This window comes from Macaca nemestrina, chromosome 9 (assembly GCF_043159975.1).
Source record: "Macaca nemestrina isolate mMacNem1 chromosome 9, mMacNem.hap1, whole genome shotgun sequence".
Taxonomy (NCBI): Eukaryota; Metazoa; Chordata; class Mammalia; order Primates; family Cercopithecidae; genus Macaca; species Macaca nemestrina.
The window spans coordinates 55,696,911-55,841,089 of record NC_092133.1 but is presented as its reverse complement, the minus strand read 5'-3'; the positions used below and the strand labels follow the sequence as shown (position 1 = coordinate 55,841,089).

The 144,179-nt window shown below is 40.3% G+C and overlaps 2 protein-coding genes across 4 annotated transcripts; both read left to right on the top strand.

Annotated features, from left to right (window-relative positions):
• The first annotated feature begins 4,692 nt into the window (after nt 1–4,692).
• LOC105466186 (myoregulin) lies at nt 4,693–18,349 on the top strand. Its single transcript, XM_011715209.3, has 3 exons — nt 4,693–4,989; nt 16,530–16,633; nt 18,124–18,349. The coding sequence occupies exon 3, from the start codon at nt 18,144–18,146 to the stop codon at nt 18,282–18,284; it is 141 nt and encodes a 46-aa protein (XP_011713511.1). The 5' UTR covers nt 4,693–4,989; nt 16,530–16,633; nt 18,124–18,143; the 3' UTR covers nt 18,285–18,349.
• Nucleotides 18,350–40,699: 22,350 nt separating this feature from the next.
• Nucleotides 40,700–99,485, top strand: LOC105466187 (solute carrier family 16 member 9). Of its 3 annotated transcripts, none has more exons than XM_011715211.3 (6): nt 40,700–40,830; nt 65,163–65,394; nt 75,888–76,031; nt 84,470–84,565; nt 95,324–96,238; nt 96,974–99,485. In XM_011715211.3, the coding sequence occupies exons 2-6, from the start codon at nt 65,199–65,201 to the stop codon at nt 97,150–97,152; spliced, it is 1,530 nt and encodes a 509-aa protein (XP_011713513.1). In that variant the 5' UTR covers nt 40,700–40,830; nt 65,163–65,198; the 3' UTR covers nt 97,153–99,485. The 3 variants fall into 3 exon arrangements, with proteins under 3 accessions (XP_011713513.1, XP_011713514.1, XP_011713516.1); XM_011715212.3 differs by lacking the exon at nt 40,700–40,830 and adding an exon at nt 47,998–48,293; XM_011715214.3 differs by lacking the exon at nt 40,700–40,830 and adding an exon at nt 55,812–56,592.
• The last annotated feature ends 44,694 nt before the right edge of the window (nt 99,486–144,179 follow it).

Below are 144,179 nucleotides of genomic sequence, written 5' to 3'. Positions count from 1 at the left end.
CCAAACAAAACTCAAATCATTCCTCATCGTTTTGCTCAGGCTTATTCTTGTTCTGTTCCATCTTGGGTTAGTAGCCTCATGAACCCGTTAGCTTCTTAATGAGAATGCAGGAAATCCTGGATGGTCCAATGGCATGGGCCCCAGGCTATTTAAGGAATACCATCATAAGCCTGTGCTTGTGAGTACTCAGCATAGTCCTTTCCCGTGGGGCTCTGAGACCCTCGTTTTTAATGTCAAAGCACTCTGGTTTGTAGCTGATTTGCGAGTGCTTTCCAGGAAGAATCAAAGCAAAACAACAATAAAAAACTATCTCTAGATGCCAAGAGACCAAAAATGACCGTGGTTAACTTATTAACGATAATTTTTCAAAAGTGAAAGATCTGATGAGTTCATTACAAAAATGATGCAATTGACAAGGAAATTTGGTTGTTTCTGTGGCATTTAAAACAAAGCAGTGAATTTAAAATCAAAGTGACAATAAAAAAGTCTTAAAGAAAACATGGGAGATAATAGGATTGTAAAGAACCTTAATTCTTTCAAGAGTGAGAAGACTTTGTTCCTGTAAGTTATCAAGGACATGAAAAACTGAACGTAAAGCACAGAAAATTATTCTGATAAAATAGAATCATTGCCCTTTAGGCAGATTTCTCAAAAGGTAAAGAAAAGTCTTAACCTCTTTTTTTTTTTTTTTTTTTTTTTTTTTTGAGACGGAGTCTCGCTCTGTCACCCAGGCTGGAGTGCAGTGGCCGGATCTCAGCTCACTGCAAGCTCCGCCTCCCGGATTTACGCCATTCTCCGGCCTCAGCCTCCCGAGTAGCTGGGACTACAGGCGCCCGCCACCTCGCCCGGCTAGTTTTTTGTATTTCTTAATAGAGACGGGGTTTCACCGTGTTAGCCAGGATGGTCTCGATCTCCTGACCTCGTGATCCGCCCGTCTCGGCCTCCCAAAGTGCTGGGATTACAGGCTTGAGCCACCGCGCCCGGCCCTTAACCTCTTAAGTACATAAATGATTCAAGAAAATTTTGTCATTTAACAGAGAAAAGCAGTTTTAATTTTGTATCAACATAATATTTGATATCAAGGCTCTTTTAAGACAATCTTATAAATAAAGCCACTAAACCTTAGCCAGTATTGACTATGGCAAATAAAATCCCCTTTCTGTGCACCTTCTACAGGTTTCTACATCTATTCAGGTTTTGTGCTACCTATTCTTCCTCATTCTGGAACAGCCAGTCATTTTACTTTAGGACAAAACTATGCTCCTTTCCCTCAGCAAAAATACATCCTGAGAACCTGGCATACAAAGTTCTCTTCTCTGCAATTATTTTTCCTAGAGAATCTCACTCACAATATTAATCGTAACTTTTTAACTTCTATTTCACAGAGATAGCTATGAGGTAGATACACTACAATTGTGTAGCAAAGCTTATGAATATACGCTTTACAATGTTTGATAGCTTGTATGTCCTTATAGTACAATTTCTCAATGTGGCAAAATACATACAGCCTTAAAATGATGCTTAGTGATTAATATTTTAATACTTTATCTTATTAGAAATGATCTAGGTATTTAATGACTATCCATTAATTAACCTAAACTCGCATAAGTTTTAAGTTACTAAAAGATCTTAGAGACTGTCTTCAAGCTGACATACCACAAAACATAATTATTGTTGAAATGAAGTTGTCAGAATAATAATTTAATTTAGCCAAACACACATCTCCAGTTTTCATCATCTTAAACATCTAGGAAACATAATGCTAGTTTATTCAATCAGTAGAGCTGTCTAGGTTCAGGAAGAATAAGACCAAATAGAAGACAAATGTATGCTTGCATTATGCTGAACTTGAATAACTCAGAAGACAGCTCTTTCCATCAAAAAATAAATATTAAAGTAGTCTTTTTTTAAAAAAGTTACCTAAATTTTTTGAATTTGAATTCCTAAAACATTTGCATTAAAGTATTAGAAGTTCAATTCTACCACCAACAGGGTGGCTTAAAACAACAGAAATTTATTGTGTCAGTTCTGGAGACTAGAAGACCAAGATTAAGGTGTCAGCAGGACCATGGTCCCTCTGAAGGCTCTGGGGAAGAGTCTTTCTTTGCCTCTTCCTTGCTTCTCTGGTGGTTGCCCACAGTCCTTGGTATTCCTTGGCTTGTGGACACATCACTCCAATATCTATTTCCTTTGTCACATGATGTCTCCCTATATGTCTGATTATGTCCCCATTTCCCGCTTGTCACAAGGACTCAGGTCATTGGATTAGGGCCCACCCTAATCCAGCATGATCTCATCTTGATTATATCGGCAAGGCCCTATTTCCACATAGGGTCACATTCACAGGTACAGAGGACTTGGGCTTGAAAATGCCTCTAGGGGATGCAATGCAACCCACAACACCTAATAAGTGGTGGGCCTGGTGTTCTGAACACTCATCAGTCAGCTGCACAGTCCCTGCCCCAGGGACCAGTAAAGATGACCCATTGGAAGTGTGGTAAGAAAATATTAGAATGTCTATTTATTTTTACATTTCTTCTTTTAAAAATTGTATTTGTATTTTATGATGTAAATGATATATTTATAATAGTATATGCATATGTTCTATAAACAAAAATACATGTATTCAGTGGATACTCAAATTTTTTTAATTGACCAGAGAATGGGAAAAAAAAGAAAGGCTCTATGCCTATTCCACTCCTTCTCTCCCATCTATTAAACTGAGCATCACTAGCATATCAGTTTCTCTTTTTCACAGTTGCCTCAGTAGAATAACATTCCACTATGTGAGGTCTGTAGGGAGGTGTCCACCCCATCCACCACAGCATTTAGCTGAAAAAGGTTTAGTTTGACAAAAGACCAGTTACTAGATCTGAGCCAGGGTGACAAGCAGCTGGAACCTGAAGAATGAAGCAGTTGGCTGGGTGCAGTGGCTCACGCCTGTAATTCCATCACATTGGGAGACACAGGCAGAAGGGTCACTTGAGTCCAGGATTGAAGACCAGGCAAGACCTCATCTCTACAGAAAATGAAAAAAAAAAAAAAAAAAAAATGTAGCTGGGTGCAGTGGCACATGCCTATGGTCCCAGCTACTCAAGAGGCCAAGGTGGGAGGACTGCTTAAACTCAGAAGTTCAAAGCTGCAGTGGGCTATGATCATGATACTGCACTTCAGTCTGGGTGACAGAATGAGTCCTGTCTCTGTAAAAAAAAAAGAAAAGAAGAAGAAGAAGAGGCAATTTAACAATCTTTAGGTATTTCAATAACTTCTCTAATTGTCAGCTTTCTTTTTTAATTTTTGAGACACAGTCTTGCTCTGTTACCTAGGCTGGAGTGCCATGGCATGATCTTGGCTCACTGCAACCTCTATCTCCAGGGTTCAAGTGATCCTTCTACCTCAGCCTCCTGAGTAGCTGGGACTACAGACATGTGCCACCACACCTGGCTACTTTTCTTTTCTTTTCTTTTTTTTTTTTTTTGTAGATCCTGGGTTTCACCATGCTGCCCAGGCTGGTCTCAAACTTCGGAGCTCAAGCCATCTGCCTGCTTTGGCCTCCCAAAGTGCTGATATTACAGGCATGAGCCACCACTCCGAGCCACGTAATTGTCAGTTTCTTTTAATACTTCGGACAGAGCCAGGGTTTGATGTAATTAGGTCTAAAGACATACTGTTAATATTATAAACAATTTGATGTCATTTATGGGGGAGGAGGGGAGGCATAGAATTTGGAATGTTTTGAAATATAAGTTTCCGGCCGGGCGCGGTGGCTCAAGCCTGTAATCCCAGCACTTTGGGAGGCCGAGACGGGCGGATCACAAGGTCAGGAGATCGAGACCATCCTGGCTAACACGGTGAAACCCCGTCTCTACTAAAAAATACAAAAAACTAGCCGGGCGAGGTGGCGGGCGCCTGTAGTCCCAGCTGCTCGGTAGGCTGAGGCAGGAGAATGGCGGGAACCCGGGAGGCGGAGCTTGCAGTGAGCTGAGATCCGGCCACAGCACTCCAGCCTGGGTGACAGAGCAAGACTCCGTCTCAAAAAAAAAAAAAAAAAAAAGGAAATATAAGTTTCCAACAGAGGAGAGCCACTGCAAACCAGAAGTAAGGTGATGATTACACCTCCATTCTTACCATGTGAATTCTACAGGTTTCTTTTTATGTATGATACAATCCCAAGATCCAGCCTCCAGCTGCCACATGCACCTATATGTTTCCAGGAATTGTTTTGGGATCTCTAAGGGAAGGCAGCTAATTTGCTCACAGGTAAAAAAAACTTTAAAAAGTTGATAATGTGCATTTCAAAATCCATTTCTTGATATATTTTTAAAATTGAGGAGTCAATGTAAACAAGGTAAAATGTATCAATTTAAAGATATTTACATGTCCATGGAAAAGAATTGTTCGGAAGAGCAAAGGATAGTATAACATTAAATGAGTCGTGGTGTTTTTTCACCTTCAGGATTTTTAAAAATTATTATCTTTAAGTTCTAGGGTACATGTGCACAACATGCAGATTTGTTACATAGGTATACATATGCCATGTTGGTGTGCTGCACCTATTAACTCATCATTTACATTAGGTATTTCTCCTAATGCTATCCCTCCCCCAGGCCCCCACCCTTTCGACAGACTCTGCTGTGTGATGTTCCCCGCTGACATTCAGGATATTTTATGGGTTGTTTAAATCTTCAAAAACTTGATATAAGGGCCTATTGATTGTGGAGGAACTGATCTCCTTCTCATGGGTTCTTCGAGCTCCTGTGTGGGCATAAGTATATCTTTGTTATAATTTACTCCACCTGTGCCTGTCAATTTCTTTCCACTTGCCTCCTCTCGTGACATTCTGGCTCATGTTTCTTCATAAAGCTCTAAGCCAGTTATTAATAACAGACCAGTGAGCCTCCTGATCCACTAAGACCATATGGTGTTTTTCATAAAAGAGAGAGATCATTCCCTTGACTTTGGACTTCGCTTATATTGAACCCCTGAACAGTAAGTGGTTTTTTCTGTTTGTTTGTTTGTTTTTGTGTGTGTGTTTTTTTTTTAATGTAGCATTTTAAGATGTTGATTTTGGAGGAAAGTTTAGTGTGACTCTTATGTGCTTCTGATGGAGGGAGATGTAATAGATTAAAATTCACTGAGATTCACAAAGCCTATTTCCTATCCCTGCAACATCTCTCCACTTTTTATAAGACTGATTACAAAGAGAGATCAATGAATTACATTTCTACTCCTCTCATTTTCTTTTGGTTAAATAAAGGCAGGAGGAGAAGCAAAGGATTAATGATATATAAATTACCTGACCAAGCTCTGTGGCTGCAGCTTCACCTCCTGTTTCCTTGTATTTTCTCTCCAAATAGAATTCCAGTGATTGCAAAGAGAATTTTCACATATGAAAAGTATACGTGGGGGACTTGGCGGGGAGGAGTAGTTGGACAAGAAACCTGGGCACTTTTGTTTTCTTCCCCCTTGTTCTAGGTTTGGATCAGAGAGGGCACCTGTCTTGTTCCATGGATTCATTGCTTCCTTGTTTTTTAGCTAAAGGCTTTGTCTTTGCAGCCTTCTTTATACTGGTTGCTTCTGAGAGTCCTTCAAAGTAGATCACTATGTTTTCTGTCTAGAAAAGGGGGACCCTGAAGCCCAGAAAGGCCAATGCCCTGCTTGGTTCTCTTGAGCAGGGCTGAAACCTGACACTCCAATCCTTCTTCAAGACCATAGACTAATATAGCTTTCTGCTTTGGTTACGTATGTTCAATTCTTGAACATGTGCACCAGGCTTCTAAATAAAATGCGTAAGGGAGGCATGACAGTGAATTAGAAGGAGGTAGATGTGGGCTTGTTGTTGAGCCCTGGCTTGGACCATGTACAAGCTGTGTGATCCTAAGAAAGTACTCAACCACTCTGAGCCTCAGTTTGCTCATTTGTAAAATGAGAATCATAGTCTCTTTTACAACGTGGTGGGGTTTACTCAATGTATATAAGTAGCCAAGTTTAGTGACAGTGACTGTTAATTTAACACATTTATAAATTCCTTCTTTGAGTTTTTCCTGAATTGTCCTAATTATCTCTCATTTGTTTCCAATTTAAATCCAGAGCTTCCAAATGTGGTTTTTGATGGGAAACATGAATTTAAACTGTAGAGGCAATATTCAACTTTTACTACTTTTAATAACTTCATTTTTAGAATAGTGTAAACCATGCAAATGCTGAGGACAGGTGGATTGGAGGATGGTATATTGTTAGCAATCAAGGTATTAAGTCTACAGCTAAGATCAACGATGATGAGAAACCTCCCAAAACAACTTCAAAATATAAACTATTATTTCCATAAACATATCTGTTCTATTATAATCAGCATTCTAACATTTTTCTTTTGCTCTGTCTTTCTGTGTTTCCAAAGGACTGGTTTCCACCCATGCCACATTAGATTCTGTGTGTCTGGATACGACCGAAAGAAGGGTCGTCTCAATACCTGCTTTCCAAAGTGTTGCCCTGTAACTCAGGAGATATGACTGGATTTTTGTTTTCCTCTACAAACTTTAATTGTGCAAATATGTAATTAATTCCTAGCATGCGCAAGACACCATGTGCTAACCAAAAACGGAGTCTATAAAACTCAGAATGGGCTTGCTCATGGTTCAGTCCCCCTCCTTAGGTATCACCTTTTTTTTTTTTTTTTTTTTTGAGACAGAGTCTTACTTTGTCACCCAGGCTGGAGTGCAGTGACTTGATATCACCTCACTGCAACCTCCACCTCCTAGGCTCCAAGTGATCCTTCCACCTCAGCCTCTCGAGTACCTGGGACTACAGGTGTGCACCAACATGCCAAGCTAATTTTTGTATATATATATTTTTAGTAGAGACAGGGTTTTGCCATGTTGCCCAGCATGGTCTCAAACTCCTGGGCCTCCCAAAGTACTGGAATTATAAGTGTGAGCCACCACAGCTGGCCAAGTATCACCTTCTAAGTAATGACTTTGTGACGCATAGAAGAGCAACACCTTTTAAAGTCACACCTCATCTGCCCTATGGGGGAAAAAATATGTTATTAAGCACTTACTTTGTCCAAGCTCTGTGGAAAATGCTGGAGATATCATTTCTACTCTAAAGGTGGTTATAGTCTGTCATTTAAACTTGAAATTCTATTCTCCAGCCTAGCCATTTATTTTCAGCTAAACTTGACTCCAGAGAACAATCAGCTTGTCTCAGAAATCAAATCTGCATCTAAAAACATAAAAACATTGCCACCAGTGAATTTATACCAAGGAGTGTGTGTTGCAGGCCAAGTAGGCAGTTTAAAAGTTTCTGCCAAATGCCTTTGAGTACTCAAAAAAGTCCAGTGATTTCCCCACTCCCCTCCATTCACCAACTCCAAATGGGAATGACTCTTGTTTGGATATCTGAGTTCTGCAGGTCAAAAAACACAAACAAGTCCCCCTTAGTCCCATTTCTGCATCCTCACACCACTCAAAGGACAAGTGTCTGCTGGCACTGCTGTGTTGGGGCTCTCTGTGGAAACCTTACACAGCTGATACCCAGCCAGGGCTCCAGGCCTTTCATCTGGCTTTGTAAAAGTGCATCACAACTGTGATTCATGGAGAGGGCTGGAAAACCTGGCAGGGAGATGGTTGATAACATTTTGATTATTTCAATTCCAGAATATTTCGTAATGTTCAGTGCCCATAACTGAGTAAATTCATGTCATCTCAGGGGCAGTGCATGATCTGTTTAGGGCAAGAATATGGCAGTTAGAAACTGTAGCCTTCAGGAGTCCTGACAGTGGATGATTAAGAAGTCATATTTGTTCATATGTAGAAAAAATGTTCTTTTTAGGGCCAGAACATTTACTTCAAACATTTGAAGCATGGCCATCAACGGCTTGGGAAAGCCAAAACTGAACAGATGTTGACCTAAAAAGAAAGCAAGTGGGCCGGACGTGATGGCTCATGTCTGTAATCCCAGCACTTTGGGAGGCCGAGGCGGATGGAACACCTGAGGTCAGGAGTTCAAGACCAGCCTGTCCAACATGGTGAAACCCTGTCTCTACTAAAAATACAAAAATTAGCCGGTGTGTTGGTGGGCACCTGTAATCCCAGCTACTCAGAGGCTGAGGCAGGAGAATTACTTGAACCCGGGAGGTGAAGGTTGCAGTGAGCCAAGATTGCACCATTGCACTCCAGTGTGGGAAACAAGAGCAAAATTCCATCTCAAAAAAAAAAAGAGAGAGACAGAGAGAGACAGAGAGATGCCATTGAAGAGAAGAGAAGAGAAACACAGTGGCTCCTGACAGGTCTGTAACCTGCTTTCCCACCGGGGGCAGGTGGGTGATCAGATGGACCCTCAGGAGTGCTGCCACGCGAGCCAACACCCCGCTGCTCATGTGTCTGTGTGTCTGCCTCAACTTCTCTGGGCTTTCCATCTCTTAAAGGCTATTTGTTTCCTCTCATCTAACCGAGCCACTCCATCCCTCTTCATGGTTGGGCTGCAAGGAAGTGGCCGTTTTTCTGAATCTGCTCCTTCATTTAACTAGGCACTATTTATTGAGTGTCAGGCAGCATGCTGGGCTCTTGGCTTACTTTTTTTGTTTGCTTGTTTTGTTTTGTTTTTTTGAGACCCAGGCTGGAGTTCAGTGGCATGATCTCGGCTCACTGCAACCTCTGCCTCCCAGGTGCAAGTGATTCTTGTGCCTCAGTCTCCCAAGTAGCTGGGACTACAGGCACGCACTACCATGCCAGGCTAATTATTGCATTTTTGGTAGAGACAGGGTTTTGCCATGTTGACCAGGCTGTTCTTGAACTCCTGACCTCAGGTAATCTGCCCGCCTTGGCTTCTCAAAGTGCTGGGATTACAGGTGTGAGCCACCATGCCCGGCCTCTTGGCTCACTGCTATATTGCAGTGGCTAAGGCCATGGGCATTGGAACCAAACAAAATCTCCATAAAAATCCTTGGTCATTTCTTACTACATGTGTAACGTTGGACACCTATCTTAACCTCTCTGGGTTTCCATCTTTTTGAGTAAGAAAATAGTGGTAGGAATATTCCACCTCATAAAGTTTTATGAGATTAAAATCAAAGTGTGGCTCTGAGCTTCAGTTACGAATAAAGTCCTTTAGACCCCCCACAAGACAGATATTACTCTCTCTGTTCTCCAGATGAGGTAGCATCTGAGGTTAGGTGCTTTGTCCAAGGCTGCAGAGTTAATACTGGTGAGAGCCAGGATCTCAAACTGGTTCCATCCGGTTCAGATCCTGCACTGTCTCCTCACTCCACCTTGCTGACCGACCATCTGTAACAAACATGTTTCTGTGTTCAGTCGAAGTCCACTTTGTCAAATTCTTTGCCTTGTGGCCCTGACCTGCCACATTTTCCACTTTTCACTTGTGATTTACTTTGCTCTGGACTCTGGTTACACATGGGCTGGAATCAAAGATGTTGGAGGATGATGAAGGCAGACTCTCCTCACGTAACTGGTGAAACGCAGAATCCAGTCTATCATAAATATCAGAAAATTGCTGAGGCAATTGTGGCACTAGCTTTGGAAAAAGTCACTGTGTGACCTCAGACAAGTCTCTGCACTTCTTTGGACCTCGTTTGTCAGATGAGAAGTTTACAAAAGCTCCAATATCTTCTCTATACCAACATTTCGTTAGTACTTCCCATCTTTCCCCATTGTTGTTTTTCTTAGCTGGAAAGAGAATAATTGCCTCGAAATCATGTCTTAATCAGGAAACAAGGTGCAAGAATAATGCCTGCCATCATTTAAACATAGTCATATGCATTATTTTATTCCTGCACAAGCTTTCTATGATACAAGGCTCATGTCATTGATAACTTAATTTCTCCGATATGTGTTAAATTTCTTTCTCATATAATTCATATAATTCAACTTTGGGCAGAATTGAAGGGGACTTTAATGAGCTCAGAAAATGCAGCTTGAACTCAAATTTTAGCAGCTTACAGAACACAAAAAATTCATTGACCATTGCATATGCCCAAATTTCCCCAAATTACTTGAATTTGAGTTTAGTGAGGGCAAACCTCCAGTATGCTGCAGAAATGGTGGCCGTCCCAACAGATCATCCCATTCTAAAACCCTCTAGATTTTGTGCCAAGTTTTTCTTGCCTTCCAGCAACTTGACTTGCTTCCCTAATTACAAGCAAAAAACAAACAAACAAAAAGCAAAACAAAAGGAAAAGCATTAGTAAGACATAGTTCCCATATGATTTCTCGTTTCTAAAAGACAGTTGTCTTGAACATATACTTTGTGGGAAAGGGAGATGTTTTCCACAGGGAGACAAGTTGCAAGCACCCAACTTTGGGATTTTAGTTTTAAAATTATTTGCTGGGAAAAGTAGACTTATTACGTATGTTTTTCTTATTGTAATTGTCATTTGGACAAAGTGAACTTTCATTCTTCCCAGAAAGCTTCTGCTTTAAGTATAGTCAAGTCAGTATTTGTTGAGAACTAATTAGTGTCGGACACTGTGAGGCCCTGGAATCTAGGATGAATAAGGCCATCCCCTACCTTCTAGGAAAGCATCACTGACTATGGGGATATTGCATGTAAACAACCTTGATACAGTGTGGTCACTGGCAACATGTTGTGGACAAGTGGGAAATACATTCTGTCTAAGGAAGTCAGATTGGATAACAGAGGAGGTGAGATTGAATCTCAAAGGATGAATAGGAGTTTAACAGTTTTGCCTATTTAGGTGCTTAAAGAGAACTTGAGAAGAATGATTCATTCAAGAGCTACTATGTAACAGTAATATGCTAGACTGTAATTAATAGTAGACACTATCACTTACTAAATGTTTACTTTCTAGGCATGAGTGTTATCTCATTGAATTCTCAGGCTACCCCAAGAAGCAGGTACCATTATCCCCACTTTATGGAAGTGCCAACTGAGGCACAGAGTTAATGTAACTTGCTTAAGGTGTCGTGCACAGTGGCAGACCTGAGATTCAAACTCTGTCAGTCTGATTCTAGATCCATCTCTCAAACACCATGTCTTGGCAATAATAAGAGAATTCTTATTATTTCTCAGCTTAGTTAATGTTAAGGAGATCAAGGGGAGAAACTTGTTAGCTGTAAGGTAACAAGCAGTTAAAAACAAATAACAATAAATATGAATACAGTAGATAGTAAAAGATAATAAAAATAAATAATAAAAACTGTACTTTTGGCCGGGCGCAGTGGCTCACGCCTGTAATCCCAGCACTTTGGGAGGCCAAGGAGGACAGATCACCTGAGGTTCGGAGTTCAAGACCAGCCTGATCAACATGGAGAAACCCCATCTCTATTAAATATACAAAAATTAGCCAGGCATGGTGGTGCATGCCTGTAATCCCAGCTACTCGGGAGGCTGAGGCAGGAGAATGGCTTGGATCCAGGAGGTGGAGGTTGCAGTGAGCCAACATCGTGCCATTGCACTCCAGCCTGGGCAACAAAAATGAAACTCTGTCTAAAAAAAAAAAAAAAAAAAAAAAAAAAAAAAAAAAAAAAAAAAAAAAAAAGCTGTACTTTCAGCTAAATTTGTTGTTAAATAGTGAGCTCACAGTTGTGATCTGGGCAATGTCCCATTTACAAAGGACAGATTGTTTTGATGTGAATAAATTAGCAACTAACTGTTGTAAAGTGAATTCCCGCAAATTTGGGGTTATCAGGCCCAGAGGGGTAACTGTGAACCCTTCCATCCCATTGTTCCACAACCAGCTCACATATATAGAAAGGATCCAGGACTGAAGAAGGAGAGTGTCCATTAATAATTATGTGATGTTTCCATGCCAGTATAGTCAATTTCCATTATAATGTAGATAATTTCAAAAGTAACTTTTCATTTGAAAACATGAATAAATCTGTATAGTTGAAAGAGCGTGGCGTCTGGAAGCTGAAGTACTGGATTAGTTTCTAAACTATGGCACAAAATACTCAGTGTCCTTCATCTCCCAGTTGTGCATAAGCAGTGCCCGGCACATAATAGACCCTCAATACATGGTGGTTATTATAATATTATTTACTTAAGTGGCTATTAAGCAAAAGTGGACAGATTTCAACTGTGTCTCATTTTTCAACATGTATCTCTAGGGAACTTCTATCAATATTATCTTAACTGTTAGACATTGATTGAAACAAGGAGAAGGATTAGAAAATTTTTATCAAAAAAGAAAATGTTTTTGAAGTGTGACTCATGTGTTTAAGACTATAAACTTGAATCCAATGAAAAGTGTTTTTCTTTTGAGTGAAAAAGAGACTTTGCGAAGTATATTCATTCTGTTCTTTGTCCTAACCAAAAATCTACACTTAATAAAGAGAAATGTTAGAGGTTAGGAGAAATTGAGAAAAGTGTGAAGTCTCAGAACTAGTAATACTTTTATATAATATAGGGATTTTTGTTGTTGTTGTTTTGTTGTTGTTTTTGCCAGAGGACCAAGCCATTTAGAAAATACATTCTTCTTATGGCCCTGGAGTCAGAGTTGACTTCAAAGGCAAGGGCTTACAAACTGGTGGCAGAATGAAGAACAGAGAATACAAGGAAGTCCAGCTCCTAGAAACCAGAGGTTACTGCTACTCTCATTTGTCTAACTCTGTGGGATACCACTCCTCAACTATCTAATAAGAAATGAACAGGTCAATTCGAATTAGATACTGAAATCTTGGACCTGAATCTTGCTAGAATCAAAGGAAGAAGTAAAGATTTATAAACTAGATGAGAGTATCCATTCTACTTTCAGTGCAACATTCTATAAAATAATAAAGTGACTCCCAATGGCCTCTAGAAATGAGGAAAAGAAAGGCAGAGGCATTCACATGGGAGGGGAAATTATTTGTTGTCAGCTGAAGTTTCAACATAAAAAAAAAATTTGACCCAAAATAACCTCAGCTGTCATATCAGAAACGGGAGGTCATGTCATTTTAACTATGATGTTAAAACACTACGTTCAAGATAAGACCAAGGTCTTGAGATAAACACATTCAGTAAGTTGTAGCATAGTTTTTAAGGTGTCCTAACTTGTTTAAAATTTGTGTATATTTTTTGGTACATGTTTCTATCAGATAAAAAAACTAGGAAATATTTTATCCTGAAAATTACTGCTGTTAAATAGCTATTCTCTCCAACAAATGCCCCTTCCATCCTAAAGAAGAAACACTTACTACCATGATTCTAGCTGAGTGAAAACTAATGAGCAAAATGTAAATCCAAGCACCATGTGATGCATAATTTTAATCCACAGTAAAATCTGGGTGTGTTAGGAAACTTGTGATGAGACAAATTTGTGTCCTTCCAATTATCTAGATCTAGAAACAGATCAACATCAAGGGCAAAAAGCAAACAGGAACCTCTGGTTCCTGTTCCTCATGGTGGAAGAGATTTGCCTTGTTTATCATAGAAGTTACATACTTTCATTAAAATGTTTCATTGATAAATGTAATTTTCCTTTCATTCATATTTGTTATAATGATTGGTTTGACAAAAATAAAGTCAGTATAAATTACTTTGAAATATATCAGAGGGAAGAAGACTAGCAGTATTGAGACTACTTTCCTTAGTGTTCTGAAGTTATATAGGCAATATCGTTTTAAATGAATGAATGTAAGAAAAGGAAACAGCAAGCAGGGGTGGGCAGTGAGAAATGGAAACAGCCAAGGGAAACGAAAATCACCCAAATTCCTTCCACCCAACTTCACAACTATGACCACTAGTGACATTTGGATGTATTTTTCTCTGGTCTTTTATTTTGTTTAGTATATTAATTATGAAGTCTAACATACATACAGAAAAACACATGAAGGCCAGGTACAGTGGCTCATGTCTGTAATCCCACCACTTTGGGAGGCTGAGGCAGGAGGATCACTGGAGGCCAGGGGTTCAAGACCAGCCTGGAGAACATAGTGAGACCCTGTTTCTACAAAAATAAAAATAAACTACCTGGGTGTGGTGGCATGTGCCTGTGGTCCCAGCTACTCCTGAGACTGAGGTGGAAGGATTGCTTGAGTCCAGGAGTTCAAGGCTGAAATGAAATAGGATTGTACCACCACACTTCAAGCTAGGATACAGAGTGAGACTCTCTAAAGCAAGCAAGAAGGAAGGAAGGAAAGAAAGAAAGAAAAGGAAAGGAAGGGAAGGGAAGGGAAAGGAAGAAGGAAAGAAGGAAAGAGAGAGAAAGAGAAAAGAAAGAAAGAAAAAGAAGAAAGAAAGGAAGGAAGGAAGGAAGGAAATTACATGAAGCTTCTACGTACAGTTTAATAAATAGTTAAAAAGTGATTGCTAGTATAACCACCACCCAGGACAAGAAATGAAACATTGTTAGAATCTCTTGCCTATTTCCTTCCCCTATACTCCCTAAAGTCAGGCCTACTCTGATTTTGTGGTAGCAAATCTCTTTCTTTTCTTGATAAATTTACCACTTACATTACTATCAACCATATATATACCGCTAAACCATGCACTTTAACTCTATTTTTCTAGTTTATATAAATGTACTTACACTGTTGTCTTTTGTGCCTTGGTTTTTAAAATTCAGTGCTATCGTTGTTAGATTCACCTGTTTTTGTATTTTAAAATTCAATGTTATATTTGTAAGATTCATCATTGTTTTTGTCTATAGCTGTAGTTGAATTTTTATTATTGTATAATATTCCATTATATGACTGTCCACAATTTATCCTTGTTCTAATGGCATTTAAGTTGTTTCCATATTGAAGCTATTACGATGTTTGGATATGTGTCTTGGTAGGCAGATAGCCATGCATTCTGGTGGGGGATACACTTAGGAGTGTAATGGGTGGTCATGAGTATGAGTTATAATCATATTTAAACATTTTAATATCATCAAGGTGCAGTGGCTCCCCAGCACTTTGGGAAACTGAGGAGGTGAGGACCACCTGAGGCTAGCACTTTGAGGCTGCAGTGAGCTACAATCGCACTCCTGTTCTCCAGGATTGCTTGAGGTCAGGAGTTCGAGACTAGCCTGGGCAACATAGCAGGACTCTGTCTCTACAAAAAATTAAAAATTAGCCAGGCAAGGCGGTGCACACCTGTAGCCGTGGCTACTCAGGAGGCTGAGGAGGGAGGATTGAATGAGCCCAGGAGTTCAAGGTTACAGTGAGCTATGACCACACCACTACATTCCAGCCTGGGTAACAGAGCAAGCTCCTGTTTCAAGATAAGGAAATAGATTGGGTGTGGTGGCTCACCTCTGTAATCCCAGCACTTTGGGAGGTTGAGGCAGGTGGGTTGCTTGAGCTCAGGGCTTCAGTATCAGCCTGGGCAATGTGGCAAAACCCCATCTCCTTAAAAAATACAAAAAATTAGCTAGGCATGGTGGCACACACCTGTAGTCCCAGCTATGCAGGAGGCTGGGGTGGCAGCATTGTTTGAGCCTGGGGGGTCAAGCCTGTAGTGAGCCGTATTTGTGCCACTGCACTCCAGCCTAGGTGACAGAGTGAGATACTATCTCAAAAAAATTAAAAATAAAATAAAGAAGTAAATAAAAAATTAAAATAAAAAAGGTACAGTAAAAATGTGGTATAAAAGATAAACAGGGGTACACCTGTATAGGGCATTTCCCATGAATGGAGCTTGCAGGACCGGAAGTTGCACTGGGTGAGTCACTGAGTGAACGGTGAGTGAATGTGAAGGCCTAGGATATTTCCGTACACTACTCTAGACTTTATGAACACTGTACACTAAGGCTGCACTAAATTTATTTATCGTTTTTTTCTTTCATCAGTAACAAGTTAAGTTTCAGAATAAAGAAATAGGCTGGGAACGGTGGCTCACCTCTGTAATCTCAGCACTTTGGGAGGCTGAAGAAGATGGATCACCTGAGGGGAGGAGCTCAAGACCAGCCTAGCCAACATGGTGAAACACCGTCTTTACTAAAAATACAAAAATCAGCCAGATATGGTGGTGCATTCCTGTAATCTCAGCTACTCGGGAGGCTGAGGCAGGAGAATTTCATGAACCCAGGAAGCAGAGGTTGCAGTACGCTGAGATCGCACCATTACACCCCAGCCTGGGCGACTGCAACCTCCGCCTCCCAGGTTCAAGCCATTCTCCTACCTCAGCCTCCTGAATAGCTGGGATTACAGGGGTGCTCCACCACACCCAGCTAATTTTTCTGTATTTTTAGTAGAGACAGGGTTTCACCATATTGGTCAGGCTGGTCTCGAACACCTGACCTTGTGATCTGGTGAGGCCTCAGCCTCCCAAAGTGCTGGGATTACAGGCATGAGCCACCGTGCCTGGCCAGGAATTATTTCTTTAAAAAGTGTGGTGAATGTTTGCCCTACCAGGAAAATCCTAGAATTTAGCTTAATCTTTCTGTCCAATGTTCAGTTTTAAGCTATACGATTCTGGGATAAACAGAAATTAAAGTGTCATATTTTCAAAAGTTCACTCTTAGACATCTCCTTCTGATCTAGTTTTGAAAATGATTTTAGAAGTTTTTCTGTGTAGGCTCCCTGCCCCTTCACTTCCTACACTACCTCACTGTCCAGTAAAACCTTTGCTATGCTTTGACACAGGAATCAAGGTTGCTAAGAGACCACCTGTGCTGAATGCACTTTGTTCTGGCAAGAGCAGAAAACTGAGAAGCCGTGTTACCTACCACTAGCTGGGATTAATTCAGGTAAGAAATGGGTCTCTACTCACTCACTCCTCCTTCCTCACCAATTGTCTATTCCCCTCCTCGCTTCTTATTTCAGTCTCTCTCTTACTCTTTTTGGAGAGAGTTGAAGGTACCCCTGGGAGCCACAGACTGAAGAAACACAAGCTGGAGTTTGAGGTTTCTGGAGGGAAGGAAAATCACTTTGCAAACCCATGTATTATTTTGCTCCTTGTCGCTGAAACACAGGCAAAAAGAATTGTTGCATGCAGGGAAAATTCTAGGTGTTTCTTTTGCTAATGATTGTTGCATAATTTGGGGCAAGTAATTCCCTTCTCTAGGAATGGAGCAATTTATTACAGAAATTATGAAGATCGCTCAAAATGGGAGACGACAACACTGGCAGAGTACTCATCTCTTTCCCCTTCCCTCTTTCTTATTCTCTTAAAAGTCTACCTCCCTTTTTTATTTTGGGGTGAAAATAGTAGATGAAGTATTTTCCTACCCAAATCTTGCCACATTTTTTGATATTGACGTTCATTTTAAATTGAGTATATATGGGGAACTTTGGTGTAAGGCTTTGAAAACTGCTTATTTGCCTTTGCATCCCCTTTAAAAGGGATTAAGAATGCTTCTAAATGCCCTGCCTAACAGACATTTGGTAAACTGTTCCAACGATGTGGAATGCAGACCACAAATTCCAGGTATTTTAAAAAACCTGTTTTATTAATACAGAAATGTGGAGGAAATTAAATGTTTGATGTCTTAGTAAGTGACCAAAACATGACAGACAGAATCTTTTTTTTTTTTTTTTTTTTTTTTTTTTTTTTTTTTTTTGAGACAGAGTCTCGCTCTGTAGCCCGGGCTGGAGTGCAGTGGCCGGATCTCAGCTCACTGCAAGCTCCGCCTCCCGGGTTTACGCCATTCTCCTGCCTCAGCCTCCCGAGTAGCTGGGACTACAGGCGCCCACCACCTCGCCCGGCTAGTTTTTTGTATTTTTTAGTAGAGACGGGGTTTCACGGTGTTCGCCAGGATGGTCTCGATCTCCTGACCTCGTGATCCACCCGACAGACAGAATCTTGAGGAAAGAAAAACACCTTTTTTTTTTTTTGATCACTACCTGCCTTCTTCCATGTCTTCAAATTCTTACTTCCTGGTAACATCAATACTACAAGTTAGAGGAATAGCAGCTTCACCAATGCCAATAAAAATGATTGAAATGACTGCAGATACTTCATAAATAAACTTACTACAGATAACATGAAAAGGGAATGGCCACTCTGAAAGTTCCTTGAGTTGTTTGTTTTAGAAAGAAAGGTGATTTTGACAGAAAGTGGTCAAAATAAATGGGAGAAAAATATTTTATTTCATTGATTGGTTACAAATAGGTATGGAATATTCCCTGGAAGACTTACCTAGGTCACTATCTTTTTATAGTGGAAATATTAGATTGTGTTGAAAGAATCAGTATTATAAATGTGTTCATTGGAGGATACTTTTCTCTTTTTTCCTAGGGAGCGGGAGTGTTCTGGATATGACTGGTAAAAACTGGATATTAATTTCTACTACTCCTCCCAAAAGTCTAGAAGATGAAATTGTGGGAAGACTTCTAAAAATTTTGTTTGTTATCTTTGTTGACTTAATGTCTATTATATATGTTGTGATAACTTCTTAGAAAGCTGACTTCCTTTCCATGTACATTTCAAATTGAATTACAGTGAATAAAAATGTGTATTTTAATATGTTGAGTGACTCACATTTTATGACATTGCCAATTTATTCTAGAAGCCAACAGGACACTGCAATACAAACAACATTGTGTATTGTTTAGTTCTTTATGGTTTATGAAACATTCACATATAGAGAAGTGAATTTTTTTCCCCAAAAACATCTATCCTACTGAGTCATGAAAGTTCTAGATTTTTGGCCAGGCATGGTGGCTCACACCTGTAATCCCAGCACTTTGAGCCCAGCTAGGCGGATCCCTTGAGCGCAGAAGTTTGATACAGGCCTGAGCAACCTGAAGAAACCCCATCTCTACTAAAAATAAAAAATTTAAAGAGTCGACAGGCATGGTGTGAATATCTGGTGTAGTCCCAGATATTCACACTCCAGATGCCGAGATGGAAGAATCACCTGAGTCCAGGAAGTCAAGGTTGCAGGGAGCTGTGATCACACCACTGCACTCCAGCCTGGGTGACAGAGTGAGGTCCAGTCTCAAAACAAAAACAAACAAACAAAATCTTCTGGATTTTTTAACATAGTCATTATTTGGTGTATTGACTAAAATTTATACATGAGATTGTGAGTGAAGCTGATTTTTTAGGATGTGTACTTATGTGACATTTTATATAATTCTATTTTTACCACACCGAGTTTAACATTTCAGTAGCACAATCTTTACATATGCTGTGCCAATTTTCTTATACACATATTTCATCTGTTTGCAGGTGGATTATTTTTCTTAACCCTGGGCAATTGGGTAAGTGAGAAATATTTCTATCAACAAAGACTTAGGAATGAAAATACTTAGAAGAGATTCTTTTAGGAAAACAGAACTTGGCCGGGCGCGGTGGCTCAAGCCTGTAATCCCAGCACTTTGGGAGGCCGAGACGGGCGGATCACGAGGTCGGGAGATCGAGACCATCCTGGTTAACACGGTGAAACCCCGTCTCTACTAAAAAATACAAAAAACTAGCCGGGCGAGGTGGCGGGCGCCTGTAGTCCCAGCTACTCGGGAGGCTGAGGCAGGAGAGTGGCGTGAACCCAGAAGGCGGAGCTTGCAGTGAGCTGAGATCCGGCCACTGCACTCCAGCCTGGGTGACAGAGCGAGACTCCGTCTCAAAAAAAAAAAAAAAAAGAAAGAAAACAGAACTTATAAGAAAGGAGAGAAGGCAGAGTGTAACCTATGTTGATTTCCTATTTGGGACTAAATGCTCTCTCTATGTCATTTAATGTAAGACTTACAATAATCCTAGGTGGCAGGTGCTTCTTGCCTCCATTTTACAGATGAAGAAACTGAATCTTGGAAGAATTGTGTCAGTTTGAGGCCAACACTAGGAAGTGTCTGGAAACAGATCTGGAGCCTTCACAATCTATAATATGCTGCCTCCATAGGTAAATAATAACTTTATAAGACAAGTGTAGTTACAAACCAATCTGTAGAGCTAAACTCTTTTTCTTACAGTAATTATTCAAGCCCCTCTTGCTGTATTTAATATTGTCTCTACTTTCTTATTCCATATTTTAAAATTTTTTTATCAAGAAGAAAGAGCAAGTTTACTTTTTTCTTACATCCCACTCGAAAATGTGTTCTCTTTCCCTGTTTTCTCCATGTCCACTTTATCTCACAGTATTAAAATATAACTATTGAACTTCTACTTTTTAAGCTTTTACAAAACAAATGCTCTCTGTCCTTTAGACTTTTTGAGTTTTTTCTTCGTACACACATACTCAACGAAATTCTGATTTCTTCTATGTGATAACTGTTTTCTTTGATGTGGTCCAATCATTAATGCAAGGTTTCATAAGAGAGCTAATTAAGTGTGAAAGGAATCTGGACCTTTGAGACATGTCCTTTAACCAGCTCTTACTTAACCTGTCAGCAGTGTTGTATATTTAACCACAAACCAAATAGAGTCCAACTGAGTGTTAATTGAAAACGGTAGCAGAACGTCCTATTCTTCTACACTATATTATTAGACCCTACGTTTTGGGTATAAGGACCACCTCCTGTTGATGTGATGCGTTTCTCCCCAAACCCGTATATTTGAGATTCATTGGAACCCGTTATCAGGTTACTCCTATTTTCAGGCAGTTGTTTCTTTTCTCTGGGAGCTTCCAGGCAGTAGACAAGGTGATTTGAATCATCTATTCTGAAGCCAGACTGCCTGGGTCATTTCCTATAGTTTGACAACCCTACGTCTCAGCTTCCTTACTTATAAAATGAGAGCCTAGCTCATAGGGTTGTAGAGAAAATGAAATGAGGTAACTGATGCAAAGTGCTTAGTATAGTCCCTGGCATATGCGAAATCCTTAACCTAAGATAGATTGCTGTCATTATTATTCTCAGGTGGGAGCAAAAGTGATGTGGCTTCCTTCAAACTTACACTACCCCTTACACTTAGAATGACCTCACATTAACCCGTCACATTGGCCCAAGGAGGTGATTGTGTTCCACTGGAACCTAGGCATAGTTCTGCTGGAGGTATAGATCTAAACTGGCTGACCTCGCAGGGCATCTTTTGTTTATGTTACTTTGGGAGCTGGAAATTACAACTAGGTATCATAATGTGACTTGAGACAAGGAAAGATACATGATAAACATCCTTTTTCAACAAGTAATAAGAGTCTTAATATGCAAGTGTTGTGGCTTTATAATTGGCAATAGATCATTCTTTTTCACTCTTCAAAAATATTCATTTAGTTCCTTTTTGCCAGACTGTGCTGGGCAGCCAGGCCAAGTTGTAAACAAAACACAGCTGCTGTTCTTATGGAGTTCAGAGCTTGGTGGGGAACATGAATGAATACCCAAATGGTGCAATTACAACTGGGGGAAGTATTGGGAAGGACATGCTTACGGTGTTATGAAGGATAGAGTGAGAGATGATTCAAGGACTACTAGCAGTGGCAACTTCTGGGAGCTTGTTAGGCATCCAGCATCCTAGTCTCCCTGAGACCTACTGAATTCAGAATCCACATTGTAACAAGATCCCCAGTGTTCCATACACATCTTAGGGTTTGAGAAGCCCTGCGAAGCTCACGTGACTAAGTGTTCCTGCCATCTTGTTGCTCTGGCTATTGAGCTATGTGACAATTGGACAAGTTGCTTAATCTCTCTGGGTCTCATACTCCTCCTGCATTAAAATAAAGAGAGACACAAACAAAAATGGCACAAATACCATATGCTTTGCATATCACATAGAAATATGTGAATGTCCAATGAACTGGGCTGAAACTGACATGAAAATGCATACCGGAAAGGAGTTATGAAAATCTAAGTCATTGTTATAAACATTAGGAAGACAAGAGTAGCTCTTCGAGGTAAGGAATCTGTGACTGCCTTTAGTAGAATTGGAAAAGGATTGTAACAATATCCATGGCAAATATGCATGTGTACAGTATGGATTGGGTAACATAGAATTTCCTCTGGTAGATTTCTGTGATGTTTCATAGAACTTAATGTCTACCTGTGCTGTTATAATTAACCCTCCAACTGAAGTGAATGGTGTTTCTTAACTTGCCACTAATAAGAATGGCATACCTGAGCACAGATATCTCTGTGCTGTTAATTTCATAATCTCTTGGTGTTAATTCAAGTAGACTTGCATTCTTCCCAGTGCTATAGTCCCTTGAAGAAATTATTCTGAATTGAGAAGAGAGGCCAGAAAATGCCTTCCAGAACCCCTTTTATTTATATGTCAGTATCTAGAATTAGAATGTACTGTGCTGTCTTTTGCATACATTATGAAACAATCTGTACTAACAAGTATATGAGGTATTTCCATTTCATAGATGAGGAAACGCAGGTTCAGAGAAATTAAGTAAAATGCCCAGGTTCATATAGGACATCCTAACTGTGGTGATGCAGCTAGAAAGTGAGAGAACCAAGACCCCCCAACTCAAAACCATCTGCCTCTAGAATCCTGCTGTTAAATGATTAAAACCATTCAGTTATTCTGCCTCACAACAAGTCAGAGAAGTTAATTACCTCATTGCTTCCTCATTTGGAAGACAAGAGGTTTGAACTGTAATGAGGCACCCCAATCCTAAACTCAAGGATTCAGTGAGAGAAAATGCAACCTGTTGCATCTGTCCTAAATGTGTCAGGAGACCATTTGCAAGGTCTCACTTTACAGATAACTGTTTTCTCTTCTCTAAGGTTTCAGTCTGTAATAAAATGGCATATGTATTCTCTAGTCATTAAGCTCTGTTGGGAACAGGACCCCCCAAATCTGGCCATAAACTGGCCCCAAAACTGGCCATAAACAAAATCTCTGCAGCACTGTGACATGTTCGTGATGGCCATGACGCCCACGCTGGAAGGTTGTGGGTTTACGGGAATGAGGGCAAGGAACACCTGTCCCACCCAGGGCAGAAAACCGCTTAAAGGCATTCTTAAGCCACAAACAATAGCATGAGCTATCTGTGCCTTAAGGACATGCTCTCGCTGCAGATAACTAGCCAAAGTCTATCCCTTTATTTCCGACCATCCCTTTGTTTCCCATAAGGAATACTTTTAGTTAATCTATAATCTATAGAAACAATGCTTATCACTGGCTTGCTGTCAAAAAATATGTGGGTAAATCTCTGTTTGAGGCTCTCAGCTCTGAAGGCTATGAGACCCCTGATTTCCCACTCCACACCTCTGTATTTCTGTGTGTGTCTTTAATTCCTCTAGCGCCGCTGGGTTAGGGTCTCCCCGACTGAACTGGTCTCGGCAAAGCTCCATTGTTTTGTGTTATTAAATATGAAGTCAGGCCTTGTAAATGGGAGTCTCAGATTACTGCTCTGTGTTCAGTACCCAAATAAATTAAAGCCGTACCCATAAAAATCATTCTAATGTAACTTTTTAAATAATTAAAAAATCTCAAATACTATTTTAAGCAATTTGTTTTCAAAGAACTCACAAGTGTTGGTATAATTTGGAAACAATTTCCAATTGTTGGGCCTTTATAATAATGCCTCTTGTGTGACCAGCACTCGTCAGTTTATGAAGCATTGAGTGACTCATTAAGGATTGTAGATGGGGTAACATTTGAGTGTCCACTTGAATAAAATGACTTTCAGGAAAAGTAAGCCAGAGAGCCGTTCCAGTAAGAATGAACAATTCCTAAGTCTGTTGCATAACTGGGATGAACTGCCTCTATAGAGATGGTGGGGGGAACGTTTGAGAGGGGATCTTAAATGTGTGGAGTTTGTATGACCACTTAGAGCCAGGGTGTTGTTCTGGGCTGTTCTCTGCGTGACTGTTTACTGATCTTACTGGGAGCTGTCCTGCTCACTGAGCAAACTCAGGGCAAGATGCTATGTAGGCCAGTCTAAGATCAATTATGAGCCCAGACTTATTTATAAACCCACAGGAAAGGCCCATGAGAGCGCTCTGCCATCTGACCTGAGACTAGGGTAAGGAAGGATTAGTACTAAGGCACGGGAAGTCCCTTGGTGGCCAACTAGGTTTCCAGTGTGAGCCAAGAGACTCATTTGACCTTTCAGCTAGTAGGCAGCTAGAGATAGAGACTGTTCTCTGGACTCTTGTGCAAGGTGCGATCTCGACTACAGAGCTTATCATTTTGGGTGTTGTATATGGAAGTTGATTATAACTTGTACCATGGAGATCATTCACTCAATAAATATTTATCAAGTACCCTCAGCCTACCTGGCAGTGTTGTAGGTACAGGGATGTATTAAAGTACCAGGCAGGTGGGGCCTCTGTTCTTATGGAGCTTGTTTTCAGTGAGGAAGGCAGGCAAGAAGTTGATAAACACATGAGAATTTCATGTGCTGTGGAGAAAATAAAACAGAGGAAAGAAAGAGAGAACTTAGGTGGAGGAAGAATATTTTCACCAGCAGGAGCTAAGAAAGTTTTCCTGAGAAAGCAACATTGAAGCAGAGACTTGACTGGTGAGGAGCCTGCTAGGTGGAGGCCTGGAGGAAGAGTGAGGGCTCAGATCTCGAGGAAAGCAGATGCAAAGGCCCTGGAGTAGGTAGAACTCATTAAAGCATTAGGAAGCTGATATGGTTTGGCTGTGTCCCTACCCCGATCTCACCTTGAATTGTAATAATCCCCATGTGTCAAGGGCAGGGCCAGGTGGAGATAATTGAATCATGGGGTCAGTTTCCCCCATACTGTTCTTGTGATAGTGAATAAGTCGCATGAGATCTGATGGTTTTATGAAGCACACACTCTCTTGCCTGCCACCATGTAAGAAATGACTTTGCTGCTCTTTTGCCTTCCATCGTGCTTGTGAGGCCTTCTTAGCCATGTGGAACTGTGAGTCAATTAAACCTCTTTTCTTTATAAATTACCCAGTCTCAGGTATGTCTTTAATAGCATCATGAGAACAGACTTTCACACTGCTAATAAAGATACTACAGAAGCTCACTGTGACTACAGCTTAGTGAATAAGCGGAGAGCTAATTTTTCAGGATTGATAAAAATCAGCTTCTACAAAATTTCTCTGACATTTATCCTGCAACCTGGATGGTTAGGGAAACCTTCCAATGGCAGAAGATAGAGATTATATATGTATTTTTTGTTTGTTTGTTTGTTTGTTGGTTGGTTTGTTTTTTTGAGATGGAGTCTCACTCCGTCACCCAGGCTAGAGTACAATGATGCAATCTTGGCTCATTGCAACCTCTGCCTCCCGGGTTCAAGTGATTCTCCCTGCCTCGGCCTTTCAAGTAGGTGGGATTACAGGCACACATCCCCATGCCCAGCTAATTTTTTATTTTTAGTGGAGATGGGGTTTCACCATATTGGCCAGGCTGGTCTCGAACTCCTGACCTCTGGTGATGCTCCTGCCTCAGCCTCCCAAAGTGCTGGGATTACAGGCGTGAGCCACTGCACCTGGCCCTATGTATTGTTCTGTGTCCTTTGTGCCAGCATATGTCACAACTTATGTTAAACAGTGAATCCTCTATCTGAAGGTTGCAATTTTTTGTGGTTATTTCAGCCTGATCTTGTCTGACCCCTAACTTGGCACAATATTAAGCAACTCTGTTGCTCTACTAGATTAATTTAAAGGCTGTGCTTTTTTGACATATTTTTAAAAACCACAAGCAGAGCTAAAATTATATCTGCTGTATTTTTGTAACAGCTTTATTGAGATATAATTCATATATCATACAATTCAATTGACATACATGGATGAGTAGAATCAATATTGTAAAAATAACAATACTGCCAAAAGCAATCTACAAATTCAATGTAATTTCCATCAAAATACCACCATCATTCTTCACAGAACTAGAATAAACAATACTAAAATTCATATGGAACCAAAAAAAGAGCCCCCATAGCCAAAGAAAGACTAAGCAAAAAGAAAAAATCTGGAGGCATCACATTACCTGATTTCAAATATACTGTAACGCCATAGTCACCAAAACAGCATGGTACTGGTATAAAAATAGGCACATAGACCAATGGAACAGAATAGAGAACCCAGAAATAAAGCCAAGCACTTACATCCAACTGATCTTTGACAAAGCAAAGAAAAACATAAAGTGGGGAAAGGACACCCTATTCAACAAATAGTGCTTGACAAGCCACGTGCAGAAGAATGAAACTGGATCTTCATCTCTTACCTTATACAAAAATCAACTCCAGATGGATCAAAGACTTAAATATAAGGCCTGAAACCGTAAAAGTTCTAGAAGATAAGCTAGACATTGGCTTATGCAAAGACTTCATGACCTGTAACCCAAAAGCAAATTTAACAAAAACAAAGATAAATAGATGGGACTTAATTAAACTAAAAAGCTCTGCAAAGCAAAAGAAACAATCAGCAGAGCAAACAGACAGCCCACAGAGTGGGAGAAAGTCTTTGCAATCTATACATCTGGCAAAGGACCAATATCCAGAATCTATAAGGAACTCAAATAAATTAGCAAAAAAAACCAAACAATCCTATCAAAAATTGGGCTAAGGATATGAATAGACAATTCTCAAAAGAAGATATACAAATGGCCAACAAACATATGAAAAAATGCTCGACATCACTAATGATCAGAAAAATGCAAATCAAAACCACAATGTGATACCACCTCACTCCTGCAAGAATGCCATAATAAAAAAATCAAATAAAATAATAATAGATGTTGGCATGGATGTGGTGAAAAGAGAACACTTTTACACTATGGGTGGGAATGTAAACTAGTACAATCGCTATGGAAAACAGTGTGGAGATTCCTTGAAGAACTAAAAGCAGAACTACCATCTGATCTAGCAATTCCACTACTGGGTATCTACCCAGAGGAAAAGAAGTCATTATATGAAAAACATACTTTCACATGCATGTATATAGCAGCACAATTCACAATTGCAAAAATAGGGAACCAGCCAAAATGCCCATCAATCAATGAGTGGATAAAGAAATTGTTTTATTTATATACACACACACACACACACACACACACACACACACACATACATACACACACACACAGACACACACAAGCCATGGAATAATACTCAGCCATAAAAAGGAATGAAATAATGGCATTTACAACAACCTGGATAGAATTGGAGACCATCATTCTAAGTGAAATAACTCAGGAATGGAAAACTAAACATCGTATGTTCTCACTCATAAGTGGGAACTAAGCTATGAGCATGCAAAGGCATAAGAATGATACATTGGACTTTGGGGACTGGGAGAAAGGGTAGGGGATGGTGAGGGATAAAAGACTACACATTGGGTACAGTGTCCACTGCTCCAGTGATGGGTGCACTGAAATCTCAGAAATCACCACTAAAGAACTTATTCATGTAAAAATAAAATACAATAAAATAGAAAAAAAAAAGAATCAGAAAAAAAGAAAGCAAAAAAAAAAAAAAAAAAACCACACACACACAAGCAGAGCTAAAGTTACATCTGCTGTATTTTTTTAAGTAACAGCTTTATTGAGATGTAATTCGTATACCATACAATTCACTCGACATACAATTGACATGCAATTTAAAGTGTAAAATTTAATGCTTTTTAGCATATTTACAGAGTTGTGCAATCATCATCACAATCAATTTTAGAAATTTTCATCATCCCAAAAGGAAACCCCATGCTCATTGGTACAAGTTAGGAGCTTCTCCCCATTTTCCCCAAGCAGGTCCCCCTCCCCAGCCCTTGGCAACCAGTAATCTTCTATCTGCCTCTAAATTCACCTAATTCTGCAATGTTCATATAAATGGAATATATAACATGTAGCCTTTCCTTATCTGGCTTCTTTCCACTTAGCATTTATAAGTACTTTTGTACTTATAAATTGTGACATTTACAAGTACTTTTTACAGCAGAATAATATTCCATTGTATGGATATACCACATTTTCTTTATTTGTTCATCAGCTGATGGGTATTTGTGCTGTTTCCACTTTTTGGCTCATGTGAATAATGCTGCTATGAACATTCATGCACAAGTCTTTGTGAGGGCATGTTTTCATTTTTCTTGGTTATATACCCAGGAGTGAAAATTTTGGCTCATCTGGTGACTCTATCTTTAACCTTTTGAGGAACTGCCAGGCTATTTTGTGAAGTGGCTGCCCCACTTTTATAGTTTTTGAAAAGATTTTCTCCTAATCTCTAGGACGGGAAGCACATTTTTGACACCTGATAATTCTCAGCCTTTGAAATGTTAAATAAGCAGATTATGAAATTAAGAAATTTAAGGAAAATAAATGGAAGTTTTAAAACTCAAACTAAACTAAGAGGTTTGAGTTTTAAAACTTTCATTTATTTTCTTTAAATTTATTTTTTATGCCATCTAGTAACAATATACCTTATTATTGGGGTTCCTTATTACCCATTACATATTAAATAGTTAATTACATAAGAAATTCCTCACATTTTCTTCAAATGCCTTAGGTCAAGTAATGAAGAGCCAAGTTAACATGAGATACTTTTTAATTGGCAGTCATTAAATTTATTTACCTACTAAATCATTGGGTACCTACTCTATGCCAGGCATGTGTGCAGTGATGAATATTTTCATTGCTATTTTATACTTTAGGAGGTTACTTTATTACTGCAGGGTTGAAGGAACACTGTGTACTACAAATAATTATCATAGCTAATGTTCCACAAGCAAGCTCCTTGTATATTGAGTGTTTTGCTTTGGGTATTCATTAGCTACATATTTCTTTTTATAAAATAAGCCATTTGGGCCATACTTGGTAAGTCAAACTTTCTGCAAATTGTAGTTGTCAGCACCACAGGAGTTCCATTAGGTATTTATTTTTCCACCTCACAGCAATGTTCATGTCTTAATTTATTTGGTATATATTATAACATTATTGGCTAGAGAACCTGTTGAAAAACAATCTTGACCGGCCAAAGAAAAGTTGAACTAGCAGCCTTTCCAAGAATTATATCAAAGGCAGAATTCAATCCTTTACTTCGTTAAGACCACAGTTGACAGAAGATGTACCCGAGTTATAGGAATATTGATGTGATGTGGAAGGAGGGTGATGCCTGAGGAGTGATTTAATTCTATTTAAATTCACATCAAAAGGCCACGTTTCAGACTACTTTGGTCTCTGGACTTTGATTCTCTGAACTGGTTACCATACCTGCTTGTCACAACAGAAACTTCTTGGATTAATTTGAATAACTCAGATGCCAGTTGTGTAATGGAGAGAAAAGGATAGTGCATATGAAATCCATTTGTAGTCATTGTAAATTTGTCACTGCATAGAATTTTCTTCTTTTAACTTTAGTACAGGTAGGTTCAGAACCTTACTTGCCATAGGATTCTTTGGTATACTTATGAAAACAAGTACTCATATAGAACTTACTTACTATGTGTTAGGCTGTTCTGAACACTTTTTCTGGTTTAATTCGTGAATCTTCACAACTACCATTTGAGGTAGGTATTATTTTCCCTGTTTTACAGATGATGAAATAGGCACAAAGAAGACAAGGACCCTCATCAAGATTAAGAAGCTAATAGGTAGTTTAGGCTTCAGGATCTGTGCTCTTGTCCTATATGGTCCTATATGCTCTCTGCTTCTTTTAACCTCTTGAGGTTTCTTCATCTGAAAAATTAGAAGATTAAATCCTACATTAAATATGAGGTTGCACCTGCTAATCTCCAGGGCCCTTTTCCTAAGACTCAGGTTCAGATTCAGCAGTCTCAAAAAAAGCATTCAAAGACAAAAACCACATGATTATCTCAATAGATGCAGAAAAGGCCTTTGACAAAATTCAACAGTCTTCATGCTGAAAACTCTCAGTAAATTAGGTATTGATGGGACGTATCTCAAAATAATAAGAGCTATTTATGACAAACCCACAGTCAATATCATACTGAATGGGCAAAAACTGGAAGCATTCCCTTTGAAAACTGGCACAAGACAGGGATGCCCTCTCTCACCACTGCTATTCAACATAGTATTAGAAGTTCTGGACAGGGCAATCAGGCAGGAGAAAGAAATAAAGGGTATTCAATTAGGAAAAGAGGAAGTCAAATTGTCCCTGTTTGCAGATGACATCATTGTCATTGAAAACCCCATCGTCTCAGCCCAAAATCTCCTTAAGTTGATAAGCAACTTCAGCAAAGTCGCAGGATACAAAATCAATGTGCAAAAATCACAAGCATTCCTATACACCAATAACAGACAAACAGAGAGCCAAATCTTGAGCGAACTCGCATTCACAATTGCTTCAAAGAGAATAAAATACCTAGGAATCCAACTTACAAGGGATGTGAAGGACCTCTTCAAGGAGAACTACAAACCACTGCTCAATGAAATAAAAGAGGACACAAACAAATGGAAGAACATTCATGCTCATGGATAGGAAGTGTCAATATCGTGAAAATGGCCATACTGCCCAGGGTAATTCATGGATTCAATGTCATCCCCATTCATTCCCATCAAGCTATCAATGACTTTCTTCACAGAATTGGAAAAAACTACTTCAAAATTCATATGGAACCAAAAAAGACCCCGCATTGCCAAGACAATCCTAAGCCAAAGAACAAAGCTGGAGGCATCACACTACCTGACTTCAAACTATACTGCAAGTCTACAGTAACCACAACAGCATGGTACTGGTACCAAAACAGAGATATAGACCAATGAAACAGAACAGAACCCTCAGAAAAAATACCACACATCTACTACCATCTGACCTTTGACAAACCTGACAAAAACAAGAAATGGGGAAAGGATTCCCTATTTAATCAATGGTGCTGGGAAAATTGGCTAGCCATATGTAGAAAGCTGAAACTAGATCTCTACCTTACACCTTATACAAAAATTAATTCAAGATGGATTAAAGACTTAAATGTTAGACCTAAAACCGTAAAAACCCTAGAAGAAAACCTAGGCAATACCATTCAGGACATAGGCATGGGCAAGGTCTTCATGACTAAAATACCAAAAGCAATGGCAACAAAAGCCAAAATTGACAAATGGGATATAATTAAACTAAAGAGCTTCTGCACAGCAAAAGAAACTACCATCAGAGTGAACAGGCAACCTACAGAATGGGAGACAATTTTTGCAAACTACCCATCCGACAAAGGGCTAATATCCAGAATCTACAAAGAACTTTAACAAATTTACAAGAAAAAAACAAACCACTCCATCAAAAAGTGGGCAAAGAATATGAACAGACACTTCTCAGAAGAAGACATTTATGCAGCCAACAGACACAAGAAAAAAATGCTCATCATCACTGGCCATCAGAGAAATGCAAATCAAAACCACAATGAGATACCATCTCACACCAGTTAGAATGGCGAGCATTAAAAAGTCAGGAAACAACAGGCGCTGGAGAGGATGTGGAGAAATAGGAAGACTTTTACACTGTTGGTGGGACTGTAAACTAGTTCAAACATTGTGGAAGACAGTGTGGCGATTCCTCAAGGATCTAGAACTAGAAATACCATTTGACCTAGCCATCCCATTACTAGGTATATACCCAGAGGATTATAAATCATGCTGCTAGAAAGACACATGCACATATATGTTTATTGCGGCACTATTAACAATAGCAAAGACTTGGAACCAACCCAAATGTCTATCAACGATAGACTGAATTAAGAAAATGTGGCACATATACACCATGGAATACTACACAGCCATAAAAAAGATGAGTTCATGTCCTCTGTGGGGACATGGATGAAGCTGGAAACCATCATTCCCAGCAAACTATCGCAAAGACAGAAAACCAAACATTGAATGTTCTCACTTATAGGTGGGAATTGAAAAATGAGAACACCTGGACACAGGATGGGGAACATCACACACTGGGCCCTGTCGTGAGGTGGGGAGAGGGGGGAGGGATAGCATTAGGAGATATACCTAATGTAAATGACGAGTTAGTGGGTGCAGCACACCAACATGGCAGATGTATATATATGTAACAAACCTGCACGTTGTGCACATGCACCCTATAACTTAAAGTATAAAAAATAAAAAAAAAGAATGCCAAAAAAAGAGCATTCATGACCACATGTGACTAAGAGAAATAATCAAGACAAAAAATACCCTAGGAATTAAAACACCCAGTAGCAGCTTCTTTGTGCCTCCAAAGATGTCTGAATGACCAGATTCAATAAAAGGAAATGCCCATAATTATCACTGTGCATGATGTTGACGATCAATTCAGCCTTAGATTGGTAGGTACCAGAGTCTTTGTGATGGATTCAAGTATTTGTACCATGGACCATACCTCTCTGTAGATTTGGAAACATAATGACTTTTAATCTAAATCCACAGTGATAGATTTGGTTGAGGTTAAAGGAGCTATTGTCATGCTTCTATCTGAGCCAGCTCTACCCCTGGAGTTTGACAGACGTTAGCTTCTTACTGCCAAAAGATATTGTCTTTTTTTCCCTAAGACCTCTTTAGCCTAATCATCAGTTTCTGATTCTTCTTGGTTAGGACAGTCCTATTTCCAGTGAAACTTTAGCACTTGCTTTACCAGACACCATTCCTCAATATACTGGTATCTCATAGGTTTTCTATTTTTTGTTTCTGTTGCATCTCTTCAGTGATCTATGGTTATATTTTCCAAGCCACAAATCAAGAAACTGAGTTTGACAAAATAATTTTGTACTATTGCCAGTTGCAAAAGAAATCTTGAAGATGTATTTTAGATTCAATAATGCTGGAGTTTCATGAAATTTTTGTTATTGGAATGATTAGATATCATATTTGAAATTGGAACTATTCTAGAGGATCCTGCAATGTGAGGCACACTTCCCTCACTTTCTAGCAATTCTTTGTTCTTATTATTCTAATTGGAAATACAGAAACTATCTTAGACCTTTATCTTTACTAATCACAACCACTACCAGTTGTGTGGTACTTCTCAATCTTTCGAATTGGTCCCTATATCATTTTATAATTTTATAGATTTTAAGTTTTCCTATCTTTTGCCTCAGCTATTAAATCAGCCTTCTAACTAGTCTCCTTCCCAGTCAGTGTATCCTCCAACATGGTTTCTAAGAGTGATCACCTTGAAACACAAATTCAACAATGTCATTCCTCTGTTTAGAATGTTTCAATGGTTCTCCTTTGCCGGATAGTCTTCATGTGGAGATGAGAACTTCCATGGTCTAAACCACTGTAGAGAACACTTGTTGTTTTTTGGCTAGTCAGCATCCCAGTTTGTTTTTGGAGAAGTATCACTCCCCCAGTGAGTACTCTCAAAGTGCCCTGTCTTCTCCTAGCTTAGAGATGGTTACATGGCCCAAACCAGGCCAGTCACACTTTCTTCTGGGACTTTGAATTTTGAATAAAACTCTGCAAGGATGGAGCTCATTAATTTCCTCATGAGAATACATAGTCCCTACCAACGAGATCTCTAAATGAACCTGGGTCCTTCAAAGTTCTCCAATTTATGCTATCCTGCCAAGAGATGGGAACTGTTAACTGCATTCAAAAGCCTTATGCTTGTTTACCTTCCCCTTCCCACAAATACTCTGACTTTTAATCATTTGTAATAATCCATTGTAATTCCCTAGCATACCATGGGAGTCTTTCATGCCATGAAGATTCTGCAGATGCTCTCCTCTGTGTCTTGGAATGCCTCCTTCTCAAGCCAAGCAGTGCCTCGGACTGTTTCTTTAACATAGTACTAGTTCCCTGATTGGGGTGGTTTGCCCATTCTGATAATTACTGTCAGTCTTGTTTCCTAGATTGCAACCTCCTTTGTTTTATATGATGCCTGGCATAAGATAAACAAGATTTATTGTTTATTTTTATTTTTTGAGACAGGGTCTCACTCTGTGGCCCAGGCTGGAGTGCAGTGACACGATCCTTGCTCACTTCAAACTCCGCCTCCCAGGTTCAAGCGATTCTCATGCCTCAGCCTCTTGAGTAGCTGGGATTACAGGTGTGAGCCACCATGCCCGGGCTACAAGAATTATTTGATGAATGAATAAATAAAATGACAGTATATTTTGTATTTCATACATGGGAATTTATGTTGTAGATAACAAAATACGGCACATCTCCAGAACTGAAGAAAAAGATAGAAGGTTTAAGATAATAGAATCAACATAAAATTTATGAGACTGACTATAGGAGAATTGCTGATGAAATTAGGGCAAATTTATTAAAATAGGAGTGATGACAATGATACAGTTATGTGACAAACACAGAGCATGTATGTTACTAGCTAAGTAGTTTCTAATTAGGTAAGTAGTTATAAAATATCATTTAAATTTATTTACGGGCCGGGCACGGTGGCTCACGCCTGTAATCCCAGCACTTTGGGAGGCCAAGGCGGGTGGATCACAAGGTCAGGAGATCAAGACCATCCTGGCTAACACAGTGAAACCCCGTCTCTACTAAAAATACAAAAAATTAGCCGGGCGTGGTGGCGGGCACCTGTAGTCCCAGCTACTGGGGAGGCTGAGGCAGGAGAATGGCGTGAACCCAGGGGGCGGAGCTTGCAGTGAGTGGAGATCCGGCCACTGCACTCCAGCCTGGGGTATAGAGCGAGACTCCATCTCAAAAAAAATAAATAAAATAAATAAATAAATAAATAAATTTATTTACTTATTTATTTTTAGAGTTGGGGGTCTGACTATGTTGACCAGGCTGGACTCAAACTTCTGAGCTTCAGCAGTTTTCCTGCCTCAGCTTCCCAAGTAGCTGGGACTACAGGCATGGGCCACCACATCCAGATGAAAATGTTATTTTTAATACAGCTTGGTTAAATAGTAGCGGTTGAGAGCACAGAATCCAGAGTCAAACAGCCTCGGTTTAATCTCCATACCTCTATTTTTTCATTTTTTGGATGGAATAAATTGTACCTACCTCATAAGTTTGTCATTATGAAAATAAAATAATATAAGTAAAGTACTTAGCACAGTGCCTGGTGGTTCTAGTCATTCTTCATTTACCACCTCCTCCCCCATCCCAATCCAATTTCTGCCCCTCTTTGACTCTCTGTTCCTGGGAGGCTGAACTCTTATGGGCAGCATTCCCCAGGCTCCCTCAATGCCTGCCTTCTGCTTGGGCTTGGCCAAGGGTAGGCACCACTATGAGATCTGAGAGCAGAGAGAAAGGTGAGGGTATTGGCTCTACTCCCATTTTGATGCCTTGTCTCTGGGAATAAACTACCTTCCTTCCCAATTCCAGCCCCCTTCAGGTACTGCTAGCCCAGGCCATGGGCACACTAGGTCTTCCCTTTGTCACTGAAGCCCCAGGAGCAGTAAAGGCTTCCCACTGTCCCTCATCTTTGGGTGCCTCCTGTTTGTTCTTTTGACTCTGCCCACATTGCTATAAAGTGTTTTTCCCTTAAGATTTCTTTCTTTTTTTTTTTTTTTTTAGACAGAGTCTTGCCCTGTCGCCTAGGCTGGAGTGCGGTGGCCGGATCTCAGCTCATTGCAAGCTCCGCCTCCTGGGTTTACGCCATTCTCCTGCCTCAGCCTCCCGAGTAGCTGGGACTACAGGCGCCAGCCACCTCGCCTGGCTAGCTTTTTGTATTTTTTAGTAGAGACGGGGTTTCACCGTGTTAGCCAGGATGGTCTCGAACTCCTGACCTCGTGATCCGCCTGTCTCGGCCTCCCAAAGTTCCTGGGATTACAGGCTTGAGCCACTGCACCCGGCCTTCCCTTAAGATTTCTTTTTTTTTTTGAGACGGAGTCTCGCTCTGTCACCCAGGCTGGAGTGCAGTGGCCGGATCTCAGCTCACTGCAAGCTCCACCTCCCGGGTTTACGCCATTCTCCTGCCTCAGCCTCCCGAGTAGCTGGGACTACAGGTGCCAGCCACCTCGCCCGGCTAGTTTTTTGTATTTTTTAGTAGAGACAGGGTTTCACCGTGTTATCCAGGACGGTCTCGATCTCCGGACCTTGTGATCCGCCCGTCTCGGCCTCCCTAAGTGCTGGGATTACAGGCTTGAGCCACCGCGCCCGGCCGAAGATTTCTTTAACTATCTGGGATGAATCCTGTTTCCTGCCCAGACCCTAATACACTGTACATAGTCACTTCTTTAAAATGTGAGCTTTGGTTATTATATTAAATTATTAATATTAAATATTTAAATTGTTAAATTATTTTATATAGTATTCATCTACTCTACTTGTATTTTCACAAGAAGGAATTGGATCCATTGGTACATTTGAACTCCATACTCTGCCTTTGGTAGTAAACCTTTCTTCCTTAATGATAACACTGTAGGTCATGTAAACTGAATTTGTAACACATATGATTCTATGGGTGGATTTAAAATGTGGGACATGGCTTTAAAGTGTACTGGACACATGCAGAAATTTTCTCTTCCTCTCCTTCAGTGCACTTTTGAGAACCTGCTATGTGCCAAGCACTCTGCTGGAGTCTGGTATAGAGCTCGGTAAGCACAGCTGGAGGTCCTACGTTATATGTGGACCCTGGACTCACACTGCCTGTGTCTGCCTCTGAATCAGCCACTTTGGTGCCCTCCAACTTTAGGCACCTCTCTTAACCTCACGAGGCCTTAATTTTCCTTATACATAAGAATATGCACATTCGGTATAATTTTATGTTTCTGATTCCCACTTTCATGAGAATTTAGGGTGACAGTTCAGAGCAGGGTTCTTTGTGGCCTGGTCACCAAGATTCAAACCTCAACTTCACCTCTCACTATGTGATTGAGGGCAAATTATTCAGCTTCTCTCTAGTTTATTTTCATTATTGGCAAAAGGTAGGTGATACTAGTAGAACCTACTTCTTGGGTTTCTTGTGAAGCTTTAAATTAGTGTAAGAAGTCAGTCCTCATTGTTAGCTCTCCCCAGCCTTGAATCATTTTTCTAAAGTAGATTGGGAAGAGCACAGGCTTAACAATCAGCCAGATCAGGCTCGGAATCCCACTCCATCACTGACCCATCGAGTGACTCGGGAAGTAACTCAACCTTTCGGAACCCCAGTGTCCTCATCTGCAAAGTGAAGATAACAATACTTAACCAGGCTGGGCACGGTGGCTCATGCCTATAATCCCAACACTTTGGGACGCTGAGAAGGGAGGATCGCTTGAGCCCAGGTGTTTGAGATCAGCCTGGGCAAGATGGCAAGACCAAGTCCCTACAAAAAATTTTTTTGAATTATCTGGGTGTTGTGGTGCATGCTTGTAGTCCCAGTTACTCAGGAGGCTAAGGTGAAGGATCCCTTGAGCCCTGGAGTTCAAGGGTGAAGTGAACCGCGATCATGCCACTGCACTCCAGCCTGGACGAGAGAGTAAGACCATGTCTCTAAAAAACAAAACAAAACAATACCATGTATTTATCTTCCCCATTTCCCCTAAATTAAAAGTCATTTGAGCCAGATAATATGATGAAAGATAAAGGCAGGAAAATATGAAATGATATTCTGGAGAATTGCAAGTAAAAATACAATATAGTGTATCTTTAAGGTCACTTTTAACATTTGAAACTTTGTCCTTTTAAACAAAAGCTCTATAAGCATAAGAGAGAATGATTTATCCACTTTTACTATTTTCTGACCATTTGTCTGTTAGAGTGTGAGAGAATAAATTGGAATTAATAGAATGGTTTATAGATAGATCTCCAAGCCAACTGCTATAAAACCCACAAAATCAGTTTTCTTTAATTGTTTTTAATACGAAGTGTAGTGTCTTTGTAGCTATACTGTCATTCATAACAGGAGAAGAACATCATGTCAAAAGAAAAGAAACCTGCATGGCATGGTAAGTCAGGGAGGAAAGTCTGGTCAGCTGGGCAAGCACTGGACCAGTGACTCAGGTGCTGGTCAAATGTACCACGTTCCCCTGACCTGATGACACCTTGCTCTGCCCTCTGTGTTTCGTGTTTCTGCTTCCATGCTGGGATAAGGACGAAAGAGCAATTTTATGTTAATTGCTCCATCTCATTCTCTAAAGGACTAAGGTGGCAAATAGTTTAAGAAAGGGAGACCTTAGAACATTTCACAAATTATGAAGTTCTTAATAAATCCTTAATAATAATGCAAAGCAAAGAATGAACTCTTTTATTTAGTTGACACCTCTGTATCAACTTTTCTTTAAAAGCATTTCTCAGGTTCCTTTTCTTCCAATTCATTTAAATCTGGCTTATTTAATAGCCTGCCTTTTTCCATCTTGTTGAAACTATTGCTGAGCCTGGAGAGTGACCCAAAAGGCTGGCCAGAGCTGTAAAGCCAGCAATATCTAACTGATCTGATTCTCGCTTTGCAAGCACATCTTGCATTTTTTGTCGCTTGAGGGAAAAAAAGTGGGGGCATAGAGAGGTGGTTTTAGCCTTGTCTCTGCTGACTTATCTGCCTCCCCCACCCTCAGGGTGATCTGGAGCACATCTTGAGCTTCTCCTGGTCAAATTCCATTTGCAAGTAAAGTGTCAGGGCTCAACTAGATTTCTGAGTTCTTTTACACGTCTGAATGCTCTCCTGCAGATGATGGGGGCAATTTTCACATTCCAGCCTGGCAACAGTCCCCTGAGCCAAGTGTACACTGCCCCAGGGCCAGATTCCAGCTCTCTGATTCCTCCAAGCTCCCTTCTAGCCACTTCATTAATTACATTAGAAACCTGGCCCTGCAGTCATCTGAGTTTATGACCTCTGAGAACCAGTCTTCCTCACTAAAGCTGGGAGCATGCCTGTGTGTGAGCACAAGCTCATATTTGGTTCTTAGTTGATAGGCAAGGGTTGGCCTGAGTAGAGATGGAAGTGCTGGCCAAGATTTCTTTCTTCCAAAAGAAATCTCCAAAAGAAATCTGGGAAAACTTGGTGCAAGTGATAACAGGCATGTGTCAATTTCAGAAACCAGTTGGTGGATGTAGAATATTTTCCAGGCACGGTCTCCTTGTCCCCAAAACATAAGTTCATATACATTGATTGGTTTGAGCAACAATCAAGATAACATGGGCTCTAGTGCTTAGGAAGTATTTGAATCAAAGACAGACTTCCTAAAATTATCTTTCATTGGCAGGGTGTGGTGGCTCACACCTGTAATCTCAACACTTTGGAGGCCAAGGTGGTGGATCACTTGAGGTCAAGAGTTCAAGACCAGGCCAACATGGTGAAACCCCGTATCCACTAAAAATACAAAAATTAGCCAGGTGTAGTGCTGCGTGCCTGTAATCCCAGCTACTCAGGAGGTTGAGGCAGGAGAATTGCTTGAACCTGGGAGGTGGAGGTTGCAATGAGCTGAGATCATGCCACTGCACTCTAGCCTGGGCAACAGAGCAAGACTCCATCTAAAAAAAAATCTTGTATTGAAACATATAGAGAAAAGAACACAAATTATCAGTGTAGAGGTCAATGCATTACCATAAAGTGAACGCACTTGAGTAACCATAAACCAGGTAGAAAATACAGCCTAAGAATCCCCTATTGTGTTCCCTCTCCTCTTTGGAAGTAAGTTTTTTATGGTGTTGACAGTATAGCTTCTCCATTTTTCCTTCCAGAACTAATTCTTGGAACCGCCTTGCTCTCTTTCTGTTACTTTTCCCCCCTTCTCTTTTTCCTTCTTAGAACAAAACAAAATACTATTGACTAGCAGTGGTCATTCTCTTCCCTCTAACCTGAAAGTCAGTAAATTGAGTAGAAAGGACTGATGGGGGCAAAAGGACTGAACCTCCACCACATTTGTGCTGTAAGAAAACATGATATGGTTGCCTAGGCTCCACAGGTTTTTTAAACTCTCATCTCACACAGACTCCATGATACAGGCAAAATTCTTGTAATTTCATAGACAAGGAAATGGAGGCTCAGCAGCTTGATCAGCACTTCTGAAACCAACCCTTTGCCGGGTGTAGAGTCTTTGTCTAGGCCAGGACCAGTGACTTTCAGTGTATGAAGGGAGTTCTCATCAAGGTGGTTGATGGCCCCAGTGTGGTGCGGCTTCCCAGAAAAACGCATACACAGAGAAACACAAAAAGTGCCTACCACTGTGGAGGGTTCCCGCAACTGGCGAACCACTGGTACCTCTGGAAGCCCCCAGCTGCTGCAGTGACTCTGAGGGATGAAACAGCCATCCGTATCCGCGCGCAAGCCCATTACCTTTCAGCCAAAGAGTATTGCCAATGGTAGTATTGTTAGTGCAGTTCAACTGCAGGACAGACTGACGTCCTTAGAAGCAGCCTCTGTGTGTGTGTGTGTGTGTGTGTGTGTGTGTGTGTGTGTGTGTGTGCACCACGGGACGCCCTCCTTTCCCGCGGAGCTGTCACAAAGGACTTCACTTGGCATCCTCACTCCTCACTTCCCAGGATCACGGACTCCACAAAGTTCTGGTGCCCGTTTCTCCGGGACCACTGCCAGCTGAGCATACAGCTCCGGCCAGGAGGGCGCCAGTGGCCCCGGGAGCCAGGGAGACCAAGGACAACTCGCATTCATTTCTAGACCCCGGCTCCCCCGAAATGCGCACGGTCCTTGGCGGGCTCGGTCAGGGCACGTGGTGGGCGGCCGGGGCACAGCGGCGCCTGGGGACGCGCGTGTGTGCGCACCGAGAGGGCGCCTGGCCGACGGTGCCCACCTCTCTCGTGGCCTTAGTGGCTCCAGGCCTGGTAGGGCCGGGGCCGCGGCTCGGGCAGTGCCCTCCCTACTCCTGGTCGGGCCGGGAGCAGCGGGAGCAGGCGCAGCGCCCCTACCGCCCGCTTTTCCGCCTCCATCTCCTCCGCCGCCTCCTCCTCCTTCCCCCAACCACCCGCGCAGTCACAACCGGTTCAGACTGGCCGGGGTGCCCCGCAAAGACAGACAAGGGAGAAAAAGACAACAGGGAAAACCCCGGGGAGGAGGAGGAGAAAGAGAAGGTGGAGCCCAGAGAAGGGGGCCGGCTCCCCAGCTCCATGTGGCCGCCGCCGCTGCGGGTCTTTGGGGGCAGAGGGCGGCGGCTGCCGGGGCCGCGCGTAGCGGGACCGATTGCCTAATACTCCGGCACGGGCCGGGGCCGCAGCTGGCCCGGATAAATAGCCGCCCGGCGGGCCGGGAGCTGCACGGGAGAGCGGCGGCCGCTGCCCCCACCACACCACCAGCCCGGCCGCCCGGGGCATTGCGCCGGGTGCTGAGTACCGGAGGCCCCGCAGAGGCCGGGACTCAGGTAAAGGGCTGGAGCTTGTGGGGAGGGTTCCAAGGGAGGGCAGCAAGCCCTGTGTCCTAGAGACAAGAAGTCACTCCGACTCCGAGCAGTAGGAGGGGGCGGTGGAGCAGCATGGAACGTGGCTTTTGTCTGGGGTGTATGCCGGGGCTTCGAGTGTCCACGGTGCGCCCGCCCCTCGCTTCTCCACTTTTTGATGGGGTGCTTCTACAAAGTGTGCAAGTTTTCCCGGGAATCTGAAGGCGGCATTTTGCACGGAGTAGAAAGAGAGGAAGGGTGGTCCTGGGGCTGGTACGTTGGCCCCCCAGAGAGCTGCCCCTGGACTCCTGAGAGAGCTTCTAGGGTTGCTGGTGGAAGAGCAGGGAGAGGTGCATGTGATGCAGGTGGGCCTCCATTTCCCAGAGGACCGAAAGGCCTCCAATTGCCTTGGATGGGAGCGCAAGCAAGCAGGTGCCCCCGGAAGGTTGGGACTGGGGAGCCGGGGGTACTCCTGACCTACGTGGAGCGCAGCGCGCAGGGCCGGTGGATTCTGCACGCCGGCGCCAGGTTCAGCACCACCCGTCAGCCCTGGGCAAGCGCGGGAGCCCAGCCTTTGCCACCGCCGCAGGAGGCACCGGCACCTTGGCCACCTGGCTGCTCAGCCAGAACTTGGGAGGACTTGGTGCTTAATGCCCCATCTTTGGTTCGCCCGAGGTAACCTGCTGTGGCTTCAGCAGCGCCCAGAGGCTTTCCAGAGAGCTGATAACCACGAACAAACTTGGCCATCCAAAGCAAATCAGTGCTTTACCTTGTTTTTGGGGTGCCTAGTCTATCCAACACAAATTAGTCCGGAAGTTTAGTCAGGATTTACACTAAATATATTACTTATATAGTAAGTTATTCGATATAACATTTTTGATCAATTTTCTAGGCTACAGTTTTGATGTGTTTTTTTTTTTTTAAATCTTGAATTAACTGAATAATAGTTCATATTGAAGGTGGATTCTCCCATTCCCTGCACCCAGAGTAGAATTTTCCGTTGTTCCACCAAATTTTGTAAATTGTTATGCCTTAACAGTTTCTTGTATTTGAGTTGGCTTCAGCTTTGAGAAATTCTTCAGGCAGGTTTAGGCAGAGGGCTGAGGAAGCTAGAGAAGATTCCGAAGAGAAAGGATGATTATTTGTTGCATGATTATAGCGTCTTTTAAAACTTCTAATAGGAAAACACTTGCACTTTCCTGGACCAAATGCAGAGTAAAGCCATTTTCTATTATCTGTTGCAATAATTAATAATAAATATGTAAATGTAGAAAACATGGTTAATACCCAAATCACTGTCAGAAACCAGTCCCGCGGCCCCCACCACCTCAAAAAAAGTCCTCGGAAGTAGGAATTAGATAATAAAATAGCTTAACCTGCAATTTTGCAGCAACTCAGACTTTCAGCACCACCGATCCCCTAATAACATCCCTATTGGTTTCTTCCATTTTGTGTGTAGGTGAGTGGAATAACAAGTATCCTTCATATCCATAGGATGAGCATCGGGAGGAACCAAAGATATGGGGAGGTAGATCAAGACATTAGGAAATCTTTTCCGGCTTCTGACTTTGAGTCTGAAAAGGTGGTGTGAATTGGTTGGTGTCTGAATCTTTATCAGGACACATGGTGCTCTGGGGTGGATCTGGCCTTGCAACTCAAGCTAGAGGATGACAACTACACAGCATGGTCACATTTTCAAGTTTTACTTCCTTGCCCCAATCTTTCAAACCCCTAATTAATTAATTAGGTAATAAAAATGGTATATATTTATGATGCACACAACATGATGTTTTGAAATAGTAATACGTTGTAGAATGGCCCAACCGACATAATTAACCTATGTATTACCTCACATTTTTATCTTTTTTTTTTTTTTTTTTGGTGTGGTGAGAATACTTTCAGTCTACCATCTTGACAATTTTGAAAATACAATACATTGTTATTAACTATAGTCACTATGTTGCACAATAGATCTCTTGAACTTATTGCTCCTATCTAACTGAAATTTTGTATCCTTTGACAAACATCTCTTCACCCCAACTCTAGCTACTGGTAACCAGGGTTCTACTCTCTTTTCTGAGTTCAACCATTTTAGATTCAAGCCTTCCTCCCCTCCCCTCCCCTCCCCTCCCCTCCCCTCCCCTTCCCTGCCCTGCCTTCCCCTTCCCTCTTTTCTTCTCTTTCTTCTCTCTCTCTCTGTCTCTTTCTTCTCACTGCAGCCTCGACTTCACCAGGCTCAGGTGATCCTTTCACCTCAGCCTCCCGAGTAGCTGGGACTACAAGCGTGTGCCACCACACCCAACTAATTTTTGTGGTTTTTGTACAGATGGGGTTTCGCCATGTTTCCCAAGCTGGATTACAGGCATGAGCCACTGTGCCCGGCCGATTTCCTTCTTTTTTTTTCTTTTTTTTGAGATGGAGTTTCACTCTGTTTTTTGAGACAGAGTTTTGCTCTTGTCACCCAGGCTGGAGTGCAGTGGCATAATCTTGGCTTACTGCGACCTCTGCCTCCCAGGTTCAAGCAGTTCTCCTGCCTCAGCTTCCCGAGTAGCTGGCATTACAGGCGCGTGCCACCATGCCTGGCTAATTTTTTTGTATTTTTAGTAGAGATGGGGTTTCACCACGTTGGCCAGGCTGGTCTCGAACTCCTGACCTCAGGTGATCCACCTGCCTTGGCCTCCCAAAGTGCTGAGATTACAGGCGTGAGCCACCGCGCCTGACCGATTTCCTTCGTTTTCAAATCTGAATTAGTCTGCTATTGTGTGTGTGTGTATCACATTTCTTTATCCATTCATCCACTCATAGACATTTAGGTTGATTCCATATCTTGGCTATGATGAATGATGCTGCAAGGAACATGGAAATGCAGCTGTCTCTTCAATATAATGCTTTCCTTTCCTTTGGGTATATAGTGAGATTGCTGGATCATATGGTAATTCTATTTTTAATTTTTCTGAGGAACCACCATATTGTTTTCCATCATGGCTTTCCAAGATAGTATCACTTAATGACTTCGACTTTAATTAATGATTGCAAAAATGTATATATTTTGAGCTACTTAGCCTTTTCTTCGGGAGGTTCTTGGCAGACACCAAAGTAACCCTTATGGATGATGAGATTGAACTATAACAAAAAAGCAAGTTCAAAAAAAGAAAGAACACATGGTCCCTGCCTCCAAATGTTTAGTGAGAAAAATAGACTTACAAATATCTGTATTACAAGATAGTACAAATGGAGTCATAGGGTAGCAACATCAATAGTGTGCTACTGAATGACAAAGAAAAGGAGAGGTTCATTCAAGGCTAAGTATGAAGAAAAGTTGTGGGGTGGGTGTAGCAGTTTAGCTGGGACTTGAAGAAGGAAGAGGATTTCCTTGATGGAAAAGAGGCCTGCTGGAACAAGAGAATAGCACAGAGATAAGGAAGTCTAGTGTGTTTACAGGAAGCAAAGCAGTTTGGAGTAGCTGAAGCCTGGAATTTAAGACAGATAAGGCTGGGAGGTGGGATGGGGCTAGATCATAGAGACTATGGCATGTCATGCTAAGAAATTAAAATGTGATTGAACGTTATTGGTATATTTACATAAGCAGTGTCAACATCCTTAACTGTACTTTTTGCTTTTAATTTCAGTTTTATGAGTTTCCTTCTCAAATAAGTAGTTGATTAAAATCTCAATATTTACTTCCTATCAGTTACTTTCTTTTTTTTTGTTTGTTTGTTTTTGTTTTGTTTTTGTTTTTGTTTTTGTTTTTTTGAGACAGAGTCTCGCTCTGTCACCCAGGCTGGAGTACAGTGGCCGGATCTCAGCTCACTGCAAGCTCTGTCTCCCAGGTTTATGCCATTCTCCTGCCTCAGCCTCCCGAGTAGCTGGGACTACAGGCGCCCGCCACCTCACCCGGCTAGTTTTTTTGTATTTTTAGTAGAGACGGGGTTTCACCATGTTAGCCAGGATGGTCTCGATCTCCTGACCTCGTGTTCCACCCATCTCGGCCTCCCAAAGTGCTGGGATTACAGGCTTGAGCCACCGCGCCCGGCCTCCTATCAGTTACTTTCAATCAATAAAAGAATAATGTGTTCCTAATATCCTTCAATGCTTTATCTAAATCCAACAGTGATTTACCCCCAAACCTGCATTCCATTGATATGAATAGCTCTTAGCTTGATTAAAACTCTTTGGATTGGAAAACACTTCTACTTTCCTGGGGCAATAGGCAGAGTATAGTCATTTTCTATTCTCTGTTGCAATCATTAATAATAATAATAATTAATGTTTATTAAACATGTTATGCCAAGGGAGCCACATAGCCTTATGTTATCTAGGGAGGCGTTGTTTTGATCTTAGACTGAGAATTTTTACAAGGTCACACAGCTAAGTAAATGGACCAAGGAGTCTACCCCCAGAGCCTGTCCTTTGAACTATTGTACTAACATGTAACAGGGGCGTAGTGTATGATAATTATTATTAATATTAGTTAGAAACTGTGCCTGATTCCTGTAGCAGAACTGTTTCTCTGTTTTTCTCTTTGCATCATCATTTTCATCATTCAGATTAATTTTACCTTACACGTTCAGTGACGGGACATATTTTAATGTTTTAATATACCTTTAAACTACTCATTGGATCTTGTACTTTTATGACCCACCCAAAAGAAACTCTTAAACTCTGAGAAGAGACAGGATGTGGGATGAAAAAAAATGTTAGCAAAAGTGATAGCACTAAATATGAAGACCAGGCCTTCCAGATTCTCTGGAAGAATGTTGATTACCAATATTCTCACGATTCCCAATAAACTCCCCAAATCACCAGATCTTTTTGCATTTCAGCATCCCATATATTTTTCTGTGTGTCTTGATTTTTTTTATTATGAAGGTAATACAGTAAACATACCACTTTGTACATGACATACTAAAGTATGTATTTAGACAACAGATCAAACATCACATGATCATGTATAAATTGTGCAAAACGTTTGCTAACTGAAAGAACACATCAGTGTTGTTATTATCATAGATTTCCTCACCAGAACACTACTCTCAGGCCAGGCTCTGCAGAAGAGGGTTGTGTGGAGTAGAGAGAAGCTGAAATAAGAACCTGGCAGTCCAGTGACCCTGGTAACAGTGTGGGACACAGGGAGATGATGATACCAATGGATCTCAGTGTCTGGCCCTCGCTCTGCCTAAATTTAACTCTGTTACATCTCAATTTTTGTATTTACTTTGTTAAATATTTGGATCTTTCCATCTTTTCTCAGACTCTGAGTGGTTTACAGATCCTGCTATTTTCACTTTTGAGTTTGAGAGTAGGACTTAGAAATAGATGACTCTTCACTGGATTGGTGAGTAAAGGATCCTGAAACTGTTCTCTCCTTCAGCATGGCGTCTCTCAACTTCAGTTTCCTCATGGGTGGATTAAGGGATTGAATAAGATTAGCGGTGTCAATCACAATCTTCACAAGGTTTACCCAGATGAGACAGGCATCATAAATGAGCAAAGAGGACTGGGGGCAGTGGTTAGGTAGTAGGTGTGTGAAGGTGTAGGGGATAGCATAGGTGAAACTAAATGCAAGGCAACCTTAGTCCTGTGGTCAGGGAGATTTTAGGGAGTGGAAGGACCTGGAGAGAAAATGCCTCATCCAATGAGAGCCAGACTTACTCAGTTCCAGTTAATCGTTATGTAAGAATGAGGGCCCAGTGTTATCAGACCTTTCAATGTTTTGAGAGAATCCTGAAATTCAGATTTTTATGTGAAATCTTCTAGTGTTAAAACATCAGCAGTTTGGCCGGGCACGGTGGCTTACACCTGTAATCCCAGCACTTTGGGAGGCAGAGGCGGGCAGATCACGAGGTCGGGAGATCGAGACCATCCTGGCTAACAGGACAAAACCCTGTCTCTACTAAAAAAATACAAAAAGAATTAGCCAGGCATGGTGGCAGGCGCCTGTAGTCCCAGCTACTTGGGAGGCTGAGGCAGAATGACATGAACCCGGCAGGCAGAACTTGCAGTGAGCCGAGATCGCGCCACTGCACTCCAGCCTGGGTGACAGACCAAGACTCTGTCTCAAAAAAATAAAAATAAAAACAAAATCAGCAATTCATTCAAATTTGCTAAAAAAACAAAACCAAAAATGTTGCGTCTGCCAAACAAAACACATTAAGAGATCAGATTTGGCCTGAGTGGTGTCAAAGTTTCCAAAATTCCTTCTGGCTTCAGACTTGGGTGATCCTATATAACCTATTTCTTCCCCTTTTGCTAAAACAGATGGTAGTACTCCCAGTATCCAAATTATGACAGCTTTAGAGGAGTTCTTTGGCAAATGCTAGACTTTGAAAAATCTACAAGGCCTTGAAGGTTAAAATATATTCTTTTTTCATAGCAGCACTATTGATAAAATTCAGAGGCTTCCTACCACGGGAGGCCATGGTAGGAGAATTGCTTCAGCCCAGGAGTTCGAGACCAGCTTGGGTATCACAGTAAGACTTCGTCTCTACAAAAAATAAAAAATTAGCTGGTTGTAGTGGCACCTGCCTATAGACCTAGCTATTTGGGAAGCTGAGGTAACAGGATCATTTGAGCTTGGAAGGTCAAGGCTGCAGTGATGAGCTGTGATTGCACCACTGTACCCCCAGCCTGGGCAACACAGCAAGGACCTGTCTCAAAAAATCAGAGGCTCCAGAAATTAATTACCTGTATTTATTGTCCCTTTCAGGAACAATTAGTGTGATTTAATTCCAAGATTCAGAGCTGCTCCTCTAAATATTTTACTTCCTGTTCTGTCTTTCCATCTCAATGTGAAAGAATCAATTTTGGTTTCCACTTGGATGAGGTATATTTATATGCTTGGCTTATGGTGTTCAGATAAAGAAATCTTCATTGTCTTTAACTTGGCAATATTTCACCATATATTCTGTCCCTCTTCCTTAACAGAGCTATCTGGGGATGTTCTTGAATTTCAGCTAGATGAATCAATTAAGTGGTTTGACTTTTAGAAGTTAATATGGCAATTTAGATTTTTTAAAAAAGCTATTTATATGGATCCAAAAAATAAAAAGGTAAACATAATGAATGGATTTGCAGTGAAATTCTTTAATACAAGTGTGTTTTTAAGGCTGGGTTGCTTGGATTTGACTGGCTGGGATGTGTTATTTGCTTTAGGTCAATGAGCTATTCTACAAACAAGTGGACCTGACTTTAACTTAAAGTTCAGAGCAGATGTTGACAATGAGAAGGAAGCATCTGAGTACATAAAACAAGAATGACGTGTTCAGAGAAACCACATACCTTACTGTGACTGAGCTGACTACAGAGGACAAACAAGAGGCTCTGAGTGACAGTTCTGAGCCATGATTTGCCCTTGTCCCAATAATAAGTCAACCCCACCCTTCCACATCAGAGAGTATGTTAACCGTCACTGAATGTTTAACGTTTAAAACTGAATCGGAAAGAATCAGGTAATTATTTGATCATTTCAGCCCTGTCATCTGATGTTATATTGGTAAAAGATTTGGATTTTAAGTTTTTTACTCATATATTCAGCTAGCTTTTCAGATTCAGTGGTGGAAACAGACTCTAAGCTCCGGAGAGGAAGGGGCCACATCTCCTTCACCCCACAATGCCTTCTAAATGCACTCAATTCATTTCGTTGAATGAAGATATTTGATTAGTCATTTGAATATATAGGAGATTTAGGTAAGTAGGCTTTCAATGAATTCATTCATTCATTTCATACAGATTTGTTGAGCTTTCCCTATGTGCCAATCATAATTCTTAGTGCTAGGCATATGGGATAGACTTGTGGGCTAGTCCTTTAACAAATAACAATGTATTATAATAAATGTTGTAGCAGGGATGCTTAAATTGGTGTGAGACCTTGGAGGAGGAATGACTGATGTAGAGTTTCATGGATGGCATCAAGATGAGAGAAACATTTGGGCTCAGTCTTGAAGGAAGAGTAGAAATTGGAGAAAGGCATTCCAGCTGCCTCCACCTACTAACAGGAACTGAAGAGTCAAAGCTTGGACAAGGGAGGGAGCATGCTAAAATGCTGAGTCATGAGCTGTGGGTTGGGGGACACAGATTTGTGGGATATCCTAGCGTTACAGTAGACTTTTAGAAGAAAGAATCAGGTAACTGGCTACTTATTTAAAGATCTCGATATCTGATGTCATATGGACAAAACATGGTTTTATAAAATCAATGTTTTCGTTTTTGTTTATAATTTTTGAATAACATTATAGTTTTAGTGACGGACAACTGTAAGTGTCATGAGGGCAAGAATGATTGTCATTGATTTCTTAGTGTCCTTTTGTAATTAATGAAATAACTTGTGCTCTGCTAATGGGTAAATTGTGGGTGATAAGGAACCATGGAAGAATTTGAAAACTTGGAAGCAGAATTGAGATGACCAGAGAGCCCTGGTTTAGGAAGATCCATCTGGCAGCAGCTGGGCAGATGCCCTGCAGCAGGGAGACAGTGTAAGCTGAGAGATCCATCTGTAGGCAGTTGTGATGGTCTAGGCATTCGCAGAAAAGATGGAGAGGAGGAGTCTGATTGCAGAACTCTTTGGGGGACCCTGGTATGCTGGAGACGAGGGGCTGGGATTCAAGGAAGAGCTGGAATGCAATGAAGTCAGGCTCTGTGCTTGGGCAAATGGAATTATGGTCATGACAGTTTTCCAGATAAAATTCAGGAGGAGAAATTAAGAATTGAGTTTGAAGGGCCTGGGCACATCCAGTTGAGATATTGACATGGAAAATGGTGAAAAATTGGTTAGAAATGTGGATCTAGAGTTCTGAAGAGAGGTCAGGGCTGCGAATGGAGACTTCAGACTTCTTGCTTGAGTATCTGTGATCAGTTGGTGGCCTTTGAGAGAGCCTGGGAGAGTCTTGTGGGAGTGGGCTCACGAAAGCAAGGGGGCAGTGGTTCGTAAAAACAGAGAAGTAAACAGTGTCAAGAATGAGGAGGCTGTGCTGACGAACAGTGAGGAGGCAGGAAATGCCATAGTGAAAATACTTTTTCTTGTTTGAATGCATCAGAAGCCAGAAATCACTGAGTAGAGGAATGATGAGAAGGTGAGGAAGCAGAGGTAGGGAGAGTACCCTTTCCTGTTTTTCTGAGAAAACCTTTGAAAGATGCAACTACAGTAACAAGATCTAATACTTACTAAATAGTTACTTTATGCCAAACTCCTTGCCTGTGCTTCATAGCCAGGCTTGAAATCCCCTGTAGGTTTTAGCATGTGCTTGGATGGATGCTAGAAACGTGCTCATGTGAAATACAAACTTAAAATGGGGTTCTTCATTTGCTTTTTGCTGCACATTGAATTACCCACCTTTTTTTGAAAACTGGTTTTGAAAGGGAGATCCTAGGAGTCTTTGGGATAAGGAAGGAGTCTCTGAACTGGGGAAAGAGCAGCAAACTGGGGTATGAAGAATGCAAAGATGAACTTGATTGTGCAGTGCTTAAGAGAAAAAGCCATTTGTCAGCTTTCATTCTACCAACAGGTACCCTAATAACTGTGCTGCAACATCTGGAAAGGGGGTGCTAACCAGCTATGTGGTTTCCTGATTTGAGGAGAAAAGGAAAGAAGGAAAGAGGGATGGAAGGAAGAAAGGGAAGGAAAGACAGGAAACAAAAGCAAACCTTGTTTGGACTTCAGTGCCTCTTGATTTTGTCTTTTTTTGGCTGTCAGTGACCTGGGAGCTTTTCAGTGATCTAAAAGCAGCCTATGATTGTCATTCTGGTCTTTCCTCACTAAGACTTCCTTCTTCCTATTTGCTGACTTTTCTTTCCATCAGGAAATTATTCTACGAGATGTTAAAAATGCCATTTCCATATCATATTGTTATTTTTGGGTGAGGAGAGAGATGTGATACTAGTATGTGTGTGTATGTGTGTTTTAAGTGCAGTTGAATCTGAAATAATGAAAACCTAGAACCAAGTATCTAACAGAAGATGTGCTATTGTGGCAGGGAAGGAGGAGAGTTGAGGATGTTCTGGCCAGAGGTCTTTATAGGGAAAGTACCTTAAAGATTTTGGGGGGAGCTATAGGAGGATAAAAAATAACTTTTTGTGACTACCAATTATATTTAAAGGTATTAAAAAAAACAGTGATACTTTATATTCAGATTTCTATGTGCCAGGCACTGGGCTAAATGCTTTACAGAAATTAACTCATATAATTATTACCACAATCTGATGAGGTAAATACTGCCATTCCCCTCACTTTTCAGATGAAGAAAAAGAGGCACAGAGCTATTTAAGTAACTTGCTGAAGGTCACACTCTTGGCTGGTACCAGAGCTGTGATGTACACTCAGGTTATCCAGAACACCAGCCAGTGTGCTTATTCCTTACGTGAAATTTTCTAGAATAGATGTTCTCACGTACTCATAGATGTAAGTATCTGTGTGTGTACTTGTATGAGACTGTAGTTATTGAAAACACAGAGAAGTGGAAATTCAACCAGCCATTCTTGTGAACCACATAATACCTTTACCAAATGATCACAGCCTCTCTTGTGCTACCTTTCCCACACTGAGAGGTTGTTTTGTTAATTTGAGCAAATTAATAGGTGACAGTCATTATCCTGACAGCCTTATAATTATCGTCATTCACACCATTATCTTTGTTAGAATCTTCTCAGGGGTTTTCCTGCCAGCCCCATGCCTGTTCTGTTGGGGACTGCGGAAAAAGCAGAACTGGGGAAAGAGCAGAACACTGGGTTGTGAAAAATGCCAAGATAAACTCAACTGTGCAGTGCTTAAAAGACAAAGTGTTGTAATCCCAGCACTTTGGGAGGCTGAGGCAGGTGGATCAGCTGAGGTCAGGAGTTCGAGACAAGCCTGGCCAGTATGGTGAAACCCCATCTCTACTAAAAATACAAAAACAAACAAACAAACAAACAAACAAAAAAAAACTAGCCAGGCATTTCGGCGGATGCCTGTAATCCCAGCTACTTGAGAGGCTGAGACAGGAGAATCGCTTGAACCTGGGAGGTGGAGGTTGCAGGGAGCCAAGATCGCGCCATTGCACTCCAGCCTGGGTGACAAGAGTGAAACTGTCTCAAAAAAAAAGAAAAAAAAGAAAAAGAGACAAAGTGTTGACTTTTGTCAGCTGAGTGTGTCTTGGACACAAAGAATTGGGGCAAGTGTCTGGGCATTGACTGCCCAGAGGTTCTTGGAGCTGCTCCTCCCGGGTCTTTTCCTTGGCTACTGCACAGCAGAAGGGTGGCATTTTGGGTGGTTGAACCTGTGCTTGGCTATTTGGGACAATGGGAAAGAGATGGAACAAGACTTTTCTCTCTTCTGGCTGGCAGTAGTGTGTTCTTGCCCTTTCTGGAGCCACAAGGGTGAAACTGTGCTCATTCTCTAGCCAGAGACCAGCCAACAGATTCTGGGGATTTGCCACATCGAAGTGTGGGGTTAATAGCATTGCCACCACCAGTGGGGACAGCATCAAATGCAGCAAGTCAAGGAGCAGGCAACTGTGCATTCCTTTGGTCTTCCTCTATGGTCCAGTGTGCTTAGGAAAAAAAGTCATATTCTCCTGAAAGAATCTAATTATTCTGCTCTTTTGTTTTATAAAGTTTTGTTTAAGTGTTCTAAGTATTAAGAAATAACTAAAGATTTAAAAGTTTTATTTATTTATTTATTTTTTTTTTGAGACGGAGTCTCGCGCTGTCACCCAGGCTGGAGTGCAGTGGCCGGATCTCAGCTCACTGCAAGCTCCGCCTCCCGGGTTCACGCCATTCTGCCTCAGCCTACCGAGTAGCTGGGACTACAGGCGTCCGCCACCTCGCCCGGCTAGTTTTTTGTATTTTTTTTTTAGTAGAGACGGGGTTTCACCATGTTAACCAGGATGGTCTCGATCTCCTGACCTCGTGATCCGCCCGTCTCGGCCTCCCAAAGTGCTGGGATTACAGGCTTGAGCCACCGCGCCCGGCCGATTTAAAAGTTTTAAAAGCCCTATGTTTCTAAACGATCCAGTAACCGGTTGTTGTTCTAGAATTCTGGAGTAACCAGTAACTACTCCTTAGACAATGGCTATGAAATTACCAGAAATCCCTTAAGTTCCAGATTCTTCAATACCAGAAAAAAATCCTAAGGTTGTGAAAGTAATAGCTCACATTTATTAAGCATTTTTTTTTTTTTTACTACATGCCTAGCAGTGAGCTTTGAATTTGAATAACCCACTCTTATCCTATTTTACAAATGAGAAAACAGGCTCAAAGCCAACAAGCAATTGGCTTAAAATCCCATGCTAAGTAGCACAGACTGGACCAGAACTTAGATACAAACTTGATTTAAAAAGCGTCTGATCTTAACCGTTACTCAGTTCCTATCGTTCTGGAACCAGATACTAGAAAAATGTGCCTTCTTCCTATCTACCCCATCTTGATGGTAAGACTAAGAAGAATAAAGGAAAGCTAGGAAGTAATTGAAAAAATTGTTAACTTGCTTAAAATATTTTTCTGTTTCTCTTTCCTCCATGTGTACCTAAAGCAGCCCAAGGTCACTGATGTTGACCTCAGAAACCCTGAATTTATGTTTTATTCTCATTGTTCAGATTCTTCTTTCATGATATTTAGGCATTCCTGCACCTGAGGAGAAGCTTTGCTCTGTTGCTCCTTTGTTTGAGGAGCTATAATACCAATGAAGTAAGCAACACCTAATTTCCTGATTTTGTTTCCCTCACACAAACCTGTTACTAGGTTAAAAATTTGGGTGTAGGTATAGGTGGGGAGAGTGGATGTGGGTGGGGAGGAGGGCCATTGACCCGGTATGTAGGCTCATATTTATGAAAAGTCTCATGCAGTTGTTGTTAATTTTATCTCTAAGTCAGGGCATATATTTGGTCATTGTAACTGTGTGTTTATAGCATTCATCTTTTAAAAAGTAAGTTGCCAAGACCAGCTTGGTTGGGGAGACCCTAACCCAGCAGCACTAGAGGAATTAAAGACACACACACAGAAATATAGAGGTGTGAAGTGGGAAATCAAGTACACACAGAAATATAGAGGTGTGAAGTGGGAAATCAAGGATCTCACAGCCTTCAGAGCTGACAGCCCCGAACAGAGATTTACCCATATGTTTATTAACAGTAAGCCAGTCATTAGCATAGTTTCTTTAGACTTTAGATTAACTAAAAGTATCCCTTATGGGAAACTAGGGGATGGGCTAGTTATCTGCAGCAGGAGCATGTCCTTAAGGCACAGACCGCTTATGCTATTGTTTGTGGTTTAAGAACTCCTTTAAGCGGTTTTCCGCCCTGGGTGGGCCAGGTGTTCCTTGCCCTCATTCCCGTAAACCCACAACCTTCCAGCATGGGCTTTATGGCCATCATGAACATGTCACAGTACTGCAGAGATTTTGTTTATGGCCAGTTTTGGGGCCAGTTTATGGCCAGATTTTAGGGGGTCTGTTCCCAACAAGATTTATCGTGTTATAACTTACATCCAGTAAAATTCAACAATTATAAGCATACAGTATGATGAGTTTTGACAAATTCACATGGTCAGTGTTTACATTAATTTTTTTGGATTTATTAAATTATAAATTACATATAATTCACTTATTTAAAGTGTATAGCTCCCTTGATGGCTTTAGTATATTTAGAGTAGTACAACCATCACTACAATCAATTTTAGAGCATTTTCATCACCCCTGAAATAAACCTCATATGCATTAGCAGTCACTCCCTATTTCTCCCTACCCCAAAACCTCCCAGCCCTAGGCAGCCACTAATCTGCTTTCTGTCTCTACAGATGTGCCCGTTCTGGACATTTCACATAAGTGGAGTCATACAATATGTGGTCTCTTTCAATTACGTTTTCTCACTTAGCTTAAGGTTTTTATGTTATACATGTTGTTGCATGTGTAAGTATTTCATCCCTTTTTATTGCTAAATAATAGTCCATTGTGTAGATGGAGTCTCGCTCTGTGACCCAGGTTGGAGTGCAGTGGCACCATCTCAGCTCATTGCAACCTCCACTTCCTGGGTTTAAGCGGTTCTCCTGTCGCAGCCTCCCGTGTAGCTGAGATTATAGGCACCCGCCAACAGAGCTGGCTAATTTTTGTGTTTTTAGTAGAGACGGGGTTTCACCATGTTGGCCAGGCTGGTCTTAAACTCCTGGCCTCAAATAATCCGCCCACCTTGTCCTCCCAAAGTGCTGGAATTACAGGCATGAGCCATTGCACCTGGCTGAATATTTAGTATATTTAATGTATTCTATCTATAGTCTATCTTAATATGTAGACTATTTTCTATATATGTTCATCACTGTTTGGCTAATAGCATTAATTTTTAAGCTGTAGATATTTAACCAAAACATTGGTTTTCATGTCCTCTTTTATGTTTTCTTTCAATATTTAGTATGCTAGTAGTCAGAAACATGAAAGTAGCTTAATCCCATCTTGACTTCTGTGACGATCTGATCAAGGCCATCACAACTGGATTCACAGTTGTACTAAAATTATTATTTGGAGGCCGGGCACAGTGGCTCATGCCTTTGATCCCAACACTTTGGGAGGCCGAGGCAGGCGGATCACGAGGTCAGGAGATTGAGACCATCCTGGCTAACATGGTGAAACCCTGTCTCTACTAAAAATACCAAAAAAAATTAGCCAGTCGTGGTTGTGGGTGCCTGTAGTCCCAGCTACTCGGGAGGCTGAGGCCGGAGAATGGAGTGAACCTGGGACACGGAGCTTGCAGTGAGCCAAGATCGCGCCACCGCACTCCAGCCTGGATGACAGAGCAAGACTCCATCTCAAAAAAAAAAAAAAAATGTAAATATATGTATATATATCATTTGGAGTTCACCCCCTGGAATAGCTATTTCAAACTGTAGAAAATGCTTATAGAATTGTGTGTGTGTGTATATATATATATATACACACACACACACACAGAATGAAGATGACTCAATATGATTTTACAAAGAGTTTTAATACTTTAGAAGCACAACAGGGTGGATTCTTTTTCTTTTCCTTAAAAACCGATGTTGATATATAACTATATTTATTTGACCTTAGAAGAGAAATGATACACTGACATTTTGAAATGTCATTGGAAAGTGCCAAAATTAAGTCACTGGTGACTATAACTTTTCAAGGACTTACGTTAGTGTTAACGTGATGACATTTGCTAATATATAAATCAACAAAGAGAGTAGTTTTACCTGACAGTTTAGGTCTTTGACCCAGAGGAGACTTATTTTAAAGTTCTATGCTACTTAAAAATGGTAATAAAAATCAATTATAAGTGTGTTGACACTGTTGCAGCTGATGACTGCAGATGCACTTTTTACCCCTTGAACAGTATAAAATGAAATTGTTTAAAAAAATGGGAAAGCAAAAGTAGAAGTCGAATAATAGATGTGGTAGGGAGAAGGCGGATTCAAGAACTAGAGAAATGATCACTTGTGTTATGCCTCTCATGAAATGAAATGTAATTAATTTGTATTTGAGTTATGAGCTTCAGTTTGTATTAAATATATTTGTTTACCTATTGTTTTAGAATTCCCCCCAAAAATCTACATTTTTACTTACATTTCATTGAAACACCCAAAGAATGACTTGTTTACCTACATTTTTTGTTTGTTTGTTTTTTGGTATTGGTTAATTATTTCTCAATTCCCAGGATTCCTTCACCCAAACTGAGGTGGTATAGGATAAATGATATATGTTTGGAGGGACAAAAGTCATTGAGGGGAAGAGTGACATCAGTATTACAACTGCTTCTGGCTGAACAGGTTTGCTCTTTAGTTTATAAAACTTGTTACCTACATTGGAGTCAGAGCTAAAATATAATTTTCAGTAGCTTTTGTAGTGTTTCATTTTAACAGCCTTATTGAGGTATAACTCATACATGATAAAATTGATCCATTTCATGTGTGCAGCTCAGTGATTTTTAGGATGTTCATAGAGTTGTGCTACCTGCACCACAATCTAATTTTAAAATGTTTTCATCATCCTACAAAGAAGCCCTGCACCTTGCACCCTTTAAGTCATTCCCCATTTCCACCCCTGAAACTTTTTTCCAAAGTGGCTTCAGCCTTTTCATCTGCACCAGCAGCGTATGAGGGTTTCAGTCCACCTCCTCACCTGTGGTTTATAGCCTTAAAGTGTCATAAATGTAACTGTAGGAAGGTCATGGAACCCAGCATGATTTAGACTTTTGACTCACCTCACAGATGACTAGATCAAGGCAAAATCAACCTGGAATCAACCATTTTTTCCCAAGATAAAGTCACAGGATTCTAGGCTCTTAAAATAAAGTGCTTCAGCACCAGACAATCTGGTAGTGATTGAGATTCAAATAAAAATGTGCTACTGTTGAACTCCTTTTATATTTCAAGTGAAAAGTCTATCTATGAATCTTTAAGGAGGTATTTATAGACAATGCTCAAATGGGGGTTATTAGGGCATGATTATTTTGGGGAAGGGAGCAAAGGCAACAGGAAACTGTCAACTGAAAATAAGATTAAATACTTGTAAATCACTTTGTATTTGGCAAAAATTAGTATAGTGCATATGTATACATTTCAGAGATAGAAATATTCAGTGTTCTTAAATGTCACACCTGCAGTTCTGACAGCCTATATCCAGAGCAGAAATTTTCAGCCAATGTAAAGAGTTGAAGAAACAAAGGATTGGCATTATTTGAGCAGAACTAAACACAATCGAAGGCATTGAAACTTAAAGCTTTATTGTGAATGAAATGTAGTCTTTCATCAATAGTCTTTCGTTTCCTGAAGGAAGTGATTAGAACTTGCCAACTCTCCTTTCCCCTTTAACAAAACAGGTTCTGGCTTTAGGAGATACACTATCCTTTATGCTAATGATAATCTAATTTTGTTGAATAGTGATATCTTCTTAATGGTTAATATTATTTCATGCTCTTCTGTCTCCTCCAAGAGAGGTTCAAAATACATGTACTGTATTTAATTTTTAAGTTAAAGTTAAGAAAGATGCTTATAAGTTCAAGTTCAAATTAAATCTGTGATACTTCTTTAAACCCTGTAGTATAACAAAACTGCCCCTAAATTAGTGTTCTTCAAATGATCTCTCAAAATGGTTTCTAATTTTGAGTTTTATAAGGTGTCTGGTCACTTAGAGTCCTGGTTTGCTAACACTCTGGTTAAAGGAGATTCCAAATTCTCAAAGAGTTTACTAGAATATAGTACAATATCTGTATTTCCTAGAAACACATTTTCATACAGTTGTATGAATAAGACTCCAAAATGTTGAATATATGCATGGATCGTAAGTCTAAATAACATAGTGCCTTCTGATACTTACAGATCTTGTTTTATTTATTTGTTTACTTATTTATTTAGAGATGGAGCCTTGCTCTGTCACCTAGGCTGGAGTGCAGTAGCGTGATCTCGGCTCACTGCAAGCTCTGCCTCCTGGGTTCAAGCGATTCTCCAGCCTCAGCCTCCTGAGTAGCTAGGAATACAGGCGCGTGCCACCTTGCCCAGATAAGTTTTGTATTTTTTAGTAGAGATGGGGTTTCGCCATGTTGGCCAGGCTGGTCTTGAACTTCTGACCTCAGGTGATCCACCTACTTTGGCCTCCCAGAGTGCTGAGATTATAGGCGTGAGCCACCCCACCTGGCCTTTTTTTTTTTGAAAAAATATTCCACCACTTAGATAATATAAATGATTTATTCTACAATATGTAGAAACAGTTATTTCTTGGGGTTATAAACACAGACTTCTTGAAACTCATTCTTCTTGAATTTACATGGAAAGTATCATTTTTCTAATCTTGTTTTGCTATGTGAGCCCTGTAAGAACTGCCCTCTACAACTCCACCAAACCTATCAGGCCTATCCTGATTACACATGTATGTTCATGTTGTTCCTCTTGCCTTGGCTGCCCTTATATGAATCTCTTCATTGTTCTTTAGAACTAACCTACTTTATGAGGCCCTTCCACTCCTGCTGCCACCTTGAGTGCTTTCATTTCCTTTGACTCCTAAACATTTAATATCCATCCACTTGTTTGGCACCCAGTCGTGTACGTACTCTCTTGTGCACATACCTTCCCACATAGAGACACTTTCCCGTGTACACATATCTTACCTTCCTAAGTGAGTTAAAAGAGCTTCTGAGGTCAGGGACCACACCTTCTATGTCTTCTGGTCTCCCTTAGTAACTAGTGCAATATAATGTAAATGTAAATGATCAAGAACATTTTGAATAAAGACCACTGTCGTCTTCTATTTTTTTTCTTTTTGAGATAGTGTCTTGATCTGTTGCCCAGGGTGGAGAACAGTGGCATGATCATGGCTCACTGCAGCCTTGACCTCCTCGGCTCAAGCTATCTTCTTTTTTCATTCTTTTTTTTTTTTTTTTTTTTTTTTTTTTTGAGACGGAGTCTCGCTCTGTCGCCCAGGCTGGAGTGCAGTGGCGCGATCTCGGCTCACTGCAAGCTCCGCCTCCCGGGTTTACGCCATTCTCCTGCCTCAGCCTCCCGAGTAGCTGGGACTACAGGCGCCCACAACCCCGCCCGGCTAATTTTTTGTATTTTTAGTAGAGACGGGGTTTCACCGTGGTCTCGATCTCCTGACCTTGTGATCCGCCCGCCTCGGCCTCCCAAAGTGCTGGGATTACAGGCGTGAGCCACCGCGCCCGGCCAAGCTATCTTCTTGCCTCAGCCTCCCAAGTAGCTGGGACCACAGGTGCATGCCACCACACCCAGCTAATTTTTAAGACCACTTTTATCTTGCTGCATTTCTGTAAACATTAGGATAAATAGGCTTAGTGGAAATTTTAGTTAATTTGGAATTTTTATTAAAAAGAATGCCAGATAAGGGAATTTATCATATTAGATCACAAAATATGAAGAAGGGACGATAATAGGAAGAAATTTTCTTAAAAACAGATACGGCACATCTGTATTTCTTATATTCTATGGTCATCAACAATATTCCTCAGCTTTACCTTTGTCCCAAATGGGACCAAATGGGGTATAGAGGGTTAAAATAATCAACTTGAAATTACTGCATTATATTTATCCAAGTAAATATATTGTGCAAGTAAAGAAATGAGTATCAATAACTTAACAAAACAATTTACTGGGTTAGCTCACAAACGTGGAAGGCTGGAGAAACCAGGCTTCGGTATCTCTGGGAGGTCAAGGTAGTAGAACTGACAGAGGTCTCTTCAGTGCACTTTCATGGGGATCCGTAATCTCTGCAGATTTTCCTTTCCTTTCCTTAGAGCATTTCACTCAAGATTCAGGCATTTCAATCAAGATTCAGAGTCCTGAAAGCCTACTGGCTTCTCTTGGGTTATCTGCCCTTTATTGCTCAAGGTCGAGGAAACTTAATTAACAGTCCCACAAGCCCTCTAGCCGTAGGGCAGATCTATATCCTCAAAAAGGAAGTTGAGCACCATTACCAAAAAGGAGAAATGAAGACTAGCCTATTTATAAAATCACCTTACCCAGTGCAGAATATCAGAAAAACAGCTGGTGAGAGGCACCTAGGGAATAGAGGAAGCCATGGGAGGAGGGTGCTTAAGTGACAGAATACAGGAAATCACTAAATGGTAGTTTTCACTGTGTTCTATTGAGACTACATGTATCTTAAACTCTGAGATGATGACAGATCAGAAACCGTTAGTCATCGCTATAAAAACTTGCCTTTCTAGTCAGAGTTGATGTGCATGGGAACTTTGTATTTCCAAGGTTTGCTCTCTTAAATATTTACTGTGAGAATTTCTTTGGCTCTTGTCCTACATCCTGAAATGTCACCGAAGGCAAGGCATGGCAATGCAAGGTAGGGCAGAGGTATGTGGTGTAGAAAGGCATTTTTGTCTACTTAGGTTTGAAAACTGGTAAGGGAGATAATTCTCTTCATCCTCCCCCATTACCCACAACTTCTCAGGAATACTGGCTTTATTCATAATTGTGGTGCTTTGTCTCTATAAATGTGTACTTTTCCTGAAGTGCTGTGATTGGAGCATTTGAATGAAGGACAATCTCATATGCATTTGTCTTCACACAACCTCTTAGTCTCTTCAGGTATTTGGCTATTTCTATCATATCCTATCTAGTTTGAGGAGTTCAGACAATATTTTCTTTAAAGAGGATTCTGAACAGAAATTGTAAAGTACTAAATTGTCATTAGAAAGACCAGAATTGCATTGTTTAGTTTTACAATAGAGTAGGTAAGAGAGTTTACGGAGAGAGTAAATGTCCAATGGAGGAAACATATTTGATTACTACAAAAGTTTCTGATTTGGAAGTTTGGATAATTCTGTTAACACAATCATGTGGTTTGAGTGTCTGGATTTTATACCTACAGTTTTGTTCACTACTTGTAACATCTTTCTGTTTTTGGTTATTAAATGTTGAAAGTTAATTTGTATAAAGACTTATGGCACATGGTGACATGAGTTCTGCGCATTACTCTGAAATCAAAGTGAAGAAATAAATCCGCAGAAGCCCAGGCAAATGATGGGTATAGCTATGACTCTCTAAAGGTAGCCAAATGCCTTGTCATCTAATTAGGCTGCGTGTGAATGGATACTTGATATTCCTACTGTCTTCAGACATTATCTGTTGAAACCACAGCCAAGTGCATGGTTTGGCAGAATCTGTGGGCAAAGACTTTGTTGCACCTGACTGTAAACCTGGCATAGTGAAGAGACATGGAAGGTGCAGATTTTAAGTGGGAGGCCCTGCTGGGGACTTGAAGGTTAGGCCTTGGATCTCCAAATCCATTGCCATGTAAGCTGTTTAGAAAAAGAAGAAAATTTTTTCTTTTCTTTTCTTGCCTTTTGTTGTTGTTGTTGTTGAGACAGGGTCTCACTGTGTCCCCCAGGCTGGAGTGCAGTGGTGCAATTACTGCTCACTGTAACCTCAAACTCCTGGACTCAAGCCATCCTCCCACCTCAGCCTTTTGAGCAGCTGAGACTACAGCTGCACCACCATGCCAGGCTAATTTTTGTATTTTTTTGGTAGAGATAGGGTTTCACTGTGTTGCCCAGGCTGGTCTCAAACTCCTGTCCTTAAGCCATCTGCCTGCCTTGACCTCCCGGAATTCTGGGATTACAGGCATGAGCCACTGTGCCCAGCCCAAATTTTTAAATAAAGTAAACACCATTTGGGTACCAACACTAGTAGAAATCAAAAACAAAAATAGACCAATTTTGCCTATGAATTAAAAAATCCCTCTCCCAAAATAGACTAACATAGTCAAAATAATGCATGATCCAGGGAAATTTAATCCAATAATTCATGGATGCTTCAGTAGTAGAAAACATATAGTTTACCATATTAAAAGTTATAAAGGGAAAATTGTATGACTATCTTCCTATACACTGGAAACACATTTGATAAAATATAATAACAATTACTTATAATAACACTCAAAAATATAAAAATGCAAATTACTTTCTTAACTTTATAAAAGAAATCCAACTAGGCACCAGAGACAACATCATGGTATTTGAGGGCATTCTCACTAAAGTTAGGAATTAGAAAAAAATGTATACTTTTGTAAATTGATATTATTCTGTATGTACTGTTCAATGCAAAGACAAAAGAAAGAAATTAGGAACCGGGCACGGTGGCTCATGCCTGTAATCCCAGCACTTTGGGATGCTGAGGCGGATGGATCACCTGAGGTCAGGGGTTCAAGACCAGCCTGGCCAACATGGTGAAACCCCATCTCTACTAAAAATACAAAAAATTAGCTGGGCATGGTGGTGGGTGCCTGTAATCCCAGCTATTCAGGAGGCTGAGGCAGGAGAATTGCTTGAACCTAGAAGGTGGAGGTTGCATTGAGCCGAGATCGTGCCATTGCACTCCAGCCTGGGCAACAAGAGCAAAACTCCGTCTAAAAAAAAAAAAAAGAAGGAAATGTGAAGTATAAAAATTTAAGACGTATAAGGAGATAAAAATTGTAACTGTAGGTGACTATATGACTGTATTGCATTGTGTATTGTATATTCAGAAAATCATCTGAAAATCCACCACAAACAGGATAATTTTGTAAGGAAGTGGGGTGTAAAATTAACATACAGACATCAATAGCTTTTAAACATACAAACAGAAGACAAATAAAGAAATGACCCCAATTACAATATTAGCAGCAAGGATAAAATCTATAAAAATACAGTACAATGAACTATTGAGGAACATTTTAAACACTAAGAACATAGATGGAGACTTGAACAATGCAAAACGTATTATGTTCTTAGAATAAGTTGACATCGTAAAAGGTCAATTCTCCTTATATCAATTTTTACATTTAACTCAGTCCTAATGAAAGCATCATCTGATTTCTTTTTGAACCAGACAGGCTGATTCTGAAGTTCATATAGATTAGAAAACGTGAATAGCTACAAAATATTGCAAAAGGAGTGTAATTATAAAGACAGAAAAAGCCCCATTAGAGAGTAACATATGGTAAAAGAACTTTTATAAAAAAGATTCTGTGATTAAACAAATGTGGTAATGATGTATGAATACACAGACCAATGGAACAGAATAGAATATCCAAAAACACCTAAGAATTAGGAATTTCAGCTGACTTTTCATCTCCAAAATGATACACCACATTTATACTATAAGAAATGCAAGTTGAGTGAGCTGAGATCACTCCACTGCACTCCAGCCTGGGTGACAGACCGAGACTCCGTCTCAAAAAAAACAAAAAAAGAAGAAGAAATGCAAGTTGAAACTATGATGAAATGCTATTTTAAAACCAAGAAATTTGCAAAAATCCAAAAGTTTCACAACACATTCAAAATCCTGGAGACAATATGAATTAGTTCAATGCTCTTGAACTTAATTTGGTAGTATCTGGCCTCAATGATCCTCCCACCTCAGCCTTTTTCAATACTTTCTGAAATTACAATTATAAATGTATATTCCCTTTGACTCAGCAATTCCTCTTTTGGATTTTATCCAACAGATATGTGTATAAGCAAAAAGGTATATGAATATGTAAGGTTTTTCACTGCACATTGTTTTTCATTGAAGCCATAGGGACTGGTCAAACAAACTTAAGATAAAGATCCATGCTGGATTATAGTACAGAAGTAAGAAATGAATAAAGAAGGTCAGTATGCATTGATGTGGAAGATCTTCAAGATATTTGTCAAATGAAAGAGAATACATACCAATGTATATAATAGGCTCTTTTTTGTGTAAAAAATAGAGGAAATCTATATTTGAGTTTGCCAGTGTATGCATAAAGAAACCTTAGAAGGATATACAAGAAACAAGATGCACTGGTTACCTGTGGAGGAGATAAGGCTTAGGTGGGAAATAGGTAGATAGGGGACTGTTCATCTTTTGTCTTTTTTTCATTTTGAACCATGCAAGTGTTTTTGCTATTGAATAAGTAAATAAATAAGCAAGCATACAGCCATATGGTATAAGTACATCCTATGTACTTATAAAAATGACTAAGGATGCTGTCTATGTATTGATAGGGAAAAATCTCTCAGGATGTTAAGTGGACAAAGGAAGGTGGGGAATGTAATGTATAATATACTACTTTTTAATGAAAAAGACATTGAGAATATTTGCTTGGTTTTGCTTATACATGCATAAAGAAACTGGAAAAATACTCCAGTCAGTGGTCATTGTGATGTGCTGCCAGTTCCCCTCCAGGCCCCCTTCAGGAATGACAGAGTCCTTGCCCCAGCTGCTGAGAATGCTGACAGCTCTTATGGGGATAGATTGCCTCCTCTGAAGGGAGCCACCTCACCTCTGATCACCACCCATTCCTGGGTAGCCACATCCAGTACATGATCAACATGGAAGTATGGATGGGAAGCTCCCAGCACCCAGCTCAGCACAGCTCTGAAGGGTCATCCCAACTTTAGAAATCCCCTTCTTTATAACTGGAAAGTTATCTGCAGCTGATCTGCTCCCTTTGCCATCTATGCCCTTCCATAGGCATCAACTAGAGAGCATTCCTAATCAGTCTCCTTCTTGCTAGGAATCTGCTTCCTAGGGAACTCAAGAAACTAAAAACTAAGAAACTAACATCAGTGGCTCTCTGTGGTTGAGCAGGGTGGGAATCTGGTGAAGGTAGACAAGGTTGAGAAGGCTATATTTCACTTTACGCCTTTTTATAATTAAAAAAAATTGTACCATGTATATGCATCATTTATTCAAATAATAAATGCAAATGTATTTGTTAACTTGTTATGTCAATGATATTTTATGCTTTTCCATGCGTGTCTTTGGAGAACCTTTTTTATTTTTTACTTTCGGAGGAGATATTTTAACCCCAAGTGCTGTGTCCTACCACACTCTAAATAAGCTTTTCTTTTCTGTTTGTTTTTGTTTAGGACCTGCAGAGAAACGTCTCCTGATTTTGTCTTACAATGGAACTTAAAAAGTCACCTGACGGTGGATGGGGCTGGGTGATTGTGTTTGTCTCCTTCTTTACTCAGTTTTTGTGTTACGGATCCCCGCTGGCTGTTGGAGTCCTGTACATAGAATGGCTGGATGCCTTTGGTGAAGGGAAAGGAAAAACAGCCTGGGTTGGATCCCTGGCAAGTGGAGTTGGCTTGCTTGCAAGTAAGTGGATAAATTTATGCCTCTCTTTACTCTTTAATCATTTAATTACGCTTACTACATCGTGAACATTATGCAAGGCAGAGAGGGCTTTCTTTTCAAAGTATAACATATCTTTTCCCACCTTCATTAAAATGATTGTACTTTCACTGTAATAAATCTGTGTGAAAATGCAGGCACTCCCTAAGATGTTAAATCATCCATCCATTCATTCATTTCTTTATTCATTTATTTTCTATGATGTGCCAGGCAGTGAACTAGATGCTACAAATGAAAAGATGAACAGCAAACACATGGTTCCTGCCCTTAAGAGGCTCACAGTCTTGTAAGACACACATGTATGAGTAAGAATGAGTCAGGGAGATGAAGGTAGTGATCCAGGTACATTCAAAGTATGTTCAAGGTACACTGGTAAGGACCAAAGGACCAAATGGCTCTCGGCAGCCTTCTAAGCAGCTTCTACATGGCTTGTGATTACTCTTCTCTGCTCCAGATACACTGTGGTCAAATCACATGTCCTGTGGTCATGAGAACTTCACAAGAAAAAGCAGACATAGCAATGAGTCTCACAAAATCCAATCCAATCACAACATTAAAATCTTCATTAAATATTTTAATATAGTGTTATGTATAAGATACATGTGATATATTTTGTGTGTCTCCAAAAGTGATATTCTTGATGAACAGTTACATATGATGTAATAGTGATTCCTGTCATCTTTAGAGAGAATAGTAGAGACTTTTTATTTTCCTTTGCACCATTAAAATAATATGCCACTTCAACTTCTACAGTTATAGTTTGAACTCTGCAGTAATATTTAGTGACCATTACTCCAACGTATTTGGAACTATTTAAGCACAAAAGGTAGTGATCTAGATAGAGTCCATAGCCCTGGGCTCTCTTCCTGTATGCTATGAACTCACCATTATTCATGGAGCAAATCACAGTCTCTATTCTTATGGGGAAAATAAGAACATTAAATATGATTTGTAAGGTATTTTTCAGCTCTAAAATGGTTTCTTGAAAATATGCTTAAAACAAAATGCATTAGTCATTCCTTCTTTTAAATATGCTTCTCTCCTGAATTTTAAAGGGGATATCTTTCAAAAAAAGCAATGCTTCCAATTATTGTATTACCTTGTTAAATTATAAACAAGACAAAAAGGCTTAAAAAACAATGCGGGATCATCTCACTATGTCAGATAAGATGACTAAATATAAGTAAACAAATAAAAATATTGCCATTATGAGCTCAAGGGAAACAGGAAAAGTTTGCCCTAGATTTGTTTCATAGAGTTTCTCAAAATAAGGATTGCTTGTAAAGCCATCAAAGTACAAGTGGATGATAATTGATAATGTTAATAATGCGATTTGAAAGTATTGATTTCTAAAATAAGACCAGTAGTGGGGAGGAAAGAATTTTTTAAATGTTCTCTAATTAGTCACCATTTCTATTAGCAAATACTAAGTTAAACAGAAATGTAATTACTTTGGCTTCCAGCAAGGGTCAAAGGATAATTGAAATGCTAACTCAATTAGCACATACTTGAAGAATGAAGCTTCTTTTCACAAGTCTGTCCAGGTTGGAGTAGAGGGTTGAGGAAAGCCTAGATCTCCTTAAGGATGGGCATTGGTGGTCAGAGCTGAAGCTGACTGTTTTTGACAATTCAACTACAGCTCTACATGTTTTCCAAGTTTCTAGGTGGATGATCACTCATCTCAAGAGCCAGGAGCAGCCCTCTTTACTCTTAGACAGAACTGGCTACATAATTTGCAGGCCCCAGTGCAAAATGAATATACAGAATCCTTGTTAAAAAATTAAGAATTTAGTGACAGCAGAGCACTAAACCAAGTGTGGGATCCTTCTAAGCACTGGGCCTTGTGCAACTTGCATAGGTCACAAATCCAACAAGCCAGCCCTGCTTGTAGGGACCAGAGAGTTAGGCCATCTTATCAAAATTCTAGGAGACAACAAGTACTTGAAGGAGCTTGAGGGTGGAGTCAGAAGCTAATTCAAGTCCTGGCTCTACAACCATTGAGCTGAGTGACCTTATGCAAGTCACTTAACCTCTCTAGGTTCAATGTCATTTGCACCTGGTGAGCAAAGCTTTTAAAGATGAGCGTAGAAAAAATGCGGGCAAATAATTCAAGAATGAAAAATGGTAGGGAAGAAAAGGATGGCTAAACAGTTATAACTTACGCCTGCATGTGTGTGTGTGTGTGTGTGTGTGTGTATATATATGCATATATATATATATATATAAAAACATACATACATACATACATACACTTTAGATATTGTGTACAAGTTTCAGCATGGCTGGCTCCATTGAACATATTGTATTTGATGTTGGCCTCTTTGGGTTCCTCATAGCATAAATTAAGAAGCAAACTCTGAAACAGTGTTTATGTAGTATTAGTAAGCAGTGTCTGGCAGTGTGCAAGCCACTTTGACCATCTGCTTTATAACAACTTTGCTCTACAGAGAAACAAGTGGATTATTAGTACATTGGAAGTGGAATAAGTATTTTTATGTTGGTTACTCAAATGGACATCAGCAGTTCTTAACCAGGGAGATAATTAGGATCATCTATGGGACCATTTCAGCATATAATTGCGTGGATTTGACACTCAGACATTCTAATTCATTTGGTCCATGATGGGGCCTAGATTCATGAATTTTTTATTTTTTTATTTTTTTATTTTTGAGATTGGGTCTTGCTCTGTCACCCAGGCTGGAGTGCAGTGGTGCTGTATTGGCTCACTGCAACCTTGACCTCCTGGGTTCAAGTGATCCTCCCAACTCAGCCTCCTGATTAGCTGGGACCACAGGTGCATGCCACCATGCCTAATTATTTTCTTCTTATTTTTTGTAGAGACAAGGTCTCACCATGTGGTCCAGGCTGGTCTCAAACTCCTAGGCTTAAGGGATTCTCCTGCCTCAGCCTCCCAAAGTGTTGAGATTACAGGCATAAGCTACTGTGCCTGACCTCATGAATTTTTTTAAGTCCCCAAAGTGATTTTTAGTTAGGAACTACCACTGACTTAAGCCCTCTATCTTTAAATTTTTTTTTTTTTTTTTTTTTTTTTTTTTTTGAGACGGAGTCTCGCTCTGTCGCCCAGGCTGGAGTGCAGTGGCGCGATCTCGGCTCACTGCAAGCTCCGCCTCCCGGGTTCACGCCATTCTCCTGCCTCAGCCTCCTGAGTAACTGGGACTACAGGCGCCCACAACCGCGCCCGGCTAATTTTTTGTATTTTTAGTAGAGACGGGGTTTCACCGTGGTCTCGATCTCCTGACCTTGTGATCCGCCCGCCTCGGCCTCCCAAAGTGCTGGGATTACAGGCGTGAGCCACCGCGCCCGGCCTATCTTTAAATTTTAATCTTTAACTTTTTGATAACTCTCTGATGTATGATTTGCTTTGACATTTTTTAAAATAAAGAGAACTATTGTAGATTTCTCCTTGCATGTGGCACTGCTCATGCCATGTAAATAATGAGAAGTAAATTGTCTATAAAATGTGCAAAAGAAAGGGACCCTTCAGGATGAAAGATGAAGACAGTTTTTGGAAAGATGGGCAGGAGAGGGAGCTGGAACTTTGCCAAGATTGTGCCTAAGCATGTGAAATATGAAGTCCTACTCCTGGGCGTTGACAAACCTAGATTTGGACAGTAGCTCATAACAACATATTACAACTGTGAAAAGGCATGGAATTCTGGGCTTTACACTCTTCAAAATCTTAATTCTTAATTCCTTTTCCTTGAAACTTAAATAATTGAGAAGAAAATACTTCTTCTCCTTGCCTGATTTCTTTCTTTGTCCGGATAATCCCTGGGATGAATAAAGCTGGGTAAGAAGGATCCCACCCTCCTGAGTTATACATTGTGAATGAGCGCATTCTCATTACATATATTCCTAAGGTCTCTGAGCTAGGGATGCCAAGATAGAAAACACCATCCATGTTTCTAAGAGGTTTGTAGTCTCAGGAAAGAGACAGAAAAAAAAAGATAACTAATAATTTGAGAATTCACAAGTATCAAGGAGAATAGCAATGGCAGAACAATCTCTGAGGTTTTAGAGGGATAGCTTTTGAGGAAGCTATTGAGATGGGCCAGATAGGAAGATGGACTTTCATAAGCAGATAGACAAGGAGAGGGAAGTCCATGCGAATTAACTTTATGCAGAGGCCTGGATCCCGTACTGCAGAGGCTGTGTTCTGGTGGAGTAAATTTGGCTGGAGAGGAGGGATTATGTTGGAAGGTGTGACGGTCAGTTTTATGTGTCACCTTGGCTAGGTTACTTTCTCCAGTTGTTCAAACACGAATCTAGGTGTTGCTGTGAAGTTATTTTGTAGATGTGAGTAAAGTGCATAGTCACTTAACTTTAAATAAGGCAGATTATCCTAGAAAATCTAGATGGATTTGGCTCAATGGTTGCAAGGCTTTAAGAGCAGAAATGAGCTTTCCCCAAAGAAGAAATTCTGCTTGTAATTGTAGCTGCGACCTATCCCTGAGAGTTCCAACATGCCCTACCTAATAGCCTCACCTACGAATTTTTGACTTGGTTAGCTAGGCAGGTATTGACTGGCTGCCTAGTATGGAAATGTGTAAGCCAATTCCTTGCAATAAATGTCTTAATATATACTTCCTACTGGTTTTGTTTCTCTGGTTGAAACCTGACTGATACGGGAGGAATGGAAGGTGACTGAACTAGAGAGCTATCACGGCCTTGCATTGTTTTAAGATGAGCTAACACACCCTTTGGCTAGATACTGTTCTCCAAATTCAAGGAAACGGTGGTTCTGTTTCTCACACTACCCAAGTGCTGAAACAGCAGGAAACACCACGGAGATCTAGTCTGCAGTTTTGTACTCAAAGCAGATTTGAGAGTTCTTGTCCTCTCCCTTTTGTCTTCACCTCCTCCAAAGGTGTTCAAACTCATAATATGAGTCAGTAAACATATCACCATGTTAATACAGTGAGTCAGTATGGCCAGGCCCACTTGCTGAATGAGTTATGAGTGCTGGCAGAGCTGGGTTTGGGCTTTATCTCTAAGCACTGTTAACTCCTTCAAGAAGTACTGAATTCCTGCCTCTCTCAAGGATTCTGTTGCATTGGCAGGTTCCCAGTGTGCTAGGCAGATTTAAGATTGGTAGGAATAAAGACCAGGTTTTGGTTAAGCTTTCTGCCATCTAAATACCACCAAACCAACTAAAATGAAAGGCAGCCAGGGTATATGAGATCAACAATTTGAGTGGGCGTGGCTCCTTAGTGCCTTTTTCTTTTTCAAGGAGATGAACTTGAGATTTACAGTCTTCGCTGGAGCAAGGATTGAGGAACCTGCAATTTGGGGGAGCTCACACCTTGGGCTCCCTGCATTTTAGGTGGAAAGGCAGAACCTTCACAGGCCCAAGTGATCCACTCTGTTAGGAAATCCTTGCTGCATGGCAGGTCCACAACTTGGTTACTGCTATATTTTGTTTCTCACTGTAGCATCAGCCAACTTATGTATTCACTGCAGCAGACCTGACCATCCTTCTACTCCTGGGACTCTCTCAAACTTTTTAGGAAAAAGAGGTGCATGGAGGTTGAGTTTATTTCCCAAAGGGAATAATTTCATTCCCAAAACTATCCTATAATAAATTAAAAACTGAAAAATCACATTATGTTTCTATTTCCTCCATTTAGAATACATGTTCTTCCCTTTTGTTGACATAACCATACTTCGCAGCCTAGTTCAAGGCTTAGTTCTGTGGCCTTGGTTGTTCTCGCTCTTATGAAATCCCCAAACAAGCCGTCTGAACCTTTCTTTTGGTGCTTTTGGCCTTGGGTTTTATTTTAACCCTTGATGTGAGTTTGTTTTGCCTCTTGTCTAGATCCTGGATTGTGTTTGATTTCTCTGTGTCCTTTTCTAACATTATATGAGACTCTAGAACTGTACTGTCCAGTACGGTGGGCACATGTGGCTACTGGGCACCTGAAATGTGGCTCATTCCAGTTTAGATGAGCTATAGGTATAATAAATACACACTGGGCTGGGTGTAGTGGCTCATGCCTATAAAACTTAGAGCTTTGGGAGGCTGAGATAGGAGGATCACTTGAGACCAGGTGTTTAAGACCAGCTTGGGCAACATAATGAGACCCTGTCTCTGTAATTTTTTTTTTTTTTAATTAGCCAGGAGTGGTGGTAACTTAGAAAGCTGAGGCAATAGTGGCTTCTAAACACCAATACTGACAACAGTAATATTGGCTCTTGAACACTAATACACAGGCAATGGTAAGTTCCAGAAAAACTTTCACCGAAGGCAAAATAAATATAAAGGCAATGATAGATGAAATGTATGAGAGTGTGTGTGTGTGTGTGTGTGTGTGTGTGTGTGAAGTTCCCATTACCTTTTTACTGCCTTGCCTTTTATTCTGAAATTACATCCTTCTCACTATTTGCTTATTTAAACATTTCTTCTTCTCTAATTAAGCAGTAGTAATAATAGATGGCTATTACTTTTTTTTTTTTTTTTTTGAGACAGAATTTTGCTTGTTGCCCAGGCTGGAGTGCAGTGGCGTGATCCCAGCTCACTGCAACCTCCACCTTCCTGGTTCATGCAATTCTCCTGCCTCAGCCTACTGAGTAGTTGGGATTACAGGCATGTGTCACCACACCTGGCTAATTTTTGTACTTTTAGTAGAGGCAGGGTTTCACCATATTGGCCAACCTGGTCTTGAACTCCTGACCTCAGGTAATCCACCTGGCTTGGTCTCGCAAAGTGCTGGGATTACAGGCTTGAGCCACCATGCCTGGCCAGTTATTCCATTTTTAAAGTATCTTGTGAAAATAAAAAATTAGGAATCCCCTTCCCCTTTTCCCCCTTTTTTCCCCTAAAATTGTTCAGGTTCTAAGGTGTGGAATCACCGGTTCATGTCATAGGTAAACTAACTTTTGTTCCAAAGTTCCCTTCTGCAAAGTTTTCACTTTGCATTGTAAGAAATCTCCTGCAAGTAGCCCTTTCATTTAATCTGTCTCTTGAAACTCATCCAGTGCTGAGGAATAATAGATGGTTTATCATCTTGAGGCCTTGCACAGTTACTACAAAGCTAAACATATAAATGTGTCACATTTTGCAGATGTGACTTGATGGTCACTTTGATACATTTTGTCTTGTTATTGCTGAAATATGAGGCTATTGTATTTTAAATCTATGTAAATAGGATCTATAAATAAACCCGGGTTCTAAGGATAAGGGTAAAATAATTTGCTCTAAACTATTGAACACCAAGTGATTATAAATTTTATGTTTTCATCTAACATAAGTTCATAAAGCTATGTTATCTATAAGACATTAACCAAAGTACCATTACCAGTGGTCAATCCATACAGGTCTGCAGCAAACTTGATCCTTGCTTCCTCGGAGGAAAGAATTCAGCCAGGGGACAGAAGTGGGTTTAAAGCAGACAAAGAGACCAAGGCAAGTTTTAGAGCAGGAGTGAGAGTTTATTAAAAAATTTTAGAGCAGGAGTGAAAGGAAGTATTTACACTTGGAAGAGGGCCACGTGGGCAACTTGAGAGATTCAAGTGCCCATTCAGTCCTTGACTTGGGGTTTTACAAGTTGGCATGATTCTGGGGATTTTCCTTCTCTCTTGATTCTTCCCTCGTGGTTGGCTGTTGCTCAACTGCTGCATGTGCAGTGTTGGCCATTTGGGAGGGTGACCACGTGCATAGTGTGTTTACTGAGGTTGTGCTAGTGCTCCGTAGGGACAATTTTCCTTTAGCAGTCAAATCACCCCATAGGAAGGTTGTACATCCATTTTGCCTCTTAGAGAGCATGCCCGAGTCCATGTGCCCAACTCCTGAGATCTTACTGGGAAGCTGCTGATCACCAGCTCCAGGTGTTTTCTATCTACTGGGAGACTGTTTTCCCCTGGTGTTGGCTGTGGCCAATTATCATTTCAGAAAAACAGCATAATAAACACCTGACCATCACCTGATGGTTACCGGAAATTCCTGGGTGAGGCAAGGGCTCTCCTGCCCTGCTCATGTCTACCTACTCTAACAGTACACTGATGTTCTTTACTAATAATTTGATTTCTAGGAAAAAATTAAGATCCCAATTGAACTATTTCTCAATCAGGGAGAATGCTGGTCTGACTTTGGCCTTAGACCTGTCATTGGCTAGCTGTGGACTCTTGGTCAAATCACATGATCTTTCTGAGTTCCAGTTTCACCATTTTTAAATTGAGGTGTTTAGACCATTTCCAACTTCCAAAATTTCAGTTCTAAAATTTTTTGTCTTTGATCTCTGACCTAATGATATATTTCTCTAAATCAGCAGCAGATGGCAGTGTGAAAGTAGAGAACTTTAAAACCTGTTTCCATTTGCTGTTTTCACCTGTAAGAGAATTTCTGTTCATTTTTTCCTAATGCTTAAATGTTTTTCAAAAAAATCATTTGTTAGGCAAGAAAAGTGACTTCAGAATTTATCACATAGTTTATAACAATGCTGTATATTTCATACAACAGTGGCTTTGGTTGTACGTGCTATGAAAATTATGACTCCTCCATCTTGCCCCCACACTCCCAGCCTCTGAGGCTTCCTCGTGGAATTAACGTGCATTAAGGAGCATACAGTTAAAGTCCTGTTTTGAGGATGAAACTTGAAACTTTTCGAGTATTCCAGGAATAGTCTCTGTGTGTTTCAATTCCACTGTGTTGTAAAATTTGCGAACACTGAAACTCAATGTCAATGTAGTTTGCTAACAACAGAGAAGTGTCATGCCTTATGCTCTCAGACATCCATTTGTAAAATTAGACCCTTAAAACGTTTCTATTTTTGAATTATCTAAGTATTTCTCATTGGGTGTACAGACAGCCCAACTATTGGATGATAAGTTTGGTCTTTCAAATGGATTTTCCTTTTAAAATACTGGCACAGAATATTTCCCTCTGTTTGTCATGTAAATGTGTCAGTCTCCTCTTCTGCACTGACTCACACAAGAGGGCCTGAAAATGGAAGGATCCAATTTATGGCCAGGAAGGAATGTGGGAGAGCCTTAAGCACCAGAAGCTGTGATCTCAGTATATTTCAGGGGCCATAAACTGGTCTTAAGTATGTGTTTAAGAAATTCTCTGGAATTGAGAAGAATGTAAGGACATAGTATAGTACATGGGTTATTGGAACCTGCTTCTGTCATTTACAAATAGTGAGACTGTGATGGATTCCATTGTTTCTCTGAGGTTGCTTCAAAAAGGGGTAAAAGACACATACATACAGAAAAGTGTATGTATCATGACAGTATAGCTTGATGAATGTTCATGAACTGAACACACTCATATAATCATGACCTTCATGATTATATGAGCAGTACCCTGCAAGTTTGCCTTTGCTCTCTTCTGATTATGACTCCCCAGCCCCTAATAAAGATAGCCAGTATCCTGACTTCTAACACAGATTAGTTTTGCTTGTTTCTGTAGTTTTTATAATTGAAATTATATGGGTTGTACTTACATTGGGTGTCTTTCATTTACATTGTGTTTGTGTGATATACCCTTAACATGTGTAGTTGTAGGTCATTTTCACTGCCATATAATTATGTACATAACTTTAGGTGTTTATGTGGGTGTTTCTGTTGGGTGTATACATAGAATTGAAACTTCTGGGTTTTACAGCCTGCTGTGTTCAGCTTTAATAAACACTGCCAGCAGTGTGTGAGAATCCTGTTCCTACCACTTTCTTGCTAACAATATTGTCTGTCTTTAGCCATTCTGGTAGGTGTGGTTTTGAAAATTAGAGATCATAGTTTGAAAGGTTGTCAACTCAATTCAGATATACTTCTCTTTGCTTCCAAATCCTTAGTCTTTCTTCTACCATAGACTTGAACAGCTTCTTTGAGCTTCAGTTTCCTTCTATGTTAAATGAGACTGTTGGGCTAAATAACCCTTAACGTCCTTTTATTTCTAGTATATTAAGTTCCATACTTCTGAGTATAGTCCTGGTAGGAAAGAATTTCACTATTACTTAAATTCTGTTACATGAGCAGTTGCCCACTTATGGTAGAACAATTCCAGATGATGGTCACTTTTGCTTGTCAGTCAACAGGGCACAGTAACACTATCAGATGGGTACTATTATAATTCCCATTTTCAGATGAGGAAACTAAGGCACAGGATGATCAAATAAGTTGCCCAAGACCAAACATCTACCAAGTAGTAGGGCTAGAATTTGAATAAAATCTGACTCCAGAACCTCCATTTTACCTATGTGATCTTATCCTTTAATTTCATTATCAAAAAGAATGAGACTAACAATAGTATCCACCTCCCAGGGCTGCAGTAAGATTAAAATGAGATGAGATTGTTCACATGAGCTGCCTTATATAGTGTCTGCATAGCATAAATACTCAGTGCATGTTTATTTTTGTTGTTTTATGATGGAAAGAATCATTTTGAACTTACGACGGATGGATCATATGATAATAAGTGAAGGTTTCACTTCTTTTTTTAGGTCCTGTCTGCAGTCTCTGTGTCTCATCTTTTGGAGCAAGACCCGTCACAATCTTCAGTGGCTTCATGGTGGCTGGAGGCCTGATGTTGAGCAGTTTTGCTCCCAATATCTACTTTCTGTTTTTTTCCTATGGCATTGTTGTGGGTAAGGAACCTCGTCACTATGACTTTCCTAACCTTCAAGAGATACATATCGATTCACCAGTGCCAGGTTTATGATCCAGTTAATGTAAAGGAGTGAAAATGCTCACTAGTAATTTACTTTCAATAACCACTTCTCCAAAAATTGTTGCTTTAGTAAAAAAAAAAACCTGCACAGTGAATCCAAATGTTTGAGAGAACAAGCAATCCCTACTCTATCTCCTTGCAAGGCACAGGGAAGTTTTTCATCTCAGCCCTTGTCTCTCTATAGCACATACGGGAAAAGTGAGAGGGGAACACAAAACTTGGATGTTATGGACATCTGTCACTTCTCACTAAATTATGAAGTGGCTCTTTTCCTATTGGGCAGTCAAGCATGATTCTTTCGAGCTGTTTGTGTTCACAAACAGCTGTTTGCATTCCATAGCATCTGTTGCTGTGGGCCCAAGTGAAAAGGCACAGCACAAGTAAAAAGTAGATTTGAAAGCATGTATTAGTATTATTTTTTTTTTTTAGAGATAAGACATGAGTGAAGAAAGCTGAGTGGTGGGATGATACTGGTTACAGGGGAGGAAAGTATAGGAGGCTCAGGACCTTAGAGTAAAGAAAATTTGGGAAGATATCCTTATCATGTCATTACACTAATTCTGTTCAGTGTTAAAAATCACCAGACTTGGTATTTCTAGAAGCTGTTGGTAGAGACTTAGAAAAAGATGGCCTCCAGCTTTCAAGTTTCTTCTTAATGCCTCAAAGGAGCTAATTTTGTTGACTACCGATATTCCTCTTTTCTGCCTGGAAATATTTCCCCAATAATAAATAATAGAAAATGTAGCAACTAATATTCTCTGAGTACTTATCGTATGCTAGGGACTGTGCTAAATGCTTTATATGATCTCATTTCCTCTTCACAAGAACCCATTTTACAGAGAAGGAAAGTGAAACTCAGAGAAGTAAAAATATTACTAACTAAATTAACAAAGCTAGAAGACTTGGTCTGATACTTAGAGACGCTCAGTCTGACACTCAGTAGTCCGTCCATTTATATGGGATTTGGCTTACACTTTTGACTGCTGCTGCTGATGGTGGAGTTACAGGGCTTTCACTTGGCTTTCCTCACTATGATGGTGTTGTAGGGAATGATAACTCTTATTGCTTTGGCCAAGGGACCACAGAACAATGTAGGGAGTTCTACCAGCTGTTGCATATATGTGCTATAATTAAATATCAGGGACTGGGGAAAGGACCATTGGCTGAGCAGTTGGGTCATAATCCCATATATTACCTGCCCCATGTAAGCCCACTTTAAGGGGAAGCCATGCAGACTCTTCATGTCTCTGACAACAATGTTTAAAATGTATTTCACTTTCCTCAGTGTACAGTTACTTAAATAGATGGCCATAGTTCTCTTTGGGGAAAGACTCAGGTAATCATTCCATATGTACAAACTTGTCATCATGTTTGTGGCAATGTCCCTCCTCCTAGAGTCCTGGCCTTTCCTTCAGTTAGTGGATTCTGGGTCAGAAAACAGGCTCAAGTCTGAGGAGGTATATAACTCTGATTTGGCAATAGGTTCTGATTCTCAGTGACTAAGAGGAAACTGTCAGCTCATGGAGGGAGCACTGGACTTCAGGTCAGCAGACAAAGGTTCTGTGAGTTTGAGCAAGCTCCTTCATCTCCATGAATGGCTGTACCCTCCCGCATCTGTGAAAGCAGCCTAAGAAACCCACCTCAGATGGGTCTTGTGAGGACTAAATGATAAGCAAGATAACAATAAAGAGTTGAGTTAGATTTCAATTAATAAAAATATCTCTCACCACAGTAATTATTGGGGACCTGTGAGTTACTGCTTGCTGGCAAATTATTAATATTTACCATCATCGTTGATTTCTTCACAGTTTTATTTCATCAGTAGGCTCATAGTATAGGGCTCATGGAATGTTTGTGGGATAAATAAATGAGATAATAATGAACACTGGCACTTTCATTCTGTTACCATTTGAAGTAGAGTATCAAATAGAAAAGAAAGTGACAGGAAATTATTACACAGTCTAACATCTTATTCCTGTATCATGAGCTCTTTAGAAAAATAAGAAGGGTTCAGTCTCATGGTAACATTTATAAGATGCAATTCTGTGCAGAATCATATCCTAAAGACTTTCATTTGTCTTTAATGAGCTAGATGGCCTCTTAAGCTAGACAATGTGATCAAGGGAAAGATCAGACACTGACTAGCAGGCAGGCTCTGGGGTTGGACCATGTGGGTTAACCTTCTTTTATCCACTTGCCAGCTGTGTGACTGTAAACATGTTTTGTAACTACTGTTTTCTCATTTTTAAACTGAGCATAATAATGGCACCCATCTTATAAGAGTTTGTGAAGATGAGTGACATAATGCAATGAATGTTAGCTAGCATAAACCATTATCATTTGTTTTATGACCCTGAAAAATTATTCAGCCTCTCTGAGCTTCCATTTTTATTTTTTATAAAATGGCACTGATATGAGTTCATGGAGGTATTGTGACTATTCATGAGATAATGTTTATAAAGAGGCAAACAGATGTTTAATACATATTTGTTCCTTTCTCCTTAAATTCCTTTCTGACCCATACAGCAGTAGTTTTTGGCTACTGAAGAAGCTCTATTGAATCAGACATATTTGTGTAAGAGATTTAAAAATATAGAAAAAGAAATTAAAGTTATTTTGGATATTACAACCTAAAATGTCAAAAGAATACTAAAGTGTATTAAATGATATAATTCTGTTTTACCATTTAATTGATTTTTTCAAAACTAACAATTTGAAAACATGATGCTCTTTTGTTTAGGTTTTTGTAGCTCAAATGAAAACCTGTACCAACTTGTCAGATTGCAGGATTAATTGCAATGAGGAACCTGATACCATATCAGTATAGCTTTTGTACTCTGTAAATTCATGTGTTTATTCTGTACTTTGTTTTTGTTGTTGTTTTTTTGAGATGGAGTCTCACTGCAACTTCCACCTCAGGGGTTCAAGCGATTCTCCTGCCTCAGCCTCCCGAGGAAGCTGGGATTACAGGAGCATGCCACCACACCTGACTCATTTTTGTATTTTTAGTAGAGATGAGTTTTGCCATGTTGGCCAGCCTGGTCTTAAGCTCCTGACCTCGGGTGATCCGCAGTCTTGGGCTCCCAAAGTGTTGGGATTACAGGCGTGAGCCACTGTACCCGGCCTCTGTTTATTCTGTACTTTAAATAGATCTTCATTCAAACCTGATTTTGTAGCATCATGCGTTGTCTATTTGAAAAACATTGGTTTGCTGAGTTATGCAAGAACTTAAAAATGTTAACACATTTCATTGTAAAACATCACTTTGGTTAATATTACCAACAAGTTCATTAGAAATCTTTATGGATTGGCAAGTGATTGTAAGCCACAAGGCCAAATCTGGTAATTGAGGCTCCTGTTTTCTCAATAAAATTACTAAACCGGGGAAAAAGCAATACAGTGGGAGATGAAAATTAGGTGGGTAGGAGGTGGCGGTGCAGGAAATGTGCCTGTAATGATTTGCTCAAGCCTCTTTCTAATAATTTCTCTTTGCTTTTCTGAAAAGCACAACTCAAAATCAATTCCTTGTATTCTCTTTTCTTTAGAATATATTGTTATTTAGCTACCTTATTATGGTTTTCTTATTATTCCCTTCCTGATTTTTGGAAGAATTCCATTTTCTTCCCCCCCCACCTCCTGCCACTGCCCTTTTTTGGTAATATCTGCGTAGTCCACTGAGAGTGGGGAGGGAAAAGAAACATGTTTGTAGACAGTCTGATTCTCTTACTGTAATTCTGCCAAATGAGATAAAGGGCATTTCCTGTATATTCGCTTTAGCAGAAATAGAGATTTACAAGCCCCCTCTTTCAAAATTGTTGTATAATTGAAGATAATCTTTAAGTGTCATGGATATACAGGTATAATAAGGTACTATGATTTTTTTAATGTAGTCTGAGGCAGTATCTACATAATGCCATAATACTCAGGTGAAAATGAAAAAAGTATACCAATATAATGGATATTTTTTAGTACTCATGATAGTGTAGGGGCAGAAACTACATCTTTACATTTTTTTATGTCTCTTAATTTGTACAACTATCTTACGAGATTGTTTTACAGATAAAGAAACTAGGAATTCAAGTTTAAATGACTTTGCCAAAGCCACACAACCAATTGTCTAGTTGGAGGAATAGACTTGAAAATATGTAACTTATAGCACAGCACAATAAGTGCAGTGATGAAGCCAATGTATGTGCGTGTGCAGGGGAGACACGGTGGAGGCTTCATGCTTAATTTATGCTTAAGCTGAGTCTTGAAGAACAGGCAGGAAGTGGTTCAAGTGAATACGGTTAGAAGGGGAGTGGGGATGGTGTGAGGGGGACCTTTCGGTAGCCTAAGTACTCAGAGAAGCAAGATAGAATGGCTAAACAGCAGTCTTTTTATATACATTTGTTAAGGAATGCACAGATGGTGTGAGGAGTTGTAAATATGTCAAAGCATGGTGTGTAACAGAGGCCAGATGCTAACCGTTTTATGTGGTCTTTATTGCAGTAGTATGACATGATGAGAACTGTATGACAACAGTTTAGAAGACAGATTGGTGGGAAAGGTACTGAAGGCTGAGACAGCTATTAGGAGGCCTTAGATGAGACAAAAAAAAAAAAAAAAAAAGATGAGGAGATGAACTGAGGCAGTGTTAGTGCAGAGAGAGACTGAGGTTGACAATTTAGGCCATGGGTGTGAAAAAGAGCTTGATGTCTGGTTTGATGAGAGGAGATGAGGGGAAAGAGGACTCTGAAGTTGTGTCTCCAGTGTGTGAAATGGAAGGTAAAGTGTGGAAATGAAATGTTGCAACATGTAAATATATTTAGTTTTTACCATTTAAAGAAAGGGAAACAACTATGCCTTACTAATACTGATGCTGTGAATTGTCAGTAGTACAAGTATTTAATTTTAAAATTGTTATACTTTTACTGGAGGTTGGTACACAGAATTTTTTCACTGGCAGGGGTCTGATCCAAACTGGTTGGAGGCCAAGGAATGCTTTAAGGCAGTGGTTTCCAAACTGATCTTGGGGCCCTTTATATTCTTTTATTTAAGATACCAAGAAACTTTTGATTATGAATATTATACTTAGATTTAGTCTATTAAAATGTACTGTATTAAGAGATACAACATTTACAAATATTTAGCTATTCATTTCAAAATAACAAATCTAGTACATGTTAACATAAATATTATATTTATTATGAAAAATAACTGTTTTCCAAAGCAAACAAAATTTGGTGAAAAGAGTGCCATTGTCTTACATGTTTGCAAATCTCTTTAATGTCTGGTTTCATAGAAGGCAGCTATATTCTCCTATCTACTTCTGTACTCAATATGTTACAATATGCTTCTTGATTGAAGTGTATATGAAGAAAATCTGGTCTCACACACAAAGATGTAATTAGAAAAGGGAAGAGTGTTGAATAGCCTTTATAGGTAATTATAGATATTCCTCTACCGAAACTTGGTAAGTGATAGTTTCCTAAGGATTAATTGCAATGATGAACCTGCTACTGTATCAGTATACTTTTCATACTCTGTTATAGGAAATCCATTTGTTTATTCCGTGCTTTGAATAGATCTTTACTCAAACCTAACTTTGTAGCTTCATGCATTGGCTATTTGAAAAATATTGATTTGCTGAGTTATGCAAGAACTTAAAAATGTTAACACATTTTATTGTAAAACATCACTTTGGTTAATATTACCAAAAGCTCATCAGAAATCTTTATGAATTGGGAAGCTGTCAAATGCATAGTGACAGATACAAGTTTTCCAAAATTCTGGTTTTTGTTTTTGTTTTTGTTTTTTGTTTTTTTGCTGGAAAACATTAATTTTATCATTGGTAACAATTACTGCCAGTTGTTTCCCAGCATTGGTTCATTGCCAAGAAAATATCGGCCAGACACCCAAGGTTAAATAACCGTAGTTTGTCTGTCAGACATTGTTTCAAATAAAACGATGTTCTATTTTAAAAGTGGTTATTTTAGCTAGCTATAAAACAATTGTGTAAGTGCTTATCCTCGCAGCAATTATTGTAATTCAGGTGAAGCACTGAAAGCAAATGTGTTTGTTTTGACTGTGAGGGTGTGGTGGTGAAGCCTATAAAGTGTCAAGTTCCTTAGGAATACCTTAGTTTGTGGTAGGCTTTTTGCAGTTTTACTCACCATCTCTTTTGCACCATCAGCATAAATGTGAACATAGTGAAAAGAGCGGAGAACATCTCAGTATTATTATAAAAATAGTTTTGACTTGACTAACTTCATGAAAGATCTTAGGGACTGTAGGTACACAGACTTCTCTTTAACAGCTACTGGTTTAAGGTTGTCCTGATGCAGATTAAGAGTGTAAATCATGCCACCTTTTCTTTCTTTCTTTTTTTTTTTTTTTTTTTGAGACAGAGTCTCACTCTGTTGCCTAGGCTGGAGTGCAATGGCACGATCTCAGCTTGCTGGAACCTCCACCTCCAGAGTTCAAATGATTCTCTTGCCTCAGCCTCCTGAGTAGTTGAGACTACAGGTGTGTGCCATTGGGTGCCTGGCTAATTTTTTTGTATTTTTAGTAGAGATAGGGTTTTGCCATATTGGCCAGGCTTGTCTCAAACTCCTGACCTCAAGTGATCCTCCCACCTCAGCCTCCCAAACTGCAGGGATTACAGGCATGAGCCACCGTGTCTGGCCTCAACTTTTGCTTTCTGACAAATTTAAAGTAAATGCATTTCAGATTTCTGGTACGTTAAAAAAAAGTGAAGTAATCTTATCTGAACCCTAAGACTTTCAAATCATTTTTAAAAATTCATTTTAGTATAAGATTTAAAGTTTAAAAGTTGCTGTTTCAACTTTTTTGGCATTGACACTTAGTAATCTGAAATGTCTTTTTTTTCATGTCTTCGATGCTTAACCTTTGACACAGCTCTGACAATGAAATCACAGAAAACATGAATGAATAATGCAAATGTAAATTTGCATTATTTACAATAAAGCCCCCTCCAAAGGCTTTCAGAAATAGTCTTAGTTAAGGGTGACAGTTATTGGCTTCACAAAATTGATTGGTTAGAAACAGTTCTTATTTCATGTTCTGAAATGTCCTCTGTGTAGTAATGACAACTGTATAAATTAATCCAACTCATGCCTTAGATTTTGAAAGTATTTTTTCCCCATAAATGACATCAAAGGGCACTCTATTTTTAAAGGGTTATTTAAAGTCTAATTGTTTTAATCTCTCTTATTTCATTAATAAGACTGTATGCAATCATGGATGATCATCTGAGTCGTGGGTTAAGTGCTGATTTCCTAAAATGTTTATGCAGTGTATTTGTTAAACCTCATGTATTCATTTAAATCATAGTCCAGGTGGCTATTTTAAGTAATGAAAATGACCTTAATAATTCACGTAATAGGCCATAGTTAAAATTCGGTTGTTAGACTATGGCTCTTGTGTTGTTTTAGAGTGATCCTCAAGAACAGATAATGTTGTGGAAGAAAGGCATAAAGTAAATGACTGAGGGCCAAAGGAGAGTTATATGAAAAACAAACTGGGGTTGTCAGATTCTTAAAAGGGAAGAAAATACTAAGCCAGCAAACAAGAGCCTTGGAGATTATCTGGAGATAAATATTACCCTTGTGATTCAGGAACAGAAATTTAGTTGTAACTTTTTTGTTGTTAATTATAAAATAATTTCAAATTTACAGAAAAGTGAATAGTATAGCAAACAACCATAGTTGTTAGTGTTTTGTTGTATGTGCTTCCTTTTTTTGGTGAAAGTATTTTAAAGTAAAGACATTACTACATTTTACTTCTAAATAAGGTAATATGCACCTCTAAAAGACGAAGACTTACAGATATAAATTTCACTGTGGTGAGATGATATAAGAACCCCACAGGGCCTTCATGTTGCAGACTGGGTTGTGCAGGCTAAACTGTAACAAAATAGCTTTGAGTGATCAAGTATATTTTAAAAAGTTGTTTAGAGGACTTAGAAGAAGAACACTGAGCTGGGGGCAACGACTTGGAAGAGGCATAGATCTCTAAGGGGCAAACTTGATCAAATTTGCTGTTTTGTATGTGAATTTAGCCATTTTTTCTCTCTCTCCATAATGTCTTAATTTACATTGGCATTATTCATTCGTGCTTTAGACATTGGATGCTTTTTTACTTGATCCTGATCTAGGGTATGGGGTGAAAAATGAGGCTGCCCAATGGTGTCTATTGGGGCTACACACATGGAAGGAATCTAGGAGTCTGTACTTATAACAGTTTTAGCCAGTGAATAATGGAATGCCCTATTGGGCATACTTGTTTTTCCTTTTTTCTCTTGCATTGATGTAATGCAGTGTCTTAATTTATGCAATGTCTTCTCATGCTTAGGTCTTGGATGTGGTTTATTATACACTGCAACAGTGACCATTACGTGCCAGTATTTTGACGATCGCCGAGGCCTAGCGCTTGGCCTGATTTCAACAGGTAAATTTTCAAATTGAGTACAGTATTGTCACCATTCAGTCTGCTAAACAAAGTAAAAAGTTACCAAGCACAGACATGTTTAACCAATCATTACCCAGCTACCAATCATGTAGCAAAATAATTTCTTTACTTCTAGAAGGAAAGTTTATTTTACACCGTAAATATGGCAGTGACTTTCTTTTTTCTTTTTTCTTTTTTTACATTATAAATTTTTATGTCTTATATGGGATGTTTTCTAAAATATATAGCTCTTCTAAAATTGTAAACTGATATTTAGTATAACATTAATAAATTTTTACATGGACACCTATGATTGTCAAAGCACTTTTAGAAACTTAAATTTAAATGACCATAAAACTTGAAAACTAGTGTTTATGATATTTTTTTAAAAGCTATTTTTTCATCCATTGTATTTGCTTCCTGAAACTCCAAAGTAAACCATCTCATTATTTGTTATTTATTATTATTATATTTTAAGTTCCGGGATACATGTGCAAGAACGTGCAGGTTTGTTACATAGGTATACATGTGCCCTGGTGGTTTGCTGCACCCGTCAACCCATGATCTACATTAGGTATTTCTCCTAATGTTATCCCTCCCCTAGCCCCACCCCCAACAGGCCCAGTGTGTGATGTTCTCCTCCCCGTGCCCATATGCTTTCATTGTTCAACTCCCACTTATCAGTGAGAACATGTGGTGTTTGGTTTCCTGTTCTGTGTTAGTTTGCTGAGAATTATGGTTTCTAGCTTCACTCATGTCCCATGAACTCATTCTTTTTTATGGCTGCATAGTATTCTGTGGAGTATATGTGCCACATTTTCTTTCTTTTTTTTTCTTTTTTTTTTTTTTGAGATGGAGTTTCACTTTGTTGCCCAGGCTGGAGTGCAATGTCACGATCTTGGCTCACTGCAACCTCTGCCTTCTGGGTTCAAGCAGTTCTCCTGTCTCAGCCTCCTGAGTAGCTGTAATTATAGCCATGTGCTACCATGCCTGGCTAATATTTTGTATTTTTAGTAGAGACAGGGTTTCTTCCTGTTGGTCAGGCTGATCTCGAACTCCGGATTTTGGGTGATCTGCCCTCCTTGGCCTCCCAAAGTGCTGGGATTACAGGCGTGAGCCACCGCGCCCTGCCTATACATTGCCACGTTTTCTTTATCCAGTCTAACACTGATGGACATTTGGGTTGGTTCCAAGTCTTTGCTACTGTGAATAGTGCTGCAATAAACATACATGTGCATGTGTCGTTATAGCAGAATGATTTATAATCCTTTGGGTATATACCCAGTCATGGGATTGCTGGGTCAAATGGTATTTCTAGTTCTAGATCCTTGAGGAATCGCCACACTGTCTTCCACAATGATTGAAGTGTAAAAGCATTCCTGTTTCTCCACATCCTCTCCAGCACCTGTTCTTTCCTGACTTTTTAATGATTGCCATTCTAACTGGCATGAGATGGTATCTCATTGTGGTTTTGATTTGCATTTCTCTAATGACCAGTGATGATGAGTTTTTTTTTTTTTTTCATGTTTGTTGGCTGCATAAATGTCTTCTTTTTTTCTTTTCTTTTCTTTTTTCTTTTTCTTTTTTTTTTGAGATGGAGTTTTGCTCTTTTGTCCAGGCTGGAGTGCAGTGGCACAATCTCGGCTCACTGCAACCTCCACCTTCCAGTTTCAAGTGATTCTCCTGCCTCAGCCTCCCGAGTAGCTGGGATTATAAGTGCCCACCACCACGCCCAGCTAAGTTTTGTATTTTTAATAGAGACAGGGTTTCACCACATTGGCCATGGTGGTCTCAAACTCCTGACTTTGTGATCTGCCTGCCTCAGGCTCCTAAAGTGCTGGGATTACAGGCATGAGCCACTGTGCCTGGCCAGATGTCTTCTGTTGAAAAGTGTCTGTTCATATCCTTTGCCACTTTTTGATGGGGTTGTTTTTTTTTTCTTGTAAATTTGTTTATGTTCCTTGTAGATTCTGGATATTAGTCCTTTGTCAGATGGATAGATTGCAAAAATTTTCCCCATTCTGTAGTTTGCTGGTTCACTCTGATGATAGTTTCTTTTGCTGTGCAAAAGCTCTTTACTTTAATCAGATCCCATTTGTCTTTTTTGGCTTTTGTTGCCCTTGCTGTTGGTGTTTTAGTGATGAAGTCTTTGCCCATGCCTATGTCCTGAATGGTATTGCCTAGGTTTCCTTCTAGAGTTTTTATGGTTTTAGGTCTAACATTTAAGTCTTTAATCCATCTTGAGTTAATTTTTGTATAAGGTGTAAAGAAGGGGTTCAGTTTCAGTTTTCTGCATATGGCTAGCCTGTTTTCCCAACACCACTTGTTAAGTAGGGAATCCTTTCCCCATTTCTTGTTTTTGTCAGGTTTGTCAAAGATCAGATGGTTGTAGATGTGTGGTGTTATTTCTGAGGCCCCTGTTCTGTTCCATTGGTCTTTATCTCTGTTTTGGTACCAGTACCATGCTGTTGTGGTTACTGTAGCCGTGTAGTGTGTAGTTTGAAGTCAGGTAGTGTGAAGCCTTCAGCTTTGTTCCTTTTGCTTAGAATTGTCTTGGCTATATGGGCTCTTTTTTGGTTCTATATGAAATTTAAAGTAGTTTTTTCCAATTCTATGAAGCAAGTCAATGGTAGCTTGATGGGAATAGCGTTGAATCTATAAATTACCTTGGGCAGTATGGCCATTTTCACGATATTGATTCTTCCTATGCATCAGCATGGAAAGTTTTTTCATTTGTTTGTGTCCTCTCTTATTTCCTTGAGCAGTGGTTTGTAGTTCTCCTTGAAGACGTCCTTCACATCCCTTGTAAATTGCATTTCTAAGTATTTTATTCTCTATGTAGCAATTGTGAGTGGGAGTTCACTCATGATTTGGCTCTCTGTCTATTATCGGTGTATAGGAATGCTTGTGATTTTTGCACATTGATTTTGTATCCTGAGACTTTGCTGAAGTTGTTTATCAGCTTAAGGAGATTTTGGGCTGAGACAATGGGGTTTTCTAAATATACAATCATGTCATCTGCAAACAGAGGTAATTTGATTTCCTCTTTTCCTATTTGAATACACTTTATTTCTGTCTCTTGCCTGATTGCCTTGGCCAGAACTTCCAATACTATAATGAATAGAAGTGGTGAGAGAGGGTATCTTTGTCTTGTGCTGGTTTTCAAAGGGAATGCTTCTAGCTTTTGCCCATTCAGTATGATATTGGCTGTGGGTTTGTCATATTTTGAGATATGTTCCATCAATACCTAATTTATTGAGACGTTTTAGCATGTAGGGGTGTTGAATTTTATCCAAGGCCTTTTCTGCATCTACTGAGATAATCATTTAGTTTTTGTCATTGGTTCTGTTTATGTGATGGATTATGTTTATCGATTTGCGTATGTTGAACCAGCCTTGCATCCTAGGGATGAAGCCAACTTGATTGTGGTGGATAAGCTTTTTAATGTGCTGCTGGATTTGGTTTGCCAGTATTTTATTGAGGAAATTTGCATCAATGTTCATCAGGGATATTGGCCTGAAATTTTCTTTTTTTGTTGTGTCTCTGCCAGGTTTTGGTATCAGGATGATGCTGGCCTCATAAAATGAGTTAGGGAGGAGTCCCTGTTTTTCTATTGTTTGGAATAGTTTTAGAAGAAATGCTGCCAGCTCCTCTTTGTACCTCTGTTAGAATTTGGCTGTGAATCTGCCTGGTCATAGGCATTTTTTTGGTTGGTAGGCTATTAATTACTGCCTCAATTTCAGAGCTTGTTATTGATCTATTCAGGAATTCAACTTCTTCCTGGTTTAGTCTTGGGAGGGTGTATGTGTCCAGGAATTTATCCATTTATTCTAGATTTTCTAGTTTACTTGTGTAGAGGTATTTATAGTATTCTCTGATGGGATTTGTATTTCTGTGGGATCAGTGGTGATCTCCCCTTTATCATTTTTTATTGTGTCTATTTGATTCTATTTTCTTATTTATTAGTCTGGTTAGTGGTCTATCTATTTTGTTAATCTTTTCAAAAAACCAGCTCCTGGATTCACTGATTTTTTTCTTGAAGGATTTTTCTTGTCTCTATCTCCTTCAGTTCTGCTCTGATCTTAGTTGTTTCTTGTCTTATGCTAGCTTTTGAATTTGTTTGCTCTTGCTTCTCTAGTTCTTTAAATTGAGTTGTTAGGGTGTCGATTTTAGATACTTCCATTTTCTCCTGTGGGCATTTAGTGCTATAAATTTCCCTCTAAACACTGCTTTAGCTGTGTCCCAGAGATTCTGGTTCATTGTGTCTTTGTTCTCTTTGGTTTCAAAGAACTTTTATTTCTGCCTTAATTTTGTTATTTACCCAGTAGTCATTCAGAAGCAGGTTGTTCAGTTTCCATGTAGTTGTGCAGTTTTCAGTGAGTTTCTTAATTCTGGTTCTAATTTGATTGCCTGTTGTCCGAGAGACTGTTTGTTATGATTTCTGTTCTTTTTCATTTGCTGAGGAGTGTTTTACTTCCAATTATGTGATCTGTTTCAGAATAAGTGCTATGTGATGCTGAGAAGAATGTATATTCTGTTGATTTGGGGTGTAGAGTTCTGTAGATGTCTATTAGGTCTGCTTGGTCCAGAGCTGAGTTTAAGTCCTGAATATCCTTGCTAATTTTCTGTCTCATTGATCTGTCCAGTGTTGACAGCAGGATATTAAAACCTCCCACTATTATTGTGTGGGAGTCTAAGTCTCCTTGTAGGTCTCTAAGAACTTGCTTTATGAATATGGGTGCTCCTGTATTAGGTGCATGTATATTTAGGATTGTTAGCTGTTCTTGTTGCATCAATCTCTTTACCATTATATACTGCCCTTCTTTGTCTTTTTTGATCTTTGTTTCTTTCAAATTTGTTCTATCGGAGAATAGGATTGCAACCCCTGCTTTTTTTTCCTTTCCATTTGCTTGGTAAATCTTCCTCCATCCCTTTATTTTGAGCCTACGAGCGTTTTTGCACATGAGATGGGTCTCCTGAGTATAGCACACCGATGGGTCTTGACTCTTTATGCAATTTGCCAGTCTGTGTCTTTTAATTGGGGCATTTAGCCCATTTACATTTAGGGTTAATATTGTTATGTGTAAATTTGATCCTGTCATTATGATGCTAGTTGGTTATTTTGCCCATTAGTTGATGCAGTTTCTTTATAGTGTTGATGGTCTTTACATTTTGGTATGTTTTTGCAGTGGCTGGTACCTGTTTTTCCTTTCCATATTTAGTGCTTGCTTCAGGAGCTCTTGTAAGGCAGGACTGGTGGAGACAGAATCTCTCAGCATTTGCTTGTCTGTAAAGAAATTTATTTCTCCTTCACTTATGAAGCTTAGTTTGGCTGGATATAAAATTCTGGGATGAAAATTCTTTTCTTTAAGAATGTTGAATATTGGTCCCCATTCTCTTCTGGCTTGTAAGGTCTCTGCAGAGAGATCCGCTTTTAGTCCAATGGGCTTCCCTTTGTGGGTAACCTGACCTTTCTCTCTGGCTGCCCTTAACAGTTTTTCTTTCATTTCAACCTTGGTGAATCTTATAACTATGTGTCTTAGGGTTGCCCTTCTCAAGGAGTATCTTTGTGTTGTTCTCTGTATTTCCTGAATTTGAATGTTGGCCTGTCTTGCTAGGTTGGGGACATTCTCCTTGATAATATCCTGAAGTGTATTTTCCAAGTTGGTTCAATTCTCCCCATCACTTTCAGGTGTACCAGTCAAAAGTAGGTTTGGTCTTTTCACATAGTCCCATATTTCTTGGAGGCTTTGTTCCTTTTTATTCTTTTTTCTCCAAAAGAAAAAGCAAGCGCTTCTAGAAAGCACTTTATCCCTTTTTTCCTTCCTTTTCTCCTACCTTTTTCAGGGATAAAGTACTTTCTAGAAGCGCTTGCTTTTTCTTTTGGCAAAGTCTTCACCAGCATGTGACTCTCAATTTACTGGGCCCATAAGCTTTCTCTTCATATGTTATGTTGGACATTGAATGCCCCCAAATTAGATATCTTAGAGACTTTTGAAAGCCACTCCTGCTCTCTAGATTCCTTCTCTCTGGCCAGGATGTCTCTGAAAGAAAGGCAGCAGCCCCAGGCAGGTGGGTAACCCTGGAAGGTCAGGCTTTTAGCTAGGCTGAAGAACGTCGGTAGTTATTCTGGCAACAGGATCCAAACTAATATTTTGTTCCTGAGGCCAACCGAGTGGCAACAAAGTGATTCGTGGTTGAATTGAATCCAGCTGGATATTTCTCCAGTGTATTTTAAGAAGCACTGCCTGGTGAGAAGTGGGAATTGTGGTCTAGGCGGAGACAAGGCCAGAGTCAGAGGATATGGCTAAGGCAGTGATGGGAGAAGGGATGCAGACACAGAAGATGGGGAATCCAGAGTAGTTGGATTGCAGTTTGCAGAACCTGTGAGGATCTTCTACAAGTGTAGGAAGGACTGTGAGAGTAGGTATGGCAGCTTCAAGGACAGTGGGTCTCAGCTGTACTGTATTTTCTGTAGAGGCAGCATGACGTCGAGTTAGAAGCACGATCCTGGATCCATACTGTCTAGTTTTGAATGCTCCTTCTGTCACTCACTAGCTATCTGGTGTTAGACAAGTTACTTAACTGTTCTGTGCCTCCGTTTCGGAACTGTAAACTGGGGATAATAGTATGTTGATGAAAAGAGTCAAATTCTTTAAAATATTTGAATTTTCATGAGCAACAAGTGGCCCGTGACACAGTCCCACGAGATTCTGTCTCAGGTGGTCAGGCTAAACTTCATTTTATACATTTTAGGGAGACATAAGATATCGATCAATACATGTAAGTTGTACATTGGCTTGGTCTAGAAAGGCAGGACAACTGGAAACAGGGGTGTCCAGGTTGTAGGTGGATTCAGGAATTTTTTAATTGGCAGTAAATTGAAAGGATTAAGTTATTGTCTAAAGATCCTGATTCGATACAAGGGAATGTCTGGGTTAAGACAAGGGGTTATGGAGACCAAGAGTGCCATTATGCAGATAGAATCAATAGAAGGGAGTATTTCTTATCAGACTTAAAGAGTCTGTTCTTTCAATCTTAAGGTGCCTGTTTTAATGTTAATACTGCTCAGCTGTGTCTGAATTCCAAAGAAGGGAGAGTAAAATGAGGCATGTCTAGCCCCCATCCCTCTGACCTTATCATGGCCTGAACTAGTGTTTCAGGTTTACTTCGGAATATCCTTGGCCAAGGGGAGGGTCCATCAGCTGGCTGGGTGGCTCAGAATTTTATTTTTGATTTACAAATAGTACCCATCACATTGGGTTATTGGACATATGAAAGGGATGTATGTGTAAGGCACATGACAAGAGCTCTCAAGTGTTAGAAATTATAATTCTGACCTAGGTTTCCCTAATGTCCAAATTTATTTGTTTTGAAGGTGTTGGGAATTGCATGCTGTGACAGATGATCGATCTTGCTTTTCACTCAGTCTTGAGAGGAGGGCACAGGGGCCTGGTCCATAGCACACTAAATAAAAAATGAAGCAACTATGGACAGTCAAGATTGAAAGGAGTTTTCAGTTTCAACTCACAGGGAGCTCGGTGAAGGGAAATTAGGGAGAAGTATGAACCCACCTTCAGTCAAAGATATGATAAACAAAACAAAAGTCACAGTAGAGTTTTTTAAAAATTAAAAAGAAACCCCACATCCAAACACTTGAAATATTGTGATCTAGTTGAAAGAAAGGAATGTGGGCATGAAATAAAGGTTTGGGGAAAGCGATCTTCCTTCGTAGTGAACAGGGGTTGGTCCAGAAATGCCCATGGGCCAAATCTGGCCTACTGCTGGTTTATGTATGATTAACAAGCTACGATTGCTTTTTACTTTTTTAAATGTTGAAAAAAATCAAAAGAAGAATATTCATAATATGTGAAAACTAGGTGCAATTTCCATTTCAGTGTTCATAAATAAAATTTTATTATAACACAGCCATACTTGTTTTTTTATGGATTGTCCCTGGCTGGTTTCATGCTTCAAGGGCAGAGTTGAGTGTTTGGGACAGAGATTGTACACCCTCTATGCCTTAAATATTTACTCTCTGATCCTTTCCAGAAGTTATTGATCCCTGGTATTAATGAGTTAAAGCATGACTGTATTTCTCACTGCTTTGTGTTCCCTGAACACCATTTAATATTTTCTCTTTGTAATAATGTATAACATGCATGGAAGCATAATTAGTTTTATTTCACTTAACCCTTTGCAATGATTATATTAAAATTAGGATGTTCTTTTTGAAGACTAAAAATTACAGTTTTAGCTATTGCATGCGGGGCTTAATACCTAGGTAATGGGTTGATAGGTGCAGCAAACCACCATGGCACACGTTTACCTATGTGACAAACCTGCACGTCCTGCACATGTATCCTGGAACTTAAAATTAAAAAAAAAAAAAATCACAGTTTTGCAGTTTGCAAAATTCCACCAGGAAACTCTAAATTACTCTTCAATACCCTGGGGGGAAAAAATCCTGCATCTTTTTTTTTTTTTTTTTTTTTTTTTGAGACGGAGTCTCGCTCTGTCACCCAGGCTGGAGTGCAGTGGCCGGATCTCAGCTCACTGCAAGCTCCGCCTCCCGGGTTTATGCCATTCTCCTGCCTCAGCCTCCCGAGTAGCTGGGACTACAGGCGCCCGCCACCTCGCCCAGCTAGTTTTTTGTATTTTTTAGTAGAGACGGGGTTTCGCCGTGTTAGCCAGGATGGTCTCGATCTCCTGACCTCGTGATCCGCCCATCTCGGCCTCCCAAAGTGCTGGGATTACAGGCTTGAGCCACCGCGCCCAACCATTCCTGCGTCTTTTTAAACCACAGACATGTTCTTGTGGGATGAAGGCTGAGGAAACTAGCCTCCAATGTGTAATTTGATTTTCCCCACTCTCTCCTATCTTATGTGTTCAATAAATATCTGTTGAATTGATTTTCATCATGTTGACAGATAAACTTGGTTGGCAAGAATAGGAAAGTTGTTTGTTTATTTGTTCCATGTGAAAATATAGAACTTTCAAAACACCTAGAGCAGTTTTAAGTATCTAATGATGTGGCACTTTGTTAGAATCTGTACAAAGAAATGTTAGGCAAAAATCACAAATTTATAGTTAATGGGTACTAATGCAGCCAGCAATACCTGAGGTCACCCTGCTGTTTTTAATTCTGTCAGTGTGTTTTCTGTAGCATTTTTAAGTTTTACAGTATATGCCACATTTAATGAGAGAAAGGATTACATTTTTCTACTGTTACTACTTCTCAGTAGTTAGCAAAGAGATACTCTCTTAGCAGTCTATTTTAGCTGCTGTTACATTAACATGAGACATTAATATTTGCAAAGTTTTTTTTCCTTTGGGAATGAAGGGGTTAACTTTAAAAAATGTTAAGAAGGGACAACTGAGGTCCCAAAGAAAATATTTTCTTACAACTCTAAGGCAGAGCCATTTGGCTATTTAGAAGAATTGTTTTATAAGATGGGTTTTTATAGCAATCATATCCATGCAATCAGTGATGCCTCTGAGCTTGGTCCTATTGGCATCCTCATGAGGTTATAATGTAATTTAATATTGACCATCTTAAACACATGATCAACTTTTTCAGACTATTTTTTCCTGTTTTTTCACATGACATTTCCCAACAACGTTCAAATTTTAAAATGCTCTGTTTTTAAAGATTGAAATCAGAAACAGATGAGAACGGTACCGATTGATTAGGCTACCATAACTTGGCAACACTGTGTGTTTAGTGTGATCAGTGCTAAAAATGTTAATTATTCACAGTGTTACACAGATGTATAAACCAGCATACTTTGTAATTTAAATACCCTAAAAATTATACTTTTCTCATAATTGTATTAATGCATGAAAAGTGTGAATCACTCATTCTGGTGATTCAGCAATAGATTTGAACTATCAAGCCATTTTAAATATCCTTAAACTGCAATATACTGTTTTTAAAAAGTAAAATATGAAAATTTACTTTTCTGGAATAAATATGTAGAATGAAGCCTGACACATAATAAGTGCAAAGAAAGTAGTTTCATGATGATACTTTGTTTTGGGGTTTTTTTGTTTGTTTGTTTGAGACGGAGTCTTGCTCTGTCACGAGGCTGGAGTGCAGTGGCGCAATCATGGCTCACGGCAACCTCTACCTCCTGGGTTCAAGTGATTCTCCTGCCTCAGCCTCCGGAGTAGCTGGGACTACAGGCGTGCGGCAACACGCCCAGCTAATTTTTGTGTTTTTAGTAGAGACGGGGTTTCACCATGTTGGCCAGGATGGTCTCGAACTCTGGACCTTGTGAGCCACCCGCCTTGGCCTCCCAAAGTGCTGGGATTACAGGCCTGAGCCACCGTGCCCAGCCAATGATACTTGTTAAGAATATGGGCTATTGGGGTCAAACTGACTGAGTGTGAATCCTATTTATGTTCTTTACAGATTTTTGATCCATGGCAAATTTCTCAACCATTCCAGCCCTAGGTCACTTTATCTCTAGATTGGAAATAATAATAGGACCTACTCAATGGGATCAGTAAAAGCATTAAACATGATTGTGCAATGTGAAGTGCTTAACAGTGTCTGAGCTGCAACTTCTAATTCTTAAATGTTCTATCAGTATTGCTATATTATTGTTATTATTGTTATCTTCTATCTTTACTATGATTTTAATATAAAGTTACATATAAATGCCAGTGTAAAAAATAAATTGAATTGTGATACTACAAATTCTAATCCTGAGAGCCTGAGATTACGAGGTTGAACAGTTCCCGTTCCCTTTTTAGGTTCAAGCGTTGGCCTTTTCATATATGCTGCTCTGCAGAGGATGCTGGTTGAGTTCTATGGACTGGATGGATGCTTGCTGATTGTGGGTGCTTTAGCTTTAAATATATTAGCCTGTGGCAGTCTGATGAGACCCCTCCAATCTTCTGATTGTCCTTTGCCTAAAAAAATAGCTCCAGAAGATCTACCAGATAAATACTGCATTTACAATGAAAAAGGAAAGAATCTGGAAGAAAACATAAACATTCTTGACAAGAGCTACAGTAGTGAGGAGAAATGCAGGAGCATATTAGCCAATGGTGACTGGAAACAAGAAAGCCTACTTCTTAAAAACCCCACAGTGACACACACAAAAGAGCCTGAAACGTACAAAAAGAAAGTTGCAGAACAGACATATTTTTGCAAACAGCTTGCCAAAAGGAAGTGGCAGTTATATAAAAACTACTGTGGAGAAACTGTGGCTCTTTTTAAAAACAAAGTATTTTCAGCCCTTTTCATTGCTATCTTACTCTTTGACATCGGAGGGTTTCCACCTTCATTACTTATGGAAGATGTAGCAAGAAGTTCAAATGTGAAAGAAGAAGAGTTTATTATGCCACTTATTTCCATTATAGGCATTATGACAGCAGTTGGTAAACTGCTTTTAGGGATACTGGCTGACTTCAAGTGGATTAATACCTTGTATCTTTATGTTGCTACCTTAATCATCATGGGCCTGGCCTTGTGTGCAATTCCATTTGCCAAAAGCTATGTCACACTGGCGTTGCTTTCTGCAATTCTAGGGTTTTTTACTGGTAATTGGTCCATCTTTCCATATGTGACCACAAAGACTGTGGGAATTGAAAAATTAGCCCATGCCTATGGGATATTAATGTTTTTTGCTGGACTTGGAAATAGCCTTGGACCACCCATCGTTGGTAAGATATTTATCTTAAAGTCATCCCATTTTACTGTTCTTCCCTGTCATATCTCCAGATACAGAAATCCAGATTGTAATAGTAGCACAAATTTGTACAAAATAAATCTGCATGGAACATCTCATGGTAATGATTTATTCAAGACTGCTTTGATGTAATTGAGAAAGCCAGTATGTATGCCCTGGGATCTGTATTCACTCTACATTTGGGAGAAACTCAAAGTGCCTGCTTATTCTTTTCTTTTGAGACGGAGTTTCACTTTGTTGCCCAGGCTGGAGTGCAGTGGCGCAATCTCAGCTCACTGCAAGCTCCGCATTCTAGATTCACACCATTCTCCTGCCTCAGCCTCTGGAGTAGCTGGGAATGCAGGCGCCTGCCACCACGCCTGGCTAATTTTTGTTTTTGTTTTTGTTTGTGTGTTTTTTTTTTTAGTAGAGATGCGGTTTCACCATGTTAGGCAGGATGGTCTTGATCTCCTGATCTCGTGATCCACCTGCCTTGGCCTCCCAAAGTGCTGGGATTACAGGCATGAGCCATTGCGCCCAGCCTGCCTGCTTATTCTTATCCAAATATTTGAGAGATTCTCTTCTTCTAACTCCCAGTAAACCACGTTGGAAGTAGTAGAGTAATATATATCATAATTATAGCTATATATAAAACTGATGAAATTAGGGTGTGGGCTGGATGTTCGTACTATTTCCATGAAACTTACTTTTTTTCTTACTGTATTTTCAGGTTGGTTTTATGACTGGACCCAGACCTATGACATTGCATTTTATTTTAGTGGCTTCTGCGTCCTGCTGGGAGGTTTTATTCTGCTGCTGGCAGCCTTGCCTTCTTGGAATACATGCAACAAGCAACTCCCCAAGCCAGCTCCAACAACTTTCTTGTACAAAGTTGCCTCTAATGTTTAGAGGAATATTGGAAGACACTATTTTTGCTATTTTATGCCATATAGCAATGATATTTTAACAGATTCTCAAGCAAATTTTCTAGAGTCAAGATTATTTTCTTATAGCAAAATTTCACAATGGATGACTCTGAGTGAATTATTATTGTTTTTTACATATCCTGTTTTTTATGTAGTGTATGCGTAGCCTCTATCTCATGTATTTTTTTTCTCTTTCTCCTCCCCGCACCATCAATGGGACTATTCTATTTTACTGTTATTCACTAGTTCTTAACATTGTAAAAAGTTTGACCAGCCTCACAAGGCTTTCTCTGTGTAAAGAAGTATAATTTCTCTGCCGACTCCATTTATTCCACTACAAGGCACCTAGAGAGACCACTCCTATTTTAAAAGTGATGCAACCAGCATGATAAGATATGTGTGAAGCCCACTAGGAAATAAATCATTCTCTTCTCTATGTTTGACTTGCTAGTAAACAGAAGACTTCAAGCCAGCCAGGAAATTAAAGTGGTTACTAAAACAGCCTTAAGAATTGCAGTGGAGCCAGGAGCGGTGGCTCAAGCCTGTAATCCCAGCACTTTGGGAGGCCGAGACGGGCGGATCACGAGGTCAGGAGATCGAGACCATCCTGGCTAACACGGTGAAACCCCGTCTCTACTAAAAAAATACAAAAAACTAGCCAGGTGAGGTGGCGGGCGCCTGTAGTCCCAGCTACTCAGGAGGCTGAGACAGGAGAATGGCCCGAACCCGGGAGGCGGAGCTTGCAGTGAGCTGAGATCCGGCCACTGCACTCCAGCCTGGGCGACAGAGCGAGACTCCGTCTCAAAAAAAAAAAAAAAAAGAATTGCAGTGGAACAAATTGGTCATTTTTTTAAAAAAGTTATTTTAATCTACAGTCACCAGTTTTCATTATTCTGTTTTATTTACCTCACTGAAGTACTCGCATGTTGTTTGGTACTCACTGAGCATACACTGTTTCAGTCCCTAAGGTGTTTGCTGAGATGTGGGTAACTCCAAATGGAGGAGTAGTCACTGTAGACTTTCTTCATGGTTGGCCACTCCAGCCTTGCTCACTTTTGTTTCTTGACCATCCACTCAGCTGATGTTTCCCGGGAAGTGCTAATTTTACCTGTTTCCAAATTGGAAACACATTTCTCAATCATTCCGTTCTGGCAAATGGGAACCATCCATTTGCTTTGGGCACAGTGGGGATGGGTTGCAAGTTCTTGCGTATCCTCCCGGTGAAGCATTTATTTGCTACTATCGGATTTTACCACTATCAAATTTAATTCAAGGGCAGAACTAAAAGTGAGTGTGTATGTGTGTGTGTGTGTGCATGTGCTATGCATGCTCTAAGTCTCCGTGGGATATGGGAATGGAAAAGGGCAATAAGAAATTCATACCCTTATTCAACTGCATTTAACCTTAAGAAAAATGTCCTTGGGATAAACTCCAATGTTTAATACATTGATTTTTTTCCTAAAGAAATGGGTTTTAAACTTTGGTGTGCATCAGAATCCTCTACAGATCTTTTTGAAAATATAGGTGCCTGGGTATCATGTGTGGAGCTTTTAATTCTGCTGGTGTAGGCTGTTGCCCAAGCATCTATCATTTTATTGAGCTCTTCGAGTGATTCTGATAACACAACCTGGATTGAGAATTTTTATAAGATTGGCAATGGAAAAACATTTATTCTTTTAAATAATAATTTTCTAAAAACCCAAGAGGTCAGGGGGTTTTTATAAACAAATAGCCAAGTGTTCTTTAAATAGGAGGCACCCTTCCCATTGTGCCAAAATCATCTTTTCATTTCTTTTGAAATATGTATGGTTATTTTATACTTGTATGTTGCCTTTCTTTGAAGGCGCCTGAAGCACTTTATAAGCACGAATCCTCACAGCACCTCTGTGAGGTAGGTAAATAGTACTTTTCTATGTAGTAAACCTGGAGTATGGAGAATTTCCTAACAGTTCATTCTACTTAATAATGCAATAATGGAGCTCCAAGATGTCTTGGACTTCTACACCACACTCAGACTTCTGGAAAGTTTTCCGTACCTCATTCTTTAGTCCCTATCAAGGTTAGAAAATAAAATAAGTGACATAAAAAACAAAACAAAACTACCTGTTGTGTTGAAAGTTCCTTTTTGCCAATGTTATGTTCAGGAAACTCAATAACCTGAAAAAGTTTGACTTTGATGTGACATCTTCATATTCATCAATGCTGATAATTGTCCAAAGGCATCTTCACTATGTCTACTAAATAACATCCAATGTGTGTGTTATCTATTGTCTAGGGGATGAATTTTAAGTTACAATAAAATATTTTTGTTTTGCATCAGTTTGGTTGCTTTCTCTCCTCTTAGTTCTCCACCCAATTATAGTGACACATCACTTGAATGTAAAACTATAAATTACCCGGCATAATTCAGACTCTGGAACTTGGTGACTGGACAAAAGCATATTCTAAATGCTTAGCTACTTTGATCATTGCCTTCCAAAAAGCTGGTATATCAGCTTTACCTCTTGTTGTAAAGAGTACTCTGCAGGTCTTAATTCTTAATAATAATTTCACCAATCATTTATAGAATTCTTAATATGTTTCAAGCTTGTGTTGTTTAACCCTCATAATAACCTTGTGAGATGGAAATTATGACCCTCATTTTATAATCTAAAATATAATTGTCATAATACTATGGACAGCATATTATAAAAGTATAAGTAATTTCCAAAACCAAAACGCAAAATGTTTCTCTTTGTAGAAATTAAAGTAAACCCTTTAATTTCTAACATGGTTTAGAAATTAGGCCTACCCAGGAGGGTTGCTCTAAAACCAATCCTTTAGTGAACAGAGAAAATTTTCTGTAGGGTAATCATGTCAGCAGGGAAGAAAGTTCAGCCACCAATCTTTAAAGGGCTCATGAGGAACAATTCCCAAGAACCAGGAGTTCCAGCACTGGGAGGTCATGACCAAAAACATATGTGCCAGCCAACCAGTCCCATGACCTTAGGTAGCCTCAGCACTTAGCAATTGGTATAGAATTATCCTAACTCAGGATGTTCCAGGACATAAAGGGGAGCTCCATTTTGAAACAAAGGACATCTCATTTTCTCTTTTACTTAGGAATATTATACTGAGCACATAAAATACATGATTTACATTAGCAGTGTCATGCACTTTCTCCTTCATTAATAACAATCTTGGGCTGGGCACAGTGGCTCATATCTGTAATCCCAGCACTTTGGGAGACTTGAGGCCAGAAGTTGGAGAACAGCCCGGTCAACATGGTGAAACCCCATCTCAACTAAAAATACAAAAATTAACCAGGTGTGCTAGCACAAGCCTGTAATCCCAGCTACTCCGGTGACTGAGGCAGGAGAGTCACTTGAACCTGGGAGTTCGAAGCTGCAGTGAGCCAAGATTGTGCCACTGCATTTCAGCCTGGGTGACAGAATGAGACCCCATCTCAAAAAGAAAAAAAACAAAAATCTCGGGACCGTCTGCTATATAGTCAATTGTATATAAAGGATGGTCAGTAAGATCCCTCTTTGAATAAGGAGTTTAATCGCAGTCAGTTAAAATGATCAGAGCTCTATGAATACCTGGATAATACTTGGGACTGCAGTGTACACACTTGTTAAGGTTGTGATTCCACAACCAGATTGCCTATCTCGGTCCCTGTGGCCAGGGGGGCTATTGTGGGAATTAAATAAGATTCCCAGTATATATACCTGACATGGTAGATGTCCAATAAAATATTAGCTATTATTTTTGTCGTCATTCTTAAATGCATTGCTTCTCTGTACCTGAGGGAGGCATCAAGTGTTCCCGGAACTGGTGTAGGGTTAATGTTTGCATTAAAGAGCTTCATTTGGAAGAATAATGAGCCTCTGTTATTCCTAATCACGTAACTGTCACAGCTCTTGCCTGTTCTTGTCAAAATCTTCTTTCCTTAGGGATTCATGACTCAGCACATTTTTTGGAATTGCCATTCAGAAGCTCTGACACAAAACAAAACACAGGCTGTTCCTCCACAAATCAAATAGAAGCCACTTTGTAAATTGAATTGCTATGGGAATTTGAACTTTTTCTTTTTCTTAAGAACTCTCATCTGAACTGCTCAGAAGGTGGGCCTGAAATTGGGCAGAAAGCAAAATGATCTGATTTGTTTACTGAGTACTAATTGGCTTCGGCTCAGGGCCCTTACCTCACTGCTTTCCAGCCTTTGAGACTTACTCTTGAGGGAGTGCAATTTCTTGCCAGGTCTCCTGGGATTCTATTCCTAGTAGATCTCAGCCGCATTAGTTGTTTTTTTGCTGCATGCATTCCTTGTCCTAATGAGTCATTTACTTTTATTCTTTCTCCTTGCAAAAAGAAAAATTTAAATTTAATCAGTGTTTAATAAAAAAAGATATTCTAAAATCTTTGGTAAGCAACATGTTTTCAATACCTAATAATTAACTGTGGTCAAGTGCTTTCCTGCGATAGGTCAACTTAAAACTACATAGCCACAAATATATGCTTATTCTTTTCTCCTGGAAAAGTTCCTGATGTGATAAAGCAAGTTGTGATTCCTCCAGCTTAAATCTGAAAACTGCTGAATATCTACAGCTCTAATAGGGCATTGCTAAGGGCAGCCCAAATGACTTTAGAACCCTAGCAACAAAGGAGCAGGCATTTTTCTGGAAAGCACTCCCTAGTAAACTTCCTGCATGCAAACTCTGTTCCATAGTCTTTCCCACCAGGAAACAGGACAACTGAAATCTCAACATGTTGAGATAATGCCAAATACACAGGGTCATCAGAGCAGAGAGGGAGGGAGACACCTTTCTTTTTTTTTTTTTTTTTTTTTTTTTTTTGAGACGAAGTCTTGCTCTGTTAGGCTGGAGTGCAGTGGTGCAATCTCGGCTCACTGCAAGCTCCGCCTCCCGGGCCCATGCCATTCTCCTGCCTCAGCCTCCCGAGTAGCTGGGACCACAGGCGCCCGCCACCACGCCAGGCTAATTTTTTGTATTTTTAGTAGAGACGGGGTTTCACCGTGTTAGCCAGGATGGTCTTGATCTCCTGACCTTGTGATCCGCCCGCCTCAGCCTCCCAAAGTGCTGGGATTACAGGCGTGAGCCATCGCGCCCGGCTGGAGACACCTTTCTTGAAGGCCTTTTATGTGCCCAGTATTGTTCCAGGTACTTCACAAACCATGTCTTGTCCTGTTTAAGCTCTAAAGCTGTTGGCAAGACTGGCTGCTCAACTGTCAAGATACCATAAAGACGCCTTCTTGTCTTAGGACATTTGGAGTCTGACTCTTTCCTGACAGGTTCAGGTACTTCATTTCTTATTCATCCAACACTTCTTAAGTGAGCACCTAGTATGTGTTGGGTACTCTCCCAGGTACCAAGGATATAATGATGAGCAAGATAGACAAGGTTCCTGTACTCTTTGAGCTCATCGGTGCCCCAGAGTTGATCAGAATAAGTTAGATGGCAACGCAGTTGTAACAGAAGCTTCAGCTCCTGTGGGAAATTCTGGAGCTGGGATGGTCCTTCAGCATTGGCCCAGTGGAGTTCAGTCATGTCTGATTCACATTAAGATTCCCAAAAGAATGGATTTAGGGGAGCAAGATGGTTAACTAGAGAAGCCTGGCACTCTCCGCTCACACAAAAGAACCAAGGAAAGAAATACACAGCTAAAATTTGACTGCAGTGTTGAAGATAGACTGCTGGGGTACAGTGGGACAGTGGAGATGCACCTGTGGTGATTCAAAGTCTAGGAGGGCAGTGTGGAGGTACCTGACAGCTGCAGTCCCGTCTCCTCCACCTAGATTGGATTGTCCCAGAGACAGGAGGGACTTCCTGTTGCATGGGAAAGGAAGCAAAAGATCCCCACCAGCCCTCATTGATACTGCAGACAGCTACAGTCCTTACAACAGGAAAATCCTGCAGTCCTCACAAGTCCTGAGCCCAATTTGGAGAGCTGCTGGGAATTCACTCAGCTACGTTGCCCCAGATTAGGAGCACAAGGTGTGTACTCCTACCCTCGAGCCTCTGTGAACCAAGCTGCTGCAGCACAGTGCCATCTTGAGACCAAAGTCACCTCTGGAATGTACCCTGCTCTGGGGGCTAGCAGCCACGGCACCTCTCCAGCACCGGAGCTCCATCTTCATTCCACAAGTCCACAGAGATGAGTGAATGCCACAACCCCAGCAGCGTGGAGCCAGAGCCCAGAATCAGCTGTGACTCTGGTCCTGCACAGCCAAGAAACCAACCTCTACTGCTGCACTTCCAGTCAAACAAATGGTCTGGCAGTCCCACCCAGGGCGACCCTTCCCTTGAGCTGGCCAAACTGCTGCATACACTATCGTAAGCAGAAGCAGTCCCTGAGCCTCCAAGCAGCTGATATGCCCCTGTGCCATTGGAGAGGAAATGAGTCCAGAATCTGGAAACAGCCCTGTAGCACCCTTGCTCTCCACAGACATGCCTCTGGACTGTCCAGTGGCCCTGCATCCCCAACGAGGGCCTGAGAAACAGTCCTGCAGGTTGCTCCTGGTGGGCATGCCTCCAGGCTAGCCAAGCAACTGTTCACCCATGTATTGGGCTTCATGGGCTGCTTCTAGTGGGCATAGCTTCATGCCTGTGCTTGCATCCCAGACCTACAAAACAGCCTTGGTAGGCTCTTCCCTGTAGAAACACCACCAGGTTTGCTAAGCAGTCATGCAGCAATGTCATGAGTCTGAGAATCAGTCTTGTGGCTCCCCTGACAAACAAGCCCCTAGGCCAGGTTGGCAGCAATGTGCTCATGTTTTGGACCTGAAAAATAGCCTTGTGGGCCACCCATAGCAGATATGCTTCTAGGCTGACCAAGCAGATTTGTATCTGTGTTCCAAGACAGCAAAATAGCCCCCTGGGTCACCTCCAGCAGTCATGCACTCAGGTGAGCTGAGAAACTGTGTTACCACATCTGAGACCTGAGAAATAGCCCTAAGGGCTGCCCCTAACACATATGTCCCCAGGCTGACCAAGCAGTTTTATGCCTGCATTCTGGACCTGAGAAACAGCTCTGCAAGCTTCTCCTGGTAGGCACACCCCCACCCTGGCCAAGCAACCATGTGCCTACGCCCATGGCAAGAGTAACAGCACTGTGGCCTTTCCTAGTGAGCCAATCCCCAAGTTGGCCAACCCACTGTGTATAGCATAAGCCCTTGGCCTGTGAAACAGCCTGATGAGCCCAACACCAACAGCACTGCTGCCACAACCCCTCTCAGCCTTGGCCACTAAGAAATTTTTAAATGCCACTAGTGTGGGTCATAGCTGAAGAAACTACACAAAGACTACACTGCTAAATCTATCTAGAACAAAGGCCCACATATCCCACCAAACTGATATCCCAGGACCCATTCATACAAATAAATTTTTCCTGACAAAACCTAATTCTTAAAATTGGAAGAGGTGACTTTTCCACTAGATGCATAGAAATGAACACAAAGACACATCAACCACAAAAAAGCAAGGAAACACATCATCTGCAAGTAAAAGCAAGAATTCCCTAGTAACAGACCCCAATCAAGAGGAAATACGTAAAAATGTCAGAAAAGAATTCAAAATAATAATCTTAAGGAAACACAGTGAGATACAAGTGAATACAGATAGACAATTCAGGGAAATCAGGAGAACAATTCGTAATTTGAATAAGAAATTCCACAAAGAGATACTATAAAAAAGAACCAGACAGAAATCTTAGAGCTGAAGAATTCAAAAAAGAAATAAAAGGTACAACTGAGAACTTCAATAACAGACTAGACCAAGCAAAAAAATAATTTCTAAACTTGAAAACAGATTATTTGAAATAACACAGGAAGACAGAAATAAAAGAAGAAAAAATAAGAAAGAATGAAGAAAGCCTACAGGATATATGAGACACCATTAAGTGAACAAATATTTGTATAATGGGCATTCCCATTATATACAGAAGGAGAAGAGATGGGAAAAGTTGAGAAAAATATATTTAATGAAATAATGGCAGAGAACTTCCCAAGTCTTGGGAGAGGGATGGACATCCAGGTCCAGGAAATTCAAAGAACCCCAGAAAGATTCAACCAAAAAGGTTATCTCTGAGGCAAACTAGAGTCAGATTGTCTAAAGTCAAAGAGAGAGAAAGAATTTTAAAAGTAGCAAGAGAAAAGCATCAAGTCACATATAAAGAAATAACTACTAGACTAATAGCAGATTCCTCAACAGAAACCTTACAGGCCAGGAGAGAATGAGATGATGTATCTGAAATGCTGAAAGAAAAAAGTGCCAGACAGAAATATCGTACCCAGCAAAGCTATCCTTCAGAAATGAAGAAGAAATAAAATCTTTCACAGACAAGCAAAAACTAGGGGAATTAATCACCATTAGATCAATTAGTCTTACAAGAAATGCTCAAAGGAGTCTGACATCTGGAAGTAAAACTACCATCATGAAAACTATAGGCCGGGCGCGGTGGCTCAAGCCTGCAATCCCAGCACTTTGGGAGGCCGAGACGGGCGGATCACGAGGTCAGGAGATCGAGACCATCCTGGCTGACACGGTGAAACCCCGTCTCTACTAAAAAATACAAAAAACTAGCTGGGTGAGGTGGCGGGCGCCTGTAGTCCCAGCTACTCGGGAGGCTGAGGCAGGAGAATGGTGTGAACCCAGGAGGCAGAGCTTGCAGTGAGCCGAGATCTGGCCACTGCACTCCAGCCTGGGCGGCAGAGCGAGACTCCGTCTCAAAAAAAAAAAAAAAAAAAAAAAAAAAAGAAAGAAAACTATAAAACTCACTGGCAGAGTCAATACATAAAGGAGAAAGAAAAAGGAATCAAACCTTATCACTACAGAAAGCCACCCACATACAAAAATAAGCAATGAGAAAGAAAGTAAGGAATGAAGAATATGCAAAAGAATCAGAAAACAATAAATAAAATGACAAGAGTAGGTTCTTGCCTATCAATAATAATCTTGAATGTAGATGGTTTAAATTCCCCATTTAAAAGATATAGACTGGCTAAATGGATTTCAGAAATAAGACTCAACTATATGTTGCCTATAAGAATTTCACCTCACCTGTAAATGCACACATAGACTGAAAGTGAAGGGATGGAAAAAGGTATTCCACGCAAATGGAAACCAAAAGTGAAAAGGAATAGTTATACTGATATTAGACAAAATAGAATTCAAGTTAAAAGCTGCAAGAAAAGACAAAGACGTTAGATAATAGTAAAGGGACCAATTAGCAAGAGAATATAACAATTGTAAATATTTACCCAACACTGGAGCACCTAGATACATAAAGCAAATATTATTAGATCTAAAGACAGAGATCCTTATACAGTAATAGTTGGTGACTTCAACACCCCACTCTCATCATTGTAACAGATGATCTAGATAGAAAATCAACAAAGAAACACTGAAGTTAAGCTGCACGGTAGACCAAATGAACCTAACAGATATTTACAAAGCATTTCACCCAACACCTGCAGAATACACATTCTTTTCATAAGCACAGGGACATTCTCCAGTTACTGACCATGTGTTAGTACACAAAACAAGTCTCAGTAAAAAAAAATCAAATCATATCTAGTGTCTTATGTGACCACAATAGAATAAAACCAGACATCAATAACAAAAGAAACATTTGAAACTATATGAATACACGAAAATTAAACTACATGCTCCTGAATGACCAATGGGTGAAGAAAAAAATTAAGAATGAAATATAAAAAAAATTTCTTGAAACTATGAAAATAAAAACACAACCTACCCAAATATATGGGACACAGCAAAAGCAATATTAAGAAGAAAGTTTATTGCAATCAATACATATTTAAAAAAACTAGAAAGATTTCAAATAAACAACCTAATGGTGTACCTCAAGGAACTAGAAAAGCAAGAACAATTCAAACCCCAAATTAGTAGAAGGAAAGAAATAATAAAGATCAGAGAACAAATAAATGAAATTGAGACAAAACATCCCCACAAAAGATCAACAAAACAAAAAGCTGTTTTTTTGAAAAGATAAACAAAACCAACAAGCCATTAGTTAGACTAAGAAAAAAAAAAAAAACACATAAATAGAATCAGATACACAAAAGGAGACATCACAATGGATACCACCGAAATATACAGGATCATTAGAAAATATCTTGAACAACTGTATGCCAATAAATTAAAAAATTTAGAGGAAATGGATAAATTGCTGTACACATACAACCTACCAAGATTAAACAAAAAGAAATAGAAAACCTGAGTAGACCAATAACAAGTAATAAGATTGAATCAGTAATAAAAAATCTTCCAACGGCCTGGGCATGGTGGCTCATTCCTGTAATCCTAGCCCTTTGGGGGGGCTGAGGCATGTGGATCACCTGGGGTCAGGAGTTCAAGACCAGCCTGTTCAACAACCTGTCTTTACTATAAATACGAAAATTAGCTGGCCATGGTGGCACATACTTATAGTCCCAGCTACTTGGGAGGCTGAGGCAGGAGAATCACTTGAACCTGGAAGGCAGAGGTTGCAAGGAGCCAAGATCGGGCCACTGCACTCTAGCCTGGGGGACAGAGTGAATCTTTGTCTCAAAAAAAAAAAAAAAAAGAAGTCTTCCAACAAAGAAGAGTCTAAGACAGATGTCTTCACCCCCTGGATTCTCTCAAATCTTTAAAGAAGGATTAATATCAATTATTCTCAAACTATCTCAAAAAACTGAAGCAAAGGGAATTCTTTCTAACTCATTCTATGCGGCCAGCATTGCCCTGATACCCAAACCTGGTAAGAATAGAACAGCAACAAGAAAGAAAAATACAGGCCAATATCCTTAATGAATATGGACACAAAAAATCTTCAACAAAATACTAGGAAACCTAATCTAACAACACATTAAAAAGATAATATGTCAAAATCAAGTGGGATTTATCCTAGGAATATAAGGATGGTTTAATATATGCAAGTCAATAAACATCATACATCACATCAATGAATAGAGGACAAAAACAATAGGATCATCTCAATAGATGCAGAAAAAGCATCAAACGATCAAACAAAAACACACAAAGTGATAAAAACTCTCAATGAATTAGGCATAGAAAGAAAGTACCTCAATATAATAAAGGCCATATATGACAAACCCACATCTAACATCTTACCGAACAGGGGAAAGCTGAAAGCTTTTCCTCTAAGAGCTGGAACAAAACAAGGATGTCCACTGTCACCACTCTTAATCAACACAGTACTGTAAGTCCTAGATAGAACAATTAAGCAAGAAAGAAATAAAACACATCCAAATTGGAAAGAAAGAAGTAAACTTTTCCCTGTTTGCAGATGACATGCTCTTATATGTAGAAAAAAGCCAAAGACTCTATCAAAAAAGCTCTTAGAACAGACAAATGAATTCAGTAAAGTTGCAGGATACAAAATTAACGTAGAAAAATCAATAGTGTTTCTATTCATGAACAACAAACTAGCCAAAAAAGAAATCAAGAAGGAGAATCCTGTTTATAATAGCTAACATAATATAATATAATAACCAGAGTTTGTCAGGAAATATTTATTTGTATGAATGGGTCCTGGGGTATCAGTTTGGTGGGATATGTTGGCCTTTGTTCTAGGTAGATTTAGCAGTGTAGTCTTTGTGTAGTTTCTTTAGCTACAATCCACACTAGTGGCATTTAAAAATTTCTCAGTGGCCAAAGCTGAGAGAGGTTGTGGTAGCAGTGTTATTGGTTTTGGGCTCACCAGGCTGTTTTACAGGCCAAGGGCTTATGTGTATACACACTGGGTTGGTTAACTTGGAGACTGGCCACAGGATTGAGGCCACAGTGCTGTTACTCTAGCCAGGAGCATAGGCATATGGTTGCTTGGCCAGGAGATCAAGGCTGCAATGATCTATAATCATACCACTGAGCTCCAGTCTAGGCAACAAAGTGAGACCCCATCTCTTAAAAAAATAAAAATTAAATTAAAAAAAAAAAGGAAGACATACAAGTGGCCAATAAATACGAAAAAAATGCTCAACATCACTAATCTCAGGAAAACGCAAGTCAAAACAGCAGTAAGTTATCATCTTTCCCAATTAGGATGGCTGTTATCAAAAAGACAAAGCATAACAAATGCTGGTAAGGATGCAGAGAAAAAGGAATTCTTATACATTGTTTGTGGGAATGTAAACTAGTACAGCCACTATGGAGAACAGTATGGAGGTTCCTCAAAAAACTACAAATAGAACTGCCATATGTTCCAGTAATCCCGCTACTGGGAATTTATCCAGAGGAAAGGAATTCATTATATTAGAGACATCTGCACCTTTGTATTTATTGCAACATTATCTACAATAGCCAAGATATGAAACCAACCTAGTTGATTCCGAGTTGACCAATGAGTGAGTTTTTCCCTCCCTTGAGGGCAAATATTATTATGATTTCACGGATTTTAAATTTTGGAGGAGGGAGAATTTCAGCAACGGCAGTTTAGTTGTTGTTGTTGTTTGATGCTCAAATTTTCCACCAAATTGACTCCTGAGTCCAAAGTCCACATACGGTCAGTAGTCCTTGACAGTTTCTTTACTTACCAATAGGATAAGATATTTTAGGATCATTTTGGATATTTTTTTGCCTCAGATCTGGAATTAGCTATTCCTCCAAGGAGTCTTTGGGGATAGTTTTTAGACTGTAATGTGGGTACTCGAGACACTCATTGCTACTGGGTTGGAGATTGTTTCTGCAAAATCGGTATTTTTGTTTTGTAAGCAGAAAATGCATCATGAGTTAATACTGACAACTCTAAATCAATGATCACATGTTTTTTACCTAACTTCATTGATTTTTGTATTTAAATTCTGTGTTGCTAAAAATCCCAATTTTCGAATGACAGTAATGTATTTGCTTTATCCTACTATTTGTATAACATTCTCAAAATAGCAATAATATTATAATTATTACTAGTAATATGATTACTGAAAACTGTTTTCTAGTTCTTTTTGTCTCTAGAGTAACCTATTCTAGATGTGTGAGCCAACTATGTTATAGTCCCTTGAAATGGTTTCTCTCCGTGTGACTAAGTCACCAATTTGATACTTACTTGGGTTTATTTGTGCACTTTTAATTTGTATTTGTCCTATAATGTGTGAGATTGAATATCTTTTTATACATTTAAGGGATATTTGTATTCCTTTATTTGTAAATTCTCCTTTTCTACAGGACAGTTTGCCTGTTTTTTCCCTATTTTTTAGAAACCTTTTCTATTCTATATTAGGGATATTTACCCCTTGTTTGTCTGTACTGTAAGTTGAAATTGGTTTTTCCCATTTTTTCATTTGTCTTTTTACTTATCACATCTTTTGCCATGTTAAAGCTTTTATTTTTATTTAACTCATTTTTATCATGTTTTCTCAAATTCATTTAAAATATAAATTTGTATACCTTAGTAGCTTAGACAGTAACTTAGTAGCTATGAGTTATTTGTATAATTTAGATAGTAGCTTAGATAGTAGCTAATATTTTTACTGATTTGCTTATTTTTGTAACTATAATAAAAAGTTTACATAGTATGGGGTGAATTTTATAAATACTTCCCATCTATGCCTTATGAGTTTTTTTCCATGCTTAGGAAGGCCTTCTCAACCTCAAATTATTTTTTAAATGTATCAGGATATTTTTGGTTACAGACTACAGAATACTAACATTAAAAATTGTAAGTAAGTATGTTAAGAATATTTATTATCTTGCATAGCAAAAAATCCGGAGCTAAGAAAAGTTCAGCATAGTTAATTTTGTGACAAAACATTGTCATCAAGGACCTAAGTTGTTTTCATCTTTTTGTTTTATGATCATAATATAGTAGTTTATCCTCTTAGGCTGGCTGTCCTCATGGCCTCCAAGGGCTGCCACTGTTCTTTTTTTTTTTTTTTTTTTTTTTTTTTGAGATGGAGTCTGCTCTGTTGCCCAGGCTGGAGTGCAGTGGCGTGATCTTGGCTCACTGCAAGTTCCGCCTCCCAGGTTCACCCCATTCTCCTGCCTCAGCCTCCCAAGTAGCTGGGACTATAGGCGCCCGCCACCACACCCGGCTAATTTTTTGTACTTTTAGTAGAGATGGGATTTCACTGTGTTAGACAGGATGGTCTTGATCTCCTGATCTTGTGATCCGCCAGCCTCAGCCTCCCAAAGTGCTAGGATTACAGGTATCAGCCACCGCGTCTGGCCAGGCTGCCACTGTTCTGAGTGTCATATGCAGACAACCATAAAAATAGGAGATGAAGGCTTCTCCTCAGACTTCATGTTTGGACAAAGTGGAAAACCATTCTCAGAAGGCCCATGGCTGGACTTGGGTCCAAATCATGCTGCATGACCATTTCCAGTTCAGTCACTAGCGTTGGAGATGAAATTGGCAAGAATGACTAATAAAGATTTAACTGGCTGAGCGTGGTAGCTTATGCTTGTAATTCTATCACATTCGGTGGCTGAGGCGGGAGGCTCTCTTGAGTTTAGCAGTTTGAAGCCAGCCTGGGCAACATAATGAGACCCCATCTCTACTTAAAAAATTAAAAATTAGCTGGGTGTGGTTGCATGCACTATAGTTTCAGCTATGCAAGAGGCTGAGGTGGCAGGATCGCTTGAACCCAGGAGTTGGAGGTTGCAGTGAGCTATAATTGCACCATTGGACTCCAGCCTGGGCAACAGAGTGAGACCCAGTCTCAAAAAAATTTTTTTAAAAGATTTAATCCTGAGACTTGCGCGGGGCCTAAAGCAAATCATTACCACACATGTGAGCATAATCTGGGTTTTTAGAGCAAGAAAGAAATCACCATTGTGTAGTCTTGCAGATTCATTTCTTACACATAAAACTTCCATCCACCTAAAATTTGTGTTAGTGTAAGCAGTGAGCTAGGGATCAAGCTTATTGTTTTTTCTAAACAACTAGCTAGACGTCCTGTGTATTAAATCACTTATCTTTTAAATCTGCTCCCTTATGATAGTTTCCAAAAGGAAACAGGAAAATCTGCTGAGAGCATGGGAATTTTTGGTCAAGTCTTTTAAATTCACTAGTTCACAGAAATCCCTTGTGAGATAGCTCCTTCAAATCACATTGCTCACATCACAAGCAGATCCCCAGTGTCAGAAACCGACAGGCGATGTTCTCTCTGCCTCTAAAATCTAGACAAACAAGGCAAAACATAATTTAAAATTTATGAATTCTAGGCCGAAAGTCATGGGATATGCCAGCTATTTTTATTTTGAAAATTGAATACTTAAATGTACCTGCATGTTATTTATATTGAACTAAATGAATGCCCACCATGTGCCAGCCACATACTGGCCTTAAGAAGCTTAGATTTTATGTAAGGCAGAGGGATAAAAAAACAAATAGATCTGTGTGTGTGTGTGTGTGTGTGTGTGTGTGTGTATGCATACATATATATATATACAATGGACAGAAGGAGTAAGAGGGATGAGCAGGCTAGGATATGGGGATGTTTTTAAAGATATAATTGACAGGGAGGTTTTTCATTGAGGAGTTGACATTTGAGTAGAGTCATGACGCAAATGAGAAAGCAAGCTACATGGCTACCTATGGAAAGAGCAGTCTAGGTAAAGCAACAAAGTTCCAAGTTGCTGAGGCAGGAATATGCTTAGCTGTGATGGGTGGAGTAACGTGAATGAGAAGGAGAGGAGATCAGAGACTGAAGGAACTTACAGGCATCATACAGAGCCTTATAGACCACTATAAGGATGTTGGCTTTTGCATTAAATGAGGTTGAGACCAATCCAGTGATGAGAGATAGGGAGCGGAGAGATTGGAAGGGAGAGCGGGAGGAATAAAGGAAAGAAAAAAGGAAGGCAGGCAGAAAGGAAAGAAGGAAGAAAAGTGACAGATCTGGTTTTTTTTTTCAGACAGGGTCTCACTCTGTTGCCCAGGCTTTAGTGCAGTAGTACAATCGCAGCTCACTGCAGCCTTTACCTCATGGGCTCAAGTGATCCTCCCACCTCAGCCTCTGGAGTAGCTGGAACTACAGATGCACACCACCATGCCTGGTTTATTTTTTTTATTTTTTGTAGAGATGAGGTCTCACTATGTTGCCCAGGCTGGTCTTGAACTCCTTGTCTCAAGTGATCTTCCTGCCCAGGCATCCCCAAGTGCTGGGATTACAGGCATAAGCAACCATGCCTGACCCTGATTAATGCTTTAAGAGAATCCTTCTGGTTGTTTTGTTGAGAATGAACTGTAAGAACGCAAGGGGGAAAAGCAGAGAGATAAGGTAGGAAGCCATTACAGTAATTCAGTTGGGAGATAAAGGTAACTTGGAATAGATTAGCGGTGTTGATATGTAACCAGATTCTGGATATACTTCAAGGTAGAGTAATATTAAGTTTGGTATGGGGTATGAAGGAGAAAGGCAAAAATTATCCCATGCCTTTTGGCTTCAGCAACCAAAAGAATGGAGTTGCCGTTTGTTGAGAAGGGAAAATTTATACATATTGTAAAATAAGAGTCCTGGGGTGGCTATGTTAAGTTTGAGATATACATCCAAACGGAGATGTTAAGCAAGATGTACGAGCATGGAGTTCAGGGTTGCTGTCTGTGTACTTGGGAGTCACCAGTCATACAGAAGGTATTTAAAGCTACGAGTCTGAATGAGATACCTAGGGAGTGAGTGAAGAGAAGAGAGGCAAGGATTGAGTCTGAGAATTCCATGAAATCAACAAAAGAGACTGAAAGGGACCAGGTCAGTAAGATAGGAGGAAAAGGAGAGAAGAGTGTCTCTGCAGCCAAGTGAAGAAAGCGATTCAAGAAAGAGGAAGTGATCAGTGGTGTTAAATGATGCTGATGGATCAAGTAAGGTAAGGGCTGCACACTGATCCCTGGCTTCAACAGTGTGGAGATCATTGGGTGATCTTGATAAGTAGTTTGCAGGAGTAGTCAGCACACAAGTGTCTCATTAGAATGGGTTCAATAGAGAATTGGGGGAAAGTGATTGGAAATCATCAATATAAATGACTCTTCAGTAGTTTATTCTTGTGTATGATGAAAATATAAACTCTGTTGACTGATTGAACATGATGCTCATTTGCCCAAAATTTCTGTTTCCATCCCTATGTGAGATTTAAACACAAGGCCAATTTGTTTTTGTCTCATGGCCAAAAGTGAATTCTTGGCTTTGATCATTCTTGATACTCTCCTCTGGAAATTACCTTGAGAGAATGTGGATGAGTCATTACAAACTCATGCACAGTTCTGGAAAAATAACTTGAAACATCTGTCTGACTGAAGGGTGATCCCTAGCCATCTTCCTTATGAAAGTCCTCCCCACCTGTGTAGTAAGTTGGGGCAAGGCATTCTGGTTGGACCTACTGGGTGGCAGTTGCTGTGGATGAAGTTATAAAGTATCACCTCCTTTGATTTTACAGCACTGCCTGGTTTACAAAGTGCTTTATTATTCATCATCTCATCTGATCCTCATAACAACAGTGTGATGTAGGCCAGGCAGATGATGAAATCACTATTTTATAAAGGAGGAAACTGAAGATTCCAGTGGCTGAGGAATTGTCTTAGGGCATGGAGCTGGGATGCACACCCAGGACTTCTGACCACCTGTCTCCTGTTGTTCCCATTCAGTCTGGTTCTACTGGCTAGCTCAGCCCTATTGTTCTTGGCTAGAGCTGCTCTCCTGTGTGATGTCTTCCTGGTAACAGGAAGGGAAGAAAGGATGGCATTTAGCCTTCACTGTGGTGTATCAACAACCTGAGGCTGCTCGACCTGCCTTGGTGTCTGGAAGTCATGGACTCCAGCCTCAGCTCTCTCCTTTTTTGACCCTTGCAGATGGTCTGTTTTTCGCAGGTTGTGTCTCATAGTTTGAATGGAGGTGACAAGCCTATCAGATTTTACTGGATGACATTTACTTCTATTAAAATCAAGTGTAGCTCTTTTTAAAATTAAGAGATAAAGGATTAAAGTTACAAAGTAACCCAATAGGTGGCCTTTCATTTTGTGTTTCTGAAATTATCTAACTTCTCTTCCATTACCAAGAACATTCCAGAACCTAATTTTAGAGAGTGTAATTCACATGCTAATATTCCTAGTCAAAGCAAATGAAACATGTCTCTATGTTATGCATAAATGGGAGGGTATTAAGGGGGAAATTTGGAATCGAGCTGACAGAATTAATAAACCTGATTTTTTTTTCTGAAAGCTCATGTTTTTCCCTTAAGATGTTACAGTGGCTTCAAAAGGGTTGTCAAGTCATGATCGCTAGTATTCTCAAGCAGCGCACACACATTCAGTGTCTGCAGAGCCTGCTGAATGTGAGGCACTGGCCTGATTACTGATTACATAGTAAGATGTATTTGTATACGACAGATTTCATTATTTCAGGTTAATTTCCGGTTTGCTAGCTCTAGACATTTCATGGAATTATAAAGCCATCTTGAACTCAGGGAGAAGAGGGGACAGATAGAAATTACTCCATTAATTGCATCTGAGGGCCAAGTATCATGCAACAGTCTACACGAAGGAAAGGCAAAATGACTGTGGGGAAAACGGGTGGTGAGGTCACACAACATCTATGAGTGGTTTTCCTCCAGTCCAGCAGTAAGTGTATCTCCAAAGGAGGCATGTGGAGTGGTAGAAGCGTGTGCCTGGGAGCTCTTAAATCAAACAGGCTGCTCTAAGTGGTGAACACACACATTTAGGAAATGTGTAGTGATACAGTCACTCTCACATGCCATGATGACAGGCATCAGAGTAAATTATTCATAGACAATTTGGCAATATCTACTAAACTCTGAATGTATTCATATGCCATGATGACAGGCGCCAGAGTAAATTATTCACAGACAATTTGGCAATATCTACCAAAATCTGAATGTGTATACCCTTTGATACAGTAGTCTCACTATTATGAATTTTTACTTCCTGGCACTTTGGGAGGCTGAGGCAGGTGGATGGCTTGAGCTCAGGAGTTTGAGACCAGCCTGGCCAACATGGTGAAACCCCATCTCTACAAAAAAATTTAAAAATTAGTCAGGCCTGGTGGCACAAGCCTGTAGTCCCAGCTATTAAAGAGGCTGAGGTGAAAGGATCACTTGAACTAGGGAAGTGGATGTTGTGGTGAGCCGAGATCATGCCACTGCATTCCAGCCTGGGTGACTGAGTGAGATTCTGCCTCAAACAACAAACAAATGACAACAACAACAAAAAAACCCACAAAAATAAATTTATACCAATTTTGTAGATGTGTGCAAAGATGAACACAAATGCTCATGACAGCATTGAATATAAGACTGAAACTGGGAACAACCCCAATGTCTAAGATTAGAAGGCTTAATAAAGATTTATATTATATTATATTAATTATATTGATACTGAACTGCCATGCAGCCAGTAGAGAGAATAAGAGAGACTGAGATGCGCTGATATAGTGTGTGCTTCAGGATAGATTAAGTGAAGTGTGTGTGTGTGTGTGTGTGTGTGTGTGTGTGTGTGTGTGTGTGTGTATCAATCAAGATCCAATCAGGAAACAGAATTTGCCCCAGATGGTTCAAATGTTGAGCTTTAATGAATGGACAATGACCAGAAGTGTGGGCAGGGTACGTTACGACACTCAGACACTAGCACCAGTGGGAAACCATTATCACAGTGCTGCTCCACCTGGTCTCCTTTTCAGGTCTGACACATCATCCACAAGGGCTGAGAATATCAGCTGTTGTTTGCTCACAGCTGAGCCCTCACTAGAATTCGCTCAGCCATCACAGGTACAGTCTCACCCAGGTTGCACTTTTGCTTGGGGGTGACCATGGTCAGCGACTGTTCAATTCAGTGATATGAAAGCCCAGCCCCCTTGTCTCAATTTGGGACAATTCTCAAGGGCCATCCAGAAGTTCCCTGTAGCATCGGCTGAGGCCTCATTGAACTGCATTTCAGGTTAGCTTCTCCTTCCAGCCAGGCCTGCTTTCCTCCTTTCCTTACTGGTGTCTCCCAAAAACCACCCTTCCACAAGCCATCTGCACACACCTCTCCATCTCACATAGTTTCCAGGGAACCTAATCTAAGGCATATCCCTGGGGCCAAAGGTGCTGAAAGTGCTAGGGACTGAAAGTAGAGCCTGCATGCAGAAGCTGAAGTTGTGAAGGGATGCAACTACTACCAGGAGCATGCAGCTAAAGTGGAGGAAGAAGAGATACCCAAACTTCTCTCCTCTCACTCTCCAATCCCCTTCCATCATCTCTCACTGGACAAACCCAAGTGGAAACTAGCCTGCAAGGTGTATAAGGTATACAGGGGTCACTTCTGAGGACAAGGAATAGGACCTAAAATAGACTGGGCATGGGGAGTGGAAAGTAGAAAAGAAGTAGCACAGTATCTCCTATTTATGTAAATAGGAGAAATATATAAATATGTACATATATGCACACACAAAAAATGCTAGTTGTGCATAGAAAATTTCTGGAATGGTATAGAAAAAAATGTAAATAGTGGTTGCTTCTGGTAAAGGCAAATGTGCAAATAGAGTATACAGAAGATTTGTCCTTCATTCATTCTCTTCTGACCATTCTACTTTTTAAATATAAGTGCATAGGTACTTAATATTATATTTGAAATAAAAATTAAATGAACATATTGAGCTTCTAGGTAGGGTATTAAGCAGAGAAGCCAGAGTGAGTGACTGTTTTGTTCATTCACGGATGGTGGCTAGGTGCCTTGCATTGTACTGCATTAATACAAAGAAGAAAGGTCCCTGCCTTAATGAGGAATTTACAGTGTAGTGTAGCACAAACAATGACAATAATGCAATGGGATAGTGCTGTCGTGGAGGTGGGTTGCAAGGTACCAGGGACGGGAGAAGAGAGGGAGGTCTAAATCTCTCGAGCAAGTCTTCAGCTTACAGGAGGTAGAGCCAGGGGTAGTCTGAAGTGATGAGTAAGGGTTTCATCATACTTGGTCAGAAGGACTCACTAAGGATAATGGGAGGAAAGGAAGACCTATGCATAAGAATGGCAAGATAAGGAAGAAACGTGTACTATATTCAAAAGCTTAGGGGTTGAGAATCCATGGAGGATAGTGTGGGGTTATTTTACAAGTTTTAAACATTGAGGCAAAATGAAGAGTACAAGTCGACAAGTTTTATTAAATGTACATACCTGTGTATACACCCATGTATACACCCTCCCCACCAACATTTTCATTACCCTGGAAATGTCCCTTAGTCTCCCCTCAATCCTCACTTCCCAGAGGCAGCCACCGCTCTAATTTCTATCACTAAGTATGACTTTTTCCTGCCCATGAACTTCATACAAAAGGAATCATTTAGCGTCTGCTTTACTGTGTCTGACTTCAGTTGCTTAACATAATATTTTGAAGATTTATCCATGTTAACTTTTCCAGAGAAAGTATAGGATGCCCAGTTAAATTTGAATTTCAGATAAACTCCAAATATTTTTTAGCAAAAGCAGGTTCCATGCAAAATCTGTATTTTATTTGCTAAATCTGGTACCCATAATCCCTACTGTTATGTTTTCAGCTTTTCTAAAACGTTGTCGTATGCTATGCTATAAATATACCACAATTTGGTAAAAATACTTAGACCTACTGGGTTATGAGGTAGATATGCATTTTTTGTTGTTGTTGTTATAAGAAACTTTCAGTTTTCACTTCATTCTTCATGAAAGAATTTTGAGCAAAGGAGTGACATGGCCCAATTTGCATTTTAGAAATAGTCTTCTGGCTGTAATTGAGAAGCTGGTAAATGGCAGGGGCAAGACTAGAGGCAGGGAGGACATAGATGGCCAAAGTCTAGATGATGCATGCTTGAATTGTGATGGAGGAGAGGATGTTCGGAAAGAGATTTGGAAGGAAGATTCAATAAGGCTTCTGCATAAATTGTTAGTGAGAGATTAACGGGGAAAAAATCTGAGTGTCTGGCTTCTTCCAGATCACTAGCTAGAATAGGTAGAGTTGATGCCTGCTTTAGTCACTAATCTGTATTTCATACAATGTTTGATCTTAGTAGGGTCCAAATCAACTTTCGTTGCCTGACTCTTTTGCTCCATGCCTGTAAGAAAAAAGAATCTCAAAACACTTTCACCGATTCTATTTCCAACAATATTTTTAACTAGTACAAATACGATAAGTATTACACACAAAAGGCTATCCTAACAGAGAGGAAAGAGACTATGAAATTTCATTAATGAGAATTACCGTTTCCCAGGCACTATAATTTCAAATTCTTTTTAGCATCTGAATTTCTCCTGAAGTTACATGATCATATGGTTCAGAAGAACCTTGAAAAGGTATCTCATCCACTCTGGGTGTTATTGAATCTAACTAGGTTCCATTCGCCCAATGCAGTAAAGCCGAACAGTCACACTGAGGTTTTATAGCAGGAGAAGGGAGGACATTTATTTGCAGGACTCCAAGCAAGGGCAATTGGGCAGCTCATGCTTAAGATCTGACCTCCTCGATAGCTTACAAGCAAGGGTTTTTTTGTTGTTGTGGTCGTCATTATTATTTGAGACAGGGTCTTACTGTGTTGCCCAGGCTGGAGTGCAGTGGCATGATCTCGGCTCACTGCAACCTTTGCCTCCTGGGTTCAACCAATTCTTGTGCCTTAGCCTCTCAAGTAGCTGGAATTACAGGCGTGCACCAGCACACTTGGCTAATTTTTGTATTTTTAGTAGAGATGGGGCTTTGCCACGTTGCCCAGGCTGGTTTTGAACTCCTGGGCTCAAGTGACCCACCCTCCTCGGCCTCCCAACGTGCTGGGATTGCAGGCATGAGCCACCATGCCCGACCACAGGCAAGAATTTTTGAAGGCAGGGGTAAGTTTCAGAAAAGCAGAAGTTACAGGCAAAAATAATAAATTAATACATGGAGGTTACCATTGAAGTGGGTGCTTACAGGTAATAGGTCGATTCAAAGATCCTCTGATTTGCAGTTGGTTAAGAAAGTGAAGTTTCATCTAAAAACTTGGAGTTAACAGAAAGGAATGCTAAGGTCTGGCCTGTGGGCATGACTTTCTCCAGGCTGCCCAGGAAGAAATTTAGAACAAGGAGCAGTGGTCAGAATTCAGCCCTCAGTTTCCCCTTATCTGAGCTCTGTGTGACAGCAGTTGGCATTTTCCATCTGGTAGGGGTTCAGGTTTGAAAAACAAGTCAGGGACATAGGTGAAGATATCTTTAGTTTCCATAGGGAACCAATCATCTCATGGCTCTAACTTACTTGGATGGTCGTTGTTTTAAGCTACAGTCACCTTCTTGCTTACCAAATTGGTCACTTACTTATTAAGGCTAGTGAGGTACCTAGAATTTCCCTTGAAGAAAACTCAAGATTTTCTTTTATTTCCATGTTTGGAGAGGCTCACGTTGGCTCCTTAGGGGGGGCCTTACTCTGTCTCATGGGGAGAAGCAGTCTCTTACTTTGGAGATTGACAATCCTAGGTTAAATCCTTTGTTTACTTTTTACTAGCTAGCTATGTGACAATTGCCAAGTCATTTACCTTACTGAGCCTCCGGCCCCTCCTTTATATGTTATGAAGGTTATATAAAGTGGTATATATGTGCACCTCAACAAACTTTCTCTCTCCCACTCCCTTCTGTACCTGTCAACAGTAGGTGATCACAGCGGTGTCCTTCTTGCACATAATTGATTGACAGCTATGATTCTCAGCAAAGCAGCCCCCAAGGCAGCCACTTGAGTCTAAAGAAGAGTCAAGTGTTAGCTGTGCCCAAACCAGTGCCAGGCAGACCCTCAGTGCCTCCTCCAATGTTGTATGTATGGAGAGGGGTTGGTGAGACCAACCTTTCTGTTGAGCTAATGTTGTGAAGTCTTTTCTTGAGTAATCAACATCTCTCATGTATCAGGAGTGGCATTTTGTAGTGATTAAATTCCTGGACTTTGAATTTGGACAGATCGGGGAAGCTCTTGAAACCTGTTTGCTGTATAACATTAAGCAAGTTGATGACTCTCTCTGAGTGTCAGTTTCCTCATCTACAAAGTAGCGATCAATAATAGTAATTATCTTTTCATTTGGAATGATGATTGAGGTAAGGTTTGGGAACTCCTTAGCACAGAGTTTGGCACTTTGTGAGCCTTCGATAAAGGATAGCTGGGAGGCTGGCTGTGGTCGGGGCGTGTACTCTTAGGAAGGCACTTTATAAAGTCATCTGCTTTTCCTACAATGAGTTGGTATCTCCTGTCCTTGCCTCCTTGATTAGTGGAAACACCTGGGAGCCCAGGAAATTTCACCAAGTGCTACGCATTTGGATGGGCAAGCCATTTCCCTCCATGCTCTCTGTTAGCAACACAGGAGTCAGGTTTAGAGAGCTGAGAGAAAGCCTTGGAGCTCAATCTTTATTCTCCTGTCAGTGAAATCCTTACCTGTGGTTTGCTGACACATTAGGTCTCCCCCAAGGCACAGAGTAATCCAATGCCTTCTCCTTTCAAACTGACAAGGGGGTCCTCTCTGGTGAACAGCTCTTCTTCCACTGGCCTCCTTCCCAAGGCCTGTTGTAAGGGTTATGTGAGACCCTCAATCCTAGAGAGAAGAAAATGTACCTGCCTTGTATCTTGCAATTTTTGATTCAAGTGAGAGCTTGGAAAGAAATAGACATCTTCATATAAGAAACAGAATAAATGAGGATGTGAAGAGCCAGATCAAATTGAGACCTCAACCCACAGGATGAACACGACTTGGGTCATTTGATGCCAAATGTCAGATTCCTGACAAAGTCAATTCTAGATTCTTTTTTTTTTTTTTTTTCCTTGAGACAGAGTCTCACTGTGTTGCCAGGCTGGAGTGCAGTGGCATGATCTTGGCTCACTGCAACCTCTGCCTCCTGAGTTCAAGCGATTCTCCTGCCTCAGCCTCCTGAGTAGCTGGGACTACAGGCATGTGCCACCACACCCAGCTAATTTTTGTATATTTAGTAGAGATGGAGTTTCACCGTGTTGGCCAGGGTAGTCTCGATCTCTTGACCTCATGATCCTCCCGCCTCGGCCTCCCAAAGTGTTAGGATTACAGGCGTGAGCCACCGCACTCTGCCAGATTCTGTCTTTCTTCACTGTGTAAACCCTTCATAGATTTCCTGCTCTCTGTTCTTCCCAAATAGCCTAACCCCAAGAGAGAAATTGATCTCAGTATCTCTTTTGGAGAAGTCAGTCTCCTTTTTGAATGTGAGAGGCAACATGGTCTGTAGAGCCCCAGGATCAAAGGACACTGTGTGGCCTCTTGACCCTGCATTGGTGTCTTTCTATTACTCACCTTCAACCAACAAATACACAAGGTACATATGCACAGCACACATATATACCAGTGCTCACAGGACTGGGAGCAGGGGAAATAAGGCTGGTCAAGGTTTGTCCTGCCACCCATGAGCTCATATGCTTCCTGAGGAGACCAATATACAAATTGAGAAATGTCATTGTAGAGATAAGTGCAAACTTTATAGGTGTGAGTGATATTCGAAAGGGTTGACAACTGGTCAGGTGCAGTGGCTCACGCCTGTAATCCCACAGCACGGGGAGGCTGAGGTGGGAGGATCACTTGAGCCCAGGAGTTTGTGATCAGCCTGGGCAACATGGTGAAACCCCGTCTCTACAAAAAATACAAAAATTAGCTGGGAGTGGTGGCACATGCCTGTAGTCCCAGATACTCAGGAGGCTGAGGTGGGAGGATTGCTTAAGCCCAGAAGGCAGAGATAGCACTACTGCACTCACTCCAGCCTGGGTGACAGAGTGAGTGAGACTCTGTCTCAAAAAAAGCAACAATAACAAATACCAAATATTTGACACTTGTTAGAGTCACTGCAAAGGCTGTTTCTTATAGCCGGGGACAGTGTGACTAAGACTTGCCAGATGGGCATAGGGCATTCTCTTTTGGATCCAGGCCCATCCTGGGGGTGGTGGGATGGATGTGAGGGAATGAGGGGCCTCCCTCAGGCTGGCTGGGTGGCAGGCACTGCAGGGCTGTGAGGGATTGAGCAGCCGAAGCAGTGGGACATAGGGAGGAGGGGATGAGGCCCAGGGCAATGTAAGCATCCCATTGGTGTGGAAGTATTTCCATATTTTATCAATGATATTCTCTTTGAGAAGTAATATCCCATAGAAATATACTGAGAGCAGTATCTATGTAACTAAACATATTTAGGAGACAAAGAACAAAAGTAAAAAGAAATGGGGGAAATTAACTTTGACATTTGTCTTACTCAGTGGGTCCAAAATGTCATCATTTCAACATGTAACTAATATCCAACTGATTAATGAGCGATTTCACTTTTTGTTGTTGCTGAACTCCAGCGTATATTTTCAGTTTAGGGCCTGCCACCTGTGGTTGCCGTATTGCACAATACAGGTCTAGAAGGAAGGATTGTGAGGAAAGCAGTCCTCTGTGCTCCCTGGATTTTGGGGGAGGTGACCTTCCAGTTGCCTGAAATTTTCTGCAGGATCTACCCGTGCCTTTCTTCTTTGGTTAGCCCACCTGTAAACACACACAGCCCTTAACAGGTGCAGAATTTACAATGAGACACAGTAGCTCTTTCAGCACTGAGCTCAATTACACTAATTGTCTGGCCCTATTGCTCAGTGCTGCCTTCATTAGCAAACCAAAGGCTTAATTGCTCTTTTAAGCTCCTTTGAATTTTCAGACCCAATTTACCTGCAGCCTCCTGAAACTCAGGCACCCGAATTTACTAAGAATAAGTGGGGATTTGCTGTGTGCTGAGGCCTCGTTAGGCCCTTCTAGACTTGCATTTTCTTTTTTATTCAGGGATGTGAAATAATGGTCTTGTCTTTCTTTTGCCTTCCTCGCAGTGGGTGACACCTGCAGGCTGAAGCAGCATTTTTTGTACTTTAGCACCACCTTGTGGTTCAGCTGAAAAGAGTCTAGAAATGGGCCGCATCCATCTTAGGCTCATGGAGCATCATGAACAGTCTTGAAGGGCCATCTGGCTTTTGTTGTCTCCTTCAGCCTGAGAGGAAACGAGATTTGTTACTGAATAGGGAATGTCTCCTATAGGCTAAACCGCCTGCTGAGAAATCCGACGAGGTAATGGCTCCAATTTGAACTAAGCAGAGAGTCATGCAGAAACATCAATCCAGGCTGCCACTGTTCTCTATTATTTAGATTGAATTGTGTCTACTTTTCACAGATGACTCGGCTTAGCCGAGGAACTTGGCATCCCTGTCTGCTGTTACTGTAAAATGTGGCGTGATTGTTTTCAGCTGCTCCAAGTTAGGAATTAGCTCCTGGCCATTGGTGATACATCCTGGAAACCGTGCTCACTTCATTGAATCCACAACTCAGTCTGCAGCTGAATTTTATCAGCGGACATGTTGCTTTGGCCAGCATTGGTTGAAAACCAGTGTTAGAAAACTGACAGATTGTGCAGCGGTTTTGCCAATATCCGTGGCCCAGTAATTTTTCTGTGAGTAACTTTTTGTACTTCCCTGTTATTTTACACCTGTACTCCCAAATTCCCTTATCATTTGTTCCTGCGCCAAAGGTGTATGAGTTTGCAATTTGCGTAAAGGCATGGAGAGGCTGTTTGACTTGCTTGTGGTCACTGGCAGAGTCTTTTTTGTTTAATGTTTATTTTAGGTTTGGGGGTACATGCGAAGGTTTGTCACGTAAACACGTGTGTCACAGTGGTCTGTTGTACATATTAATACATCACCCAGGTATTAAGCTCAGTACCCAATAGTTCCCTTTTCTGCTCCTCTCCCCACACTTCCCACTCAAGCAGACCCCAGCGTCTGTTGTTTCCTTCTTAGTGTTCGTGAGTTCTTCTTATTTACCTCCCACCTATATGTGAGAACACATGGTATTTGGTTTTCTGTTCCTGCTTGCTAAGGATGATAGCCTCCAGCTCTATCCTGTTCCCACAAAAATCATGATCTTATTCTTTTTTTTTGGCTGTGTAATATTTCACAGTGTGTGTGTACCACATTTTCTTTATCCAGTCTGTCGCTGATGAACATTTAGGTTGATTCCATGTCTTTGTTATTTGAATAGTGCTGCAGTGAACATTCGTGTGCGTGTGTCTTTATGGAAGAATGCTTTATATTCCTCTGGTTATATACCCAGCAATGGGATTACTGGGTCAAGTGGCAGTTCTGCTTTTAGTTCTTTGAGGAATCAGCATACTGCTTTCCACAATGATTGGACTAATTTACACTCCCACCAACAGTTGACTAACTTACCACTGCTAACAATGGACTACTTTATCCTGCAATTTCCCACTTAAAATATGTCATCCGATTTTTGCAAAGATGTGCTTGTACTCAGAGTGATGAATAAAATCAGTATCTTGAGTCCCTGAGTCTCCAAGTGTCAGAAACTTAAGAGACCTGTGTAAGTATTGTTAAACCAGTTCAAATCCAAGGTTTACCCTTCTTTCACTGTGTAACTTGGGCAGAATGTGTATTGGTGAGCTTTCTGTGGCTGTTTCTTTTTCTCATTAAATGAATTAATAACGTATAAGGGCCTTATAACAGGGCCTGGGAGCTACTAAGGCCTCATTGATGATTACAGTCAGTGCTGGAAAGAGGTAAAGCAGGTGGGGATGCAAATTGACTCTGAAAGTGAGAGCCTCACATGCCTGACTCAATCCCTGGGCCTGATGATGATGGTGATGGTGATGATGATAGTAGCTAACATTTCTATGGCATTATTTGGAGTGTTAATATCAGAGACATTCGAACTAGAGCAACTCCATTTGGAATAGGGGTTGGGTAAAATGAGGCTGGGACCTGCTGGGCCGCATTCTCAGGAGGTTAGGCATTCTTAGTCATAGGATGAGCTAGGTGGTCAGCAGGACAGGTATCACAAGATACAGGTCACAAAGACCTTACTGATAAAACAGGATGCAGTAAAGAAGCCGGGCAAATCCCACTTTTGGGTGAAGAAAATGACTTCTGTTCATCCTCACTGCTCATTATATGCTAACTATAATACATTAACATGCTAAAAGCCACTCCCACCAGCACCATGACAGTTTACAAATGCCATGGCAACATCTGAAAGCCACCCAATAGGGTCTAAAAAGGGAAGGAACTCACAGTTCCAGGAACTACCGGCTTTTTTTTCTGGAAAACTCATGGATAATCCACCCATTGTTTAGCATATGATCATGAAATAACCATAAAAGCAGCCAACCAGCAGCCCTTGGGGCTGCTCTGGTTTTGGAGAAGACATTCTTTTATTCCTTTACTTTCTTAATAAACTTGCTTTCACTTTACTCTATGGACTCACCCCAAGTTCTTTCTTGCATGAGATCTAAGAACCCTCTCTTGGGGTCTGGATCAGGCTTTTCTGGTAACATTAATGTCTTCCCTGTGTTCAATATAGGCCAAACAAACATTCTGAGGAGCAGCTGGATAGCCATGATTCAATCATCTCTCTCCTCCCATTTTGAGATTTCATGATGCAGGCTTCATTTCTGGGGTAAGGTATTGTGCTCTGGGCCCATGAGAAGACTTCATAAGAATAACACACGAAGCTCTCATCCCATCATTGTGGACATTTCCCCAAGGTTTAGCTGAGGCAATATTTGAATAGTAACTATAAGGGAGAAAATGGTCAGTGTACAAGAGACTTGCCTGGGTAGATAGCAAAGAACTTGTGAATTGGGTTGTCACTGAACCAGAATAGGTTCAGAAAGGCTCCATGCTGCTGCGTGGTTCGAGATGATTTATAGATGGAAAGAGGAAAGTTATGTACAGAAAATGGAAATGAGGTACAGAAACAGCCAGATTGATTACAGCTTGGCGTTTGCCTTATTTGAATACAGTTTGAACAGCTGGCCTGTAAGTGGCTGAAACTTGGCGATTGGTATTAGAGTAGGTTTCACTCTGTTTACACACCAATCGGGTTACAGTTCACTATGTATGGGGAAAGCTTTAGGCCAAACTTAAAATATGTAAGAAGGCAGCTTTAGGCTAACCTTAATTTAACAGTAGGCCTAGAACTGAGGGGAGAAAGGAGAGCCAAAAGCAGTAGACTGCAGAGTTCTGGGGACAAGTTTCTCCGACTTCATGACTTTTGGCTGAGCTCAACCTTACTGACCCTTCCTTGTCTGATGAGTGAGCTGGGGGTCCCTTGATCCAGAGTGGAAGAGGTCCAAGATGTCAAGAAATGCACATTTACCTACAGGATTTTATTTACTTATTCAAACAAAGGCGAAGAACAATCATTACAACTAACAAGGTCAAACAACTTATGTCCCCTCCTTCAGTCCCCAAAGTTAATGGTTCTCTGTGTTTAGCTTCGCCTTTCCTCCCAGAGTCAGAGTGTACCTACAATTTCAGATATTAAGTAAAAACAGACACAGCTTCTGCCTATGCAGCCTCCTGGATCAGAGGCAACACAGTGGAGTCCTGTCTGCTCTTGGCCCCAACATTCACCTTTTTGCTAAGGCTCGTGGGCTGCCATCACACCTGGTGACGGGGTGTGTGTATGTGTGTGTGTGTGTGTGTGTGTGTGCATGCATGCACATGCCTGTGTGCACAAGGGATGTAAGTGGCATAGAAAAAAACCTCTGAAATAAAAATTTCTTCCCACTAGGTGGCCTCAGCACCTGTAGTTCTGTGTGAATCTCTCCTTCCAGTTAAGGCATTGGCAGGCCTTAAAAGTATAATTCTGCTAAGGAAGCAATTTAAGCTTTCATTTGCAACTTTATTTTTATTATAAAAGTATGTATTGACTGGGTATGGTGGCTCAGGCCTGTAATCCCAGCACTTTAGGAGGCCGAGGCAGGTGGGTCACCAGGTCAAGAGATTGAGACCAGCCTGGCCAACATGGTGAAACCCCGTCTCTACTAAAAATACAAAAATTAGCCTAGCATGGTGGTGCACACCTGTAGTCCCAGCTACTTGGGAGGCTGAGACAGGGGAATTGCTTGAACCCAGGAGGTGGAGGCTGCAGTGAGCTGAGATTGCGCCACTTCACTCCAGCCTGGCAACAGAGTGAGACTCCGTCTCCGGGGGGGAAAGAAAAAAAAGTACATATTACACGAGTTCTGTGGAAGGTAAATTTTAATGAGGTGGGTGATATGAAATTCAGGTATTTCCCTAAAGGAAAATATCAACATGCAAATACTGTAGGGGAAAGGAATATTCCTTCTCATCTGCAATGCACAGTATGTCAAGATGGACAGATGACTCATGGCTGGAGTCTATTAGCAGAAATATTGCCACACAGGCAGCATGCTTGGAAGATCGAGTATTTGCCTAGCATTTATTTTTTATTTAACTTGGGCTACCTGCCAGCAGTTAGGTCCAGGCTCTTATATTGACCCTTGCAGGCAGAAGAGGAGGTTTAGTGCTTGAGATGCCTTTCCCAGAGCTGGATCTTAAAGACAAGTTCACGTCTGGATGAGGGGGCAGACTTGGGGCCAACATCAGCCAGTAAATCATAGACCAAACCATTGTAAAATAAGGCCTAGCTGAATGATAAGTGAAGAGCTAAGCATCAGGCCACATATTTTGGGGCGGCTGGATAGAACATAGCAGGGCCATCAGTCTCTCTGACTCTCCTTTGAATATTCTACAGTCTAGAAACAAACAAGGAGGGCTAAGAAATTGAAACTCCTGTTTTCATAGGAGATACAGTGGGACTCACACCCTTACTCCTTGCTTTCCTAAGTGTGTTAGTTAGGATGTTTGGATGATATTTACTATCTCATGTACAAGCAAGTTGTAACTCAGGGCAATTCTGAGGCTAGTAATTGATGCCATCAGATACTCAAGTTTGGTTTCAATTGATGCCAGCAAGTATTCAAGTTCTATCTTTCTGCTCTGCCATTGTCAGTATGCTGGCTGTTGTCATCAAAAATATTGTCTTATGGTAACAAGATGGCTGCCATAGCACCAAGCATCACTCTCTCACACAATCCCAATGAAAGGCAAAAAGAAAAAAAGTGAGGAGTGGGAGTTTCTTATGCACTCTTTTTTTATGAGGAAGGGAAGCATATCTCAGAAGCCCTCTTGAAGATTTGTTCTTGCCTGAATAAGTCACATGTTTATACCCTAGCTGTGACATTTTTAGTCTCTGCAGTGAGAGGTGAACTTTACCAGCAGGGGAGGAGTGGGGCAATGTAGTCAATAGACAACTAAATATCTGAAGCATGGGGCAAGAATCTTAATATCTCTGTCCTCAGTTTTCTTTACCCATAAATTGGTGTTTCAGAATTATGTTCTTAACAGAATGCCTGATACACAAGACAAAGTCAATGCCTGATACACAAGACAAAGTCAATCAAAGCATGTTCTTACATTTCCAGCATCCGTAGTTCAAGAATTTCAGGAAACTGTTGCTGCAATAGTCATGTGTTCTTTGGTTATGAAGTCCAGACAGGACAAATGATGGGAGAAAGTGATCTTGACTTAGATAGGATCAGCCCCTTCCCACTAGATCTCATGGCAACATGAGGGTGAAGTAGTGATGGGGAACAGAGAGTGGGGAACAATAAACCATACAAGGAAAAAAAGACCAGGTTTTGAATGCTTTCTATTAATACATGCAAAGCGCTACAAAAGTGTGTGTATTTCCAAAATCCAAATCATGATCCCACTTACGAAGTTGATGCCCCTATCTCAGTTGCCCTTACATATGAATGACGTTTCAGGTAGCGTCATTACAAAACAGGGAGGCACTGGGGTGACAGTTCATGAAGCTGTGAGCAGAGCTAACTCCCTCATGCTAATAATGTGGAAGCTTATACATTCATATGTGTCCATCCCAGCTGGAAGGCTCAAGAGACCATTGATATGGTACCTTGAGAATCCACCAGTGGCTGGGAACAGTTGGGATGCTCAAAGGGAGATAGATACTTTTAATATGCAAAAAAGGGAAGAAAAAGGAAAATACGGTTTTGGAAATCATAATTAAAGTATTCCTCTAGGCATGCATGATCAATTTGTGTTAAAAGTCATTAGGTGGGCCAGGTGCGGTGGCTCATGCCTGTAATCCCAGCACTTTGGGATTGGGAGGCTTAGGTGGGCGGGTCATCTGAGGTCAAGAGTTCGAGACCAGCCATGGCCAACATGGTAAGACCTGTCTTTACTAAAAATACAAAAATTAGCTGGGTGTGGTGGCTGGCACCTGTAATCCCAGCTACTTAGGAGGCTGATGCAGGAGAAATGCTTGAACCTGGGAGGCGGAGGTTGCAGTGAGCCGAGACTGGGCTACTCCAAACCAGCCAGGGCAACAGAGTGAAGACTCCATCTCAAAAAAAGAAAAAAAAAATCATTAGGTGGCTAGCTGAAGGAAAATGGAACATTTCCATAGTGGCAAAGTTATACCACACAGATACATGCTCAGATACAGGGGGAAAACTTGCACAAAGCGAAAGCACAACATGATATTAGACCATCATCACATCGATCCAGGGGCCAGGCTCAGCATCATCAACTTGTGCTAAGATATGATTATGTCTTCTGATGTGATGTTACTTGAGCCCATTGAGCCTTTAGACTGAACAGGAATGGCTAAACAACACTGTAAGACAGCAGCAAAGACAAATCCAAACCCAGAAGGTGGAACATTCTCCAGGATCATCGAAACTATCTATTTCACAAGTCTGGGTGAATGAACTAGATTAAAAAAGACTAAAAAGGAAAAATGAAAAAGTGTAATGCCCTCATTGTTCTAAGTGGGATATTGGTTTGAAAAAACAGCTAAAAGACATTTTGGGGTCAATTAGGAAAATCTGAATGTTGTCTGGATATTAGTTGAAATAATAAAGTAGAGATCACTGACTGAAGAAATAGGCAATAAAATAGTATATGACCTCATTTCAGTTAAACACACATAATTTGTACATATATACAGAAAAACAACCCAGAATGACAGTCAGTAAGCTGTTAACAATGGTGTTCTCTGCAAGGCAGAAATGTGATGTTTTTATTTTTAAAGCTATACTTGCTTCTACTTCATTATTTTCTACTCTACATGTGTTCTGTTCCTGTAATAACAGTTTATTTTAAAAGGTAAAAATTACATACAAAGCGGGGAGAAAATAGAAAAAACACATATTGTTTAATTCTTAATTTTGCTGAAATCTGGCTTGGTCTAGAAAAATGAGGAGCAGCTTTGTTCTTTATTGTCACTGCCCCTTTTCCTCTCAGGAGCAATTGTGGAAACTTCTAGCAATGGTGGCCTGTTTTCCGTGACTGTCACGCAATTATAATCAATCTGGCTACTTTCACCCAGCAGTGACATTTTCTCAGTCGGTTTCCTGGAACATATTTTGAAGTCTAAGAACTTCCAGTACAAAGTACATGCAGTGTTTTTGCTTTTTAATAGTTAGAATGAACAGCCTCTCCCATCCCTGCTCAAAAAAATCCGGGCCACAGAATCACAAAGTGATTCCAGCACAGACAGCCAGGTCATGGACAGGTACATGGGCCTCCTGATACAGGAGGCTGGGTTTCTTTCTTCCAGTTAGTTAATTAACTCACATATATTTCATATATATTTATCATCTATTGTATGTGGGTACTGAAGGAATACAGAAAAACAGTGCTATTCCTGCCCACGATGCTTGACCTTCTCTTAGAGGAGTGCTTTGTTGGGAATGCCTCCCTTGGGTTCAAAAGGCCTTTGTTTTTTTAAACAATAAACTAAAAATCTAAATATGCTTTGATATGAATTTTCTTATGTCATAGGAGAGATTCTTAGTTCAACATCAATGTTCAATTACAGGGACAAAAATGTTCCTCCCTCCTTTTTCCTGGGAAAGTCAATTTTCCAATGGTTGTGTGTGAAGAAATAAAAGAGAAAGAGCTCTGTGCAAAATCAGGGCTTCTGTCTGAACCACAGTGCATCCTAGGGAAAATGTTCTTTACTGCCTTATTGGACAGCAAATAGCACTTTTAAGAGATTTAGGGACTCACTGTTTCTTGGACGCATCATTTTGTAAGTATTTCTTAAATGAGTATTGCAGACAGAAGCCACAAGTCAGGTATGGCTGGAATGAGAAAGACTAGGCTCAGCATTTAACTTTTAATCTTTTTTATTTTTCATAGCAGGAGAACTATCCCCAGAAGGACAGAACTGGACATGGAAACAGATTGTCCCAATAAATGACATCGATTATTTCAGCAGCACAGGCAGGGCTTGGATCATAGCTCTTGTTGTTTTTCTGGAACACTGTATTTTAGTATTTTATATCTTTATAAAATTACATTCTATTATAACCCAAAGTGTAAGAGAAATATCCACAAGCCCATATTGATTAGAGTGAATGATTGAATAAGTTAATAAGTGGGGAAGAAGAGACAAATCTATGTGGAAGAATTAAAAAAAATTTATGTAGGCAAATGTATATAGGTAAAACTGCCTTAGGAGAGGTGGCGCATAACCCCCATTTCTTAAATATAGAGTTTGCATAGTGACTTCCTTCTGAAGAGCACAGTATCAAAAGGAAGAGGGGAAAAAAGAGTGTCTTTACAGTGGAGAAATCTGACAAATATTACTTTAGCCAATGCACCAAGGTAAACATCAACAGTCATATCAATAGTATGTGCCTTTAATGTGATGTGATAAAGGTATCACTTATCTATGTGATCTTCCTCCCCTAAAACCTGTAACTCTAGTCTAATCTTGAGAAAAACGTCAGACAAATCCCAGTTGTGGGTGCATCCTACAATATATTTGATCAAGACTCCCCCAAACTGTCAAGATCATTAACAATAAGGAAAGACTAAAAAACTGTCACAGCCAAGAGGAGCCTAAGGGAACTTGACAACTAAAGGTAATGTGAGATCCTGGATGAGATCCTGGAAGAGAAAAAGGGCATCAGGAAGTCTTGAATGTATTGTACTATTGACTCCTTTTTTTTTTGAGACAGGGTCTCACTTTGGGAGTTCAGTAGCACAATCTTGCCTCATTGCACCCTCGACCTCCTGGGCTCAAGTGATCCTCCCACCTCAGCCTCCTAAGTAGCTGGGACTCCAGAAGTACACCACCATGCCTGGCTAGGTTTTGTATTTTTTGTAGAGACAGAATTTTGCCATGTTGCTCAGGCTGGTCTTGAACTCCTGAGCTCAAGCGATCCACCTGCCTTGGCCTCTCAAAGTGCTAGGGTTACAGGTGTGAGCCACCATGCCAGCCTTATTGCACTTTTGACTTTAATAATTTATCAACATTGGCTCATTAATTGTAACAGATGGGTTATAATGTAAGATGTTAATTGAAACTGTGTGGGGTAGGCATAGAGGAACTCTTTGTATTATCTTCTCATTTTTTGGGTAAATCTAGAAGTAAAATCTATTCTAAAAGTGTATGTTTTTGTTTTTTATTTAATTTTTGTTTATTAATTTATTTATTTTAGACAGAGTCTCGCTCTGTCACCCAGGCTGGAATGCAGTGGTGTGATTTAGGCTCACTGCAACCTCCGCCTCCTGGGTTCAAGTGATTCTCCTGCCTCAGCCTCGCAAGTAGTTGGGATTACAGGTGCATGCCACCACGCCCAGCTAATTTTTGTATTTTTGGTAGAGATGGGGTTTCACTATGTTGGCCAGGCTCGTCTCGAACTCCTGGTCTCAAGTGATCTGTCTGCTTCAGCCTCCCCAAGCACTGGGATTACAGTTGTGAGCCACTGTGCCCAGCCTTAAAAATAAGGTGTATGTTTTTAAAAGTGCATTCTCTACCAAGAGAAGGCTGGGGAGCTCATGTATTAGATCTTACAGCTGAGCCCTGGGAACGACTATCCTGGGATATACAGGAAATATTTAGGTGGCCATGGAATACCGCAGCAGCCCCCAACATTTCTGGCACCAGGGGCCAGTTTTAGTGGAAGACAATTTTCCTCAGACTGTGGGGAGGAGGGATGGTTTCCAGATGATTCAAGCACATTACATTCATTGTACACTTTATTTCTACCATTTTTACATTGTAATACAGAATGAAGTAATTATACAACTCTCCTTGATGTAGAATCAGTGGGAATGCTGAGCGTGTTTTCCTACAACTAGACAGTCCCATCTCGGGGGCACAGGGGAAGCAATGACAGATTATCAGGCATTAGATTCTCCTGAGGAGTGTGCAACCTAGCTCCCTCACATGAACAATTCACAGCAGGGTCCATGCTTCTGTGAGAATCTAATGCCACTGATCTGATAGGAGGGGGAGCCCAGGTGGTAATGTGAGTGATGGGGAGCAACTATAAGTACGGATGAAGCTTTGCTCGCTTGCCTGCCGCTCGTCTCCTGCTGTGCAGCCTGATTCCTAACAGGCCACCAACTGGTACCTCTAGATTACTGTATATGGCAACACAGTCACTTTTTAAAATTTTTGTGGATGATAGTAGGTGTACATATTCATAGGATACATGATATGTTTTGATACAGGCACACGATGTGAAATAAGCACATCATGGAGAATGGGATATCCATCCCCTGAAGCATTTATCCTCTGAGTTACAAACAATCCAATTACATTCTTTAAATTATTTTTAAATATATAATTAAGTTATTATTGACTCTAGTCACCCTATTGTGCTATCAAATGATAGGTCTAATTCATCTTTTTTTTTGTGCCCATTTACAATCCCCACCTTCTCCCCAGCACCCCGCTACCCTTCCCAGCCTTTGATAGCCATCCTTCTGCTTTCTATGTCCATGGACACAGTCACTTTTTTTTTTTTTTTTTTTTTTTTAATGGAGTCTTGCTCTGTCACCCAGGCTGGAGTGTAGTGGCGTGATCTCGGCTCATTGCAACCTCCGCCTCCCAGGTTCAAGAGATTCTCCTGCCTCAGACTCCTGAGTAGCTGGGATTACAGGTGTGTACCACCATGCCCGGCTAATTTTTGTATTTTTAGTAGAGATGGGGTTTCACCATGTTGGTCAGGCTGGTCTCAAACTCCTGACCTTGTGATCTGCCCACCTCAACCTCCCGAAGTGCTGGGATTACAGGTGTGAGCCACCACGCCTGGCCCACAGTTACTTTTTAATGGCTGTGTGTTTGTGTGTTTTTAGAAGATTAGCTTTGTAGGATGTTATATAGATAACCTAAATAGTGTATGTGAAATTAATGGGCCTATTGTATAGTTTATTTTTAAATAGAATTTTTTTTTTCTGATTACAGAGATAATATATTTACCTTAAAAAATTTAAAAGTATCAAAAAATTCAAGGAAAAAAGTTAAAACCATCTACTATGGTCCGAATGTTTATGTTGAATGCATATGTTGAAATCCTAACCCCCAAGGTGATGGTATTAGGAGGTGGGGCATTTGGGAGGTGATTAGTCCAAGAGGACGGAGCCCTCATGGATGGGATTAGTGTCCTTATAAAAGCCTTGAGTGAACTGGTGTACCCCTTCCACCTTGTGGGGATGCAGGAGGTGCAGGGAGAGGGTGCCATTGATGAATGGGAAAGCGGGCTCTCACCAGACACTGAAATCTGCTGGCACCTTGATTTTGGGCTTCTCAGCCTCCATAATTGTGAGAGATAAATTTCTGTTGTTTATAAGCCATGCAATCTAAGACATGTTGTTAGCCCAAATGGACTAAAAAGCCCAAACCATCTCAAAATAAAAATATTTCAATGCACAAGACATTGAAGACGTGTGATAGGAAATGAGTGATTTTCATCTATAGTGGCTCTCCCACAGGGCTTTTCTCAAAGGCCTGCAGCCAGCAGTATAAGAAGACTCCAGTTCCCTGTGCCCTCCTGCTCTTGTGGCCATGTCCCTAGCATGAGGGGGAGAATTGCTAGTTAAATTATCTGTGATTAATTTTACTCCAGACCTCAGTAGGCCAACAACTGTTAATAATGTGATTACCATTTGCCCTTTCTAGCAAATAGAATATGTGAAAACTGATAGTAAATATATTATTATCATTTAGTGTACTAAAGTCATACGCTTATTTGAATATTAAAAAAAATTACTTTTTCTTACTCAAGACTATTGTAGGAAAACCAAAGAAAGTGTGTTGAGAGTTTCCAATAGGGTTATGCATATGAAAGCAGTTTTAAATACCTAAGTACACAATGTGTGTGTGGTTTTTTTTTTCTTTTCATTTTCTTACTTTTACTATTGCTGTGCTCTGGATGCTCATGTCCTCCTTCCCCCAAATTCATATGTCGAAATCCTTACCCCCAATGTGACAGTATGAGGAAGTGGTAAATGGGGCCTTTGGGGATAATTGGGTAATGAGGGTGGAGACCTCATGCATCAGATTAATCTCCTTATAAAAGAGATTCAAGAGAGACCCATCATCCCTTCCACCATGTGAGGACACCAAGAAGGCACCATCTATAAAGCAGGCTCTCGACCAGGCATGGTGGCTCACGCCTGTAATTCCAGCACTTTGGGATCCGAGGTGGGCGGATCACCTGAGGTTGGGAGTTCGAGACCAGCCTGACCAACATGGAGAAACCCCATCTCTCCTAAAAATACAAAAAAGTTAGCCGAGCATGGTGGCACATGCCTGTAATCCTAGCTACTAGGGAGGCTGAGGTGGGAGAATAGCTTAAATCCAGGAAGCGGACGTTGTGGAGGTTGTGGTGACCCGAGATCGCACCACTGCACTTCAGCCTGGGCTACAGAGCGAGACTCTGTATCAAATAAATAAATAAATATAAAATAAAAACAAAAATAAAAAAAATAAATCAGGCCCTCACCAGACATTGAATCTGCTGATGGTTAATGTTGGACTTTCCTGTTTCCAGAACTGTGAGAAATAAATTTTTAAATTTCTGTTGTTTCTAAGCCACTTAGTTTGTGGTATTTTCTTATAGCAGCCTAAACAAAGATGACTATACCAGGGGATAGCAAATGTTTTCTATAAATATCAGATAGGAAATATTTTAAGCTTTATGGGCCATGTGGTCTTTGTTACAACTACTCATCTCTGCCTTTGTAGCATGAAGTCAAGCAGATATAATACAAATGGACATGGCAGTATTCCAATAAAACTTTACTGATAAAAACATGTAGTAGGCCAGATTTGGTCAGAGGGCCATAGTTTGCCCAGGCCTGCTATACATTCAGGACCTGGTCTATATTCAGGTTAGTATGCTATTCTGGACAAATTGGCATTAGTAGCTTTAATGTGTGAAATGAAGTCGAAGGCAGTGAATGGGCTCAGAGGTGATATCAGAGGTAAGAGAGGGAAGGTGGGGAACTTTCCTCACTGGAAGGTTACTATCATCAAGGTGTTCCTAAGGAGATGGTATGGTACTTAAAACCCAGAGCCTTCACGATTGCCCTGTAAAGAGGATCTCTTGGGGTGTGCTGCAGGAGCTCATGACACAAACTCTTACCAAAGCCTTCCTTTCCTCTTGGGATCTCTGCTCATTCCACTGCCATTTTCATGCTCTCCATATTCTCTTTGGAAATCCAGCCCACCAAGGACGGTAGATACTTCTAATTTTTGTCATAAAACCTGTGAGACAGAGCTGGAATACTCAGAAGAAGACTTTGCTAGAGGTTAGGGGGATTACCAAAGGGAAATAAGCCTGGCGTGGTGGCTCACGCCTGTAATCCTTGCATTTTGGGGACTGAGGCAGGAGGATTGCTCGAGCCCAGGAGTTCAAGACCAGCCTGGGCAATGGAGCAAAACCTCATCTCTAAAAAAAAAAAAAAAAAAAAAAAAAAAATATATATATATATATATATATATATATATATATATGTATATTTAAAAATTAACTGGGCATGGTGGCATGCTCCTCTGGTCCCAGCTACTCCAGGGGCTGAAGCTACAGTTGTGCCACTGCACTCCAGCCTGGATGGTGACAGAGTGAGACCCTGTCTCAAACAAGCAACAAAACAATACAATACAAAACAACAACAACCACAATAACAAAACCCAAAAGGGAAACTAACTCCAGAGAGTGCTTTGAATCTGCTCCTGACGCAAGAGGGATAGTGCTCACTTGGGACGGGGGAGTGGGGTGGTGCCACACCAGTTCTAACTGTGGAGGCTCCAGAAAAAGACATGATGCCAGGAAACTATTTTCTTTTCCTTTTCCACTTGATTCCTCACCTGTTTTTAAATGTTTCTGAGCTGTTATTCTGATGTGGTAGTGGGGGGAGCAGTGGCTGCAGTGATGAGAGGAGGATTGGCAAGAATCACTAGAAATGTCTATATGTACAGGCACCTCCCCCTTCACACTGCCTACCCCTGCGCTTCACCTCACAAAGCGCTGAGAACCTCAGGAAGACTGTGCCAAGGAAATATTCATCCCAAAGAGTCCTTGACTTACGTAGTGGATTCAGTGTTGTGGAAACACTTGTGTATTTATTTATTTACTCATTTATTTTTAGAGGTGAATAACTTTTTATATGGTGATAAATATTTCTACTTATTGTCTGACAAGGACCCATTAGTCTCTGAAGTGAGTTCTTTTTCTTTGTACAGGCTGCTTCAAATTTTGAGCTAACGTGACTTTAAGCCCTAAGAGGTGACTCAATAGTCTGATTCCCTTTACGATGATAGCTTGAAATCTTGCCCATTTATATGGTCCAGTACAGTCTTACTCTTAGTGAGCTTGGGCTCCCACAATCAAACACACAGGCTGGGTGGCTTATGCAACACGTATTTATTTTTCAGTTCCAGTGACAGGATAAGTCCCAGATCAGGATGCCAGCGTGGTCAAGTTCTGTGAGGGCTCTCTTCCTAGCCTGCAGATGGCTGCCTTCTTACTGTGTCCTCAGATGGCAGGGAGAGAGAGACAGAGAGAGAGAGAAAGAGAGAGAGAGAGAGAGAGAGAGAGAGAGAGAGAGAGAAAGCGGGAGTGAGAGCGAGAGCTCTTGAGCAAGCTGGGGTCTCTTTCTCTTCTTATAAGGACACTAAACCCATCATGGGTGCCCCACCGTCATGACCTTATCCAAATCTACTTACATTCCAAAGTCTCCACCTCCAAATACCATCACATTGAGGGTTAGGACTTCAGGATATGAAGTTTGGGGGACAGAAACACTCAGTCTGTAACATTTAACTTCATTCTGTTTGACCTTAGAATTTCTTTTAAAGATCACCTTGTACCTAGGACTTCCTATTTTATAAGTCTCAAATGGTATTTCGCCAAATCCAAAGCTTTTCTTATCTTACAGAATATTTGCTACAAACTATTTTTGTCAAAACCTTCTCTTGGAACAATAATCTAGAGAGATCCCTACTTGATCCTCTTTCTATTACCTGTATCTGCTAGGGATGACCATCCCATCTTCCAAAGTTCCTTAGGACTTGCCTGATTTAAAGTAATAAACTAAGCATATGGAGGATGGGGTCTCCACACTAGAATGTGTACCCCCAGCTTTCCAACATATTACCTCACTGTCCAAGAGACAAAAAAATTGTATCAGTCCATTATGTATTAGAACGTGAACTCAGCTACATTAGTTGCAAGACAAAGACACAGTTTGGCATTTTTAAAGCTCATAACTTTTTGGTCAAGATAGAAAGCAAAGAAAAAGAAAAATTCTGAGACGATGCTGCCATGCATTTCCTTGGCTAAGTCAATCATTGTATGATCTTGTTGAAAGGTAGAGTTAGGTCAAATGCACATAGCTAGTAACTGTTCCTCTAATGACATGTCAGAGTCATTTGGAATAAATCTAAGTTTTAATTTGGCTGAAGAGGGAGTGAGTTATTGGGAGAAGTTTGCTCTACCAGGACATCAGCAGTGGAGATAAGAACTGAGGTTTCCTAAGAGATCTGAGAGGTACTGGGTTGGGAATATTTTGCTATTTGAACAGATATCTAAAGATTTATGAATTTGGATTAAGGTCCTCCATATATTTATGAACAAAGAGAAAGTTGAATCATAGCACATGACTTCAGGAGGAGAAATATAAGAAAAAGCTGTTCTTGCCTTCTATAAGTTAAATTAAGATACCGTAAGAATGTTCAGTAAGGATGGACATTTCAGATACTGATGTTCTAAAGGAAATGATGTTTGTGTTGTATTATCACTAAAGGTCAAACCTGGCCTTGGCTAGAGAGAGGTAAAAACAGAATCAGAACTGAGGGCTCCTGATTACTGGGACTGGACTCTTTCCCCTACACCCTGTTGACATGTAAGACATGAAAATCTAAAACTTCTTGTGGAAGATCCAAATATGCTTTAATTTACTGCTGGATCTCCTTGCTCTATTTACCTAAAGAAAAAGAAAAAAAGAGATAAACCTTAGCACCAAAAATGTAAATGAGTTACCTATACATCATTTTGTAAAGGTAAAACTATAATTTAATCTATATGAGCAAACATAAACATTCCTATATTCCAATTTTACTTCTAAATTTTACTAAATACAATTTAAAAATTTAAAACTTATAATTGTAGATTTACATATACTTGTAAGAAATACTGCAAAGAGAGTTCATATGTTGCTTCCCAGCTTCTCCCACTGGTAATTTTTTTTTTGAGACAGAATCTTGCTCTGTCGCCCAGGCTGAAGTGCAGTGGCACGATCTTGGCTCACTGCAACCTCCGCCCCCCAGGTTCAAGCCATTCTCCTCCCTCAGCCTCCCAAGTAGCTGGAATTACAGGTATGCACCACCACGCCTGGCTAATTTTTGTATTTTTAGTAGAGAAAAGGTTTCATGATGTTGGCCAGGCTGGTCTTGAACTCCTGACCTCAGGTGATCCCCCTGCCTCAGCCTCCCAAAGTGCTGGGATTACAGGTGTGAGCCACTGCACCCAGCCAACATCTTGCATAATTATAGCATAACATCATAATCAGGAAATTAACATTGCTACAATCCATTGGCCTTGTTCAGATTTCAGTAGTTTTACATGCACTCGTGTGTGTGTGTGTGTGTGTGTGTGTGTATTTTGTTCTATGCAATTTTACCACATTTGGAATGGTAGGACTACCACAGTCGAGATGAAAAACAGTTATATCCTAAGGAACCCTGATACTACTTTTTATTGCCACAGTCACTTTCCTCCCAGCCACTCCTTAACTCATGATAACCATAAATAAAGCTTCTGTGAACATCTATGCATAGGTTTTAGTATGAACATAAGTTTTCATTACTCTGGGATAAATGCCCAAGATTGTAAAATTGCTAGGTCACACGGTAATTGCATAATTAGTTCTGTAAGAAACTGCTATACTCTTTTTTTAAGAGTGGCTGTACAATTTTATATTCCCATCAGCAACATATGAGTGATATATTTTCTCCACATTCTCACTATTTTTTGTTTTATCCCCTTTGATAGGTATGTAGTGATATAGATTTTAATTTGTATTTCCCTAGTGGTCAGTGATGTTAAACATCTTTTCATGTGCTTATTTTCTGCCTGTATACCCTCTTCAGTGAACTAGCTATTCATGGCTTTTGCTCCTTTTCTAATTATTTATTTCTAATTGTTTGATTTTTTCACTGTTGAGTTTGAACGATACAACTTCTTTGCTGGATGTGTGGTATGCAAATATTTTTCTTCTAGTCTGTAGCTTGTCTTTTCATCCTCTTTACAGGATATTTCACAGGGAAAAAGTTTTGCTTTTTGTTTTATGTTACCTTTGATGAAGTCCAGTTTACCAATTTTTTTTTGATGGATCATGCTTTCAGTGGCTCACTTTATTTTTATCCCTATCTGTTTTCTTGAGGTATGCATATTTGCAGCCAAAAGGAAGACTTTGTGTAGAACACTGTTGTGAGTTCCCTGTGTTTTTTGCACATTCAGCAATTTACTCATGTTGGGTAAACTTGGATTGTTCGCTTTACAGCCAGCAGTGCAGCACAGGTGATGTCTGAAAGTCTGGTAATTACCAGCTGTATTTATTAAGATATTTTCCTGCTGCTCTCACAATTTACGTTCTTTCTCAGGCTTTGTAATGATTCTGATTTTGGGTCTTGCACCAGTTGGTATATGCTGCAAACTAGAAGCCTAGGCTACTAGATGTACAAAAACTGCTTTATTTTATTGTAGGGAGTCTATGTAGCATAGGGGAAAATGCATGCATGGAATCACAAGGCAGTCACGCCCAAACCCTGACTCTTTCAAACCATATGACCCCTTCATGGTTCTGTTATCTCATCAGCAAAATTGAGATAACAATTCTATTTCATAAAGTTGCCATGAGAATAAATAAAATGATGTATGTAAAGCGCTTTACAGAGGATCTGGTTTACAGATATGCTGAATAAATATTACCTATTATGATCATAGCCTTTTTTTTTCTGTATGCATTCACTTTGAGATGATTTACACCTAAAGGAATGATTTTTTTTCAGTTTCATAGCTGCTCCCTACCTCCTTATAAAGGTCTTTAAGGAGAACATGGAGGTCTAGAGATAAGAGTGCTAACTGTCTTTGGTCCCCTAAGGACTGGGGAAGGTGTGTGTGTGAAGACAGTGTACAAGCATGGAAGTGGTAAGCCCTGAGGGGTTCGGGGTGGGGGCACCAACCATGTTGTTGACAGACTCACTAGCTTAGAACAATTTGGGCATAGTCTTACCCAGTGGAATCAGGGAGTTCAATGAACTTCTGCATCAGCTACCTTGAGTATTTATTTTTCCCTATAACCCCTGTTTATAAACTGATCATGGCTAGGACCTGTTTTTTCTTTCCAAGTTAAAACACAAAGCTCATTAATAAGAATCATTATAAAAGCAACACATACAATCATTGAGAAAACACTATAATACAAGGCATGAGCTCAGAGCCACGGAAACAAGGAAGATAAATGTATTATTATGATGAGTGATTTGACAGATGGAAATTGGCAGAAACCTTTATCATCTCTGTTGTCTCCCTTGTCTCTGGTCTCATCTACAGCACTGGAACATTACCATGAGATAGATAAGATGTGAATATCATTCTCATTTTATCAGAAAGGAATAAGAATAGTAAAAAATTAACATGTTCAAGGTTACACCATGAATTTTAGGAGCACGTCTCTGCCTCTTGATTCCCATTTAGTATTCTGATACACACTACACTACTCTTTATCTCACTTCAGTTGCTATCTCAAATTATATTGGTAAGCCCATACTCCACGTTCTGCTTTCTCTGGGGGAATGGAGAATGACAGGCTATCTATCATCCATCTTTGCTTTAGAATGAAATGTGACTTTTATGTAACTATAGTAATATATGTATGCCATAAAAATGCCTTGCAGTCTCAAAATGCTACAAATAAATTGGGAAATGAAGACTAATGTGCTACTGAAAGGTTATAATTTTCTGCTCTCAGCATGAGTCAGACTCCATGTGCCAATGCTCCCGGGAAATGAGGTTGACAGTTCTCCAGCATTAAGTAGAAACACCATAGAATTTATCTCATACATTATCAAAGTCTTGCACCCGCCCCTACAAATGGGCTACAAAAAGCTCCTTGCTGAAGGAGTGAACCCAAAAGCTTGGTAGCCTGACAGTAATGTTTTCCTGTTAATTTTATATACATCCGATTTGTTGTTACTAAATTTTTCCTTTTAATTTTACATCAAATGATCTTGTAGCATACTTTCAGTTACATTCTCACGTAGAATGCTCAGAGATTTGTGTACTCTAAGTGTTGAATCTTTATCCTCAATATCCAAAGTAGTTTTAGCAAAAGCTTTACACACACATACACACACACACACACACGCATGGCAGAAAGAAGTATGTATGTGAAACTAACACAGGAACAGAAAACCAAACACCGCACATTCTCATTCATAAGTGGAAGTTGAACAATGAGAACACATGGACACAGGGAGGGAAACATCACACACCGGGGTCTGTCGGTGGAGGGGTAGGGTGTGGGGCAAGGAGACGGAGAGTATTAGGACAAATACCAAATGCATGTGGGGCTTAAAACTTAGATGGTGGGTTGACAGGTGCAGTAAACCACTATGGCACATGTATACTGATGTAACAAACCTGCAAGTTTTGCCCATCTATCCCAGAACTTAAAGTAAAATTAAAAAAAAGAAATATGTATGTGAATAAAAACCTGCTTTTTCAAGTGCTTCATCTGTACTTTACTTAGAGTTGAAAGATTGGGACTGAGTGATTGCATATAGTAGTCCTTCTAAAGGAAGTCATATTTTTCACCACATTTTAGATTGTGAACCCTCAGAATTATAAA

What these genes read in the sequence shown, in the direction of transcription:
- LOC105466186 (XM_011715209.3), top strand. Translation starts at nt 18,144, where the DNA reads ATGACTGGTAAAAACTGGATATTAATTTCTACTACTCCTCCCAAAAGT.
- LOC105466187 (XM_011715211.3), top strand. Translation starts at nt 65,199, where the DNA reads ATGGAACTTAAAAAGTCACCTGACGGTGGATGGGGCTGGGTGATTGTG. An exon ending in TTCCTATGGCATTGTTGTGG is followed by an intron (nt 76,032 to 84,469) that starts GTAAGGAACCTC and finishes TCTCATGCTTAG; the next exon opens with GTCTTGGATGTGGTTTATTA. An exon ending in CCTTGGACCACCCATCGTTG is followed by an intron (nt 96,239 to 96,973) that starts GTAAGATATTTA and finishes CTGTATTTTCAG; the next exon opens with GTTGGTTTTATGACTGGACC.